General features: G+C 32.4%; 17 protein-coding genes and 1 pseudogene across 36 annotated transcripts; 8 read left to right on the plus strand and 10 right to left on the minus strand.

Annotated features, from left to right (window-relative positions):
• On the minus strand, positions 6,471–8,446 carry LOC109353540 (exocyst complex component EXO70B1-like). Its single transcript, XM_019595857.1, has one exon. The coding sequence runs from the start codon at positions 8,367–8,369 to the stop codon at positions 6,486–6,488; it is 1,884 nt and encodes a 627-aa protein (XP_019451402.1). The 5' UTR covers positions 8,370–8,446; the 3' UTR covers positions 6,471–6,485.
• LOC109354124 (dirigent protein 24-like) lies at positions 12,456–13,298 on the plus strand. Its single transcript, XM_019596478.1, has one exon. The coding sequence runs from the start codon at positions 12,527–12,529 to the stop codon at positions 13,292–13,294; it is 768 nt and encodes a 255-aa protein (XP_019452023.1). The 5' UTR covers positions 12,456–12,526; the 3' UTR covers positions 13,295–13,298.
• On the minus strand, positions 13,539–22,492 carry LOC109355361 (licodione synthase-like). Of its 4 annotated transcripts, XM_019598479.1 has the most exons (11): positions 22,341–22,490; positions 22,172–22,254; positions 21,961–22,076; positions 21,170–21,251; positions 20,875–21,009; positions 20,670–20,783; positions 20,493–20,583; positions 20,285–20,355; positions 18,959–19,108; positions 18,395–18,444; positions 16,113–16,201 (listed from the first exon to the last, which is right to left on the minus strand). In XM_019598479.1, the coding sequence occupies exons 1-11, from the start codon at positions 22,426–22,428 to the stop codon at positions 16,198–16,200; spliced, it is 984 nt and encodes a 327-aa protein (XP_019454024.1). In that variant the 5' UTR covers positions 22,429–22,490; the 3' UTR covers positions 16,113–16,197. The 4 variants fall into 4 exon arrangements, with proteins under 4 accessions (XP_019454023.1, XP_019454024.1, XP_019454026.1 ...); XM_019598481.1 differs by lacking the exon at positions 16,113–16,201 and having other exon boundaries at positions 18,320–18,444; positions 21,961–22,064; positions 22,341–22,492; XM_019598480.1 differs by lacking the exon at positions 16,113–16,201 and having other exon boundaries at positions 18,320–18,444; positions 20,670–20,785; positions 20,883–21,009.
• On the plus strand, positions 24,802–26,532 carry LOC109355364 (60S ribosomal protein L23a-1-like). The gene is made up of 4 exons (XM_019598484.1): positions 24,802–24,850; positions 24,942–24,985; positions 25,164–25,527; positions 26,232–26,532. Exons 2-4 carry the CDS (start codon positions 24,970–24,972, stop codon positions 26,314–26,316), a joined length of 465 nt encoding a protein of 154 aa, XP_019454029.1. The 5' UTR covers positions 24,802–24,850; positions 24,942–24,969; the 3' UTR covers positions 26,317–26,532.
• LOC109355365 lies at positions 27,579–28,221 on the plus strand (annotated as a pseudogene).
• On the minus strand, positions 28,304–31,391 carry LOC109355362 (very-long-chain (3R)-3-hydroxyacyl-CoA dehydratase 2-like). Of its 2 annotated transcripts, none has more exons than XM_019598483.1 (9): positions 31,259–31,391; positions 31,066–31,151; positions 30,725–30,772; positions 30,560–30,648; positions 30,351–30,404; positions 29,853–29,920; positions 29,724–29,773; positions 29,516–29,613; positions 28,304–28,547 (listed from the first exon to the last, which is right to left on the minus strand). In XM_019598483.1, exons 1-9 carry the CDS (start codon positions 31,318–31,320, stop codon positions 28,521–28,523), a joined length of 582 nt encoding a protein of 193 aa, XP_019454028.1. In that variant the 5' UTR covers positions 31,321–31,391; the 3' UTR covers positions 28,304–28,520. The 2 variants fall into 2 exon arrangements, with proteins under 2 accessions (XP_019454028.1, XP_019454027.1); XM_019598482.1 differs by having other exon boundaries at positions 28,315–28,533; positions 31,259–31,389.
• Positions 33,838–36,301, plus strand: LOC109353497 (protein UPSTREAM OF FLC-like). The gene is made up of 4 exons (XM_019595797.1): positions 33,838–34,147; positions 34,232–34,301; positions 34,400–35,230; positions 35,583–36,301. The coding sequence occupies exons 1-4, from the start codon at positions 33,922–33,924 to the stop codon at positions 35,731–35,733; spliced, it is 1,278 nt and encodes a 425-aa protein (XP_019451342.1). The 5' UTR covers positions 33,838–33,921; the 3' UTR covers positions 35,734–36,301.
• On the plus strand, positions 42,510–47,828 carry LOC109355371 (putative nuclease HARBI1). 3 transcript variants are annotated; one of them, XM_019598503.1, is made up of 4 exons: positions 42,625–42,838; positions 42,966–43,185; positions 45,356–46,148; positions 47,387–47,828. In XM_019598503.1, exons 2-4 carry the CDS (start codon positions 43,041–43,043, stop codon positions 47,658–47,660), a joined length of 1,212 nt encoding a protein of 403 aa, XP_019454048.1. In that variant the 5' UTR covers positions 42,625–42,838; positions 42,966–43,040; the 3' UTR covers positions 47,661–47,828. The 3 variants fall into 3 exon arrangements, with proteins under 3 accessions (XP_019454047.1, XP_019454048.1, XP_019454044.1); XM_019598502.1 differs by lacking the exons at positions 42,625–42,838; positions 47,387–47,828 and adding an exon at positions 42,510–42,617 and having other exon boundaries at positions 45,356–46,590; XM_019598499.1 differs by lacking the exon at positions 47,387–47,828 and having other exon boundaries at positions 42,627–42,838; positions 45,356–46,590.
• LOC109355368 lies at positions 48,799–51,559 on the plus strand. Of its 7 annotated transcripts, none has more exons than XM_019598491.1 (6): positions 48,799–49,005; positions 49,179–49,253; positions 49,517–50,573; positions 50,657–50,722; positions 50,813–51,011; positions 51,147–51,559. In XM_019598491.1, the coding sequence occupies exons 1-6, from the start codon at positions 48,989–48,991 to the stop codon at positions 51,209–51,211; spliced, it is 1,479 nt and encodes a 492-aa protein (XP_019454036.1). In that variant the 5' UTR covers positions 48,799–48,988; the 3' UTR covers positions 51,212–51,559. The 7 variants fall into 7 exon arrangements, with proteins under 7 accessions (XP_019454036.1, XP_019454042.1, XP_019454038.1 ...); XM_019598497.1 differs by having other exon boundaries at positions 48,800–48,998; XM_019598493.1 differs by having other exon boundaries at positions 48,801–49,005; positions 49,162–49,241; positions 49,518–50,573.
• LOC109355378 (glycine-rich RNA-binding protein 4, mitochondrial-like) lies at positions 52,569–53,590 on the plus strand. The gene is made up of 4 exons (XM_019598513.1): positions 52,569–52,808; positions 52,932–53,000; positions 53,082–53,188; positions 53,279–53,590. The coding sequence occupies exons 1-4, from the start codon at positions 52,712–52,714 to the stop codon at positions 53,324–53,326; spliced, it is 321 nt and encodes a 106-aa protein (XP_019454058.1). The 5' UTR covers positions 52,569–52,711; the 3' UTR covers positions 53,327–53,590.
• Positions 55,133–55,727, minus strand: LOC109355377 (probable histone H2B.1). Its single transcript, XM_019598512.1, has one exon. The coding sequence runs from the start codon at positions 55,636–55,638 to the stop codon at positions 55,192–55,194; it is 447 nt and encodes a 148-aa protein (XP_019454057.1). The 5' UTR covers positions 55,639–55,727; the 3' UTR covers positions 55,133–55,191.
• Positions 58,133–59,037, minus strand: LOC109355376 (probable histone H2A.1). The gene is made up of 2 exons (XM_019598511.1): positions 58,716–59,037; positions 58,133–58,545 (listed from the first exon to the last, which is right to left on the minus strand). The coding sequence occupies exons 1-2, from the start codon at positions 58,926–58,928 to the stop codon at positions 58,300–58,302; spliced, it is 459 nt and encodes a 152-aa protein (XP_019454056.1). The 5' UTR covers positions 58,929–59,037; the 3' UTR covers positions 58,133–58,299.
• Positions 62,788–67,345, minus strand: LOC109355372 (UDP-glucuronic acid decarboxylase 6-like). 5 transcript variants are annotated; one of them, XM_019598507.1, is made up of 14 exons: positions 67,011–67,108; positions 66,493–66,604; positions 65,506–65,592; positions 65,247–65,334; positions 64,791–64,882; positions 64,449–64,513; positions 64,282–64,370; positions 64,025–64,102; positions 63,821–63,914; positions 63,513–63,579; positions 63,361–63,424; positions 63,230–63,270; positions 62,917–63,146; positions 62,788–62,879 (listed from the first exon to the last, which is right to left on the minus strand). In XM_019598507.1, the coding sequence occupies exons 2-13, from the start codon at positions 66,577–66,579 to the stop codon at positions 62,961–62,963; spliced, it is 1,038 nt and encodes a 345-aa protein (XP_019454052.1). In that variant the 5' UTR covers positions 66,580–66,604; positions 67,011–67,108; the 3' UTR covers positions 62,788–62,879; positions 62,917–62,960. The 5 variants fall into 5 exon arrangements, with proteins under 5 accessions (XP_019454052.1, XP_019454053.1, XP_019454050.1 ...); XM_019598508.1 differs by having other exon boundaries at positions 62,790–62,870; positions 62,926–63,146; XM_019598505.1 differs by lacking the exon at positions 67,011–67,108 and adding an exon at positions 67,203–67,345 and having other exon boundaries at positions 62,801–63,146.
• LOC109355367 lies at positions 68,429–74,064 on the minus strand. Of its 4 annotated transcripts, none has more exons than XM_019598490.1 (7): positions 73,950–74,064; positions 72,907–73,315; positions 71,695–71,849; positions 70,869–70,964; positions 69,692–69,948; positions 69,277–69,497; positions 68,429–69,030 (listed from the first exon to the last, which is right to left on the minus strand). In XM_019598490.1, the coding sequence occupies exons 2-7, from the start codon at positions 73,261–73,263 to the stop codon at positions 68,659–68,661; spliced, it is 1,458 nt and encodes a 485-aa protein (XP_019454035.1). In that variant the 5' UTR covers positions 73,264–73,315; positions 73,950–74,064; the 3' UTR covers positions 68,429–68,658. The 4 variants fall into 4 exon arrangements, with proteins under 4 accessions (XP_019454035.1, XP_019454034.1, XP_019454033.1 ...); XM_019598489.1 differs by having other exon boundaries at positions 72,907–73,288; positions 73,942–74,059; XM_019598488.1 differs by lacking the exon at positions 73,950–74,064 and having other exon boundaries at positions 68,429–68,869; positions 68,903–69,030; positions 72,907–73,929.
• On the minus strand, positions 74,558–80,723 carry LOC109355374 (ubiquitin-conjugating enzyme E2 7). Its single transcript, XM_019598510.1, has 6 exons — positions 80,575–80,723; positions 80,363–80,465; positions 78,749–78,846; positions 78,577–78,677; positions 75,794–75,871; positions 74,558–74,897 (listed from the first exon to the last, which is right to left on the minus strand). The coding sequence occupies exons 1-6, from the start codon at positions 80,615–80,617 to the stop codon at positions 74,820–74,822; spliced, it is 501 nt and encodes a 166-aa protein (XP_019454055.1). The 5' UTR covers positions 80,618–80,723; the 3' UTR covers positions 74,558–74,819.
• Positions 84,765–85,756, minus strand: LOC109355373 (osmotin-like protein). Its single transcript, XM_019598509.1, has one exon. It carries the CDS (start codon positions 85,727–85,729, stop codon positions 84,977–84,979), a length of 753 nt encoding a protein of 250 aa, XP_019454054.1. The 5' UTR covers positions 85,730–85,756; the 3' UTR covers positions 84,765–84,976.
• Positions 89,096–94,170, minus strand: LOC109355370 (inner membrane protein PPF-1, chloroplastic-like). The gene is made up of 11 exons (XM_019598498.1): positions 93,761–94,170; positions 92,699–92,809; positions 92,337–92,411; positions 92,159–92,219; positions 91,857–91,930; positions 91,647–91,751; positions 90,981–91,088; positions 90,804–90,907; positions 90,246–90,374; positions 90,047–90,164; positions 89,096–89,320 (listed from the first exon to the last, which is right to left on the minus strand). The coding sequence occupies exons 1-11, from the start codon at positions 94,070–94,072 to the stop codon at positions 89,219–89,221; spliced, it is 1,299 nt and encodes a 432-aa protein (XP_019454043.1). The 5' UTR covers positions 94,073–94,170; the 3' UTR covers positions 89,096–89,218.
• On the plus strand, positions 95,681–97,060 carry LOC109355379. Its single transcript, XM_019598514.1, has 2 exons — positions 95,681–95,943; positions 96,090–97,060. Exon 2 carries the CDS (start codon positions 96,092–96,094, stop codon positions 96,941–96,943), a length of 852 nt encoding a protein of 283 aa, XP_019454059.1. The 5' UTR covers positions 95,681–95,943; positions 96,090–96,091; the 3' UTR covers positions 96,944–97,060.

Below are 105,095 nucleotides of genomic sequence, written 5' to 3' on the forward strand. Positions count from 1 at the left end.
TCCTTTTATGAAAACAAATATTTAATGCTATCTACTACCTTTATTTTCGGCTGTCTAAATGAATAATATAGGACCATGCATTGAGTCTATGGATTCTCTAACCTGACATGCATATTTGGCCCCTAGCATTGCCTTTTAAACTTTTTGGTTAATTCATTATATTCTTACTTTAGTGTCATAAATGTTTATTAGTTCTTAAACTTTCATGAATTTATGATATTAGGTTATAAAAATGAGTTAATTGGTACTTTTATCCCATTTATCTATTTATTCACATAATATAATGGTACAAGTTTTCCGGATAAAAAGGGGAGAAGGACTAAAGGAGGCTAAAAAGTGAAGAAGAAAAAACTGCCCATAAAATATGTTTGAAATAATGTTCTTCAAGTATTTTAAAGAAATTACATTAGAGAAAGAAACACCAAGTATAAGGTCAGAACATATTATAAGAAAAAATGTATACTAGTGTATGAGATTGATATAGTGTCAGTATATTATTTATCATTCATATTTAATTGAAATTGAATAGTAAATGGTACAATGATTATGTATAAATGAGGAGGGATTTTACTCCTCATTTTAGCTATCAATTCTAGATAAATCTAATTGTTTGAATTAATAATTAGATTTAAATCATTACATATCTCTAAAATTGATGATTATGATAATGAGTGAGTTTAAAAAACTTACTATTAAAATAAGTAAATTTCCACTCTATATAAATATTTAGACTAATAATGTATAAATATTACTCTTGAAGATTTATAGTAAAAATTATATATCCCTCAGATATTTATTTCAACTCTAGATTTTGACAAACCTTGTTGTATACTGGTTTAGGGAAGCCAAGAAGTCCAGAATAAAGCCTTTTAATGCTATAACGATTTCTTAGATGGAAGTCCCTCTCATTCTAGGGAGAGATCAGTGTAGTTTTTTATTTTAGTTTTAAAGATAAATTTATCTAATGATGATAAACACAAAGATATAAATATAATTGTATATGATATTTTCTTTATTTTTTAACATTACTTTTCTCTCCGGTACTAGAAAGGAGTATCAAAGTATGTGGAGTAGGTGCTCATTTTGTTTTCCTGTTCTTTCGCTATCTTGAATCCATGTGATAATAATAACAAGGCCCATTGTAGCCCACTAAATAAGTTTATTCACCTTTTTAGGATGAAAACGTTTTCCTATTGACACAGAGATCATTCTAATAGATTTTATCTTTATAAGCAAAGTTTTTTCCCATACATAATAGAGATTAAACTATTGAATCTAACTATCTATAACTTTATTAGGACTTGTTAGTTATTAAATAAGTTCATATTAGTGGCCAAATAAATCCATTATTTTATATGGTCAATTCATTAATACTAAAATTGCAATATTTCTATGCATTTGTTGTTGTGTAGATATTTATATATAATCAGTATATAATCTATTATTCATTTGTATTCCTTTATTTGAGAGTCAATAATAATAATTATTAAACATAGATGGTTGATGATAAAATGAAAGTGTAAAAAACTAATACATTATTAGTGCATATATTTTTTGCTCTAATAATATTTCAAATAAAACTTTATATTCCAAAGATACAAGACTACCACTATAATTATATATAAAAAAAAGAGGAATTCACTTACTCAAGTTTTTTTAATTTACTCCTCATCATTGCCATAAATTCTACGGAAATTTAATTATTTGAATTAGTGAAAAACCATTAGATATTCATAGAATTGATGACTATGATGAAAATTAAGTTTAAAAAAAATGATTGTTAAATAAGTCTAAAGAAAATGGTTTCTCAAGAAAATGATTGTTAAATAAATAACTAAAATAAGTCTCTAAAGTTTTAAATGTTTGTCACATTAATTCTTAAATATTCCTGGAACTGAAATGTATTTGATTATTGATGGTTATTAATGGTAAGTGAGGTAAGCCATGATTTACACCATAGTATTCCTAACCAAGGCATTTTGAATCCTAACATATGTAATTCCGGGAACTTAAATGTATTTGATTATTGATGGTGTGTTAGTGTGGAAACTGAGTATTTGATGGGGAGAAAGTTTGCTGCATGAGCTACAAATGTTGCATAGTAAGAATGATTAATCTTGCAATCGTGATAGTGCCGGTGAGTTCTTTACAAAGTGCTTATATGTATGTGGCTTTTTCGTAAAGTTTTCCTGGTCATAGGGTACCTATCACTCAGGACTAGTTTAATGTTTTCAAGTTCATTTGTAACACCTCAGCTCTCTGACATGTGACATCCTAGACTATAAATATATTAAGTGTGTCATCCCAAACTTAAATACTTCCTATAGTATTTTACTCATTTCCTAAGGAAGTTTTTCGCGACTCGAACCCGTGACCTCAGGGATAAATAATCACTATACCACTGAGTCGCATGTTAACTGAGGTGTTACATTAAGACTCGAAGGAAAATTATTGCATTGAACCAGTAGCTTCACCATGTTAGATTGCATTGTGTGATCTCGATGTCTTTGTGGGGCTGGTGTTTAATTGGCTTGATGTACACAATGTAGCGCCAACTATTGCTAGTGAGTCTCTTTAGTATCTTTCATGCTTTTTCTTAATGCGTTTTCCACAATGAGAGGATTCACGCGTTTGGAGTAATGGGAAGAGTATCCTTATGTATTTCACAATTTAATAGAGCATTGTTGTAATGGGAAGAGTATCTTTATACTCTTTCATTAATATTTTTTTTGTCATAAAAGAAACAGTTTTAAAGAATTTTGTTAATAATATAGCATTGCATAATATACAGCTCTGTACTAACGCCAACAATCATCAATAAGTATTATTAATTATTATGTTATGACAGTTCTGTTGGTACCAAAAATATTTTCTTATCTTTTTTTGTAATGAATTAACCCCTAATTGAATCCTCAATATTGAGGATCTAGTGAAACCTTATATTATTATACTAACGTTTTGTTGGTACCAATATTATAAAAGTTTCTAGTTATGTTATGTGGAATATAATAGAAGAAAAAAGTGATAGCTTTGGATTTTAATAAGAAAGGTACGTAACATAATTATTTGTGGTTGTACATGTATTGAGAGTAAATATGATGAAACTGATTGAATGTGAAAAATATTTACATTGAGATTAAGATATAACAATGTATAATTTCTCACCATAAAAGTCAATACACTTTCTACTGAAAGAGTTACAAGATAATTGAAAATTAAAAAATGAATTAATAGTAAAACCGATAATTATAAATTCCATTGCTGGCTAATGTGAAATATCATAGGAAAATTCAAGAAAGGAAAAGTTTCTTATTTAAGTGAACAACAAATCCTAAGAAGTGATTGCATACTGGGGTTGAAACAGAATTTCATAGGGCCAAAACTAAAAGAACATATATGTTATAAATAAAGGAAACTTTAACTAGCACATATATCTTAGATGAAACAAACTGGGTACATAATTAACATTGTGCTATACAAACCACTTCAATACATTATAGAAGTAAAAATATAAATATTCATGAGAAAAGGAAATTGTGTGAATGATTGTTTAGTTATTTATATAGGAAAATATTTTTCTACCCTATTTATTATAACTATGTATTCCAAAAAGATCACTAAATGATCTTTCTTGTTTTTTTTGTTAGTACCATTGTGTTGTTTTTAATACATTTTGCTTAGCAAAAAAAATTAGATAAATATTTTTGAGAACGTTAAAATTTAAAAATGAGGAATTTATTCAATGTTTATGATGTATGTTTATACTTTTAGAAATGAAATGTTATACTTTACAAGTTTTGCCCAACAATATAATTCTTTTGACTTCGCCCATGATACAAACTACAAAGTATAGGAAACAAGAACAGTATTAGCAGAATATAGAAAATAAATTGACTCATTCAATCTTATAATGGTTATGGATATCAAAGATATGGGTTATGGAACTGAATGATATCAATAATTTTTTTGGTAACAAGTGAATCTTAACTTAAACTTGTATTTATTATTGTGATAACATTTAGATAACCATTTAATTATAGTCTACATTCTTAAAATATTATCCAAATAATTTTATATTGGGATGTGTTTACTCTGTAATTTAACAATAAAAAATAAAAATCACAATTGATCAAAAATAAATCCATATCTATTCAAGGTGGAGTGTATAACTACACACATAATCGAGATCTATTATTGTTGGGTAAAACTACATAGCCCAGTAGTTGAGTAATCTATTTGGAAGCCCCAAAGTCCAAAACTACACGCATCATCAACTAAAAGAAACTCCTCTATCACAGGGTCCTAGTGGCTCAATAAAACTTTAATTAAGTTTGCCAACAATAACATTATGTAAAAAGATGTATATAGTTATTGTTTAAAGTTGTTTTAATTTTTTATATTGTTATGGTATTATTTACCATTCATATTTTATTATTGATTGATTGACTTTTTAATATAAATAAATAGTGGATTATGTATTAATTGTATATAAATCTTTATATTTATATTGTATAATATAAATATCATACACTAAAATTATTCTCACATTTTTTTGCATTTTGTGTTTACTAAAAATATTTTTCATCACATTATGCAAAACCCCAATACTTTTAAGAAAAGGGTTACAAACTAACTTAGAAACTATTTTAGTGCCTCCCATACAAATAAAAAAAAACTATCGTCATGCCAGTTAAATTCTTAACATGAACCGTTATCTCAATCATATTAGGTTTTCATATGTCATGCCTGTATGTTAAGAGAGGTGAACTCAACTGCAGATGATGCTCCTGCTAGGGTGAGCATGGGTTGGGTTAGGACGAATTAAGGTTTATCCTTACCCGATCCTAAATATTCGTCGAGGCATTTTTTTGAATCTGAGTCCGGTCCTAGACCTTAAACTAACCAGTCCTAAATAGCGATCGGGTCAGCCTTTAAACCTGACCCGACCTTATACCTGATTAAAAATAATGCATACTTATTTTAGATAAAGACTTTTCAGTATTATTTATTATTATGAATATATAGTTTGATATATAAAATGATATGTGTATATATGTATTATTAATCATGTATATATTATGAAAAAATTAAAAAATAAATGATACTGTCGACCAAAAGGGTATCATTATTTTATACACATTTGAATAGAAATACATACAAACATGCAAAATTATGTCGAGTAACCCTGTGATTGGACGGGCCGGGTCATGCTTGGTCCCTACTCGACCTAAATATTGACTGAGTCTATTTTTGGAACTCGAACCTGGCCCTAGACCCGATTAGACCCAACCCTATTTGGACCCGGTCATAATCATGTTGTGCCGAGTGAGTAGATAGGGTCGAGTCATGTTCACGAACATATCATGCAAAATTATTTTCGATTATTTGATGTAGCTCTTAATTTATTTTCCTTTAGTTGTTGTGTGATATAGAGGGGGCTAACTTTGTTTTCTTCATTTTGGGCTTTGAACCCCTCTAATTCAATAAAAAAGTGGCCTTGCCTACACTCGCTTGTGGTCTTGTGGAAAATATAATAGTACCGTTATTTGATGTTCTTGAATTATGTCATGTTCTTATAGGAGAATGAGTTAGTAAGGGAGCGGATGAAGAGAAAAAGATATAGATTAATAATATATGATTTTTTTACATTGTTATAGTATTATCTAATGTTCGTTCTCCATTTTTATTGACTCTTCATAAAAAAGTAATTAAAATGAATGATGAATGATACACTAACTATATATACATCTTTATAATTATCTAGTGCATAAATATTACACTCATAGGTGAAATTATATAACAAGTACTTTTATGTTTTTCTCATGGAACAATGGAACGATTCATTTAATAAACATGTTATGAAATCTGTGATCCCCCTAGTTTAAATTTATGGTAGAAGACGTTGTAAGTCATTTGGAATTATATAGAGAAAGTCGTTAAAACCCAATAAGAATAATAAATTAAATAAAGATTAGTTTAATTTTTAGGAGACAAAATAATATTAAGGTTTTACAATTTTGTATCCAACTAAGCTTAAGTCTAACACAATCCTAACTTTTTTGACTTGGCTTGTCCTATTATAATTTCCCCCAAATGAATGGTGTTCCGGACCAGATATTGTTCTTTTTGTTGTTGGTATTTTCTCTATCAACAAAACTTGTTTTCTTGACGCAACACTTTTCATAGGACACACAGAATAATGCAAATATATGTAAACAATTAAGGTATAAAATTTGTGAGGTCTCTTAAAAACATAATTTTTTTGAAGTTGAATGAAAAATGCACTATTATTTTTGAAAGGGGACTAAACAGGCATAACAAGCTGAATATATATATAAACGTATACCATGTAAAAATAATATACAAATAAAAAAATTAATTAAACTCTAAAACCAAAATCTTATAAAAGTGAACACAAACAATACACTCAATCTTTCATCGCTGTTGATAACTACACTCTATCTACTACTTCAAGAACACATCAACTATTGGGATTGGTCCAACCTCGCCGGCGAGCGATGAGAAGAAGAGGTGGTGGAAGAAGAATGTGATGAGCCACCACCGGAATCACCATTCCCATTTAAAATGTCAGACAAGTAATTCGTTACATCTTCGGGTAATAACCCGTTAACCGGATCCGACCCGGACCGATTCTTTTCATAAAATTTCTTATACTTGTCCACCACCTTTGAAGATATCGAAATTTTAATTTCATCTCGTAGTTTCGCGTCCAATACGATCCACGTGGACTGTTTCCTGCACGTTTCTTTAAACGCTGCGTTGAAGCTCATGAAGGTGGCTCTAATTTGCTCTGCCGGCATCGCCGCCGTGGGATTTTCCGGCAACGATGACAATACCTTGCTCCATCCCACGCGTTCGTATTTGGATAAGTACTCTTTAACCTTGGCCTCGTGTTTTGCCAACCAATCTTCTCCAAGAAGGAACCCTAGGTTTGATCTACGAACCTTTACGACGACGTATTGCATGTTATTGGCGAGGAATGTGTAAGAGAGTGCCACATCGTTGTAGAGTTTCGCTTTTGCGTCGAGTTTGCAGAGAAGGACGAGTATTAACCACGCGATTCGTTCTGATATATCGGATACTAACGGATTTTCATCGCGCATTGGACTGCGATAGTATGTTTCCGGCAACGGAGATTGTGGACAATCGGCGATGATATCGCCAAGGACGCCGCTGTAATCTGCAAGGAACGTGATGTAGTTCATAACGTAGCGAGTGAGAGGATGGACCCCTCCGGAAGGTACCGCAACCTTTGAGGAGTCTTTCTGAATCGCCGATTCGAACTCCGATAACATCGTACGAACGGCGTCGCCGAGTTTCAATAGTGAGGTAAACGCCGTTGTACGGACACCGGAGGTTGATTCCAATGAGAAAATGGATTCAATTTGAGGCCAGTTGTCAGAGATGGCTTCGTACAGATCCAAAGTCTTGAACAATTTCTCAGGAGTTTTCTTGCACTTTGCCACCATTTCCGGGAATCCAAACAGCAACATTGCGCCTTCTCTGGTAATCTCAGTGAAGCATGACTCCGCGACTCTCTTCTCCGACGCAGCGGAGAAAATATGATCGCAGAGGATTCTCTCACCGTAAAAAACGTTGCCGACGGCGGCTTTCACGGCATTCAACCATGTCTTAATTTTCAACTCAACCACCTCCCACTCCATCTTTTGAACCTGGGAGAAACTCAATCGTTCCACTCCGAGATGGTACAGAGCTTCATCAACGATCGATTTTCTCATGACGATGTATATCTTGACACACTCTCTGGCATAGCCGGAGGAAATCATGCAATCAGCGATAGCCTTCAAATCCGCCATAGCAATCATTGACATCCTCTCCGTCTCGGAGATGGAGTTTCCGGCAACGCTAAACTCATCATCCTCGGTGATTTCGTCATCGTAATCGGAAAAACTTCTTCTCCGGTCAGATGAAGAACGGTTCGAAACGGTTTCTGAATCCAAGTATTCTCTATTTGAAGATAATATCCGATAGAACTCTTTCTCTAGCGTCTTCATAGCTAGTTGCATTAAGAATTGTGATTTCACCAGTGTCTTAGAGTTAGGATCCTGTGCAACCAGATGCTCCATAGTGGATTGTAGACCCTTAACGGCGTTAATGTACTGTTTTGCTTCCAAGCGGGTTCCATTGAACAGAGGGGTGAGTTTTGCGTAGGAGGATGATGACTGGTCCGTTACGGAGTTCCATTTAGTTATAACGGACTCTGCGTTTTCGATGTTTTCTTCCATCAAGGAATCTGAGAAGGTACGGTGAGGAGAGGAAGGTGGAAATGGTAACGATGGAAGGGTTGAAGATTTGAAGAAAATGCTTCTCATTGTTTTTGTAGGCATTTTTTGGAATGGAAAATTGGTAAAATAATAATTTTGTTGTTTCGTGTGTTGTTTTGAGGTTGAGTATAGTTGTAGCTTTTGATTCCAAAGTCAGAATTGTGGGAAGTGTTATGGAGAAGAGAAAGTGAGATGTAATGATTTATAGATGAAGTGTAAGGTCAGAAAAGTTTGACCCTGTCATTGGAGTGGTGGGACTAGGAGGTGTGGCACAATGCCCGAGGTGGAAGCATAGATGAAAGACTTAAACCATTTATTATGGAACATGTTATAATTTAGAGACTACATATGAGAAAGATAAGTTATATCAGCTATTAAAAAAAATAGAATATATTATAAATTTAATAGTTACAGCAGATAATTTAACTTATCTAATACATTATTCTCTATAATTTATCAAAGACCATTTAAGTTACTAGTTTGTTTCATCTGTTACTTTAGACGGCCTACGGTTTTCATCTCATGCTACCGTTAGGACTTGAATGAATATCAACTTTATTACTTTCTTATTTGTGAATAGAGGTAAAATGTATGCACTGACAGTGTAAACATTTATATACAGTCAATGTATTATTTATCATTTATTTGTAATACTTTTATTAAATGTCAATAATAACTAAAAATCAATGGTGGATGATATAGTGACAATGTTATATATCTTTTTCCCTCGTGAGTAATTTGCCATTCACTATACCATTCATATTTAATTGATGATAGTGAACGAATCTGTCATGATAGAAGGAATGGTGAATGAATATGTTAGTAAAGTCGTTTATAGTACGTGTTCAATATTTAATGATGATTACATTATCAAAATCAAATGGGTACAAAGAACCATGAAATTCAGTTTAGGTTAATTGTCATTCTACCATGACATAATTACAAAATTATGATGCAGAAAAGTTAAAGAAATTTACGCAAATAATTAATGCTTTTCGTAAACATAATAATTTTCTACTTTGGTTCCTTCAAACAATGACATAAATTTTTGTTTCGGTAGTTTGAGGATATGACTTAGTCTACTTATTAATGAACTTAGGCATTGCATTGAAGGCCAAAAGAATAGAGAGTGTAGGGTCAATGACCCCAAAGATGTGAAGGAAAGTGAATATATTGTACAGTTATACCTGTAAATCCACAATGCTCAGAAATAAAGTTCAAATATGACCTTGTTTCCTACATCAGAATTTTGATTCTTACACTATAAAGTTTGGCGTATACTATTCTCGTATTCTTTATTTCATTTTAAACAAACTCGGTCTATATGGAGCATTGAAATGGATAAAAGGAATAAGTCCACTCTTCTTATTCAATTTGACGTTATGTAAAAGGAAGATGTTACTCTAAATAGTTTATAATAATAGTAATTTCCTTCCATACTCGAAACAATGGCTATTAATTAACATAACTGTTACTGTATATTAACGATCAGAGAAACCTTGTGATAAATCTCCACTGAACATGTCAACAAAGGTGCACTATACATATATACTGATGCAATAGTGCAATTGAAATATTGAATGATATAAGAATATAAAACCCCTATTCACTGGGTTGAATTTTATTAACTATTTTCCTTTCTACTTCATCTTCATTGTTTTGGTCTTTTAGATGGTTCTTTACTCATTCAAATACACTACCATCATTTCTTATCTTTTGTTATTTTAAGACCTTTTGTTGATATTTTTAATTTCAACGCTTGATCAACTTTTTTTACACTTATATCTTAATTCAGTAATTTTGTATAACATTAATAAACTTTATTTTTTCCTCTCTCTTAAAAAATAAATACGGACATTTTAGTTAAATATAATACTTTTAATGATTTCTTAATATATTTGTTAGTATTATCAAGTCTATCTTCTCAATTTTTGGGTAAGGAGCTAATATCTTTTGGGTATTGTGACTACCCCTCCCAACAAGTGTCACTAAACCTTAACATGTGGTCATTTTGGGATCTAGCAGAGCCTTACAATACTAGACCAACACTTTATTTAGTTATGATTTCATAATATATTAACATTAATCTTCAACAAAAAATGTAGAATATAAGAAGTATTTTTCTAGGGGATTCATGATTTAACTTAATAGTAAGAGTATATGTTTTAGACGTCTTAATTAAATGGACATTTTTGTCTCCCCCCATGTACTTACTCCCTTTGAATATAATATCTCTTTTTTATTTCTACAATATAGACATTTTCATCTCAATTGAGGAAGTTTGTTTTTAGAACAACCTCTTTCAGCAGTAGCCAAAGGGCCTTGATTCAAATTATATATATATATATATATGTTTGATTCCCCTTAAGTAAGAACCCGGGTTCGAGTCTTGTGAATGGAAAAAATGCTCATTTGGAGAGTTAGCCATACATACCTGTGGATGTTCCCGGCTCGGACATGATTGCTTTCAGTGCGAAGGATAATGTGGGAAACAAAAAAAACTCTCTCACCAGTAAGAATGACTTCGTTAAGGAAAATAATCATCTTGTCACTTTTTATTCATATATTCTTTTACATATATAGTTATAAAAGAATATTTTATTTTAAACATAAATAATAATAGATGATCAATAATTATAAAATAGATAAAAAAAAGGTGTCAGGAAAAAATATGACGTGGGATTATCTGCCATTTTATATATCATGTTCACTAATTTATATCCAAAAACAATTATATTCATGTCCGATGCTTTCAATTCACTTTGATAATGTCATAGGAGCTAGCATATTATATTTAATTTTTAATGCATTTTCTTTTCCATTCGATTTTGTATCCAAAAACCATGTCAAAAAAACACTAACTAAATTCAGTGAACGATGACCCGGTTGGGTTTTATGATAAATGACAAATTTATAGTCAACTTTCATGCATTTGTTTAATGAAATTGCCCACGTATGGGTTTCATATTTTCCTAATTAGTTTCAACTTTCAACATGAAGTTGGAATAATTAATTTATTCTAGTGACGTTATACCACACAGCCATTCAACCCATTAAACCCGAAATAGCTTGATCTACTCTATCACTGGAAGAAAAAAAAACGTAAAAAAATATTATTTTAATTATTCAATGGGTTTTTTCTGTGATTCGATTTTTCAATCTTGTTATTATATATTTTTTATTAGTATTTTCAGTGTTCATATGAGATGCATACTTTTTAATTTTCATTTACTTGTTCCAAGATGCTTATTTTAATTTTCGGGTATTAACTTTTTAAGAAAGAGGATGAGGACTTGAAATATAATTGAGAGAATCTTAATTTATCTAATTTATCACTAATAGCAAAATGAAGATTGCGGATTAAAAAAGAAAATGTTTAGAGTTCTGAAACTTTTTTCTGGATGGAGGCTTGGCTTGGTGATGACGTATTGCCTTATAGATTTATTCCACGACTTTTCTTTTATCTCCAACAATTAAAACAATAATGTTTTCTATTTATTTTCTAGATTGGCATTCCTCTTGAAATTCAACTATCTTTTTATACATAGACGAGAGATTTGTTTACACCAAAATTAAATTATATTAATTACATTCAATCTTATTCATTGATTTTCTTAAATCTAACGGTCCAAATAGATAAAAATTAAAAGAAATCTAAGATTCATTTTTTATCTCTCATCACTTATTTCTATAAGCATTTGGTCCGTTATATTTAAGAAAATCAAAAGATAAGATTCTGTGTAATTAGTGTAACTTAAATTTGGTGTAAACGAATCTCTCGTTATATATATATAAGGGATCCATTTACACTAAAAGTTGAGTTACATTCGATTTCAGTCATTGATTTTTTTAAATCCAACAGATTAAATGAATGAGTAAAATAAATGATGAGAGATTTTTCTATATTGTTATGTTAGTACATACATCTTTTTTACTCATTCAATATTTTTGCAAACTATTGATTCCGCTCATATCCCACAAATTTCATTATGGGGCTTGATTAGATTAGCCACTCCACTCCTCAAAGTTGATTAGGTGACCACCAACTCCAATAGTCCAATCTGGTATCTAAATATAACCCACTCCCTCACAACATGTATAAACTATAAGCTACATATAAAAAACTTGCTAGTTAATCTCCTTCAAAATAACCACTTTCATTATGCACCTCTAATATATGAATCCAGTTAGCTTATAAGATACAAAAAATTAAGGCAAAAATGGTCAAAAAGCTAACATTCACTCCTTTTCCCTTGAAATCTATAGTATTCCACCTCTTCCTTTTGTCCATTGCCATAAGCAATGTCAAAACAGATAAGGTCTTAACTTTCTTCATGCATAACAACCTAGGTGGGTTATCCCCATCTGGGAGAATTGTAGCTGGAATCATTGCCAATTCTCAAACCAGTAACATTCCTTTCTCAAAACCCAACAATAGGGTCTTCCCAATTAAGGGTAGCGTGCCACTTGTCGATATAAGCATCGATATTTATCCTGGTTCACCCACGAACACCGCAATCATTAGTAACATTGACAAAAACAAGGTTGTTATTGATCATAGTAAAACACTTCCATATGTTATACAGAATCAACTTCCATTGGGAGCAACACTAGGAAATATATTGTTTGGAAGAATAACAGTGATTGATGATGAAATCACACAAGGGCGTGAATTTGGGTCAGAGGTTATTGGAAAAGCACAGGGATTTCATTTGGGTAGTTCATTAGATGGAAATAGCCAAACCATGGCATTCACAACTATATTTGGTAATGAAGAACATGAAGAGGAAGATGCTATTAGCTTCTTTGGAGTGCACCACACTGTTGAACTTGCACATGAGTCTTTTATTGCTGTAGTTGGAGGAACTGGAAAATATGAAAATGCAAGAGGGTATGCGAAACTTGAGACACTCCATTTATCTGATGATCAACACAAAACAAATTATGGGGTGGAAACACTTCTTCAGATTACAGTGTACCTAAACTAGCTCATTTTAATTCCCCAAGGACTATTATTATTAGAACTAATGAATGAACATTTTGTTTGAAAAAAACCTCCACCACCTTATTAAAACTTTACATGTGCTGAGATATTATCACAACTAATGAGTCCATATTTATTTTTGTTTACAACATCTTATTGAAACTAGAATACTCTTAGAAAAGTAATTACACAGAACATGCAGTTAAAAGTCATGATAACATAACCAAACCACACCACACGGATAATAAATACTAACATATTAATATTTGCCGATAAAAAAAATATAACACAACCACGCTGACATGCCAATACCAATACAAAAGACAAATCAAGAAGCTAAGACATTAAGCTGTGGACAGATAGATCTTTGAACTGGGACACACACAAGGTCATGAGCCCTTGGAGCAGTCAATCCTGGCCTCTCACTCACATCAATAACTGCACCATCCTCACCCTTCAAAATCTTACCTTTATGGTCCACCACATGAAAATCAAAGCATTGAATCACAGTCCCAAGCAATGCTGGTACCTCTTGTATGGCTAGGGACACACCAGGGCACATTCTTCTTCCAGTTCCAAATGGAAGAAGCTGAAATTGTTGACCCCTTACATCCATGTTATCACATTCACCATTCTTTAAGAATCTTTCAGGACGAAACTCCAATGGGTTTTCCCAATACTTTGGGTTTCTTCCAATGGACCAAACATTAACAAAGAGTAGTGTACCATTTGGGATAACATAGTTTTCAATTTTACAATCTTCAACACATCTTCTACTAACTAATGGCACTGGTGGGTGTAGACGAAATGTTTCTTTGATTATGGCTTGAAGGTAAGGAAGATTTGGACAATCAGATTCTTCAACTAGTCTAGTATTCCCTACTACATTGTTGATTTCTTCTCTAGCTTTTTGTAGCAACATTGGGTGCTTCAAGAGTTCTACTAATGCCCACTCTGTTGAAATGGCTGTGGTATCTGTTCCTGCCGTGAAGAAATCCTACACATTGAAAAAATGATTTAATATATATATACCGACTCAAACTCAGTAAATCATCCGTCATTCATATGTAAATCATCATTGATTCTTAAATAAAAGTAATACAAATTAATGGTGTATAATGTACTGACGGTGTAATTTTTTTTACACTTAATGTGTATTAATTTTAAACTCTTGAAAGAATAGTTGAAATTTAACATTATTTTCTCATTTTTAATTAGGAACGTAGAACAAGTATACTAAGAAGTAGTAGTGTATTACCTTTCAGTAAAAAAAAATTGTTCTTAATTTCTTCACACACATAGATCAACAAAATCATTTTAATTATAAAGGGCATATAGATATTAATGACAATTTTGTCTACTTGGTTTGATTTTACAGTATGATTTAGGCAAATGTTGACCAAAGTGTTTATCGTGGACTGAAATACAGTCAATAATTTGAACACTTGGATTATATTTTCAAGTACATTCTTTTTTGTATATTTTGAAAAATCTAATAGGAGTAATATATTATTCGATCCATACTTTCTATAATTTTATTAGGAAAGAAAATGCCTATTACATTAGAAATACTTCAAAACTTTCTACTTTACCATTCTATTCACTAAGGTATAAGTTTAACATACCTCAATCTCCTTTCTCTTTTTTATAAGTATTCCATTATGATACTCATTAATATTCTCCATCAACTTACTAAAAAACTAACTACAAAATTAGTAGTGAATAATTCAAAAGGCTTAAAATTTTCGTTAATATTCGCACTTATATTTTTTCATTTCTACCACTTCTGATTATTTCTATGTATCATTTTGGAAGAAAAATGTTTTTATTTAATGGTTATTATCAAATTTTAAGATATATTATTTATCTCATTATTAATTTTATCATTATTCTTACTATTATGGTATAAAATGCCGAAAATGGTTGAGAAACTTATGGCAGAAAAACAATACTTTTAATAAAAACAAAAAAAAACCATTTTTTTATTTATAGTTATAAAAGAACGGAGTTTAACAATCTAACTAAATAACTAAAGTCAGAATTGGACATTCACCTGCCCTTAAATCAATTATTTGAAAGGTTAAAAAAGTTATTTGTATGAGCTGTCAGCAATTTACACAAAGAAAAAGAGGAGTGGACACATGTCTCATTCGAACAGTTTCAACTTTCAAGATACATTAACTCATAACTAGACTTCCCTAGAATTGCATGTGACCAAATAATACCAGTTTAAAATCTATGACTTTTAGACCAGTGACACATCATCCACTATTGATTTGTATTATTTTTTGTATTATTTTTGTTTAAAAGTTAATAGTAATAAATCAACAGATAATTATTGGTGACAGTATAATAAATCAATCAAAATATTATTTTCTGTATTTAATTTTTTTGCTTTATTCATATGACAATAAGACATCATTTAAAAAACATGATTTTTGTATGGGATGTAGTATGACAATTATTCCTCTAATAATACATAACCAAAAATTAAGAAAAGAAAGTGAATGGAAGAAGAGATTTACCATAATTAAAGCCTTAATGTGAATCCTGTTAATCTTAATCTCTAAGCTCTCATCCTCCACACAATCAAGCAAGACATCAAGAAAGTCCTTTATTTCACCATTTTTGACCCTTTTATTTTTCCTAATCTCCTCTCTTTTGCTAATAATCCTTTCCACAAGTGTATCAAACCTCTGAAACAAGTCCTCTATCCTCTTCTCAAACCCCTGAAGGTCCAACTTCTTGAACAACCAAATAAAATCTGAAACATTAAACTCCCCAAAGATCTGTGTCACCCCACGCACCACATCCCTAGCCTCCTCTGCTTCCCCCAACATCATCCTTGAAATAACGTTGTTGGTCAACTTAAGTAACTCCTCTGTGATATTAACAGCCTCACAAGCTTTACCTATTACAAATAAATAAATAGAATGTCATATGTAAAGTTATACATCAAACATTAAGTACTACATTACGAATCTTTATAGTGGCACTATAGTATAAATAGGAAACTTTGTTATAACAAATGTAGTAAGGATAGTTTTAAAGACAAATATAAATCATTTTTAACATAGATATGTTGTTGTAGTATCTCTTATGTGTCTCGTGCCAATGAAAACATGACATATGTAAATTAATTTTTTGCATTTTTTATTATTATTGTTATTTTTACTTAGAACAACCAACAACGTATGAGATACCAGATCTTCCATGATTTTTCTTCCTCCAACACACACACCTTTGTTGGCCAAAAGCCTTAGAAAGTGAAGAGTCTCTCTTGCCCTCAAGTGTTGGAAGTTGTTGATGCTACGAGAGCCAAGTAGCTCATTCATGCTTAGCTTCTTGATGAACTTCCAATAAGCACCGTATGGTGCAAAAGCCAAAGAGGCCCCGTAGGTGAGGCGTTTAACAGCGGTGGTTTCAATTCTACAGTTAAATGAGAGCTCATTGGTTTGAAGGAGTTGCTTAGCGAAGACAGAGGAGGAAGCAACAACACAAGGGACAGAACCGAAATGGAGAGAGAATAAAGGTCCATAACGGAGGGAGAGGTTGTGGAGGGATTGATGGAGAATGGGACCTAAGAGGTGCATGTGGCCAATAATTGGGAGGCGGAATGGAGGAGAAGGAGGAAGGTGATGGTGGTGGTGGCGGCGGTGGAAAATGGACCGGAAAAGGAAGTAGAGAAGTGGAAGAAGCAAGGAAGAGAGGAAGAGTTGAAGATCCATTTTTATTTTAAAGTTGTTTTGGTAATAAAGCGTTCTGAACTCTTAGTTTGGTGCTGCTAGAAGTAGAAGAAGATAGTTTTGACTAGCCAGTATCCACATATAAAGACTACTGCAACTCTTGAAGGTGAAACCTTGTTTCCTACCATAAATGGAGTGGATGCTTTGGAATTTGGATCTTTCCTACATTTACTTGTATCCTGACATTTTGAGTTCTGTAGAAGGTTGGTGAAACGTAAACATGATCTTGTGTCTCCAAAACTTCTTGTCCTCGTGTCACAAGCTAATCATATATCACCAAATACATAAAAATGTTACTTTATGTTTTTTTAATTAATTTTTCAAATACATTACAACTTTTCATTAAACTAGAATACAATAAGACATAAAATATGGGACAGCTAATGCTAATCCGGTTCCGGTGTAACGGGTTTATGTGGAAATGTCCAGAAGTGCACTAAATAGTGCATTAAGGAACTTTTCAATAAAATGGCCACGTCGATAAAACTTATTGGCAACATGATACTTGTCAAAATGTGGTGAACTAGCAATTTGTGTCAATGCAATGCATGGGTCAAAAAATTTATTTTTTTAATCATTTTCATGAATATATAAGGAAAGTAACAAGAAAATTTGAGCAGCTTAAACATTTTTTACCCCACTGTTTATTATCTATTGACTATCCAAGACAAAAATGAGAGAACTAAAGTTTTTAATAAGGACATATAAATAAAAAATAGTCATGTTTGTTAGAAATTATAGAAAGCATCACCAAAGCATATGACTACAATAAATAAGATATTAGTTTAGTAGTGTAAAGCACGGCTAATTTCCCAAAATGACGAAAACATCAAAGGTCAATTCTTAGGATTGACATTTGTTGGAAGAGACAGTCACATACTTTGAAAGACATTAATTTCTTACTCAGAGTGGGAGGATACTATTTGTAGTACGAAAAAAAGAAATGATTGATTATAATAAAGGATCATAGCATGGTTTATGTTTTGACATACTAAAACGAATCTGGTTCTAACAATTTCCCGAAGGATTTCGACCTTAAATATCTATCTATATGCCAAAATATTTTTTTGTTCTTAAATACTACTTACCGTCAGTTATGCATTTCGACCTTAAGAGAGTCTCTATTTATTAAAGACATGAAAGCATAAATTTATGCATTGCGAAAAAATATCCACCAGTCATGAGAATTAAATACAAATAATCTAAATGATCTAAATCAGTAGTAAATAATATAGTGTCAGTCTAAAAATTTGTGTTTTTATACTAGTGTAGTATACAAATAAGTAGTGAATAATAATAAAATTGACTCACCCGATCATTCTTGTTCAATTTGTAATACTATAAGTTATGATACTTACATTTTGTCATCTAAAGAATACATGGTCCAACTTGCAGTTTTACCAGATGCCTGAAACAAAACAGTAAACTCAACCTGGTTAGTTCCTAGGTGATTCATCGAAATAAAACCGGGAAAAAATGTAACAAAGTAATGCTGTATTTCATTATAGAATTGCCTTAAAATCCAAATTTCTTGGACTGCAAACCGAAAATAAAAATGCAGAATCCTCAAACAACGATGTATTTAATTAATGTGTTGAAGTTACCATTTACGATGCAGTTTTTATTTCTTGAATCCTTAAGGATTGTTAATGAGGTAGTTGTTAATAGGAACGTCCCATAAAAAATGTTCAAAGAGCTGCATTTCAATTATCACTTTTTTTAATCACTATTGTAACTAATTAGCCGTTCAACTCAGCAAAAATAAACAAATTAAGTAATTTCATTCCGCAGGAAATTGGTGCCAGATAACAACAATGCAGTGCCGATAATTGGAGTGTACCATTGCCATAAATAATAAATCAATTGAAAAAGAAAAACGAAATTTGCACACCATAAAGAAAATTTGTCATAAAGTGGCATACCATAGATGGGTGTTTTAGTATTGAAATATTGGAAACATTGCTTCCATAGTCACGAGAAAGCAGAAGTCGCACATGTGGTACACTCTTCCAACTCTCTCCAAGTGCTGGTTTGGAAGTACCACCTTCTCCTCCCACCACATGATTCGTTACCTACAACATTTGTTTCATTGAAAAGTGTCATTTGAAGGATTAATAGGTACCCTGCCATACATTAAGCAATGAAGTTTATGTGCTAAATGCTAAGTAGTTTTCTCTGAAGATCATTCACTTTGTCTGCAATAATGTGTACCCATCACCCATAAAGCATGCTCAATAGTGGGCTGGCTGGGATTGCCTTGTAATGATTCTAAACTTCTATATGATAAAGTAAATGGACCAGTGGAGAGAGAGGACAAAATAATTTTTTAGTTTCATTGTCTTTTGAAAGCTTAGGTATATATTTTAAGCAGCATAACTCCCTGAACTAATTAGACAGAGCAGTAATAGAAAGTGTATTTATACAACTTGACAATTTTAGATGGTTTACTGCTTCCATTGGAGGCCCAATGGAGTAAATTGCATGTGACCTAACTTGAAGGTGCTCTGGTGTGATGCAGCCATAATGAACTTTGGTGTGATGCAGCCGTAATGAACTTTGGTGTAATGCATGCTAAGTATAAAAAAAGGATACTCAACACCTCACTTTTTGAGGTGTAAGAAGGAGAGAGACAGCAAGATAAGAGAGAAATGATTGGTGATGTGAAAGGGAGAAAGAGATAGAAAGAAAGATGAGATGTAAATGAAGGTGTGGGATAAAAAATTATAAGAATATATGGAACATATCAGAAGATAAAGGATGAAGGAGAAACATGAATGAGATGTAAGACTGAAAAGCACAATGATGAAAAAATTTCAAGTGGAAATCAATTTAATTTCTATACAAAATTTCAAGAATGCAGATCAAAACTTGTTAGATGGGTCCGGCTGAAGGGTAGTAACCATTAAAATTGTTATTAGAATAAGACTTTTTTAATATAGGGAAAGAACATCTTTATATAGTCATTGCACAAAACTCAAAATGAAAAGGAAAACGAGTATCCCTTTCAAGCATAAGGGACTATTCCTCCTATGTTTTTGCCTTGTTCTTATGTTGTGCTTTGATGCAAAATCTATACATAGCAGTCTCAAGCCCAGACAAAAGATAAGGGTTGTGTTAAGCAGTTGATAGTCAAAGTAAAGCTTTCTTGAATGTCAATGGCATGCACAACAAATCTTTACTTCAAATTACTGGGAGGATTGATCACTTGCAGGAATGAAAGAGGAAAGTGAAACAAAATAAAAACTTACCAGTACTGCAATATTATGCTCATGTGCCAACTTTTTCAATAAAATCCCAGCAGATATCATCATTGCATGTCCTGAAACCACCCATAATATGTAGACATGTAAGTTTCTGCATAACTAGTTACCTGTTGGCCTCTGAAGTAAGAGCTAAATGATGTTTTCATTTTAAGTAAGCAAACCGAGGAATTTTAGATGTAAATATGTATCATACCCTGAGGACCACTGCCCCCAAGGATAGGGGTAATCAGTGAAGAGATTGAATCAACAATAAGCAATCGAACATGACAATCTGATTTGCCAATCTGTGATACAGTAGCCATTTATTTCATAGAAAGAATACATAACCGACTACGTTGCACCAGCATCAAATATTCCTGTCAATTAGAACCTGGCATTTCAAATTCATCTTCAGTTGATGCAGCACATCAAACATTTGATAGAGGTCAAACACTGAGTAGCAGATTATCCTGTCCAATACTTCTTGGATATATCTATGATCAGCCTAACAGATGGACCAATTAAAAACAATTTTAAGGCACGTTAACCAACAAGAAGGAGCAAACAATGTACACTAAGTCTGAAGCTACATTAACCTGATTGTTATAGACATAACCAGATGTCTGACCAACCAAATTTGCAATATGCTGAGGTGAAAAGGAGTTGCTTGTATCTAAGTATATAACTGAACTCTTATGCTTTGAAACAGTTGAGGCAGACAGCAGGCAAGCCTTCAAAAAAAGTAGCCAAATTATTCTCAAACAAAACATATACGAAGAAATAGAAGACGGCAATTTATATAATATTAACAAAATAAGATCTTATGCAGAAAGATAATCTAAAGAATACAATTAGGGTATGAATATGATTTTATGGCAGATGACTTCTTACCTGTGTCTTACCAGAGGAGGATGGCCCAACAAGTTCAGTTAATTGTCCTTCACTTAACCCACCTCCAAGCAATGCATCAATCCTGAATAATACAGACTCAAACACTGAGTGGTGCTAATTTCAACCCAGTGTCACATCTCATTGGAAGCCAAATAAAATGTTCATTAAAAACACAATATTATAAGCTGCAGTAGTTTAAACAACATAGAGGGGGGAAATGGGCTACTTTTCTTTGAGTTGGTAGAAGAATCTAAGGGTTTTCTTGTGAGTTAGTTTCTAGAGGGAAAGGAAGGGAAATAAAAGGCTTGAGAGTCATCTCACAAATGTATTTCATAGCTCTGAAGCCTTTCCCTTCCCTCCATTGCCCTCTGATCACCAGCTCGCAAACACACCTTAAGGAGGAGATTGAAAATGTAGCTCAACATAAAGGTTTCCATTTTCACTAATTGTTGATTAGTATAGTAAGAGTGATCAAATTTTGTAGGTTGAGGATGTAAATGAGTTGCATTCCACTTTCAATCCCCTCACATTTTTTGTCATTGCAAACCACTACAAACTACAAAGTGATTGTTATATCACTTCCTAAAGTTGCGATATACGAAACAATATATTGATTTTGAATCCAAAATTTCCAGCTACTCAACCAATAAAACTCAAAGTAGTAGTAAAAAGAAAGTGCAAAAGAGTAGTGTGCAAATACAGATTACTCACAAGTCACTACAAACATTCTAAAATTTTACGCACTGTGCATATTTTCAAACATAAACTAAACGTTGAGGGTGAAAGTGTACCCTTCAAATCCAGTGGGCAAAACATGTTTATTCTGCTTAGCATCTTCCAATAGCTGCAAACCGTTTAGCAATGGTGGTTGCTGTGAATCTATTATTGAGAGAAGCTGATCAATTCCCTTCACAGAATCACACATATTAATTAATTAATTAATTAATTTAATAACAGATTTAGAAGCGCAATTCAGAGTTAGGATGTATATGTAACCCTAACCTGCTTCAATGTGTGTGAACAAGTGTGATCATTATCGGCAAAAGCGATTAGTGCATCGAGATCGTGAAGGAGGAAATCTTCAACTGAGAAAAAAAGTGGAAGAGTGAGTGAGTCTTTTGATTAGGAAAATAAAAATTGAAAATATGACATAATTGAGTAAGAAAGGAACCAGAGAAAATGGTGTGGGAAGCACAGAAGCTTTGAAAATTAGTGTCGATAATAGGATACTCTTTCGCTAGAGATTTCAGCGGCGCCATTTTCTCGCGCTATTGGACCCTTTTCATCCCCGACTTCATGTTATTTTGTTTTTGTTTCATGCGGAATTTGAAATTGATTCCCTTTTGTGTTTTCTTATCTCATTTTACTAAAAAGTAAAAAGTGAGATTCCCTCCCAAATTCTTTATCATATCCATCAATTATATAAATATCTAATAATTTAGATATGTTTATTAATTCAAACCATCAGATTTATCTAAGATTGATAAATAAAATGAGAAGTAAATTTAAAAAATTTACTTTTGAAATAAATGGATCCCTTTAAATCCCAAACTATTATTTTCATTCTTCTCTTTCACCTTATATTCAAATCTACTAGGGACATCCACACATTCAATGATTAGTTTCTTAATATGTGAAAACTATTATTTTCATTCTTTTGGTATATTGGTTAAGAAAGTATACCATAGTGCATTAAGGTATATTATGTTGAGATGGTCAGCTATTGTGTGATTTGTTAAGTGGGTAAATGAAAGTTTAAGAAGAAGGAAGAGTGAGGATTTTAGCTTTGGGGGTTATCAGATTTTGGCAATGGGAGAAGTCAGAAAGGGGAGATGGAGATAGGTCCTTTTAACCCACCTGTTTTAGAGTATTGATTTAGTTGGATAAGGTTTTGATAGGTCCCAATATTACCAAAAGGTAAAGTGTTGGATTTTTGTGAGTAGTATTTATTGGAAAATATAGTCACGCGCTCCAAAATAGATTAATTCATTATTAAAAAATATAAGAATACTCTTGATAATACAAATAAATAAACTCAATTTAAAAGGATATATCAATATTGATCGTCCTAAATCTATGGTTGGAGAATTAGAGGGTTGTGAATGCCCTCATTCCCCACTAAATTATCTATCATAAAAAATGTACATGTGAATAGTGAAGAGTTTCTTATCATTAATAATACTTAATTGTTATTAATCCTATATTAATATAAGTAATATAAATAAATAGTATGATAAATGATCTACAATTACAGTGTGATGTTCATTAAGAAGTTTAGTGTCCCTAATCTATAAAGTGGGTCTGTTCAATATGATATGGTGAACCCTAAGGGTATAAGCTTTCTTGTGCATGAAGTTTATGAAACTAAATCTTTGTTCTATTTGATGGTTCAACTCAAATCCAGCCACTATCCTAACTAGGGGTGAGCAAGACCTGACCCAACTTGCTCATTCGACACGGTCCGGTCATGATCGGGTGTGAATAGGGTCAAGCCTGATCGGATTTAGGTCGGGTTTAGGGTCGGGTTCAGGTTCAAAAAATAGACTTGATCAATATTTAGGGTCGAGTAGGGACCAAACATGACCCGACCTGGTCCGTCTCATGGTCACTCGCTCATCATGTTTGTACATGTTTCTACTCAAATACGTATAATGATACCCTTTTAGTCGAAAGTATCATTTATTCTTTAATTTTTTCATAATATATACATGATTAATAATATATACATATATCATTTTATATATCAAACTACATATTCATAATAAAAATAATATTAAAAAGTCTTTATTTAAAATGAATATGTATTATATTAATAGGGTTTAGGTCGGATTTAAAGGCTGATTCGATCGCTATTTAGGGTTGGATTAACTTCGGGTCTAGGACTGAATCCTAGTTCAAAAAAGTGACCCGACCAATATTTAGGGCCGAGTAAGGACAAACCTTAACCCGACCCAACCTAACCCATGCTCACCCCTAATCCTAACCCATTTCCACTTGAATATCAGTTAGACTCACCCAAACATTATCTTTTTACGGAAAGTTTAACAAGTCAAAAAGCGAAGGAGGGAGGAAAAAAAGAGAACAAATTGAAAGAAATTTATCTCATTTACTCCAAAAATTGAAAGAAAAAATATAACAAATGCAAGACTTGGCTACATATGAGAACTTGCATGTGAATATAAAGAAAATGAAAAAGTCAAGATAGACAAGGAAAAGGCAGAGGTTGAGATGACATGAAAAGATTAGTATATGGGAAAAGAATTGAGGTAGCCCTAAGGTGGATAGTTCGTAACATGTTGGAAGCTCCAAAAAACATAGAACTACAAGAAGAGTCATAGATAGAGAATATGATATTATAAGGATGAGGACTACTATACAAAATTTCCCTAGTAGATTTTAATTTTTTTGAAAAAAATGAAGGAACTAAAATATACTCTTTTTACTCTTATTCAAGTATTAGAGAGGAACTATACTTATTACTACGTATATATATTGTTTTCAAAATATTGTTTAATGACCCGATACATTGGGTCTGCCCCGTCAGCATTCACCCTAAGGGCCTTCACTCAACTTGGGCTTGGGCTTGGGCCAGGGCTACTCATAGTGTGGTCATTTTCCGTATACATATATTAATCTCACCCGAAACCCTAACTTCACCTTGTTCTTCTCTGGAGACTGCAGGTATATCACTTCTCTCTATTACACTTTTTCCTTACTTTTTCATGCGATTCGGCTAATAATTTCAATTTATATTTATTCTTTTATTTTATAGCTACTTCTCCTTCTCGTTACGCATCACTATGGCTCCCGCTAAAGGTACGTTATTACGATTCATACGCTTTTTCATATTTCCGTTTCCGATGAAATAGATGAAATTTGAACTCAACATGTGTAAGTTATTATGAGAAACTATACCAGAGAACATAGTGATTTAATTCAATTTTATTGTACGTGAATTATTAATCTAGGGTTTAATTTTAATTTTGTTATTCAGTTGATAGTTCTAAGAAGGGTGATCCTAAGGCACAGGCTTTGAAAACTGCGAAAGCGGTGAAATCAGGCCCAACCTTTAAGAAGAAGGCAAAGAAAATCAGAACTAAGGTTACCTTCCATAGGCCAAAGACATTGACAAAGGATAGGAACCCAAAATATCCTCGCATTAGTGCTCCACCTAGGAACAAGCTTGATCATTATCAGATCTTGAAATTTCCTCTCACTACCGAGTCTGCGATGAAGAAGATTGAAGACAACAACACCTTGGTCTTCATTGTTGACCTCCGTGCCGACAAGAAGAAGATTAAGGATGCAGTTAAGAAAATGTATGACATCCAGGCCAAGAAGGTCAACACCTTGATCAGGTCAGGCATTGTGTAGTTTCATTCTTTAACACTTGATATTATTGCTATTCACAATGGAAGACTGGTTTTGAATCTCGTATCAATATTATGACATGAGATATTCTGAAGTATGCATTCTCTGCTTTTACACACCCATTTTTTATTATACCTGTTGTGTTTTGTTTTTCAACTATAGTATTTGCCAGCATTATTGTTAGTTTGTTGCATTGTTATCGTGAATGAGGCTGTGGTTGGGTTTGGTTGAAATGAATTGAAGGAAGCATGATAGTAAATTACATTGTTTGGATGGTTTAAAGATGATGGAATGGGATAAAACTTCCTGAAATGAATTTCATACCATTCAGTACCTCCAATTTTATTCCTCTCTATTTGGGGTTATGGGATGGAATTTGCTTAAACCAACTTATTACCGGCTCTATTCCATCATAAAATATCTGGACAATGGTCTAATAATTTTGTCATAGTTCCTTTCCATATCATTTCACCTAATACTTAATAACCAAACATAGCAACAGTTGACAATTTTATCTACGCAATCTGTACATCATGTTTGGGTGAAAGTCTTATTTATTCTATACGTATTACATTCAATTGGTTCCAGTTGTACATTTACAGTGTGCTTGTGGAACTGTGGAAGCTATTTAGTATAGTTCGCTGTGACTTATGCCAGCTTCAATCTATTAATCTGAATTATTCTGTTGCAGGCCTGATGGCACCAAGAAGGCCTATGTGAGGTTGACTCCTGATTATGATGCTTTGGATGTGGCAAACAAGATTGGCATTATCTAAGTTGGTGCCTGGATTCATCAGGGTTAATTTTCGATTAGATGTTAGGCAGCAGTACTGGGTAATCACCTTCACAAACAGCAAATGGTTTTGTATTTGTGCTCTGTTATTTGGTGTACTTTGGTTCAGTTTTCATTATGTCAGACCTTGGGTTTCAATTTTGACTACAAAGTTATTTAAATCAGTGATTGAAAGCGGCAAATGTTATAATTTATAGTTTTTAGTTATCAGGCAACTGCTTGAATGCGTGAGTTTGATGAACAAACCAAACCACTATTATTAGTTTCCACTTTTCTTAATTATGTCATATTTTATGTCTTTGGAAAAACACTACGCAAGTGGTGTGGCTCTAAATACAAAGCAAAAGGCTATTTATGTCCATGCTCCGAGATCTATTAACGTCGGTGAGATAAGTACTATTAAAACAAACGAAAAAATAATATTGGATTATATTTTTATTCTTTTATATATAATAAAATAATACTTTTTTATTGAAAACAAAAGGAATTACAACAATTACATTTGTCTTTGAAAACAGAAGGATTAAGAAGAACTTACATCTTCAGGATTTTTGTTGGTTTGTTTTGTACTACAACTTCAAGTAAAACAACGTCAACAACTGCTGTAGAAAGTTCTTTCTTACTATAAAAGTAGCACTTTAGCATAGGTTAGAGCAAGAAGCTTAGATAAGGCAACATAACTAAGCATAAGGCATTCTGAGAGCAAAGATAAAATGCTTTGTCTTTGAAGGGGAGGGCTCTGGCTTAGATTCTAAGGCCCTATAATAGTTTGGGTTTGGGTTTTCTAGAATTAAAACATCAATTTAGTCTCTGTATGGACATGATAGTTTAATTATAAAAAAATTAATTTGGTCTCTAACTTTAGAGATAGTTCAACAATTTTGTCGAAGTGAGAAACTTATAATGCTCGGGGTTAAATTGACAAATGATGTGTACATCTTAGGGCTGAATTAATGTTTTACTAGTTTTTCCATTGATAACTTCGAACCATGCAGTAACTATGAACGCTTGTATGTTATGTTTTTGGCAGACTAGCTAACAAACAATGGTTCAGCAACACCAGCAGGGTTAGAGGTTGCGTCACTGTCCCATGCTTTTGCTCTTTTTTGGCTGCAGTCACATTTGGTGCCTTTATTGGTGGCCACATTACCTTGTTTAGAACCATTTTGTACTGGATCGCTCAGTTACTTGGTTCTGTGGTTGCTTGTTTGCTCCTTAAGTTTGCCACTTCACATATATCCCTTCATTCAGATTTCAATAAAAACAAGGTTATTGTTGATAGTCATGAGAATAAATCCTCTCTTTTTTTGTTATCTAGTGATCATGTAAAAGAGCACATCAGAGGATACACTCCTCGATCTTTCATCTACATGATCACATGACAAGAAAGAATACGAGAGGATTCATTCCCAATCCATTGCACATTGTTACAGACTTTATTCCTACCTTTTTGTTTCCTTTCCTTTTTTGTACTAAATTTAAGGGCTGGTCTTTGGTATGTCCTTTGCAGGAACATCTGCATTTGCACTGTCTTCAGGTGTAGGAGCAGGAAATGCACTTGTATTTGAGATTGTGATGACATTTGGTTTAGTTTACACTGTTTATGCAACTGCAGTGGATCAAAAAGAAGGGTGACATTGGGACAATTGCTCCAATTGCAATTGACTTCATTATCGGCGCGCTAACATCTTAGTAGGTGGTGCCTTTGATGGTGCATCCATGAACCCAGCAGTGTATTTTGGACCGGCATCACTGGGTTTTACTGGGTGGGACCATTCATTGGTTCTGCTATTGCTGCTTTTGTCTATCAAACTTTCTTCATCAACTCAAACACTCATGAACAGCTTCCTACCACAGATTATTAGAACCTCAATTTCCTCACTGTATTTGAATTGAAAGTGAGGTTTTCTTTGTGTGGATGCTCTCTGTTGTTTTCAGATGTCCCATATGTAAGATCATTTATTCAATAATGGTTGTATCGAAGGAAATATCATAGATGCAAATAAATTTAAGAACTTATTATCTTAATGAAGAACTTATTAAAAATACAATTGTCAAAAGTTCAGTTAAAACATCAATAACCAATGGTAATGCCTCATGCCCTTTTCTTGACATGGTGTCTGTTGAGTTTGGTACGTCGCTGCTTGAATAAATGCAGGTAAAGTTTGAGCCAGAGGAATGGATAAACTAGAAGAACACCCTGATTGAGAGAAATCAAACATAAATTAAAAGATTAAACAATTCATAGAAGTAGATAAGTTACAAAGACAAAATGAAATTGAAAATGAAAACTTTAATTATGAAATATAGTGAAAACCAGTTTCCATGTGCTACACAAGTCAGTTCACAGCACTAAATATTGGCACAACTATTTCCTTGTTATTTCATAAATTTTCTTCCTCGTGTAGAATGTCTGAAACTCTATAGAGCACGGACACATCATTTGGTGTAAGTACCAACCAACCAAGGTTTTAAATTTGGCTCAGCGACCACTACATATGCTGATATATATCAAGGTTTTGAGACCCACAGAAAACATATTGTAAGAGCAATTGCGGCCACATTGATAGCAAATGCTATCAATTGTGCGAAATGTTAAGGATTTTGAAGTTTCTAAAACCGCTATTGTTATTTAAAATCTTGATCATGATACCAACACTTGTACAACACATGACCCACACATCTGACAAAAAAGAGTAGCAGCCCAGTGTACGGGGCTCCTATTTAGTGGGGTCCAGGAAAGATAGATATGTACAATCTTTCTCCACAAATGGAGAAGACAACAACTTTATTGTTGTGTCAACCCTCCACACGCATATGACACATGAATTTTTTTTAAAAATTAGACTCCAATACAGCTACAAATATTATGATTCACGAGTAGTTTTCTTAAATTTTCAATTTTATGCATATATTTGTTGTGTCTGTTTCCTACAATTTTAGAATTTGGTGTGTCTATGTCGTTTTACATGTCCATGTGAGTGTCTATGTTCCATATATGATTATCAAATATTCAGTCTACAGTAGAATTGGAAACTAAGAAAACCCATAAATAACTTATGCCAACTATCAGTTCCATCCAAGGTAGTGTTATAGGTTCATTTGTAGCAGCTATAGCTAACTAGTTACAAGACTAGTAGTTAATTCAGGTTATAATATATATAACTAAATGTAAAACTTACCCTAAGGAAATCATAATAACTAAATGGGAGGCCTGAAAAAGAATCTGCATAAGTGTTCTTCTTCTTTACAATTGGAAGTGCTTGGTACATAAGCCACACTGCATGATATTGACTGATTAGTTGCACTAGTTTATAATAATAATATTAAATTTTCAAGTTCATTCAGAAACAATACTCATAAGAGAGAGCTATGGATATATAAACTCACTTTCACCAGGACCTACTCCCAAAGGGTACAGCACTATAAACGCAGTGTACCTAAGTAAAACATGAACAATCAAGCTTGAACTTGAAGAGAGTATAACACGAATTTTCGAAGAAAGAAAAAGGAAAATACCTGAGATAGGTGATGGAAGGAGGACAGTTTCCCGTGCAACTGAAAGCATAATGTGAATATCTAATGACCTGCATAAAAGATTGCAACTCAATCCTACTCATCAAATTGTCAAACAAAACACACCATAGGTATGCTATAAGGAAAAAAAGAAGCCAAAATACACACCATGTAAAAATCAGTGGATATTCTCTTCAAATAAAAACTATGGAACCCTTTATTATGTTATAAATACATGAAATACCAAGGGGCTAAAAGGGAAAAAAATAGGAGTATTGAAAGAGAAATCAAGTCCAATATCATTAACATATGAAAAAACAGTGATCTGAAGCCATTTGCCTCAACTGCAACTATAAACATCCTAGGATTTCATTAATCTTTGTGTATGCGACACAACATATCAGTAATGGTTTTAAATGGTTTAGTAACTCATAATTGTTTAAACAGCAAGGTCATGCAAGTAAATTAAATGAAGTACATCCAATCAAAAGAATAATTTACCTCACTTATGCTCCATGCAAGAAAAGTGATAAAAACTGAAGGTAATTCCTGGACCTACATAAAGCAAACATCAGATTAATAGTTCTGTGCCTGATTGTCAATTATTGCATAAACAAGATCTTATGAATGCAGCCAGAAAAGCTTCAAATGGAATCATATCCAAGAGTAAATTATGCCAAAACACAAGAGCTTGAAAGTGATCATAAAACCTCATCAAGTTTGGCAACAACAGCAAGCAGAAAGTGAGTCCTTCCTCCCCATTGCATCAGAGGAAGCAATGCTCCACTAGGCACAAGGCCTGAAATCCCAACACTTGTGTATTGTTATGTAATGATTGGTAATTAAAGTAATACTGAATTTGAAACTAAACCCACCAATGGCTCCATGTATGACTTCCAAGAATGCAGCACATTGCAGGAAACCTTCATTGAAATGGTGAATCACCAATAATATAAAATCATGGCTAGAAATTAAATCAGATTAAAAAACATTCTGAAGATAAGTAAAAATAGTTGTATTTACACTTTCATTAAAAAAACATTTTTTTTAAATGTTATTGTAGTATTAATAGTTTAATACTCTCTCCTTTATTTTATATGTGAAATTAGTTAGAAGTGAATTAATTGTTCTGATAACATAAAAATCAATTATTTTTGCTGATAAATAAGAAGAGGGGGTAGTAAGTAAAAGAAGGGTAGTTTAGGGATATAGAGACTTATTAAGTAGCCAGCAGAAGCATAAGTTCCTTGAAGAGATGAAGTGGAAACAACATTGTAAAGTATCTTAGTTAAGGAAACTGTCCTGTGACATGCACAAAGAAAAGGAACAAAACATAAATAGTAGTATAAGAGATGAAGATAGACAGTGAAATAATGAAAAGAAGAAAAAATGGAGTTAGTGTTAGTTACCATCCAATGGCTTGAAGAGAATTATAAGCAAGAAGATAGAGTGTGGAAATAGGAGCAGCCATCTTTGTTTGTCGTTTCTAGATTGGGTAATCTGATCCAATATTATTTTTCTTTCTTTATAAATATATGTTCAATGTTCAATAATGTCACATCAGCCACCCCTTTAATTCAAGTATTCAACAACCAACAACCAACCTATAAATGCGCCTTCTTTTCTCATCTTTTATATTAATGGATGGTACTAAGAAGTAAAATGAGAACTCTATTAATATAAATCATACAACTCAATTGTATGTTACTTCACATTTACTTACTCCATCGCAGCTTTGTGTCACTTCATGTACCAAGAAGTGTGATTGACTAGAAAAATATTTAATAATTAGAACTTTTACTTAAATAAATTTTTTTAAACAATCAAATAATAATACATAAAGTGATATAAAAAGTGAGACAGCAAATGTGATATCAACATTTACAATTCATAATAAATATTATCCTTTCACTTGATTAGATCATTTCAAGCGAGTCTTTATACTTAATATCAACAATAGGGATATCACTAAATACATGTTACATGTACGTTTAAATGTACTGGTATGAATTCAGAATTCTTACTATTAAAACAATTAACATCTGAGTTAAAAGCTGATGGCAACTTTCTTTGGAGAAAGGATTAAAGAGGAAGAGTAATTAGAGAGATAGTTATGCATTTTGAAAGTGCAGCCTACCTTTGTTAGAACAATAGAAAGTTATCCATAAAAAAATATTTTTTTTGGTTTCCCACATGTATGGTTGCACTGGAGTAATCATGTCCGAGTCGGGAACATCCACATATACGTGAGACTAACTCTTTCAGCGGATATTTTTTCCATCCACAAGACTTGAACCCGAAACCTTGCTTAAGGGGAATCAAGCATGTACCACTTGAGCCAAAGTCCGTTTCTTATCCATAAAGAATATGTCATACAACAAATAACGTAGCAAAAATTCCATGACAACAAAACATGATTAACACATTAACAAAACATTCCATGAATTAAAAAAATTAAATATTTATTATTTTTCTTTTTTTACTTCAACATCATTATCAGACATGATTTGGAACATAATTTGAGATATCATATTTTTATTCGGAAATAATAGGGTTAAGAGCATTGAGTCAGCAGGTGTGAACATACGATGCTACTAGTCTGCAGGGGAAATAATAGATTGTGGCCATTTTGCCTCGTGGGCTTGGATGTAGTGCATGTTCCAGTCCATGATTTTGTTCACACTTCATACCAATTCAGATCCAACCCCTTTGACTCTTGCGCAGATAATTTGGACCAAACGATCATACCCAATTTATACACACCTCGCCTTTTTCCAAAACTATTCTATTTTAGCACACCACACCTTCGGAAGTGAACTACACATTACACACATTTTATTATCTCTTCGTCCATGTGCTTCTGTGTGGTCATCTCAAGTTGACATCGTCCACTCAATTGGACTTTGCCTGTAGGACATAGAAGGATGAATATGTTCTATCCGTTCATTTTAAACACTGAATGAACAATACTTAAACATATATAGTTTTTTATAATAAAGTTTGTATCCTTAGTTTCCTACCCCATACTATAAACTACATTATTTCCAATATGATATTTCAACTAACTCATCTTTCATCATATCATATAATAGAGCAGCATAAATCATTCATAGTTGACAATATCTAATAGAATTAAGGCTTAACTTTTATTGTTGATATTATAGAGATACAAAAATGGATGTTTACTGGAGAGAGAGGAATAAGATCTGAACCAAGAAAAATGATCATCTTCATTAATGGAGAGACAAATACTTGATTTTCCTTGTATTTTTAACGACAAAAATGTTATTATATTATACATAAAAGAATAGAAATGTCTTATCATACTTGTGAAATGATTATACAAAGACATGCATTTATTCCTTTCTTTAATGAAAAAAGGTTGTACTAATCTATCAAAAACAATATTGTTCAATAAGGGTATATGCATGCTATTATTCCTATTTGTAGACAATTGGTAATCTATTTATATTTTTAGAAATCAACATATGACCATATCAAATACATATTGTATTTGATATCTATGTAACACATGTGACTGATGCACACTTCACCATTTATCACCGTATGCAAGTCCAGAACTTATTTTATATTCAGATTTTCTAATAATTCAAGCAATTCCTTCAAACAATATAAAACTCATTATCATATTCTTTTATCAAAACTTTTACCGTCACTCTCGTGGCTCATTTGGAGACATTTGGGATCTCACAATTACACCCCATATGGATAGGGACCCAGTGAGTTTCATGACACCAAATTTGAACATAAATCTGAACGTTTAGCTCATAAATTCACCAGCTTCATAATAAGTAAGTGATCAATTCAATGCAATGTAGTCAAAGTTAGGTGAGAACAGAACACGTCTTAGCTTAGTTAGCAGTCAACCCAGGTGACTATGATTCGGAATCTCTCACTCTCTTTATTTTATTTAACAGTTCAAACTCACACATGACACCCCACACCACCCTCTATTTAAACTCCAATCACAATTCAAAACTCAACTCAACACTACCTAGAAAAGAAGCATTCTTGCTCTTTGTTCCCCTCACCATCCATATCGAAGAGAAGAATGTCGGTCATTTCCAGTTCCAGGGGAAAATCAATCGAACTTCAAATCCCAAAGAAACGGTTCGACACAGAAACAAGTCCAGAGAGAACCAAAGTTTGGACTGAACCAAAGCCCAAAACGCCAACAAGAGTCTCTGTCGTTTACTATCTCTCTCGAAACGGCCAACTTCAACACCCTCATTTCATGCAAGTTCCTCTCTCTTCACGGAAAGGACTCTACCTCAAAGGTAACTAACTAACATTAACCATTATTATTATATCTGATTTTCAACGATTACAATTTCAAAATTTAAAAAAATTACCCGTTTCAGATGTAATCAATCGCTTGAACCTGCTCCGTGGGAAAAGTATGGCTTCCATGTATTCCTGGTCTTCAAAACGGTACCGTTTCATTTTCATATTCCTCTTATTTTTCTACTTTTATTTTAGAAAAAATTTATTCATGTTGATAATGATGATGATGGCTCTCTCTCTCTCAGGAGTTACAAAAACGGCTTCGTTTGGCATGATTTGTGGGAAGAAGATTTCATTTACCCAACGCAAGGACAAGACTACATTCTCAAAGGATCTGAGATTCTCGATCACAGCAAATCGGACGATGACTCTGATTTCCTGCCGGCGATCCCCACACGGCGGCGGAACCAGTCCTGGGGCTCAGTAGACTCGAACGAGTACCGAGTTTACTACAAGTCTGAATCGTTCGGTGACTCCGCCGGAAAAATCGCGACCGACGCTTCAACTCAGACGGACGATAAGCGACGGCGGAGGAGGGCGGTGGCAGAAGAAGATGAACAGAAAAACGGAATCGAAGTTTCCGAAATAGAAACGGAAGGAGAACGTGACCCGCACGTGACGTGTCAGAATCAAAGTACAGAACTAAGCATTGATGAAATCTCGCCTCCACCGTCGTCCGATTCAAGCCCCGAAACCCTCGAAACGATGATGAAAGTAAATGGACGGCTGGGATTGCGCGCATTGTTTGGTACGAAGGAGAATAATCTAACGACTGAAAGCGATTCTAGTGGGAAAATGAGGGCCCCATCGATTCTTCTACAATTGTTATCGTGCGGTGCTGTGTCTTTCAAGGAAAGTGGGGTTAACAAAGATCAAGGGTTCTCATTGTTTGGGCACTATAAGAATAGATTGCCACGTGGAGCACAGAATCAAAAAGAGGTAGGGATATCGATGGAAATTGATGATTTGAAAAGGGTGATGTTGGAAGATAAAGAGTATTTCAGTGGGAGCTTGATTGAAACAAAGAAAGTGGAAATCCCTGCCTTGAAGAGATCTTCTTCTTGCAGTGCATATAGGTATGTTATGTGTTCAAATCTCCTTTACTAACTACATTAATAAAAGAATTAAGTTTGTATACTAAAGCCTTAGAAATAGAGTATAATATTTATATCGGCCACGTTGTTAAGATTTATACATAATTACTGTGTTATTTACTCTTCATTTGAATTACTTTCTAGGAAAAGTCAAAAGTTAATAATAATTTAAAATGAATGATAGTGAATGATAATGTGACAATGTGAAAAAACTTTTATAATGTCTGTTTATATCTTTTATCTTTTTATGATATTGGTTCAATTTTTTTTTTATCGATGGTCTGGTTATTTAATCTAAAGTTTGTGTTCTGTCTATGGTCCCTACTCTTTGCAGCGGTTCCCGGTTGCAAATCATGGAGCATGAAAATGTCGTGCGGGCAAAGTGCATACCAAGAAAGTCCAAGACACTGCCAACAAAAAAAGAAGAGGGTGCTTCCATGCATAGTGTTTGCAGCAGCCAACATGGAAGCAAAAGATTTACTTAACAAAAAATTGATACTTTGAAGTTCGAATAAATGTGAAACGAAAACCAATGAAAAGTTTGTAGCTGATAGCTGAGAAGAGAACAAAAGCTTAGAAAAGTGAAAATTAGAGTGAGCAGTGTGAGCGGAAGAATGTATAATATGGACAAATAGGGAAGTACTAATGAAGTAGGTGGTAGTGTGGTGGCCTAGAGAGAGCATTGCAATTTCTAAGTCACAGCATCATAGGCATTGTGATGGAGATGCTAGTTTGAAGCTATTGTCCGTTTTGATTTAGGTTCTGTTTGAGAATTGGTTATTAAAGTGAAAATGAAGATAATAGAAAGACATTTCACAAGTATATATACCTATGATTAAAATGTCATTATTTTTCTTCCATTCTCTTACAAAAATCAACTCATAAACAAAAGTAAATGCTCCTAACTTTAGTAGCTTTTTTCACTGTTAAACCTTTATGGTTAGATTGGAAAGGAAATTTGTTTGCATAGTGCGATCCAACTCGGCTTCACCCACTTCAAGCTCGCATGACTTTTATCAAGCCTTTTGGGACCTTCAAAGCATGGGGATTAATTTAATTAATTGTTTGTGCTAAACATGTTATTTTTTTCATTGAGGTGAGAAGTTATTATATTCTAAGGTTAATAAATAATACTTTTTGTAAGACATTTGTGTAACTTTGTGCGTGTATCTCTTCTTATTTATAATATCTTATCTCACCTTGTTTTTGCCTTCAATTATAAAGAGGACAGTGCCTTTTTTCCTATTTGGGCAATCTTAAAACTTTTTGGAGGAGTGGGTGATATATGATACATGAAAGTTGGCCCAAAGGACAGAATGCCATAAACGAGACGAGGAACAAAGAGCAGTTATTGGGCTTTATTTTGGTCCTTCTGTGAAATTTCAAATGATATGAATATGAGAAATGGAAACAGACAAAACGTTCAACAGTCTATTAACAACTCGGTTTAGACCCTTTCCCCAAAACAGAAAAACAAATACTACTTGCATCATTAGTCAGAGACAAATCATTAAATCATCCACTAATTATTATATTTGACAATAACGCAATAATAATACAAAGGAAAACTTAATCAAATAATAAAGAAAAAAAGGTAACAGAAAAATGATTGTAAGCATTGGGAATACATCATGTCAGATTGAACTGAACTGTTATCAACGCTATACATATGAGAGTATATATGTTATCATGTAAATTACACTATTCTATGTACTATTAGCTTATCATTAGTTTAAAAAATGTTTATAAGTTAAAAAACTAATAATTAACTATTTTTTTGATCAATCATCATTAATAACACATGCAATAATACAATATATGGGTAGCAGATGTGTTGACAATGAACTTTGAAAGTCTTCATCTACTTGAAGGTGATTATTTTTAATTAATGATATTTTAAAAGTTTTTTCCATCAATTATAATCTATTTTCCATTTCTCTTTCCTATTACTTCATTTATTACATCTCTCTCCTCTTTCTATATATTTATATTCCTGTAGTTTCTAGATTTTCCGATTTTTTATTGAATTTAATATTTATACAAAAGTTCTTTTTTTACAAAATGGGCACATATCTATCACTTACATATCAATAATTATTGACTCTTAAATAAAAATAATAATATAAATAAATAATAGATGATCAAATATATTTTTAGTGATGTAAATTATAAGTTTGACTTGTTGGTTTAAGTTTAGCCCATCTTATTTTTTTAGTTTCTTATTCAAAAATGTTATACCCTTAGAAATTCTTATATGTCATAAGAAAAATAATATGTCATAAAGTTTACTAATAGTTATTTTTAAGTGATATATATCATTTTTTTTTATGAGGCAGGATAATATATATTAGTCTTTCCTAATATAATAGTTTAAATGTACTTTTAGTTCCTCATTAAAACCTAAATATGGAAGGTTTTTTGTACTTTTATAGACAGGAGACTAATACATTTTATGCAAGGGCTAAACTAAAAAAATGTAAAGTTTTTTAATTTTTAATTTCAGGTAATTGTGTTGATACAGAATATCATGCACATGTTGTTCTTCTTTCTGTTACCTTCTTGTAGTCATCATATACAAGCACTTATACGTTTTTCTTTATAAAGAGCAAATTACATGTATGAAAATAGACAAGTTTAACTAATTTCACACGTAATAATAAAATAAGTTAAAAATAATTAATTGCTTACGGGAAATTATTATTCAACATTTGGTTATGGGAAATTATTTCAATTAAGAATGATATTGGAATAAGATAAATATGCTTAAATTTGATTATATTTAAAGGTGAAATTATCAATATATTTATTAATCAGATCAGAAATAGGAGTATTGTTTAAAGTACAGGCACAGCGTGTCATAATAATGCATCTCCTTAAACCTAAAGAATGAGTCTTATTTGAAGTGAAACTCACACATAACTTTCACTTTCATATTACCCAAAATAGGGAGAAATATATATTGCAAATAAATATAAAACATAAATGTGATAATTGTAAGTAACGTTATGTCATCATCAATAGAGATCAAGATCTTATCTGAATGTCTTTCTGTTGCAGTTGTCATTATCACATGAGAAGTATTGTTTTCACATAACTTATAGATCCTAATGCAAACCTTTACACTATGTTTGGCTCACAGCAGAAAATTGAAGGAAAGAAAATAAAATGAAAGAAAGTAGAAGGAATGAAAATAAATAGAAAGTTTGGTCAAAAATTAGTTGTTTGATTTTAAAAATAAAAATGAAGGAAAGAAAGCTATAATTTTTCTCTTCTCTTATTTGGTTGTGCAAAAAAGTGAAAGGAAGGAAAAAATATATGAGTAAAACTATATAAACACTCCAAATAAAAAATTCACATTTACAACATTGTTGTTTTTACTACTTTGTTTTTAGTGTGTACTATTACAATTATTCAACTTTTTATATACTTTCAATTATCTTAACTTGAGATAAAATTATTATTTCATATATTCCACCTAAGGAAAATAATTGATCTATTAAAAACATTTGTGATGGACGTTGAGTATTTATTTTGAAAATCATTCAATAAATAAGAAATATGAAACACACTTGATAACAGAACATACATTATATATATATATATATAATACTCATAACAAAAAATAGTTGGTGAGAAAATGAGTTAAGATAAGAGAGAAATGTTTGAGAACAAAAATAAAGGGTATTATAGGCATTTGAATAAAAATATTTTTTTCCTTAGGCGATTTTTTTTTAGTATGGCCCCCACTTTTTTCCCTCCTAATCTTTTCCTTTGTCAACCAAACTAGGGAAAAATATTTTTTCCTTCTTTTTTTTCTTCCACCTCTTTTCTTTCCTTCCATTTTCAGCAAAACCAAATATAACCTTAATTTTAATGAATTGACTATAAAGTAAAAAGAGATAAATAGATTGAAGTGGATAATAAGTTTAATGTAAAAAGTTTGATTTGTGAGTAAGATTACCATACTAAGCATATGGTGTTGAATGTTTTTTCCCATGTATTTCAAAGTGTATATAAAAAAATATAGGTATGGGACAAAAATTAATGTGGACAATGTCATATATAATATGGAAATTTGGTGTGTAACAAATGTGGTTCTCTTACTTTCTCCCGAACATTATAGTATTATCATTATAAATGTCTTACATTATGTTATAATCACATGCACCGCTCTTTATTTTTATAATCCTGCTTAATTATAAGTGATATGATGCTAAACTTACATTAATAAAATTATTTATTTAACGGAAAAACTGTGATTGCTATTTATTGTTGGATGAACTTAAATACATTTTGTTTTTTCATATTGATAATTTGATATGATAATACATTGGTGGATAAGATATAGATGACAAAATAATTTTGCCTTATTGAAATTCATGATTTGATAAGTCAACAAGAAATATAATCTTATTTTATCGTGGTCATCTAATATATATAATTATCACGATCTGTTCTGATCTTTTATAGGTTTGGTGTGTGGGAAAATTTTGGGTCCCAAATTTATAAAAAAAATTCTAACTATATCAATTTTGTATGTTAAAATTTAAACAAAATGGAAAGTCCAAAACAAATGGTGAGTTCTAGATAAAAACAAATATATGGTGTATATCAAAATAACTTAATTATATTATTTTTATAATAAACTTTCAACAAAATAAATCTCAAACAAACATAATATAATATACACTTTTTTTGGGGCTTGAATCCATATGTTTTTGGAGGTCAATTTCTTAATGATCGTTAAATGACTTCATACTTTGGTTACCAAATATTAGACTTTATTTCAATTATACATCAATCGTCCGTGTGATAATATGAAAAAACAATTATTATGACTAATCGACTAACAAGATATTAAATGAATTTATACATATGATAATATTAATTGATAACACAATAAATTTAAAAAATAAAAGAAAACAATGACATATTTATTTATATTATTTGTTGTTTGTAAAAAATATCTGTTGTCTCTTGTGTCATGCACTCACAGCAAAAGGTTAACCCTCACTATTATAAAGAAATTATTAGTTGAAGAATGCAATATTGTCTTCATTATTTTGACCATTATTTGAAATTTATATTTTCATCTCATCCTTATTATCTCCTAAATTAAATGTATCATTATCACTAATAGTAAAATTTATGAGAATAATGTATCTCCTTATGTAAGGATATAACTTATCTTCTCTAGTCAGTAAAAATGTGACATGTGTGCTATTTTGTTTATTTTTAAAAATATTTTTATTGAAAATGATGAAACATGACACATGTCATAATTTTACTAACAGGAGGAGATAATTTATCTTCTTGTATAAGGAGATACTCCATTCCCAAAATTTATATATCTAGTTTTAAAATCTTAGACTATATCTACGCTTTTTATGTGTGCAATATTAATATTACTATAATAAATAAATTTATTGACTTATAAAAAACAGGTTGACTAGCACCTCGGTTGTGTCAAAATGTTAGTGTCTTATAAAGAAAATTGAGTTATAATCGAATAGGACAAAAATATATTATTTTCATCTTATCTTTTTTCTCAAATATCGTCACCATCTTCCAACGACCATATTATTACCATTATCATTGTTGTTGCAGCTATCACCACACCATCACTTCTACATAGTCATTATCCCAACCACAATCTTCAAAACATCACAATCATTAAATTGAAGAGAATAAAGTATTTTCTGAAATAATTTATTTCCTTTAACCAGTAAAAATATGACATATGTGCTGTTTTGATTAGTTTTAGAAATAGTTTTATAAAAAATGATTAAATATGACATATGTCATAATTTTAGTAGTTGGAAGAGATAACTTATCTCTTTATACCAAAAAATACTTTATTATCTAAATTGAAAGTATATATTATAAATTATATATCATTATGACATAATGATAATTTTATTATTTGAATATGTGTTGTATGATATTGTGTAATACTTATGATGTTATTAGACATATGCTCTATGCATACATAGTTTGATCAACTCTCATGTTTAGGGATGATGTAGAGTGAGTAATGCTTACTCATGCTTCAAGAGACACATATCATGAGTATTTATGATATTCATATGGATAATCAACAATTTTAAAGTTTAGTTATATAATTTATACATTTTAAAATAATCAATATATAAATAAATTATTACATGAATAATAATGATTTCATCAACTTCTCAAAATAAAAAATTCATTGATTATAATTTTTTGTAATTATTACAATGCACTATTTAGAATATTTTAGTGATTCTTTTAATAAGGCAAATTTTATTTTTATGCAATATTTATTTCTCTCTTTTATTTGTCATTTTTTATTAATGTACGATATTTCTTAGAGATAAGAGTTAAAGTTGTAATCTCTTATATGTTTTAAAAAAAATCAAAGAAATTAACTATCCTTTGTCATGTGATTGAGCATTAAAACAATTATTAAAATTATTTGGGTTTCATATATTATTTTATAATTTATTATCTTTCTTTATAAATTTAGAACATCTACTATTTCCATTACATCCCAAATTATTATTTATTTTTAGGATTTAATATGTATACACTGACGATGTATATATTTTTTACACTATCAGCAAATCATCTATCATTGATTTATTAATCATCATTGACTCTTAAACAAAATAACACAAATCTAAATAATACGCTAACAATATAAAAAACTTTACACCGTCGCACAAATTTTAAAATCTTATTCTTATTCCATTCCAAATCTACTTCACATCATCATTTAATATCATATTTGTCATCCTTTATGTGAATTGTGGCCCCATTGACACACAAGAATACATTCTTATTTAACAACATGATCTTATTTTATATAACAAGCAAAACATGATCAGGCTAAGAATGTATATAAAATGATAAAAACAAACTAATTTTAGATAATCACCATTAACATATTAATTACCTCTCTCACCATATATTGAACATCATAATAAAAAATTATAACATAAAATTTATCGAATACAAAAATATATATTATAATTCTTTAAGATGAAATATATAAAAATTGAATATTTAATATCATATAATACGGACCAATATATATATATAAAAGGAACATTGACACAGTATGTATAAATCGAAAAGAACTCCCTTGTACTAAGAATCATTCAATCCCCTTCTTAAATAATTAAATTATGCAAACCTCAGAAAGTTAAGCATCTCACACACATTTGTTATTGTACAAATACCCTGTATAATATATGGTATATTGGTGTGAGAGTGTGATATCTTCTTCCATAACATAAATTCATAAACCATAAACCATAAAACATAAAACCATGATTTCTATGTGCTGACACATTGCCTTCAACCAAAACAAATCCACATGTTTAGTGTTGTAAGTTGCTGCTTTTATTCTCCTTCAGTTACCTTTTTATTTATCACCATCTTCCTTTTTTTTCATATTTTTCACCGAAGCTATCTCTTTTTTTATCTTGCATGCTTTAAACTTTGAACAACGCCCTTCTCTTACTGACACACACAACACTGTAACTAGAGACATTCCAATTCTCTCACAACTTGTCACCATGTCTTTGCTCATTATTATTGTTCTCTGAGGTTTATGTTTGGAAGTGTTATTGTTTTTATTATTGTTATTATTCTATCATATCATAGAAACAAATCTTCGTGGGTTCAGTTTTGTTTTCTTTCTTATCTTTTTCCTTGTTGTGAATTCTTCTACCAGGTTTTGTTTTTCACATTCCAAATTTTGGAAAGTTGTTATTTTTAAGTTGCTGATTCGATTTGGTTGTTGTGGCTGATGATGGGTCCCGTGAGAGGGTTGAAAAAGAGAAAAAAGCAAGAGAAGAAGCATGGTGAGAATGGTTCTTCTGCTTCTGGGTCCCCTCAGAAAGAGGGTCCTCTAGATTGGTTGGATGAGTTGTCAAAGAGGATTATTAACAATGGTATATTTTTTCTTTTCAGTTTTACTGTTTTCAATTCATGTCATGTTTCATATAGCTTTTGATAATTGGTTTGTTGATGAATACCGGTGTGATGTGTTTCTCTTTGGTTTCCTAGAATCTCTATTTTACAAAGGTTTAAGTTTTGCACCCTTTTGTCATTCAAGTTATGTGTATGATAAATGAAGACAATGTATTTTGATTTACAAGTTAAGGATCCCTAATTTGACTTCAATGTTGACTGTTATTCTGTTCATGTTATCTTACCAATCAAGGAATCTTTAATCACATAACATTGTACAATGACTTTGCAATGAAGCATTATCTTGTTAGTGTGTATCATTTGATACAATATGGATGTATACCGGAAATTCATCGGAGAGTGATACTTTTTCATCATGCTGGACAATGATTGCAGTCCCTCTGTGCCTCCTCTAAATGCTCATGCTAATTAATCTTAATTGTTTTATAAAATAAATAAAAAAGGAACCAAATGCAACACAGATATAATACATGTATGAATTCCATTTCAACTCATCACCTAGTAAACAAATATCGATAACCCTATATAGGGCGATTCAGAAATTTATTATCATCGTTATGTTTTTGTTATTATCGATTAGTATGCCTAAAAAAATCATTATCCGAAAGACTAGTTATCATTGGTGTTAAATAGTAGTGGATGTTCAAATTGTTTTGTGCATTGTTTAATGCAGTTCTGCTTTCCCTCCATTTGTGCTCCTGCTTATAGGGTGCAGAACTAAATTAGTTGAACTCATTGTTTAGTACAGATTCTTTAGGCAAGTTAACCTTAAATTGTTTTTATTCAATACTTCAAATATAAAGTGTCTCAGATCCTAAAGCCTTAAGTGTAACAAGTCGGAATTATAGCATAGATAGACCATTAGATTCACTGAATGGAATAAAGTAGAAACTCTAGGATAAAAAGAGGAGTACATGTTTTTTAAATCCTCATTGTTTATGTTATCAACTACCCTGTTAAAGTTTTTGTAGCTTTTCTCTGTAAAATTTATTGTGTTGGTCGGCACTGTACCAATTACAATTTATCTTTATGGAATGTATTTCATTTATCGGTTATTAAGCCAAAGCCAGGGAACAAAATAAGGATAGAAAGAGAGTGAGGAAGAAAAGAGTTATTTTATAATCATGTCCTCTAAGTGAGGGAGAATGAAACAGATGAAAAAACTGAGAATGTATAGTATTTGGAATGTTCCTATGGACTCTAGTTTCTAGTAAAATTTCTTTGTTAATGAGTCAAGTCGAAAGAGCAGTCCGCAAGCAACTTACGAAATTCCTAGCTAGCCTTGATATAGCGGCAGCGCAAACTTTATTTTAATAGATTGTTAGATACTGAGTATGAAATAACTAATCACCTTATTCCAAGGTGTAGTGTTTGGTGTATAGGTGTTCCTTATTAAGATAGTGCCAGAAACGCTATTATTATCAGTTAGTCATCTTGCATGTTTTGTATTGTGTTCTTATGTTTAAATTTATGAGCTAAACAATCATGTTGTTCATAGACTTTGAATAATGATTTATTCCAATCAAACTGTGTTGATAGGGTGTGTTGAATATGGAACATGCTACAGAATGAATATATTCTTGACATGTTTAATATTTGCTGATAAATTTTATCTTAATTGTTTTATGTTCAGGGTCTCTAGTACAAATGTACAATACTCTTTTTTAAACTATATTTGTTCATCTTCACTAGTAATTTTTTTTGAACAGTTCATCATTGTGAAATCTGATCAAGGCATGTAGGATTTAATCAGTGCTTTTCTAGTATACCTAACCACATGTCTTGAAACCCTATTTTGGTAGAAAAACTTGATAGCTAAATACAACTCTGCATCTTGAGGAAGTTACAACCTGCATTTAAATTGGAAAAAAATTGATTTTGTTTAGTTTAGTTACTTTTTAACAAACGTTTGTCCCAATTCAGATCAATTGCTAGCCGAGATAATTCAGCTTCATGTTTCCAGGCGGCATCCTATTTTATTGTTGGTTTCTTAAAGAGATTATTACACCCTTGCAGATTAGTTTAGTTTGATTATTTTTCTGTGTCGAGTCCATCCAAAACAATATCTAAATCTGAAAATTAAGTTTGCATTATTAACAGTTAGAATTTATAATTTGTATTGCTTGGTAGGTCTTCGACAGTCTCCGCCGAAGGGTTTGGATAACTTCCAATCTGTTTTTAAGATGTCCAGAAAGACATTTGAGTACATATGTTCACTTGTTAAGGATGATATGATGGCAAAAGCTGGGAATTTTATATTTACAAGTGGAAAGCCAATGTCTTTACATGATCAAGTAGCTGTGGCATTGAGAAGATTAGGATCTGGTGACTCGCTAGTCACGGTCGGTGATTCATTTGGACTAACCCACTCAACTGTTTCGCAAGTCACTTGGCGATTTGTGGAATCTATGGAAGAAAGAGGGCTTCAGCACCTGCATTGGCCCTCTACAGAATCTGAAATGAATGAAATCAAATCCAAATTTGAGAAAATAAAAGGCCTCCCCAATTGTTGTGGTGTAGTTGATGCTACTCACATCACAATGTGTCTACCCGCCACAGAACCGTCTAGTAAAGTGTGGCTTGACCATGAGAAGAATCATAGCATGGTGTTGCAAGCAATTGTGGATCCCGACATGAGGTTTAGGGACATCGTCACAGGCTGGCCAGGTAAAATGAAGGATTGGTTAGTCTTCGAGAGTTCGAATTTCCACAAACTTTGTGAAAAAGGAGAGAGGTTGAATGGTAAGACATTACAGCTCTCCGAGGGATCGGAAATAAGGGAATATATAATTGGAGATTCAGGCTATCCTCTACTGCCATATCTCATTGTCCCACATGAAGGGAAAGAACTCCCGGAGCCTAAATCGGACTTTAACGAGCGACATTTTGCGACAAGAATGATGGCACAGAGGGCATTGGTGAGGCTGAAGGAGATGTGGAAAATCATTCAAGGATCGATGTGGAGGCCTGACAAACACAGGTTGCCGAGGATTATTCTTGTTTGTTGCTTGCTTCACAACATTGTTATTGATATGGAAGATAATGTTGAGGATGAACTATCTTTGTCTCACAATCATGACTCAGGTTACCATCAATTCATTTGTGAAGCTTCAGATGTGGAAGGAGTATCACTAAGAGAAAAGTTATCTCTCTACTTGAATCAAAGATTTCCTACAAGAAATTCTGTCTATTACTAGAGCTTTTGTTCGTAGCTCAAGAATTTATCTCAAGTCCTGAAATTTTATAAGTTGTTATATATTTTAGTTCCTTTTCCATGATTACTACTTTTCTAGAGTAATTCAAATGGTACTTCACTTGTTTGAACTATTCAAGTTTACCAAATATGGTTGAGGATAATGTTAGCACCAAAATCATGCCGATTTGTCGATAACTCTTAATTGCAAATTTGGATTTTGTTTATCACAAGTCATTGTTATGGACGCTTCCTTGTTTTGTTTTTACTCCAACATAATTTATTAGGCCTTCCATATTTTATTTTATTCACACTATTGGTTTAGACGAGTACATCGTTCATTTATATTACTTATGTGAAATGAAAGTATTTAAAAGTCGATATGATTAAATATAAATGATTAAATGTGAACGAAAGATAATTAAATGTGAACGATGATTAAAAAATTCTGGCACTGATACACTTTTATTTTACATTCTTCTCTTGGTCAGCTCTCATACTCAACAGATTTTTAAAAGGCCCAATTGAAGCGGTAGTCTTATTATTCTTCCCCCAATCATTTTCTGTGGTTGAAGTCAATACAGACCATTGAGTTTTGTATGTTCAATTGAATATAAATATGATTTTATATCTGTCCAATGGAGACATGTTTAATTTATTGAAAATGAAGATGAGTGGGAATATGACATGAGGTTGAGAATATGAAAATGAAGGGAAATACCAGAGGATATTATGGGGTTATTATACAAAAAAATTGGTCCAAAACTAAAAAGTGGGGTCCATAAAATGTATCAATAACATATTTGCAAAATAAATAAATAAAACCACAGTGGCATATGTGATCCAAACACATAACGGGCCTAGTGAATTGGTTTAGGCCCACTAACTTTTTGCTTATAAAAAAACCACTAACTTTTTGCTGTCCCACAAAGAGTGCCACTAATGATGGCACAGAGGGCATTGGTGAGGCTGAAGGAGATGTGGAAAATCATTCAAGGATCGATGTGGAGGCCTGACAAACACAGGTTGCCGAGGATTATTCTTGTTTGTTGCTTGCTTCACAACATTGTTATTGATATGGAAGATAATGTTGAGGATGAACTATCTTTGTCTCACAATCATGACTCAGGTTACCATCAATTCATTTGTGAAGCTTCAGATGTGGAAGGAGTATCACTAAGAGAAAAGTTATCTCTCTACTTGAATCAAAGATTTCCTACAAGAAATTCTGTCTATTACTAGAGCTTTTGTTCGTAGCTCAAGAATTTATCTCAAGTCCTGAAATTTTATAAGTTGTTATATATTTTAGTTCCTTTTCCATGATTACTACTTTTCTAGAGTAATTCAAATGGTACTTCACTTGTTTGAACTATTCAAGTTTACCAAATATGGTTGAGGATAATGTTAGCACCAAAATCATGCCGATTTGTCGATAACTCTTAATTGCAAATTTGGATTTTGTTTATCACAAGTCATTGTTATGGACGCTTCCTTGTTTTGTTTTTACTCCAACATAATTTATTAGGCCTTCCATATTTTATTTTATTCACACTATTGGTTTAGACGAGTACATCGTTCATTTATATTACTTATGTGAAATGAAAGTATTTAAAAGTCGATATGATTAAATATAAATGATTAAATGTGAACGAAAGATAATTAAATGTGAACGATGATTAAAAAATTCTGGCACTGATACACTTTTATTTTACATTCTTCTCTTGGTCAGCTCTCATACTCAACAGATTTTTAAAAGGCCCAATTGAAGCGGTAGTCTTATTATTCTTCCCCCAATCATTTTCTGTGGTTGAAGTCAATACAGACCATTGAGTTTTGTATGTTCAATTGAATATAAATATGATTTTATATCTGTCCAATGGAGACATGTTTAATTTATTGAAAATGAAGATGAGTGGGAATATGACATGAGGTTGAGAATATGAAAATGAAGGGAAATACCAGAGGATATTATGGGGTTATTATACAAAAAAATTGGTCCAAAACTAAAAAGTGGGGTCCATAAAATGTATCAATAACATATTTGCAAAATAAATAAATAAAACCACAGTGGCATATGTGATCCAAACACATAACGGGCCTAGTGAATTGGTTTAGGCCCACTAACTTTTTGCTTATAAAAAAACCACTAACTTTTTGCTGTCCCACAAAGAGTGCCACTCCATGTGCCACTACTTGTGATTGATTGAAAAAATATATTTAAATTAAAATTTTAATAATTAATTATTTTTCTGACCAATCACAAGTAGTGGCACATCAAGTAGTACACTATTGTGGGACAGCAGATGTCCACCCGTTGTTAAAGTTGATATTTCGAATCAACGGTGGAATTTCATTTTCTATGACACGTGTACGCCATCAGATTGCGCAAGCGTGAGTTTTGGTAAATTCAGGTACATGCTATCTCGACCCCTTAGAGAAACGATCTAGTGCTCCTCACATCACACACCCTATCATATTTATCAATCAGTGTTCGCCGGCGTCACAAAACACTTTCCGATTCGGATTTCCGGCCATCGTCGGGGCACAGATCGTAGAATCGCGAAGCTTATATGCGCCTAGGTCTGGGGTAATTCCTAGTACTTGTTCTAATTTTTGTGAATTTTGTTCTAATTTTCTTTACTTTCATGAAAATGTAATGCAATGTGACCTAGAACTAATTTATTCTTCTTAATTATTATTTCGCCACTTCCTGTGTTTGTTTTTTCATTTCTTGCCTATGTAGCTTTCTCTTTGTTGCAGGAGATTAACTAAGCACTGTTTTGGGACTTGGAAAATTTTCACCGTAACAAATAGAAGCAAATGGTACGTACAAATTTATTTGTTAATTATTACTAGATTCAGTTGCTTAAGATAACAATAAAAAAAGATAACACAATAAAAAAAGAAAAAAAAATCCCATTGACAGTCACATAAATTTACAATTAAAAATGATCCCCTTCATTTTCTATAGTGTGGTACTGTGGTTAACATCCTTTATCCTGCATCTCTTTGATTGATTGAATGGCGTAAAGAAATATAGGAGCTTATTTTAAATATACTGCTATATGTGAAGCATAGTTGAATATCTTTTTTCTACAGTCTTTTCAAAACAAAGGATTTTGGATGGTAAAGGGTTCTGGGCACATTAATGACAAAGAGACAGCATTTCATAATCCTTCCGAGATTGAACCAAAACGACCTCATGAATGGCTTGTTGATGCTGCTGAAGTAGATTTTTTTCCAAAGAAGAAACAGGCAGTGGAAGATGCAAATGGAAAGTCAAGTTCAGGATTTTTAAGTGCAAAATTTTCTCACTGGGAGAACAATCCCAATTTTCATTCAATCCCAAATATCTGTCAGTTATTTGGGTCTGAAAATAGGCCTGTCAATTTTGCTGAAAATAATACATCTTATGTTCCGGATGGCGATTCTAATGTGAGACCAAAGATGGTCGACAATCAATATGGAGATGGTCCATCCTTTGGCTTGTCTATATCTCATCCTGTTGAAGATTCTGAAGCATGCCTAAATTTTGGTGGAATAAAAAAGGTCAGCGTAAATCAGGTTAAGGATTCTGATGGTGTACAAACATCAAAGGAACATCATTCTAATAGGCAAAGCAATGGTGATCTGCATCTGGCCTTTAATGGTGAAGATAAGCCAAAATCTGCGTCAATCGGACAAGCCTTTGACAAGGATGGTGATGTCGCTTTAATGGGACTCACCTACAACAGAAGGGAAGCCTGCATTAGATCATTTGGTGCCCCTTATGGCAAAGGAGACAACACAGTCATATCAATTGATGATTCCTATGATAAAGAGGACACAAATATAATTTCTTTTGATGGTTTCCCAGATGAACAGGATATTAACTCTGTGGGAAGGCCTGACATAGACTTTGTTCAGTTTTATAATCAATCCTCAGTTCATGTGTCAACAGCTCGTGAGAAAGAGGTAGATGCTTCTAATTTTGATGCAGTTGTAGGTACTCCCCAGCCAGTAAAATTTAAGTCTGAAACCTTGTCCAAGAATAAGCAAGAGTTCAAAGCAGCTAGGAAAGAAGCTCCAAATAGCTTCCCGTCTAATGTCAGGAGCTTGATATCCACCGGTATACTTGATGGTGTTCCTGTAAAGTATGTCTCAGTGGCTCGGGAGGTAAATTTTGGTATTTGTTAAATATTATTTCAATTAGAGACTCTGTTTATTAAGTTATGGTTATTATTCCTGCATGGATAAAGGAACTTCGTGGAATTATAAAAGGCTCTGGCTATCTTTGTGGGTGTCAACCTTGTAACTATTCCAAGGTTAGTAATCTACTGGTAACTAAGTACCTTAACTATGGCTTCTCAGTATCCTAAAATCTGATAACTTAATGAGTGATACTTTGTTACCAGGTCCTGAATGCTTATGAATTTGAGAGACATGCTGGTTTCAAAACAAAACATCCAAACAACCACATTTATTTTGATAATGGGAAGACCATTTATCAGGTAGTGCAAGAATTGAGGAGTACTCCTCAAAGTTTGTTGTTTGATACAATTCAAACAGCTTTTGGTGCACCGATTAATCAGAAAGCCTTTCGCAATTGGAAAGGTAAAGAAATTTGTCTCCTCTCCAGTCTCCACCTTATACACGAACACATTCAGGCCTGTGAAGGCAAGGTTTTATTGTTTGGGATTATTATTTGTCACTTATCCAAAAAATTTTACTCCTGCCAATTTTCTTCAGAATCATTTCAAGCAGCAACACGTGAGCTTCAACGCATTTATGGAAAGGAAGAACTTAACCTATAGGTCCCAAGCCCTTGTGAAAAAGTAAGCTAGGTTCTAGTGTGCATAGTAAGGTATATCAGTTTTAAGTCTTTTTTTTTTTTTGTAGCTATAAAACCTTCAGTAAATTGTGTACCCTTGTTGCCTTACCTAAACATATGGAAGACTTTATGTTAGCCTTTGTATAAATCAATGGAATTAGGTACTTTGGTAGAGACATGATTATCTAGAACATGATAAAGAAAGATAATGTTCTTTTGTAGTAGTAGAGACCTGTAATTTTTGAATTTATCTCCAAAACATAGTAGTTTAATTAAGGTGAGTATTGTAAATATTCCTGTTAGGTTGGCAATAGAATTTATAGAACAAGATCAACTATTGTGTGATTCAAGGAGGACTAATCATTTCCGTTTTGATTGTGCTTTTTTATGTTTTATGTGAAATGTGAAGGGTGAGTTGAGTGAGGGGAGATTACTGCCTACTGGTTCGAAGTTCGATAGCATGGGTGAAGTGCATCTTTTTATGAAATCAATAACATCAAAATTAAATGCTTTCTTTCTCAGACAAATTTATTATTAATTCTGGTTAAAATATTACATTCTTTTTATTTAACAATTTCATTTATTGTACAATGGTCAATAAGTCTTTAAAAAAATCATAATACATTAATTTTAATTAGGTCCTGAAACAAAATAAAATGTCAAATTAATCTTTTATATTTTAATTATTTTAAGTTTCATTTTGGTCACATGAGACAGCCTTGTGCATAGGGTTCTTACTTGGGGTCTGAAAATTGTAGAAGCACATGATTTTACCTTGCAAGTGGAAATACTAATTTAGTCCTCTATTTTTTCACGTTTGTTAATTTCATCATTTTATTCTATAAAAGCAATATCAATTAGATTTGTACTAGAATGTGCAATTCATCTCATTCATTTTCCACGGTCGAAATTTACACTTTCTTATCTAAAAATAATGATTGGGTGTCGTTTGTGTTCGACTTGAATTCTTGCATAATCTTCATGATGAAGTTGATAAATATTAGAAATATAAAGTACTAAACTAGCACATTATTTTATTAAATGGCAATCCTAAAATAAGATAATTAAATTAAAGTAAGACCAAAACTAAACTTAAAAATAACATAAAATTAAAAAAGAAGGTTTTTTACCCTATTTAAACTTCAAGACCAAATTAAGAAGATTTTAAAGTTTATGGGGTGGTTTACAGAAATCCAAACTCATTATTTGGCTGCAAACTCTTTTGTCACGGTAATAAAATTATTGTCTTTCAATATATTTTATTTTAATTTATGGACAATTCCAAACATAAACTTACAAAAATCACTCAATTGCAAAATGAACGAATCCAAATCCCTCGGGGAAATGTTTAACCCCTTAGTTTTCGTTACGGCGGAGACGATGTCGTTTCACTCGTCTACATGACCCTCTCTGATAGTTTCGAAGTGGGTATCAATCAAAACAACTATCGTTTCTCATATGCTACGCAGAAAAATCGAGAGCTATGCGAATAACCAATAACACTCTTCTTCTTTTCCATAATTCTCCCTTAGCTCGATTGCTATGCACGCGCCATTCATCTCCCAAATTATTCGTCGCAGGTTTTTCCCAATTCCTTTATTTTAATAATTCCAATTTTCGAGTTTTGATTAAACAGTAAATCATAGATTGATTCCGTAGTTTCAATTTTAACCGTTAGTTTTATTTTTGCTTCGGAATGAAAGGGCTTTCCTACGATACGAATGAAACTGTTCTAAGAGATGCATTTGGGCAGCATGGTGAAATCATTGAAGGTAAAAAGTAAAAACCAATCATTCTTTTTTCATTCGCAGATATATTGCAATCTGTAATTATCCATTGCTTTTTTTTTGCAGCTAAGGTAATTTGTGATCATGTAACTGGAAAATCAAAAGGGTATGGATTTGTGCGCTTCATTTCTGAATTTGAAGCTGTCACATCTCGCAAACAAATGCACGGCCAGGTTTTTAACCCTTCTTTCTGTGTATATATGTCATCAAATATTAGTTAAAAATATTGAGGCTTGTTGGTTCAAAAAAATGTGCTTTCTCAGATGTTGGATGGAAGACGCATTCGTGTGAGTTATGCGCACAAAGCATAACAAAAACATATTCAAATGTGTTTTGTAGTGTGGCACATTGGCATAGCAGTTTGAAACCTTTGTTTTCTTTCCAGTTCTGTTTTGTGGATTATGCACTGATATTGGATTCATCTGTTCCAGTAATAGTGCCTTCCTTTGAGTATAGTGTTGATTTATGGATAGTAGATATTGGAATGATTTTTTATCTGTTGTCACACATAAGTGATTGATTAGCATGGTAGAATTAATTAATTGTTGTAAATATGAATTCATTGAGTCCATTGCTTGGAAAGTCCAAACAAATAAACTTATGTGTGCAGTTAGTTTTGCTCTCTGCTGTGAAATGTTAGATTGCATATTTGACACTGAATATTGAAGTATTAACCCAACAAGTTAAACCAAAGAACACGGAGCATCAACTAAGATAATGTACATGATGATCTTTGGACTTCTTGATGTTGCCAGAGCTTCAAGCCATTACCCATGGCTGTTAGATTGAACTAAAAGTATAAGGCCACACTACTTCTCAAATATATCTAATACAAACAATGTAATTGTTAAACACATTGGGTATTAGGAACTCTAGAACTACTACTCGTCTTCTCATATAGAATGTGAGATTTCATACTTAAATATATCGAACAATATCCTCCTCAAGTGTGTACTATACTTACCGAACCATAGAAGGGGAGGGTCCAATCACTAGGGAATCTCATTATTATTAGGTCACAGAAAGAGTGAAGCATCACCCACATGTAAACACTATTTTATAAGTTTTTTCTCATTAATTCGGTCATATCCAATGTCACACTTTATGATTCTGAATACTAATCTAGTCATATCCAATGTCACACTTGTAGATTCTAACACTAACTTTTGCATATTGTTCAAAGATATAAAAAATGTAACTATTCATTTTTCGGAAGCATAAGATGGAACTTGGTAAAAAAGGGTTTTAAGGATAAATCTGATAAACGTTGATATTTGAAGTCTTGTATCTTTCGAATGTTTGATTAAAACAACTGGAAAATTCAGTAAACTTTCAAAAAAAACCACCGTTCCATGATACTGTCCAATCCTATGTAGGAAAATCAGTGAAGAGAAGAGTTCAATAATTAACCCCGCTTAACATACAGACCAAATTAACGTAACAGCATATAATATGAGAATATGCAACTAAAGTAATACATAAAATTTATCAAATCTTCATACTTTCTGTCTTTCTGTCATCCACGTGTTACCCTCTATGAGCTAAGTGAAAGAACAAAGAAATATATAAGTAGATTTGACACCATATCTTGATCCAAAACCTTAAGGCATTAAGTTTATTAGTCCATACACTTATATACTCTTTAACGTATCCATTTTTGCTCAATGAAGTAAATCAAGACAACTAATTCGTAGTAAGCTGTGGTCAATTATATTTGAAACAATAACAGAGTATTTAAACATTTGACTTTACATCACATAGCCAAAGTGACTTGGCATATTAAAATTTTCAGAATACATAAAGGGATAAGTAAACAATATAGCGAAGAAAAAATTATGAACAAATCACCGAATTACAAGTGTTGAGAATATTTTTCCCAACATAGTCATATTAACATCTGACTCATCATCGAGTGTAAAAATAGTTGAGAGTTATATTTTGTCTGTAAATCATTTTGTAATTAAACAATTATATACATCAAACACAAACAGATCTGGGAAATATCTTCATTTCATTGAAAAAGAACTTTAATTTGTTACAGCAAGGTCCTAAAACACTACCATCTGAATACACAGAAGGGAACAAACTAAACCTCATTCCACAATTTGTTTCTTTTTCAACATAAAATCAGTAACTTAAATCTAAAATCACATATATAAAACACATAAATCTAGATCTAAGAGCTTGTAAACTTGGTAACAGCCTTGGTACCCTCAGATACAGCATGTTTCGCCAATTCACCAGGCAACACGAGTCTAACTGCAGTTTGAATTTCCCTTGAAGTAATTGTTGGCTTCTTGTTGTAACGAGCGAGTCTCGAAGATTCTTGTGCAAGCTTCTCAAAGATATCGTTAATGAAACTGTTCATTATACCCATGGCCTTAGAGCTTATACCAATGTCAGGGTGAACCTGCTTCAGAACCTTGAATATGTAGATCTTGTATGTCTCCACACTCTTCTTGCTCTTCTTCTTCTTCTTATCACCGGCGGCGCCACCTTCCTTTGGAAGCTTCTTCCCGGCTTTTGGTTTCTTCTCAGCCGGTGGTGCTTTCTCTGCAACCGTTGATTTCTTCTCCTCTGCGGGTTTCTTCTCCGCTAGCTTCTTCTCTGCCTTTGGTGCCATTACGAAAATTGAGAAATTGAGAAGAAATGAGATGTTAGGGTTTCAAATTGGGATTGGAAAGCGAGAGAGTTGTGATTTTGAGAAGAGCTCGGAAGCGTTAATATATAGAACGGGTTTCGCGTTCTTATTGGTTGATTGGTTTTCACGCGGATTGATGAGGTGGATGTCTCTTTATCCGTTAAACAGAACACGGAAATAGACGGTGATGATGCTCGCTTGACGGGTCGTAGCTGCGGATAGGTGAGTTGGCGATTGTTTTACACTTATAGTAGGAGGATTAAGATTTAACCATTAATGGAGAGGCAAGTGTTTCAAAAAATAAAGGAAAATACAACTTACAATAACACATTTATCTTTTTTATTATAATAAAATTAAATTTTTACCACTAAAAACAGGTGCAAAAACATACACTTGTCTCTAGCGGAGAGTATCTTCTTATTTAAATGCATTTTGATGACTTTGCTATCTTCTCAAATTGGAATCTCTTCTTTAAGAGTGAAACAAAGTACCAAAAGTCTACAAAATAAGTCTAAAATCTAATTATATAAGGAATGTTATTACGGATTAAGATTACACAAGATTACAATTTATATTGCTTATATAAATTGGATTTGAATTCTATAAGTGTCGTTGGGTGGTTGAAATTAGAACCGTGGCATAGAATTTTAATTATCATATCAATTTGGAATTGAAATAAAAAATACAAATGATAAAAATTCTACGAAAGTATAAGTAACATAAATGTTTATCTTTAAGTAATCACCTTAGAAATCCACCAATTTAAGTATATATATCTTAAAAAGATAATACTATGAAAATAACAAAAACAATTATAAGAAAAATTTGTATTTGGATGAAAACAATTATCAAGAAAATGACACTACATTGCTAGTTGTTGGATGAAAAAATTGGAGTGTGGTATATATAGAGTGATTAAGCCATTAATAGAAGTATGTAAAGGTACTCAATGTAACTAGTTGCTGATGTATGCACTAATATAAATAGGAGGTTCATTAGAGCATCTCCACCCGTAAATACAATCTTCATTTTTATTTGGGTCCCACAAATTATTTTATAATTTATTACGACTCTCTAATAAATAAGAACAATATATTTTTTTTTCACAATAGCAAACATCATTATAATTTTTATTTGGGTCCCACAATATCTACATTTTTCCCACAATATCTACCTCTCTCCTCACTTTCCATTGACTAAAAACAACCAAAAATTGTAAGCATAAAATAAAAATGACAAAGAAAAAATGTTCTTATTCCTTTAAAAACAACCATTATGGTCACTCTTATCATGCAAGTAAGAAAGTGAGTAAGAATTAGAAAGTCACGAAATGATAAGTAATTTTAGAATGGTAAGGAAGTGAGTAAAAATTAGAAGGTAATGAAGCGCCAAGTAATTACAGAATTTGTGAGTGTGCCTATTAGCTTCACGTGTGTGAGAATTTAGTCACAAATATTTTTGTCCCACGAGGCCTACAAAATGTGAAGATTGACACCGCATACTTTCATGTTAGAGTAATAGTTTAAAACTTTAAATACTTCTTGACCTACTCTCATTACTAATTCATTTTAAGATGGAACCTTGACATGCCCAATAACTCTTCTTTTCCTGTTGTGATGAACCGAAATGAGCCCTTTTGCTATGAAAGCATGATTCAAATATTTATTTCATAATACACTCTACCGTGAGGATGATGAAATGATATTTGTCTCATATAAGAAAATGAGAATAGACGACATTTATCAAATAAATAGCATGCTAATGGTAGGAGGCATTAGCACACCCAGATTTACTAAATGTTAGCAAGTGAAAGTGGATTTTGATGTTTCACCAAAAATGATATATATAATGAAATAAGTGTATCAGCAACTAAAAATAACAAATGATTTCGATGAATGAGCAATGAACCACCAACACAATACAATAATAGATTCTGGAATGCCTTCGAAGCATAGCATTGATTGAAAACGTAGGTTGCAACACTTTGGTCTTGTGGGTATAGCACAATAAGCAGATATTGTTAGAATGCTTTAGTTTTGAATGAGGAATTACGAATCCGGATCTTCAATTTTATGATCTCACGTAATAAAAAGTGAATACAAACACATATCTAGATTCATCTTTATATAGTTTTTCTTTTAATATCATTGTTGGCACTTCACATCATAATCTTCCCTCAATCAAATCCCTAAAGAATCTCTGATTCGAAGAAGAAAAAACGAAAATTCTTATTATTTAGTGTACTGGAGATTATAACAATTTCTCATTTGTCATTATTCTCGATAACTCAACTTAAGTATCCACTCAATAACCTTCTATAAATTTTAGAAGTCTCATAATAAACTTAAAATAAATTATCTACAAACACCAATTAAAGTTCCCGGGCCTTGTTTTTCCTGGTTTAAAATTTTCGGCAAAATAGTAGAACTTAATATTCATAAAACAAACAAATTTCGCACGACTTCCATGAATAACCAAAAACAAAGTGTTTCCATTGATTGATATAGACCCAAAAGGGAGATGATGCTACCATAGCTACATTGTTCAGTTTCAATCATAAGCACTAAACTTTAAGCTACATAAAGATAGTCCTAAAATGCAAATATACAAATCACAAATACATTATGGTAAACTAATATAAATCAAGCTTTCTTTGGTGACTTAGTAGCCTTAGATGGAGACTTAGGTTCTTTGGTAGAAGCAGCTTTCTCATTCTTCTTTGGCAACAAAATCGGGTTAATATTAGGTAGAACACCACCATGTGCAATAGTCACACCAGCAAGTAATTTTCCAAGCTCTTCATCATTCCTCACAGCCAATAAAAGATGCCTTGGAATAATCCTATTCTTCTTGTTATCTCTAGCAGCATTACCAGCCAACTCCAACACCTATCAAAATCAAAATCACAAAACCTTAATTCAGTTAATTTTGAAATAAACTATTATTCAATTGTTTAGTAATTCCAAAATTAAGCTTCCACAAGGAATCAATAACAGAACCTAACCTCATTCACTTTCCAAATCCAGTTAATAAAGAGATTATAAATTAGGGTTAGTACCTCAGCAGCTAGGTATTCCAAAACGGCGGCAAGGTAAACAGGAGCACCAGTTCCAACGCGCTGAGCGTATCTTCCCTTTTTCAGGTACCGGCCGATTCTTCCGACGGGGAATTGAAGACCAGCTTTGACGGACCTCGTGACGGACTTCTTCCTTGGACCACCGCCTTTCCTTCCTCCGGCGCCTTTCTTTGATTTTCCGGTAGCAGTATCCATTTCCTAAACCCTAACGGAGATTTTGATTCGTAGAGAGAAAATGGAAGTTTAGAATATGATGAGGATTGTGATGATACGAAAGATACGTTGGTGTGTATTTATTGAGTTTCGGACAGCGTGAAGGGATTCATGGATCCGTGTGTGAATAGATATTGACCGTTGGATTAGACATTATCAATGGCTGTGGTGTGTTGTATGTCGTGATCCGTGTAATGATGGATCACTTTGTTTCTACATTTGTGTTTTCTCAAAATGGATTTATGAAGTCAGCAAATGACACAATAAGATTGTCGTGTAGTTTGTTCTTAATTCCTTTAGGTGCTGGTTAATTAATCTTCTACTGTATAATTTCTGGGTAGTATTAGATCAGGTTTTCAATTTCTTTAATGTCATATAATATTATAATTTCTTTCCATAAGTTAAGAATGTTAATATTTTTTCCTACCATGGTAGATAAATGTTATAAAGTATAAGTATACTTTTTTAAAGTATATATTAAAAAATGTATATTTTAATTTTAAAACATGACTATATTTAATATATGAATTCAATGTATTAAAAAGACTATTTTTTTTGTATATCAGGAAAGATAAAAAGAAAAATTAAGAAAAACCCATCTCTACAATTGTTATTGTTATTCTGCCAATAGGAGCAAGCTCTTAATATCATAGCCCTGAATCTAATTATATACCAATCTTAGTCATAAAGTTAGCCGAATAGTTAGCTTCTCTATGGATGAAACTAACTTGGATCATCCTACTTCGAGCAAGCAACTCATAAATCCATTTCACCATATAGGAAACCTTTGGAATGATCTTAAGATCATGTGTAATAATTTGCACAATCTCCAAATAGAACACAAGCTTTTCCCTTGGCCATGAGTAGACCATGCTCCATCAATATAAATTATGCTTTGAAGGTTGAACCAATCCCAAAACAAGAAGAGAATCATGCCACATTTATTCATAGTATTAACTCGATTGCTACAATTGCCTCAACATTAAGCTTCATTTGCTCACCCTATAGTAAAACTCACTATAAATTATATATATTGTTGTCATTTGTGCTCGACCCTATCATATTATACTAGTCTAAAAAACCATGATGAAGTTGGAGAGCTACTTGATTAATATTTCACTCCAAAGTATCCAAAATTGTTTTATTCCTTCACCTACCATCCACCAAATGCATGACATGAATAATCTTTCACTTGGAAGTTTAGAGTTATTTCCTAACCAATTGATAAAAGAATGAGTACTCCAAAGAGTTGTATCAACAAAATCCAATTGTGGCAACAAAAGTATCGAGTTCGGGAAATCCTTAAAAGTATGAAGCATGTCCTCATCAAATACATTACACTGAGGGCAAACTGGAGTAGATGTCAACTTGTGTTTGAAATGAGGTTCGTTAGTAGAAAGAGAATCATGAACAACAAACCAACACATGAATCTTACTTTTTCAAGGGCATCTGAACTTCACACTCACCTCCATGCATAGAGAAAATAATCTTCTTCACCATAAGCTTTTAGACATGTGATTATCTTAAACTTGCGGTATAACTTCTAGACATGTGATTATCTCAAACTCAACCATCCTAAAAAAAGTAATGGTTGGTTTTGTCAAGGGAATGTCTGTATGTTTCATTCAGGGATAGTGAAGTATAGAAAACATTAAAATCCCACGTGTCTCCATGACACAAATCTCATACATAGAGCATTGTATTGAAGATATGAACATACTCAATCATGTTGTAGAGTCTACCAAACCCTGACCAATTGTACCAAGATGACTTATTACCACTACCAATATGCAAAGTAAAACCTTATTTAATCACAACTTTAGCTTTCACGATGCCTTATAGGTAAAGGAAGTGGAAACCTTGTGAGTGACAAATAACATCGTGTAACCCCAATTTATCATTTTCCAACTCTAAGCAGAGAAATATTGGTTGAGTGGGAATTTTGAATCCCCCAACCTACCATGGTGTTTTGGTTTGGTGATAGTATTCCACTTAACTAGATTGAGTTATATCAATTTGGTGATATTAAAATAGACTATTACTCTAAATAAAAGAAATTAAATCATTTAGGCATAAGAATCGAAGTTTAATTTTGAAGTCATGTGTTAAAAAATATCAAAAAAGTATGATATTACCTAAATCAAAAGCATACCCCCATCTTGATATTTCATGGGCCCTAGGTTGGGGGGAAAAATAAGGACCTTGATTTATCTAAAGATTTTTATGTTTAATGTCAAAGTATGAAAAATGTATATTTTAAAATACAATAAAAAACACTAATACCTATTAATAGGTGCATAAGGATGGTAGTTGGTATGGATGGGTTAGGATAGTGTTACCTAAATCCACCATGTTAATTCATTTTTGACTCAGTCCTGTCCCAAATTCGTGCTAATACTCATTGGATCTTCTACCCGTATGTCTTGGGTACTCGATAGATCTCCTAATACTCACAAATTTAAAAATATTAAAAAATAATTGTGGGAATTTCATGTAAATGTGTATTTATTTTCTACAATCTTATATGTTATTAGGCAATTAACAAGATAAAAATTGTATAATATGATTTAAAGTTTTAAAAAAAATTTAAATTGACTACTAAACATAATTCATTTTACTCAAACAAAGTTACAATATCAATATTATACTTCTTAACATCATATCAGACTCCTTAACAATAACATTATTGTTTAGCGACATAACAATCACATTGATGAATAATATGAAGGACAATTATTGATTAACAATATAAAATTACAATTATGGTTAATATAATATTGCAATTATGTTGCTATATATAGATTTAGGAAAGAATAGCAAGTCTAAATATTAGCGGATCTAATTACTCAAACCCAGACCCATCCAACAATGGATCTCAAAATATCAAGTCTCAGTTACCCACGAATTCAGAAACACTAATCTATATCTAACTCGTATGAGTATTATTTGTGGGTACTCGCAAGTCCAAGTATCTATTGCCATACCTGTGCAATACCAACAACAATAAATTCAACTAAGAACAATGTCTCGCTTAAAAATGAATCTATAAGGGAAAGCCATAGCGAAAAAATTATACATGACCTTAACAAGCCTGTTTTTACACACATTGTCCCTCATGACATGGAAAAAATATATGAGAGGATCAAAGCACTAGACAAGTATGCCGTGAACTTAGCTATGCCAGTTTTATGTATTTATAAAATACAGAGACAGAGAAATCTAGTGATTTGTGATTTAGCTTAGAATTTAGAAATCTTATCCCACTTATAAAATATCAACCTAGGACGAAGTAAAAAACAGACACGCATCACACCTGTCTCAAATTGTATCTAATTCTCTGTTCGAATCAATTAGAATGTTATTTTTTATTACTTTTGGTTTTAAATTTTATCTTTTATCCACTTACCAATATGTGATTGGCTAGAGACCCGGATGAGACATCGTTGGAGACAGATGATCCCCATCCATACAAAACAGCCTGAACACAAGAAATCACGAAGTCCCAACAGGAGGAGGGCCAATACCATGGACAGAGCAACCTGAGGAACAAACTTATAAGATGCAGAGGGTATCTCAAACTTATAAATTTTTATAAATCCTAAGATTTTGATCCAAACATTTGAGTACATACTATCTCAAAAAAAGTTTGATACCCATTAATAGTCTTGACTTATATGTCACTTGTTCGGTTTTTCTTAAACAATGTCCAACTTTTAGGCTATCTTTATAGTTTGATTTATTTTCTTCACTTATATGTCACTTGATTTTTTTTTAAAATAGTCTTCACTTATATAATAAAGAAAGTTGAAAAGAGATTTGGAGAGTAATGATGTAGTATTTTAATAAAAAAACACAGGTACACAACAGATATCACATTGATTACAAGCAAAGCCAAATTCCATGCACCCAAACTTCCTCAGTATCATAATTATGTAAACAAAAAATATGAAAATAGACAAATACTAATATCCCACTTATTATCTATTTTGACATAACACAAAAGGAACAAACAGTTAAAACTTTTTGTGAACTCCAAGCCTTAAACGGAAATCTTGTTCCATAAGTGGAAGGCCATCACGCAACTTAACCTGTGGTTCCCAACCAAGCAATTCCTTTGCTTTTGTTATGTCTGGTTTTCTCTGTCTTGGATCATCAGGAGTGTTCTCCACTATCTTTATCTCTATATCTGGATTAATAAGCTGTGAAAACAACAACCACAAAGCATAGATTAAAGAACTATTTTCTATGAATTGAAAATTGATAAAAAGGGTGGTTAACTTACCTCCTTCACATTCTCAGCGAGTTCAAGCATTGTAAATTCACCTGAAAGATAGACACAAGTAAATAAAGACAAAGAAAGTAAACATATTTTCATTCAATTTAAAAAGGTGAATATAGTCATAGAAATCTAACCCGGGTTTCCGAGGTTGATTGGCCCAGTGTCTGAACCTCCCATGAGAAGGATAAGGCCATCAACCTAAGAGATATCACAAGAAAACATATTCAGCTTACCAATAGTAATACAATGAAGCAAATATGAATTTAAGTATAAATGGTATACATACCAGGTCAGAGACATAGCAGAAACTACGAGTTTGTGTTCCCGGAGATTGGACTGTCAAGGATTCACCGCTGAAACACCAACAATCATGTGAGAAATGGTGGAGACTGGAGATGGAATCAATTTAGAAATGGGGAGAAGATGCTACAGCTAGTCAACAAAATCAAGGTATACAAACTGTTAAGTCAATAGATCTTGCTCATTGCACTCATTATGCATTCAAAAGCCTCAATGTAACCATATATATACTATATACCTGAAATACATTACACATAGATACTGTATACCAGAAAAATGAAAGGGTGTAATTACCGAAGTGCTTGAGCAATGAAGTTGCTGACAACACGGCCATCATCAATATTCATGCGTGGTCCATATGTGTTGAATATTCTCGCAATGCGAATTTCTATATTGAAACAATATAAACATGCCACTTAAATTCAAAGAAAAATGTCTACCAGCTGTACGTTACAAAGTATGAGGGGCAATTATGAGGAAAGGAACGCAATAGATAACCTAGTCCATGCTGCCTATGGTAATCGAACATCAATGTCTCAGCCACACGTTTCCCTTCATCATAGCAGCTACGAACTCCTGTTATGAATATATAGTTAAGTGCTTAGACTATATCTTCATGAACATCGTATAAATAAAATAAATTCTAGAGATATCTCCACTAAGTTGGAATCCTAAATCTTAGTAACAGATAATCACAGTAGCAGATAAAGAAGCCCCAGAGATAGGTTGAGACTGAGATCGATAAAAGCATGTACCAATAGGGTTAACATTGCCCCAATAGCTTTCAGGTTGTGGATGCACAAGAGGATCACCATATACCTCTGAAGTTGATGTAAGTAAAATCCTGTCAATATAATAAGAATTAGACCACAACTGATTGTAGATGCTGAATTTATCATTTTTCTAGAGACAATTTGGCAACCTTGCTCCAACACGCTTCGCAAGCCCAAGCATGTTCAGTGTGCCAATCACATTTGTCTTTATTGTCTGAAAAATTGTTATTTCCATACACATTAGATTATCTCTCGAGGTTCAGTAGAAAGAGAGATCTTTCAAGCAATGGCATGTGGCATAAGTAGATATAAAATATACAGAAAATAGTAGAATGTAAACATGTCTTTTATTTATTTAGTTGAACATACAGAAGTAAATGGCATTACAAAGCAATGAACAGTAAAATCATTTTTTTCAACAGTTGAAACTTGAAATGAATGCTTAACTCCAAGCAAAAGATAAATGATGAAAATAAGACTAAGAACTATACCTTCACAGGATTATATTTGTAGAAAATGGGAGAAGCAGGGCATGCAAGATGGTAGATCTGATCAACCTCAATCCACAAAGGCTCAGTGACATCTATAAAAGGGTCAGAATCAGAATGTGTATCAGCAGCACGGTCTTTGCAGTTAGACAGATTTAATGGCAATGCTGAACATAACATGTCACACTACAACATCATTGTTAGTTTTCTTGACAACAGGAGCATACAGCCAACTAATCAGATTGTGGTTGATTAAAAAACAGCAATATATCAATGACTTCAATTTGTGATTCAAGTTGTAACAACTCAAAAGTTTCAGTCTTTTAAGGTAACAGAAATTAGTTAACAATCTAGGCATAAGTGTTTAGACTTCAAAATACTACCAAATTAGATCCCCTGCAAAAATAAAAACTCCAGTATAGAGCATGCACAACGGTTTTAACACAGACGTAAATATACCATGACGGATAAGCTCAAATCTTGGATGTCCGATCCATTTTTTGAGGTTGTCCTTCGACCCGGTGAAGTAGTTGTCAGCAACAATGACCTAATTAAAGATGTGGATGTTGTTATAGTCTTACATAGATCATACTTATACATCTATTACATCACACATAGGATGATATTAAGTTATGTAAGTGCAAATGTGGAATAGAATCAGAGAAAAAACTAATAAACACAATATCCATGACACAGTATGAAAAGATAACTAGCTCACCTCATTTTTTTCATTTTCCATCAATCTATCGACTAGGTGAGAACCAATAAATCCAGCTCCTCCAGTAACTAAGATTCTCATGTTGGACTGTTGTCAATAATAAAAGAAACATTGGTCGAACAAGGCATCAAAACAAAATGAAAATGAAAAAGTTAGTAAACTAGGTGATTCTGACAAAAGTTTAATTGTGTATTTACAATCACATGACAGATTTCCAATCAACAGAAGTAAATGCACATATGTCCCCAAATGTACATACTTTTAAAGCATATGTATGCAAGAGGCTAGATAAATTGTAAACACTTTTGAAGTTTAACTGATTCAATATCAGCATACCAAAAAATTACAGGGATAACTTCCAACCAAATTTTATTACTCCCTTTGTCTTGTAAGATTTATGGTATAAAACATTAGGCTTGTAGTCATATTTTGAGGAGTAAGCTCTTTATGGTTCAATTTATAAAGTTTCAAGTGATTGTGTTCCATGTACAAGTGTACTGTCTTGTAGTGCTAAGAACAAACTTGAAGAAAAAAAACTTATTAATTATATTTATTATGATCACCATTCAGCAGATGGATAAAACAAAAATAAAAATTCAAATCTTACAACAGAAGTACAGAACTGTGAAATCATATCATATCATGAGATAATGTGATTGACCCAAAAAATCTTTTATGCATCAACAAAGATCTGCCTACTAAGGGAAAATAACAATGAAGTAACTGAACTAACATGGAATTTCTGCATCACATGGTCTAGATAAACAAATGAGGACAACAATGCGACAAGAGACTTGATAATTGGTAATAAATAAATAAAATATGCAAAAGTGCACTTTTGGTCCCTTAACTTAATTCTTTTTCTCGTTTTGATCTTTCATCTTTTTTTTTTGTCTGAGATGATCAAAAAACAAGGGAGCAAAATGGTACAAAATTATCAGACCAAAAGTGCAATTTTACCAATAAAATAAAGGATGAGAAATTGACCTGGAAGAATTTGGAAAAACGCAAAGGAGATGGCAAAGGAGGTTGCTTTGATGCTGCGTTATCTCCATTAGAAGAATTGGCTGCCATTGAAAACACCTCTGGTATTCAATTCCTGCACCAATTTCAGAAACTTCAAATTATTTTCACCCTTTCTGCACTTAATGAGTATTCCATAGATCAGACAAATTATATGGTTATCAGTAATTACACTTAAGATCTATCAAATTAAGAAGCAAGATACAGAAAATGACAACTGCCAGAGATAGCAGAAGAAGAAAAGGACAGTAGAATAATGACCCTGAGTATCACAAGCTTAAAAGACCAACACAAAACCCAGATCACTCTTCTGATCCAATACTCCATGATCATAGACACGTTTAAATAGACCCAAAAAAAAACTGATCTAAAGATTGAAACTTTTCCCACCAAACTCTGAATTGGGTGACAAAAAAAACTTCAAAAATTAAGAATGAACAGAATAATGAAAAAAAATTAAATTTGGATGACTTGAAACTCACGGAAAGTAAAGGGTATGATGAAAGCTCCCGAGCAACAAAATCACACCAAACTGGTGATAATAAAATAATTTAATGCAAACATGCTGAATAAGTCAATAAATCCAACCCCACTCACCTAAATTTATGTAACTCTAACACGAGCTAATTTCTCAGCAGAAATAAAAATAAAATAAGGAATGCGTTATTAATTACCTAATAAGTGGAGTGATGGAACAGAATATCAAATGGTAAGTTAAACAAATGTGGAAATGAATGCAAGGTTTTGATTAATTAAGAGATAAGAGATATATAGATAGATTGAGATTTTATTTTGATTTGAAAGGAGTGTTACTTAATTTGTATTTATAGTGACATGCTTTTTCGCTCACACAACCATTGATGAGAGAAATTCATTCCCGTGTTAGAGACGATACTGAATATGCTGTTGCTGCATGTTCAAGACTATCGATTTGGTAGTGCCACGTGTCGTGCATGGACCCACATGTCTTGTTAATGTTGGAGTTTGAATTAGAATTGAACACATGCTGGAATATGTTTGTCTCTTCTATCTCATCATTGTCAACAAGGATAAGCATATGATGGGTGAGAAAATGTTAACCTGATTAGCTTTTACATTATGCTTATACTCGAATATGTTAGAGTTTCATTAGGACATAAGAATCATTTGAAGATTGTTGTAATATTAATATATTTTGTAATACCGGTGTTGTTTTGACATATAATAAATTAAGGCAATCATGTTACAATTGCTGTATCGTTGTTATTATCCATTCATTCATTGACCGTATTGAATCAAGATGAAAAATTCACACACCGTTCGAACGATTTCATTCTCATCTTTACTTCACAATATTTTACTGCTATGTATACTTGAGTAAATTCTCCATGTAGTAGTGAAGTAAAAGTAAGTGCCATAACAAGAAAGCAATGCACTTGCATAGGTAGATAAGTGATTTAAAACTAGTAAAAACTAATATTTGATTTTGCATCCAACAACACAATACCTCCATAAAGAAACAAGTGTTGTTTGTAGCAGACACAACAATAGAATTTACAGAACCATTTAACACGAGACTTTCAAAACAAGCATTCTAATAGCTTGAGATGCAATAAGCAACACCCTTCAACATTTCGAAGACCGTTAAGTAACAAGAAATAAAGCATATAATATCAATTTAAAGTAAAGACAAACAAAAAAAATCACAATATAGTATTTTGCTTCTCACAACCATAAGTCTAAAAATACAACTCAACCATAAGTCTAAAAATACTAACTGGCTATACACACCATAGTTTAATGTAAAGCTTATTGTGCTTCTACAAAGAACGCAGAAATTCCATGTAAATAACATCTCGATCTAGTTATGGAAAACCCATTTCCAATTGCTAATTTTCAACTTAGAGATCAAACAATATAATAACCGAAGAAACAATTTTCTATAGCAACATGGAATATTATATATGATTTTACTTATAGTGCAACTGTGCAAACCAAAGCTGGTGATATTTTATATGAAAAATCTAAAACAGTGCGCCATCACTGTTTGGATTATGCTACCTCCTAATTCAGAAACAGACATTCATACTACAGGAGTACAGGTTTCTTGTGATTTATACACCCATGGAAATAAAACTAATTTGACCAATCTTATGAGGGTAAACGAAGATTACCGGGATGGTATATGCCAGCACCAACAGCTACGAAAACCCAAAATACAATAATACTTACGATAGCGGATCTCAACAACTGGTCATAGTTGCTGTTTTGATGGTGATCTAATTCATCAGATGGATGCAGTGATGGAGAAGCCTCATTGTCACTGTTATCTGCCCCATTATTAATCCTGCTAGTCCTACTTGCATGAGATTGCAGCATATCCCACTTTCTAATATTTGAACATTTCATGCAAGTGCAGTTGCCTCCAAGATATGATGGTAGTGTCGGCAGGTTGTCATGAAGAACCTTCTGATATATCTCTCCATGTATTTTCAACTTTTTCCGAGTGGTTGGCTTTAAAACCTATGATTCAAAAGCTTAAATTAGTTCATTTAGGAAAGCACAAACTTCACAGCAATATAGTCGCTACTGTAACAGGCAAGAAGCATTTCTCTCCCAAAAAATCTGATAATAGAAATTTCTGAAATTGGTAAAATTGCACATAATCAAACAATTCAATGAATAGCCGTATACTCCATGACCACCAACTTGATGCATCTTCCCTCTTGCTTCATTGCTAAGGCTGAATAAATGGAAAGGAGAGTTTACCTTAATAAAAGTCTGGGCAATAACACGAACAACTGCGGGAAGTCGTATGACAAACAAACAACCAAGACGATTAGGAAAGTGATCTTGTAGAAGGGAAGAACAAGACCTCATTACTTTCGTGGGAATTTTCAATGGGGATAATCTTTCACAATCCACCAATACTGTAATTTGAGGGTTGTCAGCATCAACAAGGTTTAAGACTCCATATTCTACCTGTGATACTGAAGCAAAGACCATTGGATGCCATTAATCTAAAGCATAAAAGTAACAAAAAGTTAAGGGAACTGAACTTATAGTTCAGTACAAAGAAGGAACTAGCATATGCAAGGATGGGAGTGGGGAAGCCTCAAATATAGCATATAATAGAACTAATGGTAAGAAAAAGAAATACTGCAACTGAAAATGAAGAACATACTGATTGCCTGAGCAAATCGAGGTCTATCCTTAGATGCCAATGAACTACAAGCTAGCCCAAGCCTAACAATGAGGCAAGGTCTGTGCATCACATCGCACCCATGCCAGAAAACCATATTTGACCACAAGTCCAGCTCCTCTCCTGAAAAAATTCTGTAACTATCCCGCCAGCGTATTGTCTTCTTGATTGAGTCGAGGAAGCATGAAAAGTCATTATTAGATGCTATGTAAAATCTGTGGAGCTCATCATCATTGATTCTGCATAAACACTACTAAATCATGGTCTGTTGCAACAGGAGAAACCAAGAAATATGCAAGTAAATATGTTATTGCTATCTAATTAGGCAACGCTGGCCAGGATTTCTAAACTTGCCCCAAGAAGCACAAAAACATAAAATCAAAATGAGAAAACAGTACACAATTCGAAAATAGTTATCAATCATTATTAATACAACCATGGTTGCCAAACTGAGTGTTCAAGTAAACTCGTGGAGTCCAGGTCAATTCAAACCGTTAATTAGCGGTTTACATATCTCAAAAATGTTATTTAACGACATATTATGCAACCTAAAAATTCCTTAAATGTGTATGCAAAAATATTATTCAACATTTTGACTTCATAACAAAACAAATAAAAATAATAATGTATAAATATAACCAAATATTTGACCACAACTATCATATGATTTTTCATCAGTATTTACATTATTTTGTAGATTGATAAAAAAATTACGTTTTGAGATCAGATTAATGTATAAATGTAGACTCATAAACGGGATAGTTTATGACACGTTTTTGTGACCTAGTCGTAAACTCGTAAAAGTTTAAGAGTTCACTTGGGAGTTTAACAACAATGTCTGCAACTATATATAAAATTCAAAACATGGCAATGAATATCCAGAATGAGAATACATTGAATTTTATTTGCTGAATAAAATATTTAACAGATTCAACTCCGTGGAAAGAGACACAACACAATTGCTGATAAATTATCAAGTTTTTGTGCTTCTTTATTTATCAACAACAACAACCAAGCTTTTATCCCAATAGACGGAGTCAACTAAGTGGATAGAAAGATGCCATAAATTATAAATTTCTGAAATTGCATGAACGTACCCTAGCTTGAAAGGAAATTCTGAGTATCATGAGTTATTCATATAATAGCAACCATTAAATACCTTTCTGGCAAAATGATCCCTTGATTTTCCAGCTCTTGATTCAGTTGAGTCAACCAGTTTTCATATTCTGAAACTTCGGGAGTTCTCTCAGTGTTGCTGCGAAATCCATAAAAATGTTAGAACTAAAGAACCTTACAAAGAGAACTCAAGACATGAAAAGCCAAGAAAATTGGTCTCAAATTACTCCTGAAGAACTTCACAGCACTTTATTCACTCAAGCTTCAGTCACAAATGAAGTTATTAGTTTTCAGACTCATGCATGACATGTATAGTAAACACAGAAAGACCATAGTAGGTTGGAGTCCGTATTTCACATTTTTGGATCAGTAAACAATGATATCCTACATTACTTTTGAGTTTTGAAGTACATTACAAGCCTCTGGTAACACTAGTTTGAAGATAAAAACCCTCATTTTTCCCAAGCTTGATATTTTTTCTGAACTGGTATAATAAGGACAGACCCGAGCATAATTGTAAACAAACAACATAGGTCTTTCAGTTCATATATGATATATATGCTTCATTTTATGGGGGCCAGAAGTTCTAAAATAACCCACTAATAAATTAGATTACAAAGTTTTTATGTTCAAATGATGTTAGTGAGAATTCTATGAGAAATTCTTGAAATATTTTGGTATTACGATTGACCAAATGACATCTAAAACAAGGCTGAGCTAAACTCTTAATCTAGTCATCTCAGTTCTTATGTAGAAAAATATAGATTTCCGCAGTGCCAATCTTAGCTCATAAAGGCAAGTAATTATTATCAGTGTTACAGGGTTAAATAGCACAGATAAACCTTAGCATGAAGCTTCAGATCTTATACCCTGTATTGGAATTAGCCTGCACAAGAGACAGTTCTGCAGATACTTCTGAGTCATGAGAATTAGGAATACCATCTGACCTTCCATCACTACATTCTGAATGTTGATCAGTAAAAGCTGTTGCAACCGAAAGGACTAGTAATGGCCGTGATAGTACCTGGTAGCAGAGAGATTTGTTACATATTTGCTCTTATGAATATAGCTAAACTTGGTATAAGAGAAAAGGGGAAAAGACAAGAATAAGATAGAAATCCTTAATCAGCATGATCTTCCTGAACCACTTAGTAAAAGGGGGCAGGGCTACTATCATATGGTATATATCTATGATTGCCAATGATGAAAAAAAGGGTATTTTTTACCTATCATATGGTACATATGATCTTCCTTACCTGCAATAATGATAGTTTTTATATGGGTATTTTTTATTTGGGGGTAAAAGGGGGCGAAATTTAAGGGAGTAATTTCTTGTGGATTTAGGCATATTTGGTTGGTAAGTAAAAAAGGACAAGAATCGTTTGGAAAGTAAACTTCACTCTTCTTTTAGCATTACATTTTACATGGAGTTTGAGTGGTGTAAAATTTGCACTCTCTTACTCCATTTTTTCAGGTTGCTTGAACTCCTACAATCATAAGTTTTTATTCTCTCTCTCAACTGTTGGAGTGTGGGTCTGGCGTAGAGTTTACTGAGAATACACAAGCACATTTTTTCTCTCAGCTTCTGAAGTGCTAGTCTCACACATGAACTTTTTTAACAGAGATATCAAGCACTCACCGTGGTGATGAATGATTCAACAAATCTGTTACTGTGTCTTCTACAAGTTTGATAAAAGTCCTACGAGAGAACGGACAAAAACATTTGATTTTCCCTTGGCAATTTCCATCTGTATACCAGACATAAATAACCTTTTAGGGAGATCAACACTTACTCCCTTAAATTTCATTCCGGAAATTGTTATTCCAGGCAATAATTGCTACCATGAATCATGAAGGGGAACTAAATATATATATGACATTACAAGCCATCTACAAAACTATCCCAAAACATGTCCTTGTAGCACACAGGTATAAACAACATAAGACAATTTGTAAAACTCCAAAGTGACGACCAGATTATTCAATCATACAACATGATTTTCCAGAAAATCATGTTTGTTGCTTTAAAATGTCATCCAATTAATTTTTTTAAAAACCTTCAGAAAATTATAATCACACACCTGCATACTTTTGACCAAACCCATGAAGGGTGCCCATCTCTGAATCCATCTAAATGGTGGATAGACAAGGATTTGTAAAGCTTGCAGACCTTGCCATACACATGGAAATCTAGTCTTGGAGAACCTCCTCACAATCTCTAACGCAGCAAGTTTAAGTAAAAAAAATGTGGCACGACCCACAGAACTGCTTCCGAAGTCACCATGGGTCAACGAAACAAGGTGCTCATAATTTTTCTTTGCAAAACCTTTAGTGCGCGATGCAACCAGTAGTTTCTTGTACGTTTTATCCCCAGTGATGGCTGCACTGCTCGGTTTAGAGCTCATGCTCAAATTTTCATAGTTCGCCTTGTCTCCCATGTAAACCGATGGCAGGTCAATTTCTCTGCCAAACAGCACAATAGGAAGAAAGAAAAAATATATATTTTCAGATACAAGAATTAACATCAAATCATTAATCGTGTGTCCTCAAAGTTCAAAGTGAAATATATCAATCAATCAAGGATTCATCTACATATGTTCCTTTCAAAAACAATCTACATATGTCAAAATTGAGCATGGGAGTAACAAAAATACGTAAACACTAACAGTTTCAAAATCAACTGTAAATGCAAGAGAAACACACCATCTTGAAAAGTTAACATTTGTTTATCAAGTTTCAACTTAAAAACCCTAGAAACCGGCTAGCCGCTGGCTAATTACATCTACCCTCTCATACCCTACTAGACGGAGCCTCGTACACTGGACCGCCCTTACAACTTAAAAACTGGTTCCATATATGATATAGCATCCAAAACTAGGAAAAGTACTGCTTAATATTCATAAGCTGACATGTTCAATATTAAATCAAACCATCCTTTTACACTTGATGATGAGAACAAAATGTAAAACTACAAGGCATGCATCTGCATAGTCGCAATTAAAAAACGAGGCATACAAATTATGATTTAGCATTGTAATTTGTTAAGAATAATGAAGAAGAATATAGATGATGGAAATAGTAATATGGATGAATAGAAGAATAATTGAAGTACTTACTCTAGTAGCTTCGAATGTTGGGAATGGGAGTGAAATTGCCGGTGCCAGAAAACGGTGATTCTGCTTCACTTTCCGGGTGGATAAACACGTGAACGGTCAAGATCCATTCAAAATTATTATTCAGGGAAAAATTTTAAATTTTTTTGGGTGAAGTGATGGTGTTTAAAAAACAAGTTTAAAATAAGGGTTTTTTGTTCACACGCAAGCTCTAAGCAATTTGAGAAGACAAAATTCTAAATAGAACATACCTCTTCGAGAGTAAATGAGTATAAATTTTGAAGCAATAAGAATATTTTTTGTATTTAATTTAATTCAAAATTATAAATTCCTAATAATATGTGCAATGCTCTAATGTTTCCAACAGAAAAATATAAAAAAAACAAAGAACTGATTACATTTTTACAATTGAGTTTAAAGTAAATCACTTTTTCAATTTTCAATTTACTTTAATTTTCTTTTTTCATTGTCATTTATTAACAAAATTAAATTTTAGTGGGGAATTAAACCACAAAGGATTCCAATATGTCCTTGCCATAAGTAAACTATTTTAATATGTATCTTGAGTTGGGACTTAACCTGTTAAGAGCTTGACAAAGCAAAATCCACAATCACAATATTCAGCAAAAACACCAAACATGGTACCAAAACTTCAAATATAAACAAGGTTATAGGAATGAAGAAAGTAAATTTCCAATAAACTAGTTAAAATACCAGCCAAAACACTAGAATACAGTTTGTTTTCCAAGTCATGGGAAATGGCCATGTAAAAAAGAACAACATTGAACTGAAGATAGAAGGATGTTGACAACTTCCAATGCCATTCTACACGCATCAACAGCAAAAGGTGGCCAATCCATTACACATTACAAGGTGACGAATCACAACATTTCTTGGGACTTCCTTACGCATCGGCTAACCTTTTTCTTGAAATCTTCTCTCCTATCTCTCCACTCCTTCTGCAAAATGATATCATAGGTTAGGGGTCTTAGAACAATCTCAATAGAATATTCATACTATCAAGGATGACATACACAAAAGCCAGAGAAAGCATTTCAATCGGTAAATATATTAGCAACAGCATGCGAACTTTGAAAGCAGGGATACCATAATAAAAAATAGAAAACGCTAACAAGTGCTCTAGGAGTGTTGTTTAACAAAATAAAAAATACTTCGCAAGTAAAAGTTATGTGTTTATAATATCTTGAAAATACTAAAGCAACCATTTTCAATGTAAAGTTTAGCGTACATGCTAGCACAATTCATAAAAAGTTATAGGAGCATATGTTTCATTTGTTAAATCCTAGCATGACATTACATTAAGTTAATATTCATTTTTTGATAAATAAGAAAGCCATTTGGATAAATAAGAAAAAGCAAGAGTAAAACACAACTTACATGCTATACTACACAACATCAAGAGTCAAGACCGTTTTGTTTAAAACAAGACAATTAATCTACTACTATATTTTGATACTGTATTTAGTCAATCATAAATTATCCATGTGTAAGAAACTCTTTCATTGTTCACTTCTGTATACTAATTGGAGCAGTATTATAAAAGCCCTTTGCATCAATTCAATATCTCACCACATGCACCCACTAGCTGTCAGCTCATATATCATGGAACATATATCAGAACATGCAAATATGCTGAATGGCTAAGACTTGAGGGAAGCATAATAATTGAGCATATACCGGATCAAAAAAATCCAAGAAATTTTTTTTTTCAAACATGCAGTCTATAAGATAGAAACATTTTCTTCTCTACGGTACAAATAAGTACCATATGAGAGTCAGGAGGAGAAGATTATGGTAAAATAATCTTAGTAAAAAGGAAAGTTGTTAGACTCACTGCAGCTTCAACATTTGCTGGAGACTCGTCATTGGGACTAGAAAGCATTGATATGATACTCAATACTATACTCTCCACCTGCAAGATAACATATATAACAATTTATTCATTTGTAGGTTATGAATAGCTTCACATGCAACAAGTATACAATATTACTAGTGGTAGACAAGAAGAGGCATACCATTTCCCAAGGACATCCAATAAATTTATTAATGGCAAACCAAACATTGAAATCCTTAACACTCCAAATCAGTTTCAAGGCATTAAACATCTGAAGTCCTTGCAAACATTTTAGCTATTCCTAATTGATACTTTATGCTGAAATGCTCTTAATTGAACCTTAGTCTTTCAGTTTATAGCTCTTCAAGCCATCACAAACTCGACAAAACTCAAGCCCCACATAAGCCTTTCAGCCCAACCATATCTGAGACTAATTAGAATGAAAAATATGAAAGGTACAACTCCACCATGAGAGACGCATTTTAAAATTGAACTTTAAACAGTATTGGTGGTAATGATAGCTTTACCACACAAAACTCCTCTGCATTATGCATATAATAATGCAAATAAAGAAACCTAATAGGAACTGGATCAAGAAAAATACTAGAAAGGTGTAAGGATAGGAAGCTTTATTGAAATGCACTCCCTTCCTCGGCCTGAATCAGTATGATCATTGATTAAAGAAGGAGATAGAATCAGAATAACAGAGAGAAGCCTCTCGGCCAGGAACTTCAAGAGTGCTGAACTCTCCCTGCCAATTTACATTCGATTCTCCAGATATCTTTTTTCACTTCCTTTCCCTTCAATTAATAATCTAACCAACTAATGGACAAGTGGGCAATTCAGTCATCACTCTCTAAGTGCAAACCTAATAATTTCAACTGTCAGCTAACTGTTTCAATTTCTAGTTCCAATTCCCATGCTCTCTTCTATTCTTCCTAACATACACCTTTCTGATTGGGGTCGACTGCTATCAGAACCCCACAAGATGAGTCTTAGTAACTATTTGCAACATATAATTAGCTTCCACACACACACAGTTCAAATACACACTCAAAACACAAACTGACATTATACTATTAAACAATAGCACACAAGGTATAGGCATAAAGCTATTAATCTTAAATTACAATAATCTTAAACTATACTAATCTCCAACACCGAGAGTTCTATTTTAAACTTTGTAGCACATGATTTACACATTTATGAAATGATATGATAAAAAAAATGCCTTGTAGACTCATAGTACATTCTTGCACTAATTTCTGAGTTCCAATTTATTTGACATGTAATTTAAGGTATTAATACTACCTCCCTCTTTATGTGCAAATATATGCCAAACATTGGGGGTGGGGGTTCAGTGCAACAAATGCATCATATGGTTAGCTTCTGGCACACATGTAGACATTTTACTGTTTTAACAGTATTATTAAATTAAACAAGAACACACAGGAGTGGGACTTGAGCTATGGCTTCATATTTTTACTTACTGTGTGAACGGGTGAATGGCAAACCAAACATTGAAATCCTTAACACTCCAAATCAGTTTCAAGGCATTAAACATCTGAAGTCCTTGCAAACATTTTAGCTATTCCTAATTGATACTTTATGCTGAAATGCTCTTAATTGAACCTTAGTCTTTCAGTTTATAGCTCTTCAAGCCATCACAAACTCGACAAAACTCAAGCCCCACATAAGCCTTTCAGCCCAACCATATCTGAGACTAATTAGAATGAAAAATATGAAAGGTACAACTCCACCATGAGAGACGCATTTTAAAATTGAACTTTAAACAGTATTGGTGGTAATGATAGCTTTACCACACAAAACTCCTCTGCATTATGCATATAATAATGCAAATAAAGAAACCTAATAGGAACTGGATCAAGAAAAATACTAGAAAGGTGTAAGGATAGGAAGCTTTATTGAAATGCACTCCCTTCCTCGGCCTGAATCAGTATGATCATTGATTAAAGAAGGAGATAGAATCAGAATAACAGAGAGAAGCCTCTCGGCCAGGAACTTCAAGAGTGCTGAACTCTCCCTGCCAATTTACATTCGATTCTCCAGATATCTTTTTTCACTTCCTTTCCCTTCAATTAATAATCTAACCAACTAATGGACAAGTGGGCAATTCAGTCATCACTCTCTAAGTGCAAACCTAATAATTTCAACTGTCAGCTAACTGTTTCAATTTCTAGTTCCAATTCCCATGCTCTCTTCTATTCTTCCTAACATACACCTTTCTGATTGGGGTCGACTGCTATCAGAACCCCACAAGATGAGTCTTAGTAACTATTTGCAACATATAATTAGCTTCCACACACACACAGTTCAAATACACACTCAAAACACAAACTGACATTATACTATTAAACAATAGCACACAAGGTATAGGCATAAAGCTATTAATCTTAAATTACAATAATCTTAAACTATACTAATCTCCAACACCGAGAGTTCTATTTTAAACTTTGTAGCACATGATTTACACATTTATGAAATGATATGATAAAAAAAATGCCTTGTAGACTCATAGTACATTCTTGCACTAATTTCTGAGTTCCAATTTATTTGACATGTAATTTAAGGTATTAATACTACCTCCCTCTTTATGTGCAAATATATGCCAAACATTGGGGGTGGGGGTTCAGTGCAACAAATGCATCATATGGTTAGCTTCTGGCACACATGTAGACATTTTACTGTTTTAACAGTATTATTAAATTAAACAAGAACACACAGGAGTGGGACTTGAGCTATGGCTTCATATTTTTACTTACTGTGTGAACGGGTGTCCAGCGCTCACTTGCAAGCTCATAACCATTTGGATCATCACCGGGAGGATGAAGAATTGATATGCAAACCCGGCCATCAGGATATACTGCACATTGAATAGAAAACTTAACTTTCATGTTGTTTGATCAAGGCAATATCACAATAAGAAAAACTAACCATTAGGGTGCCATAACTCTGAGGTGAATTTCACTGTTGGTGGACTATTTGGGTAATTGGAAGGAAAACTCATAATAGCATTGAAAAATCCTCCCTCGCTGTGAGAAATTCAATGAATTGAAAGACAGAAGTGCAAAGAGGTCAGTAAAAATAAATTTTTCTATGGAGCAAAATAAGAAAGCAAAACTCATGCAACAAGAGAAAAGCACAGGGGTTACGATTTAGATCATTTTATAAAATCTAAGGTAGCCAATCTCGGATAGTGAGTAGTGGGATGACCGCTACAACATATATTAAGAACAATGTAAATAATTCATACTACATACATACAAATACAAAAAAGGAGAAAAAGTACATGAAATTAAAGACATTTTGTAATCGATATTCAAAATTCATTGTCACAAAATATTAGATGCTCTGATAAATATTTCTAACAAATCGATGAACCATGGTAAATATTACTACATTTGTCAAAGAACATGGTTTATGATAGAGCGTTATAGTGTCATTTGTTACATGTAGCCGATCACACCAAGTGGGATAAAGGCTTGGTTTTTGTTGTTGTGTTAGTAGATATTAGATAAATGTATAAAATAACTAGTTAATAATTACTCGTGGAGGGTATAAAATTATCTACTCGTTTATGGAAGATATTATTGACTAGTTATTTGCATCATTGTTCAATTAGCTGATGCCATTATTTGTAAGGTATTGTATTTGCATCATTTTTACTTTATATCAGTAGTACAAACTATATAGCGTTGTTGGAATTAGCTGATGCCCATTAACATGTACAGCTCATTAACTAAAATGGCCCGTTAAAACTTACGCCCTGACTTAGACCTATAAAACAGCTGCTGATTGTCATCAATTGAGCGCAGCAGCAAAGAGAAATAGGGTTTCACACTGTTATCAATAAGGGAGGTGAATTGAGGGCTAGATGGGGGTTTCCTCTTTAAAAGTGGTTCTGAGTTTCAGAATTTTGGATCGGCTGCTAGAGTCATGATTTCGCTGCAACTGGGCAGAACACCCAGCTGTGCCATGATTTACCCTCCCATCGCATGGAAGAGCCAGGAGCCACTGCTCCTCTGCTACCAGTGCAATAGCATGGGATTAACTTCAAATAAAAATTGCAAGAATAAAAGAAGCCTACAAATTAGCACAATCAGATACAATCAAATAAACCCAGCCAAGACCAATCATAATAGTTTACTGCATGATCAAGAATCTCACAACTAAATAAAGAAACAATAACAGCAATTACAGGGTCTCAGCTTACACGATTAGAACCTAATCAAATTGCATTGATCAAGAAGGCAAGAAACAAACTCATTGAATAAAAAACCTTTACCAATCAATAAGAATTTGAAGAACCCAAAATAAGCAATAAGATACACTTGCGTTATGATCTTCCAGAAGCCACACAAAAAAACTCTACCCTTTAACTTAACCCCAAACAATACACATTCAAAGATTCACCAAGGTATACAATAATCAAACCCAAAATCCAAACATGCAAATATAAAATCATATCAAATTGTAATCAACAATTAAAAAAATCAAAATCAAAATCAAAATCAAAATCGAAGTTGAATTTGAAAAAGATAAGCTTACTAGAGAGTATCAGGGGGTCCAATTATGGTGACACTCCATTCGAAGATGTTGGTTTCATCCACCAACCCAGCGGAAAAACCATCGACGGGGTTTTTGCAAAGATCTATAAGAAAGGGAATCTCAATGAAAACATCGCGGAAAATTAACGCAAAAACTTTTGAAGGGGTTTCAATAAAATGAAAAGATAAAGAAAGAGAGAAAAAGATTGAAACCTTTGAGTTGCTTTTGAAGGAGAAGACTGGCTTGGGATGCCATAATCAATGGAGAAGGAGAAAGAGAAAGAGAGTTGAGAAGCCAAATAGCTTTGGGTTGTCGAACAAACACAATCAGAGAACTCTTAAACCGACACTTTGTATTATTTATATATCAGCACAAGATAGAGAGAGAAAAGGTAAAATTAGTGACTTTGTAAATATCTTAATATATTATATTGTTATTATTTTGGTAAATTTGTTATTTTGCTCTATTAACCTCACTTAAATTCCTTAGATGTGTGATTGGTTTAAAAATATATTTAAGTTAAAATTTTAATAATTAAAATTTTTTTTTACCAATAAAAAAATAGTAGCACGTGAAATAATGTACTTTTGTGAGAGAGAAGATGTTCACTCTTAATTGTCACTTTAAAATGTAGTAAAAGCTTCTTACCTAGAATAATTCAATGTATATTAGTAGTATTTTGGAAGAAAAAAAGACTTGAGAATCATAAAACATACTTTAATATGATTTTTAAGTCTTTCTTTTCCTCCACTTCCCTCCAAAATCTAACTTAAACTTATTTTAATTAGATCTCCCGCCTAAAATGTTAATCAATGCAATGTATGATGCTATTAGGTGAATTGTCTCAATTACCACATTAAGTGTCAACTCAATAGTTACAAGTCAAATCCCAACCAAAACTACATTCTCTAATCTTTGGGAGAAACTATAAGTTAAATGTTATGGTTTTATAAGGACAAATTTTGTTTTACACCGAGAAAAGGCAAACAAAATAGCAAAATTTTCCTTCGTTTTTCAAGTGTTGCCTTTCATTAGTACAAGAACAGCCAAATCAGACTTGACTCTTGAGAATTGGAGGAATAAGAACGAGACAAGAAAAACATATATACTTAAATAGCAAAGTTAAAACTCGAATAAACCCAAAATTGTTTTGGATTAGTCCAATAGAACCTTAACCCAATTGGGTCACCTATTAACCAACTTGATCAAATTCTAAATCCTTATTATTTTTATTAAGATTAAGATACGATGTCCATTCCAGTTATATTATTGTTCATTTAACTCCTTAAAAAATAAGATCAACTAGCTCTATCAAATCATAAAGTATAATAAAATGGAAGAATCAGAACCAAATGGTCATTCAGATCTGGTTGAAACTTAAGCATGTATTTTCAATTAAGAGACATCAACATTATATATTTTTTAGAAAGTGTTTATATTATTAAAATGATTGAAATGATAACTTTTTTACCACATGCAATTAGACGGAAGTAACGAGCGTTGATTCAAGTGATACATGTTTGATTCTCCTTAAGCAAGGTTTCGGGTTCGAGTCTTGTGGATGAAAAAAATATCCGCTGAGAGAATTAGCCTCATGTACCTGAGAATGTTTCCGGTTTGGACAAGATTGCCTCTGATACGAGAATACACGTGGAAACAAAAAAACATGCATTTAAACACGCAATGACACAAAACTTGAAAGGGTGAGTGGGTATGTATTTTGGGCCGATTTCTCAGCTCCAGTTGGTTCTGTATTTTGTATTCTCAAAAATTGTTTTCTTAAACAAATTTCTAAAACCAACCAACGATTGAAAACAATGTAGAAACATAGGTAAAATTTAGAATTGTTAAAAAAATAATGTTTAATCTACTCCTCCAAACTCATCTATCTATACACAAACAAGATATTTTAAACATATATGCAATAATCGATTATTCCAATGTATTTGTTCCTATCAAATTGGCTGTGGATACATCCATTGGCCATTGCAAATTTAATAGGATTAGTCACCATTGAAAGGAAAGTAATCTAGTAGTTATTATATAATAATACTAAACAATTTCATGAATCACGGTAGACTAAAAACGATTTGTATGATTCAAGTAAAAAGACCCAATTAAAAAACTTCGGTTTATTTATGGGTAATAATAAAGTAGAACGTTTTTGTTGAAGTTCTTTTAAAGTATACTGCCATCATAGCCCATGATAAATGAATGACAAAATAATAAAGAAAATGTGATATATTATTACACTTATATTTTTATATTTATTATGATAAGACAAATTTATTTTTTAAAATTAAAGAGAAAAACTGCACTTCATTCTCCATTAATAGAGATGAGCCTCACCCCTGATGAATACATGAGTGATTCACTAGGAAATCGAAGTTCGTTTTCGGTAAAGTAGCAACACTATACATATTGCACTTCGAGATACTCCCTTTCCCCCTTTTGCTAATCTGAAAATTGTTTGGTATATGTTTCAAAATATTTATAAAAGTAGTATATTTTTTAGAGAATTCGTGAATGATATCTACGACTTTGGGGAAGTCGTGGACCAGGAATGCGACTTCCCTGACACATTCTCTCCTTCATGGAAGTCGTGTTTCTCATCCACAACTTTCACTTTTTTTAGAAATCGTGTACCCTAAACACGACTTCTATTATATATAAATCACAAAAATATGCTTTAGCCTATAGTTCTTGACATGAATAAAAATGAATAAATTCAGTAATGAGTATAATGCAATCTAACCCTAATGAGTTAAAGTCCTTGTACAAATAACATTTGTTAAAGTTATAGAATAAAAATAAGCAATGGGTGAATGTTAAACTATGAACCTTTAAGTTACTATAAAAATCAAGAATTACTAGGCTACACAACATTTCTATTACTAATATACAATGAAAATCATATTTAGGATACACGACTTCTAAAAAAAACATGACTTCCCACGACTTCCCTAAAAACTACACTACTTCTATAAATATTTTAAAACACATACTAAATGTGCAATAGTGTAATTTAACTATACTATATACCCTATCTTTTCCTTTGTAATCTTCTTTTTCTTTCTCATCGAAGTGATAAAACAGACAAACCAAGTCAAACGTTTCAAATCTCTTTCAATCAAGTAAAATAGTTTGAAAAAAGGATCAAAATTCCAAACAGAAAATTGTTAAAATATTCCCTCGTCCTTTACTTACAAATTTTGGCCAAAACAGGCCAAAAAAATCATTATTATTATTTGAAAAGAAATTACTTTCCTTTGGATTTATCAATAAGAAAAAAGGAAACCGAGGAGTACACATAACACGTGACAGGCGCAGTAGTGCAGTATTGTCTGCAATCAATAAAAATGATTCGAATTTTGAAGATTTGGAGCCAGCAAGGTGCATTGGTCCTTTTCAAACTCTCACTCTTCTTTTATCCTCTACTACCATTACAGAGGAAACTTTTATCTAAAAGTATCTAACACTCATATTTCAAGATAAGTGGAACTTTAGTCTTATAATTTTTTAGGAATAATTTTAATTAAAATTTCATTTTTATCTTAGTCTAAGGAGGATGAGTTTAATACTAAATTTTTTTGATACTAATATTCTACAGCATTTTTGGATAAGGAATTATTCTTTTTCGAGTTTTATATGGTTGTCCAGTAAGGAAAATCTTTAATAGATAGACTTTAATGGTAATGAGAAACTTTATACTTTAAATATACATAATATATACTAAAGATGATGAACAACTATTATCATATATAGTCAACATCTTTCATGTCAAATAATCAAGAAAGATATAGATAAAACTAAAACGGAAGTATACCTTAATATATTCATAAAGAATATAAGGAATGAACATTATAGCATCATTTGTCATGTATTCATCAACTTCATATCATATGTCCTTGTATGCAATGTATATTCACAGTAGAACATGTAGATTATTTGACCTTCCAATTGTAAACTACTCCTTAGTCATTAGTTCTTCTTCCGATGGGATGAAGAGAATATAGTTGATTTTGTTGTATCTACAATTAAGGACCATAACCCATATTTATAAGACTTGTATTCGCTTTTCTTGAAAGGTGATGTCTTTTGAATTTTCTTATTTCTTATTTCTTATTTTTACACATCATAAAAGTAGTATTAAGACTTTTTGTATCTACACTTTAGACCACTTTAATTTGGCTATTAAAAATAATGACCCTAAACACATTTAAACACTACATGTGTTACCCAAAATTCTTTACATACTCCTCCCAACAAGGGACTGTTAAAAGATTCAAATTCTCAAACTTAAAAATCCAATTAGTCTTACATCACTATACCAACATCCTATTAATGCTTATAAGCTTAATAGTGTTCGGTTGTAATGAGAAATGCACGCAGTCCAACACACAAAAAATGCAGATTATCTTAACCATTCAAAAGTCGAAAAGTTTTACATTAATGAACCACAGATTAAGATTACATTTTCCATCTTCTTTCTAAACTCTAAATCACACAAACCTAATGAGAAATAAACTGTAAAACAGACTTATTTGAATAACCATACATCTAACTAGGTCACTATAAAGTGACCAAGACGATAACATCACACGCTCTTTCATTTTAATGGCAGAAGATAATCTTAAGCTCACGAGGTGAAGAACACTGATGCATGAAGGAAGGGTTATCGTGCGCGAAGGTGAAGGTAGCAGGACACGCGTGCTTGAAGTACGTGGAGTACACGCTCCCCTTACACATCTGTGGGCTATTATAATGGTTCGTACAACAAAGCTCGTCAGTATGAAAAGCTTCGCAACCACTCTTACACGCGACCACAGGGCCGTGACCTAACGGAACCCGGTGTTGTAACGGTGGAGGACACGTGGCAACGAGATCGTTGCGACAACCCACCACGGGGCACACACCTTTGCCCTCGTGAGGTGTAATCGTTAACGGAATGTTAAAGCCGTCAACTAAGCTGACGCCGTAAGAGGAGAAGTCGTTGTTGCCGTGGTGCACTTCGAACTGAGCCAGCGTGGCAGGAGGTGAGCCTCCTGCGCCGTTGCACTGGAGGCGGCCGCCGCAGTCGCCGGTGGCGCAGGTGAACTGGTGGTTAGCGGCGTAGGTACAGCCGGTTCGGGGCCAGACACGGCCAGACCAGTGGGAGTCTGGGAAAGGGATGGTCTGGTGGGTGAGGGGGTTGAGTTGGAGGCCGCCGCCGGCGAGGAGAGGGTGGCCGGCGTTGGGCTGGATGGCGGGCCAGACGGTGTACTTACAGTTGTTAACGAGGGTTAGGAAGAGGGCATTTGTGGTGATGGTGAGAAATAGGAATGAAGCAAAGAAAAGTGAGAGAGTGAAAGAAGAAGAGGTAGCCATAGAGAAAGCTTGGGATGTTGTGGATTATCGTAGGGTTTATGTATTTATAGGCAATAGGGACTGGGAGGAGGATCATGTCCCGAAAAGATATGTTTTTATGTACCAAGCCAATCAAACTTTCATAAATAATGCATAAATATTAATTTATGTTATTACAAATTTTTTTAGTTAAATAAGATTTTATGATTAAATTGGGACACTAAGTGAGACAAATGACTGAGTAAGAGTCACATTTTTAGTTAGCAGAAGCCACTTAGAACAGAAATAAAATGTATTTTTTGTCACAATTAAATATCATTTTTATTTTTATTTGGGCTCACAATATCTGTATTTTTTTCTACAGCAGTTATATATCTCCTTATATTTATTTGACTAAGAATAATCTAGAATTGTTGTTTTTATAAACAAAGTGAAAAAATAAGCACAATAAAAAATAGAGTAATAATATTTTTGTTCCATTAAGAATAATCATTATGGTAACTTTTATATATTATTTTTAATTACCCATCATTAATATGCCCGGATGATTTTTACTATATACATATTACACTCTATTATTAATTATGAAAATAAAATTAATAACTTGTCGGTGGTGAAAGGATTCTTATATCCTTGAGAAAGCTGTGGTGCATTGTTTTACCTTTTCATTGTACTTTTTTTCACTGTGACTGGATTGCCCTTTCATTTTAATTCATAATAAGTTATGCTTTTTAGACTATTTGCAAAAATGATATATGTTATTATTAATAGAAAGTGTGCTCTTTAGTCTTTACTGTGCAGTTTTTCACTGAACAATTTTTGAAAAAAGATGACCAGAAACCACGTACAAGGCACGTCGGTGGTGGGTGGTGAATGTGGGGAATAATCAGAGTGCCTCCACCGTTCTACGGAATTCCATCTTATGTATGAAAAAAGTAATGATACTGAAGGTGTCAAAAAACAAAGAAAATGTGATGTACTATTACATTTATATCTTTATGTTTATTATGATAAAACAAGTTTATCTTTAAAATTAAGGAGAAAAATTGCACTTCCCTCTCCATTAAGGGAGAGGAGCCTAACTCATGAAAAATATATATCACTTTATTTATAACCCCTATCATTAGTTATAAAAATTAATTTATTTACTCAAATACATTTTTTGATCACTCACTATTAGTTATTAGTTGTACATAGAAGTGAAACAATATTTATGATAGAAGATGTGATATGTGCTCCAATTCCCACCACCTTGCAATTAGAGACTTGCTAATATTTTTTACTTGATCATTTTATACATTAAATTAAATATCGTTAGTATGACTAATTTTTTAATAAATAAATTTAGTACTTTTTTAAATTGTATTGAGTTTAATATATACTTATTAGTATATTTTTGTTTACTTTTTTATATTATTAATATATTGTTTATCATTTATTTATATTAATCTTATTTAAGAGTCAATAATATGCTTAATATTAAATCTAATTGTATTTTTACCTAGTTAATGATTTTTTTTGGTCAATAAATATAAAAATATTTTTACAAGACATATTTTTAGAAAAAATCCATTAAAAAATTCGAGCTTAATTTTTTGTAATATAAAAGAGAGAGAATAACTTTTAATAAGGTATATATGTTGCTAATAACTATTAGATGATATTTAGATTGATAGAAAATTATTATATTTATAATTTAGTTAGTCTTATTTTATTTGAATTTGCTTATAGTTTATTTTTATCTATTATTTATTATTTAAAATTATTATCTTATATTTGTAACAAATTCTACTTATATAGTAAATTATTTAAGACTAACTCATTTTCAGTTTTACCAATATTTACCTATCCTAAACTTCTACAATAACTATGTTAAAGCAACTTCATAAGTTTTTGGTAACAGCTAGTTTTATGTGAGCTTATAAAAAATGAAGTGTTTAATTTATTAAAAATGAAAAAAAAACGATTCTAATTTAATTTTTTAAGCATTTAAATAAAATAAAATATTTAATATATCAAGTAACTACGTTTCATATGTACCAAAAAAAAAAAGGAACCACGTTTCATTTAATTTTGTCCATTTTCACTGCTTAAATTAACTCATGTTAAATGTAAACAATAATACATAGCTATCTAAAATGAAAACCCAAGATTATATCATCTTTTTATGTAATTTCTATGGCTATGGTTAGTTGCAGTAACATTTTGCGACTGCATGTATCTATATATGTGTTGAAGGTGGTCACAGTCGGTCATGACGACAAAAAGCTTAGGTGCTCGCAACAGGATAAGGAAACTCTCTTTACGAGGTTCTTGTCTCTCGAATCTTTGTTTTCTTTCTCAGTTACGAGCCTGCTGGTTGGTTTCATACTTTTTTTTAACAAGTGTCTACTCATGTTATTTAAAATGAAAATAAGTTTGATATTTGTACATCTTTATATTATCATTTACCATCCACTACATTGTAAATATAAAAGTAAAAACCTTAATATACTATTATGATAACCATATAGATATGAAACAAAAAAATAATAATATGAAAAAAATTTAAATATATCACTCCTCAAAATCTAAAAACATAGAGTGTCTTTTCAATTAAAGATTAATATATTGTCAACCTAATATTTTTTGTATGTGTTTTTTCTCTGAACATTACATACTTTTATTTTTTTCTCTTCTATAAGCAAAGCCTTAGGAATCAGAATTTCAGGTTGATACCAGTGCAAGGATACCGGATACCTGTAGGAAACAAAAAAAATCTCACTTCACTTAAAAACATCCTTGTTAGGGTTATTGAAAGCTCTTCTGTAACATTTCAATTGTGAATAGTGTCATAGTGTGTGTTAGCATACAGGCAGTGCCATTAAAGCTTGACCTCTCTTTTGTAGAATCATTTCTCTCCATAGTTTTACTTTTTTCAATCAATTCCATTTTCCATATCATTTCAAAGAGTGAAGATCCACTCACTCAAAGAGTAAAAAAAATATACTCATAATTCTAGCCATTAATTCTATAGATATTTAATGGTTTAAATCTACTCATTAATTTAAACTATTGGATTTCCCTATAATTGATAGCTAAGATAAATATGACTAAATTTAAAAAACTTAACGTTAGAGTAACTGGATTCTCCTCCATTTCAAAACAGTGAAACATCACCCTTCAACTGGTTTTTAACATTTAGAACATCTCCTACTAGCAAATTCAGATTCAGTCCAATAATAGTTTTCCATAGTCAGGATTGGTATCATAGCAACCTGTTGTGTTTTTTCTGTCATGTAAGTTTTAATGTTACAAGTTTCCACCAAGAAATTCTTAACCGTAGAAATTACCTATATGTCACAACACAATTTGCTTTAATTAACATATGAATCATTACTATAATCAAAACTATATTTTGCAGGATTAAATTACATATTCAATTAATTAATGGCCAACTAAAAAATGTTACAATCTGTTGAGCTATACAAGTTCACTATAAACTGCAATGAACAACCGTATGTGGTCCTTTTATACAGCACCTTTCCGCTTTGAACGCTTGCTTCTTCTTTCCCTACTCGGAACCTCTTCGCTAACTGTAGAAGCGTAAGATTTTTCTGCAACTTCCTGTACCTGTATAAGGTTGAGTTAGTGTTGATGTTTTTTGGCAAAAGGATACAAATAAAAGTTGCAAACAACAGTCTTAGTACATTCTAAAAGTCTCAATATTTTTAAGAAAAATGAAGAGCAGGGGAAGCAGGGCCTGGCTGCAAAAATTTATATACCAAGATTTGAATAAAGAACTCTTCAGTTACACCATGTTACACTGAATAACTATTACTGTTATAGAACAATGGTTGCCTCAATTCCTAGTGGAAGCAACAACTCCCTTAACTCTGATGTGTTTGTAAACATTCAAATCTTGGCTCCTACGTTAGTAGCAAATCAAGACAATGAGACACTACTGGTTTCAATCTGTGTGGTATAGGAAATATGTTCCAAAGGCTGAGGTTTAAAAAAGCAGTCATATATCTTTCAATGCTGATAGGCTTTGAACAGATATAAACTTAGTTTGAATTAACTAATATGAACTTGCAGTGCAAGACTGAAGTTGATGGTTATCTTTACTTTCTTGGGTTTACTTTATCACTTTGTGTTGATATAATATGAAGGTTACAAAATGTTTGTGCAGCATAAAATTGCAACAAAATAGAAAACATAGAACTTCGATTCCAGGCTGCACAATATTATTTTTACTCATGACGGTGTGTACTTACAATATTAGCCACGATTGAAAATTAAGGATAGTCAGAAATTGTTCCTTGTATAAATACTGTTGAATATACATCAGAAATTTACCTTGTTACTTCCTTCATTCGAGCCATCGTCAGAATCAGAAGCTAGAGGTTGAACTTCATCAACTGGCAGTGCTTTGCCTAACTTTTTTTTGCTCTCCTCATCTTTAAATTGCCTAAACCTGTAGATAATCAATCTGTTACAAGAAAACTCCCAGAGGAGTTGGAACAACTATGGTGGATCTTATACAGTAAGAACTTACTTTTCACCAGATCTTTTAGCACGTCCCGCAGTGATAATTCCACTAGCATTTTCATTCACAACAGGCTTTGCACCTCCAAATTTGCGCAACCATACTTGTTGAGCTGTGCTCAAGACATTGTTTGTAAACCTAACAAGATAGAAAATCAACCAACAATGAAATTGTTTCTTTTATTTCCATTGGCAAAGCATGCCAGCAATGTATGTTGTCATAAGTCATAACCATCTCCCAAATCTAAAACAAAAATTTTGGTCATAAGAAAGCATATCCTCGATGGACATGTTATTATTTCCACCAAAAAAGACTAGTTTAAGTTCTCATGCAAGTTTTCTGTATGTCTGTGTCGCACACGTCAGGCAGGAATATCAAAGATATTGTTTCAGAAATACAGTGAAAATTACATGGATATAAACAGTTAAGTTCTCTGACCAATTGAACTTGCTTGGATAGAGTAGAAATACAATTGAAACCCATAATAAAACAGCTAAAGAACGATGAAAGTTATGGAAAAAACTTGACAAGAAAGAACTTCTAACATGAAGTTTGTGAGAAACTAACCAGTAAATTGTAAGCCCTGATGGGACAGACAGTGAGAAGTAACCAATCATGAGAGGAAGAAACTTGACAATCAGAAGTGTATTCTTCTGATTAGGATCATTTGTCTGTCAAAAGAAGCCATTTAGACCTGCCTTGTAAATAAAAAAATTGAAACACAGTGAGAATTGGTGTGTTTACCTGAGGAGGTTTCATGATTTCCATGGAAACATATTGAGAAACGACAAGAAGAATAGGTAAAACAAGATATGCTGCAGTATCTTGCCAACCCAATGGTGGATGACCATCCTGCAAAACAGACATGCATTACAACACTATATAATAATATTTACTAAAATCTAAGAACCAATGCTGAATAAACCATATTTAATATTTACTAAAATCTAAGAAGAGTTACAGCTACAATAGTGCATATCAGACAAATTGGAAAAGCAACCTCATACATGATGCGCCAACCATACCCCAAAAAAATATCAAATTCCTAACAGTAAACAAGAACTTTCATCACCAATTGTAGTGCATGTCATATACAATTTCAGGCAATATTTACTGAAATCTAAGAAGAGTTACTGCTACAGTAGTGCATATCAGATAAATTGGAAAACAACCTCATACGTGATGTGCCAAACAAACCATACCCCAAAAGAAAGTCAAATTCCTAACAGTAAACAATAGTTTTTATTACCAAATGTAGTGCATGTCATATACAATTTCAGACAATATGGTCTAGACTCTTAAAGAACCACAACTAGGAAGATGTTTCCTTGAAAACAGCTGTAATGAGGGGAGACAGTGGCCAAATGCAAATTATCATTTCACCAACTAGGCAAAGGATATCTTTCTTACCACAAATGGAAAAAGCCATGAAATTCCAGATCCACTCTGTCTAGCTGCAATACTAGTAGGACCACCCAAAGAGGGGATCCAAAGGAACCCTTCTGTTAACAGTCCCTTCAAATTTAAGATTTTCCAAAATTAGAAAAATTCACATTTTTCTGTGTATAATTCATCCATCAAAATCTCTACTCAAATTTAAAAAGCTAAAGATATAATTACCTCATTTGCCACATTTGATAAAGCTTGGTAGAGACCAATCCAGACTGGAATTGTAGCCAAAGTCGGTAAACAACCTATACAGAATGATGACAAGTTGCAGTAAAAGTAGGGGATGTATGTCAGTATGTTTATAGAAGATGTACCAAATCCTAACTAAGATAAGACCGTCAATGTTTAAAGAGAGGGTGGGTAGCAATACGGAAAGCAACAATTACTTCAAAAACATCCTCTTTGAGCATCCAGAACAGAACTATGAATTGGTGGTGAGAAGAAGAGAAAAGAAACAGTCAGGTAAAAAGTACCTGCCAAAGGGTTAACCCCGGCCTTATTATATAGTCTTGATGTCTCAAGTTGTATTCTTTCCTTAAAAAGAGAGCAACAAAATGAATAGTTTAGAAAGAACCATGCAATGGTAAAAGGTAAAAAAAAAAAAAACTCTTGAGATCAAATTGAAGCCTTAAATCCAACAACACCCCTCACCTGGTTGCCAGCATATTTTTCTTGAATGGCCTTAAGTTTTGGTTGAAGATTTTGCATAGCCAGTGTTGATTCAACCTAAATATATATTTAATAAAATCAGCACCTAATAAAGTCAATAACAACAGGTGAAGAATATATGTTAATTTTCATATGATTGGAAATTCAGATTCATTTATTGTTTGCTCATATTGTTCTGAAGAAGAATTATCTTAGACTTTGAAGAACAACATATTCCAATTACTTCCATATGAAGGGAGAAAACTTTTCAAATAAAGCAATTCACATGATTTAAGTATTTCGGGAAATTAGTAAATTTTGCCTCCCATAATTGGCTCTAGAAAATTGATGCAATTAGTACCAACCTGTTGCTTTGTCAATGGAAGTGTAGCAGCCTTAACAATGACAGTGAGCAGAATAATAGCAAATCCATATGCATAAGGCAAGTGCACTGCCGTGAGACCATCCTTTAACACCTTTAAACAAAAAAGAACCATGACATAACATCTAAAACACATGTACCCGAATAACTATAGGCACACATTTCCAATTATAAAATGCTAACTCCTACCAAATTGATAGCATATAATGGATTGCAGATACAGACAAATGGAGTACATAGGTTTGCATCTTGTTCTGTCAGAGTGTCAGGTAGATTTTTTCCATTTGGTTGGGTCGGCTACATAGATCAAATGATGCCAAATTGATTTATCATAATTCATGTTATTGTCAAAGCTTTGGTTTTTAAAATCTTTCTTAATTGTTTCACCTATGATTTTCCTTAGCCTTCCCGACATCTAAAAATTGGACTAACTCTCATTTGATCTACTTTCTTTAACGGAAATCTTGCTGGTCTCCTCGACATATGCTCAAGCCACCTGAGTTGTGATTCTACCGTCTTTTGATCCCAACGTTCTCTCTAATAAGTTCATTCTCTAACCCTACAGTGTACAGTCCACTGATTTAGTGCAACATTCTCCAATTAGTATTTTACCGTCTAACATCCAATTCCATACAATATTACAGTCAATTCCATACTCATTGTAGACCTTATAGCTTTGAGGCAAAAAAACATGTCATTGTTGTTATATAACAGTGCCAAAACTTCAACTTCTTGATCAATTCCATAGTTAAAAAGTAAACAATACCCTGAAAATAAAAAAAAATAAAAACACTTTCACTGGAAAAATATCATGCCAGGATCATACGTTGCCTATAATTTCAACCCTTCACTCCTCTCTTAACGAGCACACAGGTAATGAAGACTAATGTTACAGTAAATTTGAGTTAGTTAATAATTAATAGAGATAGTTATTGATTAGTTACACATACACGTTATTTAGTTAGGAGTTAGTTAGTTACTCTCAAAGCAGACTTCTATCTCACAGTTATTTACATTCATATCTATCAATTTTGTCAACGAATACCTTAAGAACAAATTCCATGGCTTCGGCGATAAAGCCGAACCAGCCTCCGTTTTTTTGAACAGCGGCATCGCCGGAAACTGCTGTAGTCGAATCTGCTACCGCGACGGTTGCATCAGCGAGCGTGTATAGAATGCCTTCAGTTCTTGTAACAATTTCAATGAAGTCTATGGAGTTGTGTATGGATTGAATTGGGGGAATATGGTGGAAGCTGAAGTTGAGCTTGGTTGTGATGCGATGAGGTAAGTTGCGAGAGAGCGAAGGAAGTGGTGTGGCTATGAATGAAGATGAATATGAAATAAGTGTCTTCGCCATGGATAAAGGAGAATTGTCACACACGCTTCGGCTTCAGCTTCTCATCACAACAGATAACGTTTAGAAATGAACTAAGAGAGGATATTTTAAAAGATAAACACATGCTTAGAGAGTAAGTTACCATAGATTCTAAGGAAAATCTGATTTAATGAGTAACTATTAGATATTCTTAGAAGCAAATTTAAAAAACACTCATTTCCAAATTATTAGTTAGAATATAGACATATGATATGATGTGCCATACTTTATATTATTTCATGATGTGGCATGAGTATGTAATTAGTTATAAAAATATATTTAAGTTAAAATTTAATTATTAAATATTTTTCTAGCCAATCACAAGCGGAGATGTGCTCCTTAGAACAAGGCGTGGAAGGCTACTAGTGTTTGATTTTCCAATTGACTTTCAGAAGTGACACGTAGTTAGATTAGGGGTTTTATTGTCATTGCAAAGTATGTCATTTGTAAGTTGTAACGTAACCTAATAAATGTAATTGTAAAAATAATAATTAAGTTCATCTAAAAACGACAACTTTTTGAAGTTTCTTGAATTGATTGAAGTTGAACTAGTTCAATTATTCTGTTCACAAATTTATTGCTCAAATGGAATAAATTGAGTCGTTTTATATCAATTTTCATGTACTATTGTCAAAGGAGTAATCTAACATCTCATGTATTCAGTTTATAATCAGTTCAGTTCAGATAGACCACATGATTTGAGTTGAGTTTAATAACTTTGATAATTTTTATGATATTGACTAAGAAATTAAGAAATATATTAAAAAATATACATTCATTTGGAATTTCGATTATAATGGAGTGTGAATGGAAAATAATATAATTTCTTATGTTTATGCTTTTTCAATGTAGTAATCTCTTTTGATTTATGTTTTAATATAGGCTTTGTTTCGTCATTGCTATGAATGAAGAACAGTGCATAGGTATGATGGTTCGAACATGTGCGAGCCCAAAGTGAGTTTCGCCTGAGGGGCCTCAACAATTCAATAGTTCATCCTCATTTGAGTAATAATTAACAACCAACAAAATGGACATAACCAGTGAGAAGAAGGACAATATGATTTTTTAATAGTAATTTGAAAAGAGAAAAGGTACTCTATGTATTTCTATTAATAAAATTTCGTCCATGAGACACGCACTATTGATTTATACTCCAGGTTATGCCCAACTAAATCTCCGTGGGTGTTGGTTGTATTATGTTCCTTTCTGATTACGTTGTCTGTGTCTGCGTTATTGACCCGGTGAATTCAACCCATACCAAATTCAAAAAATGCTTTTGCCCTTTCGCTTATTAATGTTTACCATTGTGTGAAATTATTATTGTTTATGATAGCTTTGATGACAAATGGCACGCTCGATTTTACAAGCACATGTAAGCTGCTTTTCACTCACAAAGTGCCACATATATTAAGCATAGGTCTTTTTATTTATTTAGAACCATATTCTATTCCAAAACATATTATAATACTAATGATATATTTATGTATTGTCGGTGTAAAAATTTATACACAATCAATATTTTTATTTATTCATATGATGATTAAATATGAATGTGGATGTTATTTTCGCAATGTATAAAACTCTATAAATATTTCTATTAAGACTTTGTAGCAAAATCCTTTTTAAACGTCAGTTATGTGATATATCTGTCATATTTTGAGCTTAGAAGATAAGACTTTCCCTATGTAGATGAACTTAAGCAAAGTTCTCCACTGCTAAGTTTATGTTAGAGACTTTGAGGGTAACATAGAGTAATTAGTATCTCTATAGCGAGAGTTTCATCAATGGAAGTATATGTCTTTTTTAGAAGGTAAATGGTCCTTCCTCATATAGCATAGTTTTATATTGTCTCACTGTGTCACCCTAGTTTCTTCTTAATATCAGTTGAATTTGATAGCACTCAAATCACATACATAGAAGAAACAGGGACATGTTTTGCATGTAACTCTCTTTTACTTATTTATAGTTGTTTGGCATGAAGATCTGAAAGCAAAAGGAGGCATGTCTTTCCGTGTTTTAGGTATTGCTTTAACCCTTGTATTTGGGTGCATTCTGTTGGGTCTGGTATTAGAGCTATGCTACTTGTTATGGTGGAAGAAAAGAAGAACCTGCATAGGGATTCAAATAGGTCAAAAAAATAATGTAAAGGGGTTGCTTTATGGAGTATGTTGGAAAACATCATCTACCAACAATCATAGGAGTGTGAATGTGGCCACAAACCAAGAAAACTTAAGAAGTGATGAACCAGACTTGGAGTTGGGTTTAAAAGTCTCAGATGATATGGTGCTGAAAACATTGGGAGAAGAAGGGGTAGAGTCAGAGTTGATGAGGCTGCATAATCTAGCTGGTCCACCAAGGTTTCTTTTCACAATCAAAGAAGAAACTAGAGAAGATTTGGAATCTGAAGATAGAAGCAGAAAAGGGTCAAGAAGGAGGAGTTTGAGTGATATTATGGTAGCAATTAACACTCCTCTTCTTAGCCCTGTTGCTTGTTCACCTTTGAAGTATTCTTTGGATAATCTTGATTATTATAAGCACCAAGGATTCAACCCTCTTTTTGAATCATCAGGAGAGTCAGATTTCAACAGATTTAGTTCTTCACCACCTCCAAAATTCAAGTTCTTGAGGGATGCAGAGGAGAAGTTGTATAGAAGAATAGTTGAAGAAGCTCAGATAAAGGCACAGAAGAGTCATGAGTCTGTGACAGAAGAAAAAGACAGGACCTTGCTTAGGTTCATTAACAGCATAGAGAAAGAGCAAAGAGAACTTCAACAACATTTACCACAGTTTCCTTCAACTACATCACAGGTTCTTCCCTTGGCATCTTCTCCTACAACATTCAGAACAGTTTAAGAATTCATCCATAGTACTAGAGGCCTCAGTTAAATCCCCCTCATATGTTCATTAATTTCACTTCATGCTAATTTTTATTGTTTTACCTTTGCAATTATGAAGCATTTAGTTCCTTTTTCAGCAACACGCATATCTTCTGCTTCACAAAATGTATCACTCCATATGTCACTTCCTTATGATTAGTCAGAAAACATCTAATTATTATATTTTTAACTTCAATATATTTTTTCCAACAAATCACATAAAAATGACACACTTTTTGAGACAACAAATGTTTTTCCTTTTTTGGTGATCTACTTTGTTCTGATTGCTACCATATGTTTCAAAATTTGCGCATGTCATGCCAACAAATTAAATGCAACCTAACATGCTTTCAAAGTGGTTATCATGCAAAGGACTTGGTGGGGCAATGTGTTATTGTCCTTAATACCTTAACCAGATAATCATTCAAGTGAATGATAGATGATTATTGTTTGCTACTGCTAATTATCTTTAGTTAAAGGCTTCAATTATTTAATCCTTTCTTTTAGACATTTCAACAATCATTTTGCCTATTTGTCTGCTTTGTTATCCTAGGAGCACATGCTGGTTTCATATAAGCCCAGCTGTGTCCTTTGTTATTTTGTTTACCCTAATGCTAATTCACATTTCAATTCAGAATTGTCCACAACTTTTGATCATTGCCCTCTAAAATTTTAAAGGTTCATGTGTAAACATGTGAACATTTTTTAAGGCAAATTTCAAATGACAGAGTTGCATTATTGAATATGCCATATTATATTATATTAGCAAAGTGGTGTACAGATAATGAGTTTAGAATTGCTTGTAGAGGCTATTGAAATTTGTACCAAGCCAAGACTTTTAAGAGAAGAATTTAACCTTTTTCCTACTCTCCTCATTTTTGTTTTATTGATTCAATACAGTATAAAGAGTTCAAAATTTGTGCACTGGTATAAATTTTTTTACACTATCAACTCATTATTTATTATTGATTTATATTAGTTTTATTTGAGAGTTAATGATAATTAATAAATCAATAGTAGATGATTTGCTGTCACTTATATATATTAAATCTTAGTATAAATCCACTCATTAGAGTTAGACTTCAATTTTTAATACTTTATTGTAGTGGAAATATTCAAATTAGGAGTATGTTGGGGATCAAATTATTATTATTATTAGGAGGAAGGACCATCATTAGATTGTAGATAATTTAATATGTGCCTGTGGAAAATGTCTTAATCAATGTGTTAAGTGTTTATAAACTTTTTACCTAAAAAACAAGTGATGTCGTTGTTATCACGCGATTTGGTGGAAACTGGAAAGTTCCATCAAGCCCACAAAATATTAGCTCCTCCTTTTGAAATTTAAAAATGTAAGATTACCAAACTAAGACCTTAGGAAACTTACACGTTGAAGAATAAGGAGGATAAAAATGTTCTTTTGGTTAGTGAGTGCTAACATAACGTTCAGAATTTGAACAATTGAATAGAACAAAAAGTTAAATTTTGGAATAAGAAATTGTTGGTACCATAATAGTTAGAAATTTTGAAATTGAGCATGGCTCCATGTGAAATGAAGCAGACCCAGTTGGGTGGTCGTTGGTGGAAGTCAATTTGTTGGGCCCACTATTTAACTTCTCTAGAATTCAAATTGGGTATTTGGGTTCAATGAATCACAAATTCTTACCTAATTTCGGGGGCATGTTGTTTATTATTCTAATACTATTATGGATTATGATGTTTAGTTTCCACCCTTCAGGTTGCAATATAATGTATGTGGATTTGAGATGTTACAAGTGTTTTCTAGAAGTGGGTCTAAGTTAATGTTTATCTTGTTTTCCATGTTATTAGTTATAAAAATGATAATCAAAATCGAACATGTGAGTATTTGTGTAAACTTAACCCTAATTTAATGGGAAAAAACTTAATATTATTATGTTCAGATTTTAATTGAATTCAACTTTCGGATTTTGTATAATTGATACTAAAACCTGATTAATATATAAAAAATTACAAAATTAGAAATATATGTTTCAGGCGAGTTCTCGTCGGGTTTGGGTTATCCGACACCCGATAGGTTCAGAAATGATAACATTGTTTTTAACCCCACCTAATTCGGGTTTAGGTTTTGATTTTCAAATACAAAATTGGATAAGCACAAACTTTACCGCAATTCATCCTATCATAGTTGACGATTAGTTATCATCCACAAAAATACACACAAACAAATTATTAGATTATTAGTGCTTCCCACCATTTCCATTTTTTGTGTCTAAAAATATGGCTTTTATTCTGTTATTTTAATACTTATGTAGGATACATACCAAATTCATTATGTTTTAGACAACCATAAAATATCACACATATTCATTAGAAATATACTATATTCATTAGAGATCACAAATAGTAACTTTATTTAATCACAGATAGTATTATTAGAAATATATTGTAGTCATTAGAAATGACAAATAGTACTATGAATAAGTATTTTAGCAATTACTAAATATAAAATGAAAATCATATTATCATAAGAAATAATTACTTAATTGTTTACAAGTAAGGAATATTTGGTTATCATTGTTATGCATGTGCATTTCTTCTTTTTATATGCAATATAAATGTTTTTTTTTTCTCTCTCTACAATTCCAGTTTTTGTAGAGTAAATGTTATGTTTATCTATAGCAAACTATGTAGTATGCTTCTATTTATCTTAAAATACTTGTGCATGACAATTTTAGTGTTTAGAGTAACTAGGGTGTACAGGCACTTCGTGTCTGCATGCGAATATTGTGTGATACTACATATTCAATTTTTATATATTTCATTTTTTTTGAATTAGAATGTATTTGTTGTGTACGGTGTACTTTATATTATATTTTGTGTGTTTATGATAATGTTTAATTTAAGGTGAGATATATGGTTAATTAATTTATTGGTGGTGGTTGCTTATAATTATATAGTTTTTTTGTAAAAATTAAATAATGTGAAGGACAAAATAGGAAATGAAAATTACACTATGAGGGAAGTTATTTCAAGTTTTGGCTTTATATATAGTATAGATATCAAAAAAACATTTAAGAATATCTAAGAGTATTCTAAATGCATTTTTATAAAATATTTTATTAAAAAATTTGATACTTCATGAATATATATTGATCAACTATCAAATGGAGTACAACTACCAAATATACATCATATACATATATGTGAATGATATTGAGGAATTTGTATTTCTATGATACTCTATTTAAGGAGATTAACCTCAACTATTTATAAATTTTACTTTTAAACAAATTCCATGTGAAATTAGGTGTGATGAAGATTTCTCTTGTACCAACCCAAAGTTTAGACTTTCAAAAAATAAGAAGTGTAGTTTTGGATTTGGTAGACAGCATATCTTCTGCCAGAGTCTTCCAATCTAAAGTCCAAAGTGTATAATATTAGAATCAAGTTAACCATGCTTGATCCTCAACTTTACTTCATTTAAATGATCAACAAAAAAAATTCTAGATACCACTTTGTTAGAAAATCTAGAGATAATATTAATTTTTAACTAAAAACATATTTTCCCCACCACTAGTGCAATCAAATAGACCCAACAAAATATATATACACAGGATAATATCCAATGGCAACAACATAATTATTAAGACATCACAATTTTTAATGTGAAAAAACTCATCAAGATGAGGATAAAAAATCATAGGACTCAATCCAACAGAATCATCCATTAAAATAATAAAAAAATATCACCAATAATAACAATAAGAGTGAAACACAAAAGAGTAGGAGTAATCATTCAAACATAAACAAATTAACTATGAAAAAATTCAGCACTAAACACTAACACTGACATTAACATTAACATTATCATATCTAAGGAAAAAAGGAAGTAAAATACTGATCCGATGAAGAAATACCAAGCTTTAGATTTTCTTCTTCTCTATCTATTCAAGCGTCTCCTTATTTCTCGTTCGCCTTCTATTTTCTAAAATGTTACATAAGCAAACATTGTGCACTTGCCTTTTATATTCTTCCGTTTCAATTGTTCTTTATCTTTTTAGTTATTTTCCTTTTATTTTTATCTTTACTATTTACAATTTCCATTTTACTTTGTTGGGCCCCACTTAGGAGGATCATATAGGACGGAGATCACCTGTCTCATCCAACATGCTGTATCGTGCGAGTGAACCTCACTATTTGCATGATATCTAATTTTAGTGGAGTATAAAGTTTTTAGTATTATCATTAAAAATTGTCAAGTTTTCTCATAACATAGGAATATAATTGAGAATTTTATAAATTTCTAGTCTTGTAAATATTTTATAATCCTTTTTATGTACAAAGCTCTATAAAGTATCATCATATAGGAAAAATATCATCTATCTTAAGATAATCTTGTCTTCATGTACCTAGCCAATCAAACTACATAAAATAATATAAAAATATTAATTTATGTTGTTATAATATTTCCTTTTAATTAATTAATTTTTTAATTGGATAGGTGCACCAAGTGGAACGGGAACGGGTACGGGATGGGTGATCCCAATCCCAACATATGGGCCTAGACCCTATTGTAGAACAAAAAATATTAGTAGTGATATAAGTACAGGAAGCATGCAGGTGTAGCTCCTGGCCCACACTTTTTTTAAACAGGCTCAGAAATCTTACGAGCAAAGTTACAAATTGGTCTATGACACAAATTAACATGGATCTGGTCCATACGATCGTAGTGATTGAAATTAGAAGGAAAAAATGTAACTGGATCTAGATAGTAGTTGTTTCCTTCCATTAACTTAAACGATTTTACAATGGACATAATTGTTAATTTAAATGAAAATGGGGAAATTATTTTTTCCTCTCTTCTTTTTTGCAAAATTTACAGTTTTGCACATAAGATATCAGGAGAGTTAATTTTGATTTTCTTTGAGTAGGTACTACACCGCCTAGGACCGTTTAACCGTGTTTTGTTAGTGCAAAATATAGAGGTATCGGAACTTCTAATGTTTTTGTGCGGTGGTGCATCTAAAAATAAAGTCACAACTTTCTTGGAATATAATTAATGTCAGATGAATATGCTATTATTACATGAGTATGAGTATATGTGTGTTGACTGGTGTATAGTGAGTAATCATATCAAATTTGTTGGAAATATGTGGTTCTAGTCTTATCATTGACTAATTTTGAAATAAAATGTTATTAATGAAAGGTAATGCTTCATCTGGTAACATAATTTAATTTTCTTAATACATAATTTAATTGATTGAGGCCCATGAGCATAAGGGCAACAAAGTAACATTTTTTTGGGTATTATTAATGATTTTCAATTTTTTGGGTAATGAACTAATTTATGTTGGGGTTCGTGGTAGCTAAGGGTGGAAACAAGCCAAACCGCCTATCATGGACCTATTACTTGGCCTATAACAGGCTAGGTCAGGTCAGACTTTTTTCATTAACAGGCCAGATTCAGGCTTTCTGAAAAGCCTATTTAGCTTAACAGTCCAGGCTTTAGGCCACCTAAAAGGCCTATTAAGCCTAACATACCGGTCTATTTAGTTATATTATATATGAATATTGAATTTATACTATTTTAATATAAATAATATTATTATATATATGTAATATTAATATAAAAATGTATATAAAAATATAATTTAATTATTAGAATTAGATGGGTCTAACTAAAAGTAGGCCTATAAGCCCATTTAAATACAGACATAGTAGCATATTTCATGACCATATTGTATAATAGGCCTTTAAACAGGCTAACAGGTCAGACCATGCTTTTAAACAGGCCAAGCCCAGGCTCCTATATGCTATACAGGCTGGGCCTGTTTAAGGCAAAGTCTGACCTGGTCTGTTTCCACCCTTAGTGGTAGCCCCTCCTAACAAGTGTTATTTTCAAGAATTGAACATTCAACTTCAATGAGGCCTTAAACTACTAGATTAACGTCTTGTTGTTCTTTGGTTGGTAGTATTTGTTGTGTGGGGAAAGCACCTAAGTTTGCTTTTAGACGCCCCCACTTGAATGGGATGCATATAGTGATGCAATGCAGCTAGATAGATCCCACTCTCTCATCTTCTTTTCTGATATGTATTTCTCATGCACGTGCATGGTATCCTTTGTGTATAACTTGTACCACTCTCTCTTTTAAATGTGTGGCCTCTCTAGAGAGATGTGAGGACAAGTGAATGCCTCATTAAGGCTGCAATTGTGGTTCCTTTACAACCAAAATTTCGCAATATTAAGTGATAAGCTTTTCACATCAAAATGAGCAATAAAGCAAAACCTGTCAAAACAGATAGGGAATTAGATTCCAACGCCGTAACCCTTCTCATCCAACTTCTATTGCACCTTTAACCTTTAAAAAGTTGGAATCATTCGGTTCAAGGTTAATTATATCAAGGTCTATCTTTATATTTTATATTTCATATATACATTGTTGAGGAATATATGAAATTAATTTTGGTAATCTTTGCAGCTTAAAAGGAATTAATATTTAGTTTGAGGGTAGAAGAAATCATTGATAACAAAAAAATATAAATGGTAAACATTACTTGCATGTAGTCTTCAAAAAACATGTACCTTGTTTTCATCCATTTGTGTGGCAAAAAGTAAAACTAACACCCAAACAATTTTGTACGATATAATTAACCTTTAAATAGTACACTTTGTATATGAATATATTATTGGTTTAGCAATGTAAGGTCCTATATGATCCCTCCTAAAATGACTAAAATGTTCATAATTCGATTTCTATGAGCAACACTTGTTGTGAGGGACAATCACGCATCCCGAAATAGATTAATTACTTACCCAAAAAGGGTGAGGAGATATCATTGGTAGTACAAAAAATATTACACTTTGTATGATTTAACAAATTGTACTATCCACCATAAAAATCAAAATCTGAAACGGTAGCTCGGCCTAGGGTTTCATTGCGTAGCATTTTATTCCGTTTCTAAGGTCATTTCAAGGAACTAGATGATGATGAATATATTTCCATGTTTTTCTGCGTAAATTTCCTTCGTATTACTACATAGATAAGGACCTCAAGAGACATGTGTTTGCTTTCATTTTCATTCATTGTGGATCATCTTAAATCTTCAATTATATACATAGATATCCATGGTCAACATATCATTTTCATATTTTTGAACAATGAACTAAGATTGTTTTCACACAAAAGTGACAATAAGTTCACCTTTAACAAAAGAAGGACAATTTAAATGCTTTACGTCTTACTTGAGAATTTAGGGGGCAAAATGAATGGGCGAAATATCTATTTGGTGAGTTGCGTATAAAGTTATTGCACCACTTGAATTTACAGTTTTTACAGATGAAGAAAATGAATGGGCGAAATATCAACTATTGTGGTTGAGACTCCACCCTCTACCTCACCTTATAACTCACTTTTTTGTTGATGGTGGGACTCGAACCCACAACCTCCAGCACTCCGTTCCTTACGACCACCTTCTTCACCATCAGACCACCTTATGACTCCCTCATTGAAAAAAGTTATTACCATGTCCAATTGACTACTATGTGTTTCTATGCCAGTTCTTTATAGGGTTTAATTAGTTCTTGGTACACACTATAGGGTTTAGTTCATAGCAGTAGTTACTAACATATATTTCTTCATTATTTGTCAAAGTTCAAAGTTTAAGTCAGATCTAATTAAGAAAAGTGAAATGTTAATAAGTGCTATTAGACTTATTTAAGGATGTAAAAAGAGTAGGTTTGCATGAAAAATACTTATTTAAAGAGTGTCCTTAGAAAACTTATTGATGAAACTCTTAAGAAAATTTCGGAACTCCCCTACTGCTAAAGTTAATTGAGAAGTTTAACCCCTGGTTAGCTGAACCAAAGCCATTATAAAAGATAGGATAATAGTAAGCTAAATAATAATTGAATATGAAATAAAAAGATAAATATAAAGTATATATAGATAAATTATAATAAAATCAAACTAACTAAATCATAAATATGATAATGGTCTATTAGTTCTCCAATGCACTAAGCTTCAAAGAGCCACCATGGTTAATATTTATGGCAATTTTTATGGCTTTATTAATTTCCTTTTGATTTGATTAATACTAGCCTAACAGCTCCTGAATTATGAGAATTTCTGTTTTTCTTCAAGTACCGA

The sequence above is a fragment of the Lupinus angustifolius genome, chromosome LG08 (assembly GCF_001865875.1).
Source record: "Lupinus angustifolius cultivar Tanjil chromosome LG08, LupAngTanjil_v1.0, whole genome shotgun sequence".
NCBI classification, from domain to species: domain Eukaryota; kingdom Viridiplantae; phylum Streptophyta; class Magnoliopsida; order Fabales; family Fabaceae; genus Lupinus; species Lupinus angustifolius.

Excerpts from the sequence above, each read along its gene's own strand:
- LOC109353540 (XM_019595857.1), bottom strand. The coding sequence starts at position 8,369 with ATGCCTACAAAAACAATGAGAAGCATTTTCTTCAAATCTTCAACCCTT.
- LOC109354124 (XM_019596478.1), top strand. The coding sequence starts at position 12,527 with ATGGTCAAAAAGCTAACATTCACTCCTTTTCCCTTGAAATCTATAGTA.
- LOC109355361 (XM_019598478.1), bottom strand. The coding sequence starts at position 17,018 with ATGGATCTTCAACTCTTCCTCTCTTCCTTGCTTCTTCCACTTCTCTAC. Across the intron at positions 16,202-16,531 it reads AAGGCTTTTGGCCAACAAAG|GTAAAGCTTGTGAGGCTGTT; the intron begins GTGTGTGTGTTG and ends TATTTGTAATAG. Across the intron at positions 14,288-15,815 it reads ACATTAAGGCTTTAATTATG|GATTTCTTCACGGCAGGAAC; the intron begins GTAAATCTCTTC and ends TTCAATGTGTAG.
- LOC109355364 (XM_019598484.1), top strand. Across the intron at positions 25,528-26,231 it reads AAGGTCAACACCTTGATCAG|GCCTGATGGCACCAAGAAGG; the intron begins GTCAGGCATTGT and ends ATTCTGTTGCAG.
- LOC109355362 (XM_019598482.1), bottom strand. The coding sequence starts at position 31,320 with ATGGCTGCTCCTATTTCCACACTCTATCTTCTTGCTTATAATTCTCTT. Across the intron at positions 30,405-30,559 it reads TTGTTGCCAAACTTGATGAG|GTCCAGGAATTACCTTCAGT; the intron begins GTTTTATGATCA and ends TGCTTTATGTAG. Across the intron at positions 28,534-29,515 it reads GTTATTATGATTTCCTTAGG|GGTGTTCTTCTAGTTTATCC; the intron begins GTAAGTTTTACA and ends TCTCTCAATCAG.
- LOC109353497 (XM_019595797.1), top strand. The coding sequence starts at position 33,922 with ATGTCGGTCATTTCCAGTTCCAGGGGAAAATCAATCGAACTTCAAATC. Across the intron at positions 34,148-34,231 it reads GAAAGGACTCTACCTCAAAG|ATGTAATCAATCGCTTGAAC; the intron begins GTAACTAACTAA and ends TACCCGTTTCAG. Across the intron at positions 35,231-35,582 it reads TCTTCTTGCAGTGCATATAG|CGGTTCCCGGTTGCAAATCA; the intron begins GTATGTTATGTG and ends TACTCTTTGCAG.
- LOC109355371 (XM_019598502.1), top strand. The coding sequence starts at position 43,041 with ATGATGGGTCCCGTGAGAGGGTTGAAAAAGAGAAAAAAGCAAGAGAAG. Across the intron at positions 43,186-45,355 it reads AAAGAGGATTATTAACAATG|GTCTTCGACAGTCTCCGCCG; the intron begins GTATATTTTTTC and ends ATTGCTTGGTAG.
- LOC109355368 (XM_019598491.1), top strand. Across the intron at positions 50,574-50,656 it reads ATGTCTCAGTGGCTCGGGAG|GAACTTCGTGGAATTATAAA; the intron begins GTAAATTTTGGT and ends GCATGGATAAAG. Across the intron at positions 51,012-51,146 it reads AGCCTTTCGCAATTGGAAAG|AATCATTTCAAGCAGCAACA; the intron begins GTAAAGAAATTT and ends AATTTTCTTCAG.
- LOC109355378 (XM_019598513.1), top strand. The coding sequence starts at position 52,712 with ATGCGAATAACCAATAACACTCTTCTTCTTTTCCATAATTCTCCCTTA. Across the intron at positions 52,809-52,931 it reads TCCCAAATTATTCGTCGCAG|GGCTTTCCTACGATACGAAT; the intron begins GTTTTTCCCAAT and ends TCGGAATGAAAG. Across the intron at positions 53,189-53,278 it reads GCAAACAAATGCACGGCCAG|ATGTTGGATGGAAGACGCAT; the intron begins GTTTTTAACCCT and ends GTGCTTTCTCAG.
- LOC109355377 (XM_019598512.1), bottom strand. The coding sequence starts at position 55,638 with ATGGCACCAAAGGCAGAGAAGAAGCTAGCGGAGAAGAAACCCGCAGAG.
- LOC109355376 (XM_019598511.1), bottom strand. The coding sequence starts at position 58,928 with ATGGATACTGCTACCGGAAAATCAAAGAAAGGCGCCGGAGGAAGGAAA. Across the intron at positions 58,546-58,715 it reads TGGAATACCTAGCTGCTGAG|GTGTTGGAGTTGGCTGGTAA; the intron begins GTACTAACCCTA and ends TGATTTTGATAG.
- LOC109355372 (XM_019598507.1), bottom strand. The coding sequence starts at position 66,579 with ATGGCAGCCAATTCTTCTAATGGAGATAACGCAGCATCAAAGCAACCT. Across the intron at positions 64,514-64,790 it reads ACAAATATAATCCTGTGAAG|ACAATAAAGACAAATGTGAT; the intron begins GTATAGTTCTTA and ends ACAATTTTTCAG. Across the intron at positions 63,580-63,820 it reads TTCATTGCTCAAGCACTTCG|CGGTGAATCCTTGACAGTCC; the intron begins GTAATTACACCC and ends TTGGTGTTTCAG.
- LOC109355367 (XM_019598487.1), bottom strand. The coding sequence starts at position 73,350 with ATGTTAATTCTTGTATCTGAAAATATATATTTTTTCTTTCTTCCTATT. Across the intron at positions 69,949-70,868 it reads GGGATCATTTTGCCAGAAAG|AATCAATGATGATGAGCTCC; the intron begins GTATTTAATGGT and ends GTGTTTATGCAG. Across the intron at positions 69,498-69,691 it reads TCGATTTGCTCAGGCAATCA|TATCACAGGTAGAATATGGA; the intron begins GTATGTTCTTCA and ends TCTTTGCTTCAG.
- LOC109355374 (XM_019598510.1), bottom strand. The coding sequence starts at position 80,617 with ATGGCATCCCAAGCCAGTCTTCTCCTTCAAAAGCAACTCAAAG. Across the intron at positions 80,466-80,574 it reads CCTTCAAAAGCAACTCAAAG|ATCTTTGCAAAAACCCCGTC; the intron begins GTTTCAATCTTT and ends CCTTTCTTATAG. Across the intron at positions 74,898-75,793 it reads CAGCAAATGTTGAAGCTGCA|AAGGAGTGGAGAGATAGGAG; the intron begins GTGAGTCTAACA and ends ATCATTTTGCAG.
- LOC109355373 (XM_019598509.1), bottom strand. The coding sequence starts at position 85,729 with ATGGCTACCTCTTCTTCTTTCACTCTCTCACTTTTCTTTGCTTCATTC.
- LOC109355370 (XM_019598498.1), bottom strand. The coding sequence starts at position 94,072 with ATGGCGAAGACACTTATTTCATATTCATCTTCATTCATAGCCACACCA. Across the intron at positions 90,908-90,980 it reads AAATCATGAAACCTCCTCAG|ACAAATGATCCTAATCAGAA; the intron begins GTAAACACACCA and ends TTCTTTTGACAG. Across the intron at positions 90,165-90,245 it reads GCTAAAAGATCTGGTGAAAA|GTTTAGGCAATTTAAAGATG; the intron begins GTAAGTTCTTAC and ends GATTATCTACAG.
- LOC109355379 (XM_019598514.1), top strand. The coding sequence starts at position 96,092 with ATGTCTTTCCGTGTTTTAGGTATTGCTTTAACCCTTGTATTTGGGTGC.